At 47.1% G+C, this 144,179-nt stretch overlaps 1 protein-coding gene and 1 long non-coding RNA gene across 3 annotated transcripts; one reads left to right on the top strand and one right to left on the bottom strand.

The window, feature by feature from the left end:
- Positions 1-47,748: 47,748 nt before the first annotated feature.
- On the top strand, positions 47,749-68,141 carry LOC106739620 (uncharacterized). Of its 2 annotated transcripts, none has more exons than XR_009462020.1 (3): positions 47,749-48,209; positions 48,382-48,517; positions 65,925-68,141. It is a non-coding gene; the product is annotated as an uncharacterized LOC106739620 (long non-coding RNA). The 2 variants fall into 2 exon arrangements; XR_009462019.1 differs by having other exon boundaries at positions 48,379-48,517.
- Positions 68,142-70,672: 2,531 nt separating this feature from the next.
- Positions 70,673-111,492, bottom strand: NGFR (nerve growth factor receptor). Its single transcript, XM_014603623.3, has 6 exons — positions 111,374-111,492; positions 104,716-104,857; positions 91,206-91,565; positions 82,249-82,492; positions 79,797-79,957; positions 70,673-79,342 (listed from the first exon to the last, which is right to left on the bottom strand). The coding sequence occupies exons 1-6, from the start codon at positions 111,428-111,430 to the stop codon at positions 79,041-79,043; spliced, it is 1,266 nt and encodes a 421-aa protein (XP_014459109.1). The 5' UTR covers positions 111,431-111,492; the 3' UTR covers positions 70,673-79,040.
- Positions 111,493-144,179: the final 32,687 nt, after the last annotated feature.

The following is a 144,179-nucleotide window of genomic DNA, read 5'->3' as shown; positions in this document are numbered from 1 at the left end:
TTGTAGACAGGTCCAGAAGCACTGGGAAGAAAATAAAGTGTGTCAGAAACTCGCCCTTTAGCATTGGTTTTATGTTGCCCCCTTTAAGGTCTTGTTTCTCCCCAGGGGCTTTGCAAAGAAGTGGGTTAGGCTTTGGTGAGGCTTTCTGACAGGCCTGTGAGACAAGGCTCCGGTCAAGGAAGAAGAATATTTTGCGGGGTCAAGAAGTCATCATTCATATTTAGCTGCTCTCAAGGTTTTTGGCAGATAAGGTGGCCATGAAAGTGCTGCTTGTCTTGTCTATTCCCTAGTCTGTTTTTCTTTGCGTGAAAATGAATGTTAGGACTCATCGGCCCTGGGGCCATTTGGAACACCCAGTTTAAGGGGTCTGGGGATTAATTTTGCTGTGGGTTGGAAGCATCAAGTATCAATACCATCAGGAGCTTCAGTGATGTGGGTATCTTGGACCTCTCTAGATCTCTGTGTTTCTCAACCATTCCTCATTGCCTCCTCTTCTCCTTGTAAGAGAACCATGGATCTACAGGATGAAAGCTTCCAGGAAAATAGACATTTTATCTTGCTCTTCACACACTGGAGATGATATGAAGAAACTACATTGGCCTGGTTAGGCCCCAGATAACCGGGTTTACTAAACATATACAAATATGGTGGGCTTACCTAAAGGCCTGCCAGTCCTCAGACTAGTAACTGCTGGTTTCTAAAACCTGGGAATGTAACCAGCGTGCTTGCAATTGAAAGGGTACTATACTCCTTTTACCTTGTTTTGCCCTGTGAAGTCTATGCTTCCTTTGCATTTGGCACCAAGCTCTGAATCTTGAGTCAAGGATTATACTGCTGGAGCAGCCACTGTGCAGTCCTGTACAGCCTGGAATGCTAGGAGCTGTTAGGCTGGGAGCAGGGATATTATCCAGGGCACGTTCCTTTCTGCTCCCCTCCCTGCTGTTCCTTTGCAGGCAGGAAAACCATTCTCTTCTGAGGCTTTTATGTCCTAATAAATGCCCAGACTCAGAAGGGGCTCCATCCATTGACAGAGGCCAGAATGGGACTGGAGACCAGCTCTCCCTCTTTCTCTCTGTCTGCTTTATCTCAGGTGATGGGGTTGGGGATGAATAAAAGTGGGGTGGTTAATAGGTTTAATCGTCTGTGCATCTGTGTGACGGGGAGGGTTGGGGGGAAAAAGTTGAACGCTCTCGTAAATGTGTTGTGCTGGCAGGCATCTGCCGTGCTCATAAGCCTGGCTGTGGTGATCTGTGTCCCATTAACCTTTCAGACTGGAGGAGCTACTTGTCTTTGAATGAAGTCAGAGTGAAATTATTGGATGCTGCTGGCTTTGTGTGCTGGAGCTGCCGTCCACACGATATCATGCTCTTGTGATTTCGCAGGTTGTTAAAGGGCCACGAGTCTGGCACTTTCCAGCAGAAGCAGAACCAGAAATGACCATGTCTTGTAGCCTTCCAGATGCATTTGGAAATGTAACAAGAACTATGTGGGGTATAAGAATGAGCCTGTGTGTGTTTGCATTGCTGGTGCTAATGGCAACAAGATGCAGGGCTTTGGCCTGCAAAGGAGAGAGTGAGCCCCAATTGCTGGGAGATGTGCTGGACGGGTATGAATAACATTCTCTCCTCTCCAGCCCCTGATGAGCTTTTATGCAGGGGAGACTTGCTGGGTCTCTAAAGAATATAGGATGTAAGAGAGATTAACAGCAAGCCTCATTCCCCTTCTTCCCTTCCTATCTGCCACACTGGTGGTAGTGATGCTATTGCCTTCTCTGCCATATAAAATGTTTCTCCTCTTGCTCCATCCCACAGATTCTTCCTCTCATTTTTGTTTAAATCTCCTCTCAAAATGCATCTGTTATCCCTTGTCAAGCTGCTTAATTCCAACCTTCCTCCAGAGGGGAGGAGTCAGCTGGATGTTGGGGATAGGAAGAGGAGCTCTGTAATGCTGTTCTGACAGCAGTTTCCTTTTGGGCTGTTGGGCAGTTTTCCTGGGGCCTGTTTAAATGCCCACTAAAGTCAATGGAAGAGCTACCACTGTTTTCAGTGGCTTTTAGCACCTTCTTACCTTTGTTTCCCAGTCTGTTAAATGGTACAAATGATCCTTGTTTACCATCTTTGCTGCAGTGCGTGATGTTAAGCCCTGAGACCAGAGCAATAGACTCAAGGTGTTTGGGGCATAAATATGTATTGGCCCTCAGGAGGCAGTTTGGATTATCATTGAGAATTGAAAACCAAGAGTTAAAAGTTCTGCCTTCCTTTCCACATGCTTCAGCCAGCTCTCTTCATGGCCTTAGGTAGCTTTTTGTCTTGCCAAGCTGCCATTTCCTTACCTGCTCACCTGTACAGTGAGTGTTTGGGTGCTCATTGGTAGAAGTAGATATCCAGAACCTCTCACAGGAATTAAAACACCCAAACCAGTCCTTCTCTGCAGTGCCTGGGAGGTTCCTATCTACTCCTATGGTGATCTGTCTGTAACCTCATGTAGGTGATTTGAACAGCAACACTTTAGAATACAGGACTGCATAATAAATGAGTTGAGTGATGGAGCTTTCATCCTCTCTTCTTTTACTGCTGACTCTGCAGACTCCAACAGTCTTCACCATGTAGAAATTATTTTCTCCTATTCAGCCTCAGTTTCCCTCTGCTCAGTTTCTGTCTATGGGTTTCCATAAATTAATGATGTAGCATTTTTATTTAATGTAATAACAAATCTGGGGAGGGTAGGAGGTGGCAGAGGTGATTTTTGAGTTTCTCTTGGGCTCTTACCAAGAGCAAAAGAGAGAAAGGAAAGCTTCCTCATAAAAAGATCAGAGGAATGTTGGCTGTTGGGAGTGGCTCTCCCAGGGAGTGTGGCAAAGGGCCAGCAAATGCAGGCAGAAGGCAGGTAGCTCATGGGTTCATGGAAGAAACAGGTCCAGCCTGCTGCCGGCTAGCATGGTTTTTCCAGGAATAACACCCTATCAGCCTCTTGGGCCATCTCCAACACGGGGGTGGAAAAGCTCTGGCTAAACACGGGGCTTGCATCTCTGTGGACTTTGGAACAGAGCTGTTTTCCGTCCTGGAGATCAAGTTGCCCATAGAAAGGAGTTTTGGCTGGGGGTTTTGAGCTTGCACCTTTTGTAGGAGAGGGATGGATTTTACAGTTGGACAGACTGGCACGTGACCTAAGGGCTTTGTTGTTGTAGCCAGGAGGACGAGGCAGGTGCTCAGTACTTGAAGGGAGTTGGCCAAGTGCTCATTGAATGGAGACAGGGGTTTGGGTTGTTGAATGGAGACTCATTTTTCTGCACATCAGGTGACCACTCTGACCCATGCTGTCTTCCTTCTCCTGCTCTATTACATATGTTACAACAGCACCTATAAGAGGGTGCCCTGTGGTACTGAGCTCTATATGCCCTTACTGAGGGAGGTGAGACAGGAAGATGTGGGGTGTTGGGGGTGGGGGGGTGGGGAGGGGAGAGGTACACAGTAAGAGTAACTGATGGCATCACCTGGCAGGTCAGTAGCAGAGCTGGAAACAGACTCCAGGTATGCTCCAGTCTAGCATCCTGCCCTCTAGAATGAGGGTAACTTTTTTTTAAAAAGCACCTAAATGACTTAGGCTCCAAATCCCATTTGCTGAAGTAGCTAGGGATATACCTACACTGCCAAGGTGTGACTGCATCTGGCAAAGATGCACCTGAGCTGGCTCTCTAAAAGTTAGTTGGCATACTAGCAGTATAGCCAAGGCAGCATAGAGCTCAGGATGGGTTAATCACCCTAATATTTTCTAAGGGCCATAGGTGGGTATTGCAGCCCATCCTGAGTTCTACACTGTCTCAGCTGTTCTTCTGTCATTACCTGAGCTAGGCAGCTTGCAGTAGCTTAGCTGCTTCCAAGTGAGCTGCTGTCACAGGATGGGCAGAAGTATAGGCAGATTCCAAGTCATTTCTGCAAGTGGGACTTAGCTTATTCCAAGGCAACAGTTTTCAGAAAGCTTTAAATGACTTTAGTCACATCTGCACTGCTCCTGTGCCCTGTTCAGAAGGGATGCTGAGAAACACCCTGTGAACTCCTTGCTCCCACCTTGCATGTTTGACATCTTGGAGTAAAGCAATATAGCTGCCTTAAAGCAGCAGTGAGCATATGCCAATATTCGCAGCCAAAAGTGTGGAAGAGCAGTGCTGGGCAGATGCCCAGCTCCATTTTAATGAGGCCATGTTGCCTTGCTTTGGAGATCTGAGGCACTTGGAGTGCGTGTGAGGGGTCAGAGCATGGATCATGTTGGTCTTCCTGAACAAGACACGGCGAGAGGGCCAGCTCCCAAGGGCAAATCGATCTCAGTTCTTGCTCCATGGGAGAAGGAAGAGGGCTTTGTATCATCATTACGAGAAGGCAACCACCCATCAGAGTTTCATTGGTAGATTATCTGGCAAGAATAGTATTTTCCATATAAAGGAACCCCTGAGTCTCTGGGGTTCCTTTCCTAAATGAAAAGGAGGGAGTCACTTCACTTAGTGACAGGTGCAGAACATCTGAATCAAGAGCTCTCTATCTGAGACCTGGGCAACTGTACCCTCCTCTGGTCATATAAGCAAAACACAGCTAGACAAGTTTAGTTAGGTCTATGCGGATTCAACACAAGACACATGTGTGATGATGAAGCATGGACTAGGCATAGTTGAACTTCATTGCTTTGCATTCTAGGTAGCTCATGATAAAATGAAAATGCTACATTGTGGGGAATGGTGGCTTTTAAATGTACTAGCTGTATAAGTGCAGACCAAAAGCACTCTTGTTTGCTAATATTACACATAAATATGTCAAAGGGTACTTGTGTAGCAGAATAAATTGAGCTGTGTGACTGTGGCTAAAGAAAGCTGTATGTCAAGAATCTAGAGTTAGAGAGAGACAGACATATACAATTTACATGTGCACAGGGAAGCAATTGTGAAGAAACAGGTACAGACATTTGTACATCTATAATGCCTTCTGATCTGTGATCTGTAAATGTGCTTTATAAATACAAGTAAAGCCTCAGGTTATCACTAGTTCCCTACTTGACATACTTATGTGTATGCCCAATGAGATCCATGTGCACTCATGCGCTGATAGAAAGAGAAGCACATGCCTCTTTGTACACTGAAGCCTTGGTACTCTCACAGTGAGGATGCACAACAATGGTCGAGTGGTCGTGGAAGGTACTGGTGCCTGCCACCATGTGCTCAGGATGAATATTTGACAGTTATACATGGGAGAACTGCATGCCAGGAAAGCATGGAGGCCAGCACTTGAGTAAGATTTTTCCCCTCGGCGGCTTCAGAGCTCCCAATGGCTGTAAAGTCACACAATTCTGAGCCACTTCACTGGAGGAAACAGTCTTAATTTGATACAGTTCACGGGAAGGTTAGCTGGCCACATGTTACTCTGGCCAGTCACCAAGCAGTCCTCCCTCCCCCTTCCCTTCCCCAGCCTCCACTCACCACCCTGGGTGGGGGCTGGCATATCCCCTCCAAAGCATGGTAAATCTAGCCGTGTAAATCATTCCCCTGACACCTGCACTTCCACCATAATCCTTATTGCTTTGTTTTGCTTTTTCATTGAGAAGTCCATTTAGATATAGAAAACACAACAGCTGGGACAGCTCAGTTGACAGCACATTCCCTCCTTACCCCCTTCCCAGGACTGTGGCCTAGGGGTGGATGTGACTAAAGACAGATGTGATTGATGAGCGACTTCTCTCAGCTTCTGCCATCTGAGGGCGGATACCTCATAGCCTCCAGATCTCCTGTACTTCAGGACAGCTTGTGCAAGGGCTTCTGGGGAAATCCCTCAGTTGTTTTTTTTAGTTTTCCCTTTTTAGTGAAGTTGACTTTAAATTAAACCGTTTCTGCTGTGAACAAGAGACCCTATGTGGTCAGATGCTGGGAAATACGACTTGGCTTAATAAGCAAAGAAATTTAAAAATTATAAGTGGGTCACGTTTTAGCTGCAATTAGCTGCCTCTTTCCTGTAAGTCATCTAGGTTTTTATGTGGTGGTCTAAGGATGACGTTGCCTATTCTGCCCAGAAACAGGACAAGTGTAGTGTTACTAAACTTCGCTCTAGAAGCCTGGAGCTGGTAGCTGTCTCAGAGCGGGTGGGTGGGCATTTTTGGTTCTGTGCTGCATGAGTTTGTGTTGACAAAGCCTGACATGCTTACACAGCGGGGAATAATCCAGATGAGGCTTGCTCCTGGGAAAACCGTGCTTCAAAAAGCTAAAACGTGGGTTTGCAAATTAGCCGAGGGACCAGTGTCCTCAGCTGATGTAAATCAGCCTTGATCTGTTACAACCAGTGTGTCTGTGCCAACTGGCAACAGCTGAGGATCTGGCCCATTGATCTATCAGTGGAAGGTAAAAAAATAAAGGAGATGACTTGTTTAAGAGTACCCCAAGGAGTAAAAGTAGTAAAGAGATGAATCATACAACTTAGAAATGGAAAAAGGTTGTTAAAACATCTAGTCCATCTCCCTGTGAATGCAGGATTGCTTCCTTTGTAAGTGACTGAAATTAAAGGCAGGTATAAACTGGATATCAGGGACAACTTTCTGAGGCTGACATCTCAGGCTATGGAATAGTCTCGCAAAGAAAGAAACAGAAACTCTTCAGAGTTTCTTCAGAGAAATAGCTGAAGAATTTGCCATTGGGAGTGGGAGCAATTCTTTGCTGCCCTAGTAATGGAGAAGATGTTCAAACAGGCCTCTTCCACCTCTGATGTCTGTAATTCTGGGAGGTTTTCAGATTCTAACATCTCTAAAATGGTAGTTCCTTAGCTTAACAGGTGGGGATAGCGAGGAGACAAATGCACAAGTTGGCAAGTAGAAGGAAGGACAAAAGCTCACTTTGCTAACTTACCTACCAAATGTAAGCTACTGGGACCAGATCTATGAAAGGACACGGGTATCTCTAGGGGAACTTGAGCATAATGAGGTGCCCAAATCCAAGTATGCAATGCTCTATCTAAAGTCTGGAACGGCCTACATTTCTGTGAGTACGTTGCATACAGTTGTACTTCTGAGCATGACCAGAGCCGTAGCCTTCTTGACAGGGCTGCACAGCTCGGGCTATCTCATAGATTCATGGATGTTAGTGGCTGGAAGAAACCTCATGAGATCATCAGGTCGAGCACCCCTGCACTTGCGCAGGAAAGACTGCTGGGGTCAGATGACCCCAGCAAGATGCACATCAAGTCAGGTTTTTTTAAAGTTCTCCAGCAGTTTAAGCTTCATTGGGCAATGGCATAACAAGCTAAGTTGACACCTGGGACAAATAGGATGGTCATCACAGAGGACATTCCGGTGTTCTGCTACTCTGCCCTCTATTGATACAAAACCCGATGTTGGTTTCATATCAATAGAGGACAACTGGACTGTCCTCTATGATGGCCACCCTAGGGACAAGCCCTGTGGGAGAGCAGCAGGGGCGCCAGTTCTGAGAGCTGGGGTGCAGGGTCCACGGTCTGAAAGGGCAGGGTGGAGGGGGTATGTAGGTTGTAGTGGAGATGGAGACGCAGGTCCAGAAGCAGGGGGGAGGGAATGGGGGGCAGCAGCCTTACCCATGCTGGGAACTTCTAAACAGTCTTGGATTACTGCTGCTGTGCATGCTCTGCTTTGCCCCAGCTCTGTTGCTTTTAAAGCAGCAGCATCCAGGAACTATTTTGGAGTTCCTGGCATGGCAATGCTGCTGGAGTGTGGACTCCATGGGGGTGAGGAGCAACTCCAGCCCCCCTCCTAACTTCGTGCCTAGGGTGGGTGCCCCTGTCGTCCACCCCTAGTTACGCTACTCTCCTTGTGATCTTCAAACATGGCATTTCTCTGCCTGTAGTCCTCCCAGGGAGGCAAAATCCACTACACGTGCTCCGAGCACACCTAACACACACCTGTAGGAGTGATTCTCTCATGGCACATGGCAACCACAGCCACTTTAATTGAAAAACAGGGAAAATGGTGGTGCCACTGCCTCCTTTATACAAAGCCCAGGGGTTAGAGCACTTGATCAGAATATGGCAGACCTGGGTTGCAGAATATTCCTCAGCCTGAGGGAAGCAAAACCCACACCTCCCGCTCACCAGGCTAAAGGTTGTTCTGTGGGGCAGGGGATATTCTTCACCTGGCCTGTGGAAGCTGGGCCACTTTGCAAAGAAGTCACAATTCACTGGGCCAGACAGAGGGAGCAGGACTCCTTCATCCAGTGATGAGAACGCTCGTTGGGGAGAGGCCAGACAACTGGGGTCTGCTCCCTGTGCCAACAACTGCTTATGCATTTTATCCAATTACAGCTTAATGTAAAATGCATAAGCAGTTCTTGGAGCAGGGACTGGAAGCCTCAACTCCTTCTTCCAGGTGAATGTCTTAATCACTGGGCTGCAAAGATGTGCTCACTGTCTCTGGCTGCATGCATCTTGAATTCTTTTTTGTACAGCTTCGGCAAAGGCCCACGCTTCAGAAAAGGCCATGGCTTGGTGGGCAAGGCTTTCTCCTGGGAGGTGAGAAATGTGGCCTTGAATCTCCTCAGGCTGTGAAAGCCACTGAAACTGAGGAAGTCCAGCTTCAAGCCCCAGATTTCTTTTGTAGGTCTGGGCCTTAAGCCATGTCTACACAGTTAAGTTACCTTGCCACGCGCCTTCAGATATCCTGTGTTGCTCTGCATGGGCTGCCTACTGAACAAGAAGCAATGTTGCTGTGTCTGCATGGCCTGGGGTGGGGGTAAGCTAATTGGCACTGCCACTCATTAGCACTAATTACCCTCCCTGAAGCACTGTGTGGATGTTGCTACAGGGTTTCCATTTCAGGGCATGGCTGGTAAGGATCAGTACATGGTATATGGGGGGGACTACTACCAAATGCAGTAACTTCATTATGTGGATGTGGGCATGCCCTTGGTGCATCCATGCCTCAGCTATGCGTTGGTCAGATGGAATGATTAGCATGTTCCTGTTTCCCTGGGTGTTGTGAGGAAAGAATCCATTTAAGACTGCAGGGTGTTCAGGTCCTCTGGTAATTTAGACCCTGTAAGCAATGCTAAAAGGAATGATTCTGATGAAGGGTGCGTGGGCCTCGGGTCTCTACTTTGACATAAATTATAGGACTAGACTGTCAAAAAAGCATTGACTTGGTGGGAGAGGCATCCTAGTTTGTAAACAACAATGAGCATAGAACATCTCAGAAGGGACTTCATCATCTAAAGTTGTACGTAACTCAGGGCAGAGAATCTCACACACAAATTCCTGCATCAAGCCCATCACTTCTTTTGAGCCAGAGCAGATCACCAGCCTTGATGTAAGGACTTGGAGTGATGGGGAATCTGCCACATTCCTATCGGTGTGAATGGTCTCTGGTTACTAACTCTCACAATTTAAAGTGTGACCTTTCTTTCTAGCCAGAATTCCTCCCTTTAGCTTCCAGGGATCAGATCTCTGTTACACCTTTTGTTGGTGAGATTAAAGAATGACTGATGTCAGGAAATCGAGGAGCTGAAAAAAGTCCAACCCAAACCCTGGCACCCTCAAAATTACTGGTCACTTTACTAGTCACTCACAGGTAAGAAGGGTGTTTGTACCTGAAATCTTGCAAAGAACAATTTTTCCAATTATTTAGTAAGTCTAATAAAAGATATCACACTTACCCAAAGAACCTTGTCTGCCTAGTCACCTTTGGAAACAGGCCATGATTTATAAGGCAAATAGTCCTTTGTTGTTGCCTGGGCACCTTGGTGCTGGGTTCAGAGCTACTTCTAACCCTTATTGCCTTTGACCTGAGACAGGAAAGAAACAGTCTGTAGAACTGAACCGTGTTGTGGCTTTTGAAGTTTTAGAGAATTAAAACAACAAATGGTCCATTTAAGTGAAATGTACCCTATGCTGCAGCTCCCGGAGGAATTTCAGCTCCTCAGACAAAATCTGAGAGGGCAGTAGGAGAAAAATCCTTTTTTTTTTTTTTTAAACTTGATTCTATTCCCCCTGCCCGCCCCATTATGAATCCCTCTTTTTGGATCAGATTTTAAAATTCCCTTTTCTGTGTGGATACATCATTGTCTTATTTTTCTGTCCTCCATTAGAAGTGCCACCTGCCACTTCTAACTCTGAAGGGTGGTCTCAGTGTGGTATGCTGGGTCATGAGCAGCCAGGTCTGGGGGTCACCCAGGGAAGTGTGCAGAGTCTGCATGTAGGGGAGCCAGAAGCCAGGAGATCCATCTGGGGAAGCAAGTTAGAGATTCAGAGGGTAGGGCAGAGCTCAAGGCCAGGAGGCCAAATGGTTCAGGTATCTGGGAGATCAAACCAGAGTTGGGTCAGGCCAAACTCAGGGTCTTTGGGCAAGCAGGGCTGGGTAGCCAGAGAATGTCAGAGAGCCTGTAAAAGTACAAGCCAAGGGTGAGGCAGCCTGGGTACAAGGTTGAGCCTTGTTGCCCAGACAATTCTTTTCCTGGGTCAGGAGTCTTTATAGGAAGGGAGAAAGGGTCAGCTGACCCTGGCTGGGCACTCCGATGTAGGAAGTGGGTGGGTGGTTATGCCAGGTATCAGGTTATGGCCACCATATCTGCCCTAATGCCCACTGATGAGGTGGCAGAGCAGGATGAGTGGCTGCACCAGGCAGGCCAAGGACCCAGATTTAAGGCCACAGTCTGACACTGTTGGAAACCAGATTGTGCCTTGGTCATTTTAGCAGAAAAGCATGCTGTGAGATGCTTAACCAAAGATCTTTTCGCTATTGGCTAATGCTGCTTGAACCTAATTGGATTTGCTTTTCATATTTCTACAGCTTGTGTTTCTTATTTGTTATTTATAGGAAACATCTGTCCAAGTGGCAACCTGCCTCTGCTGAAAGTGGCCCCTGAGGAATTCTGCTCGTGGGCAATCAGGAGCTCAGAGCCGACATAGGTTTATCTTCCATTTGTTATGTTGTGGAGGTGAATGGATTCCATTGCGCACAGGATTAGAGAAAGCAAGTAAGGCAGTGTAACACCTGTGTGTGTGTGTAAGTGTTGGAGGGTGGGTTAGTGATTGTGTTGAATCAGCATATCTGCTGAATCAATGGTCATGGGAAGTACTTGGCCTGTGATGTAATCTGCACTCTACATTTCTTCTGGGAGGTAGCCGCATTGGATGACATCTTGGGCTCACTAGAAATCAATGGCAAAATTCCCACTGACTTCAGTGAGTCCAGGAATTCAACCTGCTGGGTCATAGGCAAGGAACTGAAGTCCTTGTTGTCAAGAATTAATTTGCAAAAGGTAGAGACAGAGGCAAGCCATCATCACCAAAAGGCTAAGAAAAGTAGGTGGGCATTATTTTTGTGCATTTGCTCCCAAGGAATGGGGCTGAAGTTCCCATTGCTTGAGTCACTTAAAAGATGGGAGACAGCACCAGAGAACACACCACAGAGAAAGAGAACAACCTCGCAGTAGAAAGTGGGGGGGGGGCACTAATACTAATACTTTTGGGGAATTTTTCTTTTATGGCTCATTAGCATATATAACTCATCTCAGTGACTTACTACTGTAGAAGTTATGGTTTTCAAAATCAGTCAGGCGTGTTAGACACACATTTTCCCTTGAAATGTTCAATCTCCTAGTTGGCTTTGAAAACTTCAACCTAGATCTCTCCATATTTTAGTTCTCAGCTCTTTGTTTGCAGCCATGATGGTGATGATTGTTTGACCCCAGCACTCTTTCCTGCCACGGCAGGGGGTCGGACTAGATGGTCTCCTCAGGTCCCTTCTGACCCTACCAACTATGAAACTATGATAAATGTAGACTCAGTGCCTCTTCAGTTTCCTCCATCTGAGGAGCTCTAAACCTTTTGCAAACAGTGAGTTAAACCTCTTGCACCACTGCAATGGATTGTCCTCATTTTTTGCAGTCTGCAAAAATTGAGCTGAGGAAGGTAAAATAACTTACCTTAAGGTCATACAGGGAGTCTGTGGTAGAGCTGGAACTTGAACTCCCAACTCCTACTCCTGTGCTTTAATCCCAAGACCAGTCTTCCTCACTCTTCTTGCAGCTTAAGGGTATCCTCTGGTGGTGCTTGGTGCTGTACAAATGTGTGACAACCTTTGCCCCAAAGACCTGACAGTCTAAGGTAATAATGAGGTATAACAAGTGGGTAAAACATACCGATGGGTTGGAATTAGGAGCCACATGCCTTCTATGTTGATGGTATTTGATCATAAAAATGCTAATGATACCAAGCAAGATTTTTTTTTTTTTTTTTTTTTTGGCCTCGGTGTTTGGGTGCTCAGTTCAAGATACCTTAAAAGGGACCAAATTTTCTGACCAGGGCCCTGAGTACATACTGTGAAAAATCAGACACATTTTAATGACCTGAGGAAGGTCATTTTCTGCTCAGTAAATTCTCTAACATCTCTCTCAACTATATAGTTGTTCCAGTAAACAAAACTACCAAAAAAGTCCTGCTTCTTGCAGGCTCTTTTTAAGGTTTTCCAGGTTGGGCACTGCAATTACCAGTGAAGTGTGAAAAATCTTGGCTTCAATGTTTAACTGGCCAGTCAGAACTGCCACACAAACTTGCCTAGGGGAACACAGTTTTGTAGAATGGAACTATGTGAATGCAAAGCATGTTTGCACTCTGAACTGTGAAACCAGCAGAGTAAACTGGTAGCTTATCAGGTCATCCCTTCCTTACCTTGTCACCACTGTCACCCATCACAATAAGTTTTGGAAGGTCCTGGAGACCAGTGTTGTCTTGTATTTCTATGTGGGAAGGGACCAACTACCTGTAAAGCTGCTGTGCTATAGTTGTGACATTACATGAACGTTTTAATTTTGTATCATGCGGCACTGCTGGTAAATGGATGAATCTGTTTGTGAAGAGAGGACTGACTACTGATAGTGAACTGATTTACTGTGATGCATATATATGCCAGCTCAGGAGTGCTTTAACATGATGGCTTAATGGTTATTAATTCTGCTGAAATTTACTATAATGCCATTAATTCTGACAGGCTCATTTGGGTATTTAATGCAAATATTTTAAGTGCTTCTAAAGGAATTTCTTCCAAAACTCAGTGTTTAACTGTAAGGTCCATGTGCAAGAGGCAGTTTCTGTTTAATGGGAGGATTCCATTGTGTCTTCTCCTGTGCATTTGGACAGTCTTTAGATCAGCTCCTGTGTGATGTCTCTTGAGAGAGAGAGTACGCAAGTCATTGGCCAGGAAAGAAGGCAGCTGGTCCAGAGATCAGGCTGCTGTAGGGGCCAAATGGCAAAGTTGTTCCCAGCCTCTCCCAGTCTTCAGTGCTGCTCATGATCTCTATAGCACTGAGCACTGTCACTCCTAGCACTGTACTTGCAAGGGGGGCATTGTAGAGCTATTTACGTCAGCCCTATACTACCCTGGTATAGTGAACTCCTCCTCAGATACATGAAGCTCTTTATGACTCCTATATTGCCAGATGGGGGTAGAGAGCCCAGAAGTGGGCTTACAGAATATCAGGGTGCAGGAAGTCTGGCAGCAGGGTCTGAATTTTGAACATCAGCCATTTCCCCCTAAATTAGCTCCAGGAGTCTTGAAACTTGCTGCACCTTCCACTTGGCCCCATTACCAGCAGTGTGTGTTTTACTAAGGTTTTTAATTTCCTCTCTTCTCTCCTTTTTAATGTTCAGAGCATCTTTATTTTTCTTTATGTGGGAGCCACTGAATTGCTTGTGTTCCAGGTTGGCTCCTGTGCTCTGGCCCTGTCTAATCTTTCCCTGATCCAGGCTTTTTCTTCATGCAGGTTAATTTCTCCCCCACGCTCCCTCTTTTCTGATTCCCTGCTTTTTAAGTTGCTCTCTGGCAAGCTGAAGCTCACCATGTGTTTCTATTTAGGGGAAGTTGGCCTGTCAGATCTATGCTTCCAGCCTCTTCCACGGTGAGAAACGCTGTGCTCCGAGACCCTAGAAACGTGTGAAGGTTGCAATCTGATTCCCATTGGCTTCTACTTTCCTGCAGAAGAAGAACGGTTGGTGCCAAAATTCAAACCTCCTTGGGAGGCTGGAAAAATTTAGGACTGCATCCAAAGAGCAATAAAATAAATAGCAGGCCAGGATTGTTACGTTTGCAGGTCCCTTCAAACAATAAATCCCCAAAGCCGTTTGTGGGGTGAATAATAAGCCATAAGAGTCGGAAGCAGAGAGGAGGGTGGGTCTATCATGTGGATGTTATGCTGGTCATTCTGGGTAGTCAGGCCAAGATCCCCTGGGGGATCAGATGTCTTCGTCATGGGAGCAACTGCAAACTTTTCAGCAGGTCCTGGCTAGAGAAAGTGAAGGCCCAGATATATAGTTAAAGCCAGGGAAGTATGCATACTCCACAAGTATTGAAGGGCAATGGTTATAGGCCCCATTTCCATTGAAAGGGAACAGGTAGATTAATCCCAGATGTGTGATGGCCATGGCTCCTCCACTTCCTAACCTGTAGTGACATTCCAGGGGAAGCAATTGTTCATATACTTGCACCTCTTGCTATCCCTCTCTATCGTTCCTTCAGACTCTGCAGCCTGGTATATCTCCAGCTGTTGGGAAGAAGAGGATAAAGCAGAGTAGAGCATAGGATCTAGACCCACTCTACTGCATTTCCAGAGACTCAGAGCAGCTGATTTGCAGAAGGCACCTGTCCATCTTCTGGATGCAGGGCACCTTCTTATAGCCTGGGTCACCACCATCCTATCTGGTACTTCTGGTGCTTGGGTTTCCCTGGAGAACCCTTCCAGGACTGGACACTTCCTTCCCCAGGTGTGCTTGTATTACTGAAGATGTCTACACTAGACAGGAAAGGGCAGCATGGATCTAGCACAATTCTACCCTCTCTTGTGCTTTGGGCAGGCAGGCTCTCCAGAATACTCACTCTAGAATGGGCATCTTAACTTGGGCTTATCTTCCATTTTCTCAGGAGAGGCAGTCAGGGAAGACACCTTCTTCTTGGCTCTTCTGGTTCACTCTAACTTTGTGGTTTAACTTAAATTCATTTCCACCCCAGTGTAGGCCCCTAACCCTGCCCAGGTATGTTAAGGTCACAGGGGATTCACTAGGGTTGTTAGCCTGGATGGACCCTGCTGTCTCTGGCATTCTGGCCTTGCCAAGGCCCCAGCTTATTCTTTCAGAGTCTGGTCTCCTAGACTAAATGCTCACTGTCCACTTACCCTCATTTCCAGGCCTATCACTTGGGGATTGATGGCTTTCACCAGCTTCAGGACTCCAAGTATCCTAATACCCCAGGATACAGGCTTGATATGGGACAACTGCTTTTGGGATTTAATGGATGAGACAGCAGCAAATGAAGAGATACTGCACACAGAGTGCCCTTTGAATCTGTGGTAGATTACAAATTGATGTCCACTTGTGGCTTTCTCCTTCACCTTTGGTGGATAGAGATGGGCAACCAAGTTATCTCTTTCCTTGAATTAGCAAATTAATTCTTTTCTTTGTACAATCTGGAGCTCCTTATCAAAAAGTGAATCCAGATGCCGGGAAATTTCATTCATTCATCCCTAAGGATCACAACTCTACTTCTGTGGCTAAAATTGACTGCTGTCCAACACTCCTCCTGGCTGCCCCTCCTCCTCCTCCCCCCCACACCCCCAGGCCACTGTCCATCATTCTGCCACATCTACTCTTTTCTGTCCACCACCCTCTGCTTACAGGTTTTTTTCCCACGTATCGGCACCAGCCTGTTTGTAGTCGTTGATTTGCATGTTTTGGACTCTTCTGTTACACTCGCCCCTAGCATGTGTGTGTGTCTCAGGCTGATCCCAGACCTCTTAATCTGTCTTGGCTGAAGGCAGACATATGGGTCACCTTTTGTAACCTCCTGTAAGAGCCAAAATATTGGGGTTTGGCTCCTGTTCTGGTTGTTCTAACATAATCACTTCCTTCCCATCCCAAAAAAGGCATACTGGGAATGAGGAAGAGAAGCAAGCTTTCTGCCCCCAGTTCCCAGAGTCTTTGAGGATGATGGGCCAGAATAGATCTGCAGATCCTAAACAGGATTTGCATAAATAGTCACCATTCCTTTCCCAGTGAGGAGATATGTACCTAGGGTGAAAATGACAGGAGTTGGTGGCAAAAGCCTTTCAGCACATGGTCCTGAGCTAAAGCCCTAGTAGCTTCATAGGGATTCTAGTCAGGGTGCAGAGTTCTAGAGCTGGCATCATTTAAATGCAAATCATGCCTGCACCAGTGTAATTAGGTTTTCTGAGTAGGTGAGGCCTGAGTGACATGGTGTCAGAGGAAATCAGGGCCTGCCCTGATAATGACCATCTGCAGAGCCCCAATGCAAATCTTATCACAGAAGCTAAAAATAATAGAAAGAAGTAAAAGGAAGGGGCAGGGTAAAGAAAACACAGAAGAAAGAGCTGCCTTGAGAAATGGCTAACTGCCTTCAAAACAATTCAACTGTTTGCTTACTTTTTGTGCATGTGATAGTCAACTCGTGTCTCTCCCTAGAAGTAGCTATATTTCATTGAAATCTGTCATGTGCTTCCAAAGTTTGCAGCCTTGTAAAAGCATTTGGGGGTCCAGGTGGATGGAAAGTGCTTTGTAAAATGCCAGATTGTTATCACCAATGCTGTGAAGTCTCCATGAAACATTTAGCATTGTTCAGCAACAGGGTAATGAAAGGGTGGCTTCCTCAATGTGGTTTTTAAAAGGCAGTACTTACTCCCATGGGCACAAGCTTTAGCTGGAGGCAGGATAGCACTTGCTGAGAAGGGCTTGGAGTTGGATTATGCCCAGGGAAATGGTGAATGGGAGCAATTTTATCCAATCTATTATTGTTGTTTATACTGCAGTTGCAATAATAGATTTCATTAATGAGAATCCAACTTCTTTCCAGTCCTACTCCCTGCTTGGTAGCAACCATGCTGGTTTCATGTCCAGTTTGGAGATGGAGGGAAGAAAATACAACTTAGGCACAGTGTCTATTTCCTTTGCTGCCACTTTAGCTGCCTCTGTACAGAGTTCAGCTGCCTTGGTTGGGTGCTGAGCTGCTCGGAGTGGGTGGTCTCTGAGCACAGAGGGCTCCACAGAAATGCAGTGTAGCAGGGTGGGATGGGTTTGGAGGAGAGGGAAAAGCTTTTGTGGAGGAGGAGAGAACAATAGAATTGGAGAGTGGAGAGGAAAGAGCATACAGCAATGGAATAAGGAGCAATAGACGTGCCTCTCACTGTATGTGTGGGAGAGAGAGAGAACCAGGGTCCCCCTCTGGCCCTCGCACCCCCCATCTCCAAGGGCACTCGAATGGTACATGCTGCTGATGTGCCTCATGTGCCAAGCAATCTGCAAGAGCTTTCTGACACTAGCCAGTGGGTCACTCTGCCAACATACCATTGACAGCAATTCTGCTGTGGGTCTTTGTAATTGTCTGGCTGCTGCTGCTATCCACCAGATGTTCTAATTCCAGGGCACTTAGTTCCCAGAGTCTGGTCCTGTATCATCAGCAAGGACTCTGAGACTTGCTCACTCTTGGCAGCAAATTCTAATTCAACATTCACTGATGGTGCCAAGAATAATACATGTCTGGGGTGAATGCTCAGGTCTCCTCTGAAGCCCCTGAAGTCTCTTGACAGATAAAGGGCTATGGGAGGATGGAGAGCTAGAAATATCATTAAAGCTCAGCTGGGAATATGAAAGAAGTAAGAAGCTGGAATGAACAGAGACCTGGGAAATTCAAAGAGAGAACAGAACCGTCACGTGGTGATGGAAAGAGCCAGAGGCAGGCAGTTTCCTGTCCTCATGTATCCAAGCCTTAGAATGAATGCAGCTTGACAATATCCCTGTGAGGTAGAGGGAAATCCTCTTCAGAGAGACCTAGGCAAATTGGAGGATTAGACCAAAAGAAATCTCATGAAGTTCAATAAGGACAGGTGTAAAATCCTGCACTTAGGACAGAAAAATCCCATGCACCACTACAGGCTGATGACTGATTTGGCTAAGCAGCAGTTCTGCAGACATGGACCTGGAGGTTACAGTGGACAATAAACTGAATAATAAGGCAGCAGTGTGCCCTTGTTGCAACGAAAGCTAACAGCATACTGGGCTGCATTAGGAGCATTGTCCGCAGATCAAGGGAAGTAATTTTCCCCTCTATTTGGACTATTGAGGCACATCTGGAGTACTGTGTCAAGTTTTGGGCCCCCCACTACAGAAAAGCTGTGGACAAATTGGAGAGAATCCAGCAGAGGGCAATGAAAATGGTGAGGGAGCTGAAGCACATGACTTACAAGGAGAAGCTAAGGGAACTGGTTTTATTTAGTCTGGAGAAGAGAAGACTGAGGGGGAGATTTAATTGAAGCGTTCAACTACTTGAAGGGTGGTTCGAAAGAGGATGGAGCTAGACTGTTCTCAGTGGTGGCAGATGACAGAACAAGGAACAATGGTCTCAAATTGCAGCAAAGGAAGTTTAGGTTAGATAGCAGGAACAACTTTCTCAGCAGGAGGGTAGTAAAGCATTGAAACAGGATACCCAGAGAGGTTGTGGAATCTCCTTCCTTTAGATGTTTTTAAGACCTGGGTGGATGGAGCCTTAGCTGAGATGATCTAGTTGGGCTGGTCCTGCTTGAATCAGGGGGTTGGACTAGATGACTTCCTGAGGTCCCTTCCAATCCTAATTTTCTATTGTTCCATGATTCTAGTAATTAGTATTCATACTAGATGCTTAGTGGGATAACAAAATATTCAGCTATGTAATATTCAGCTAATAAAAGGAGGATTGGAAGAGAAACCTCCAGATTCAAGATGTAATCCAGTCTCTAATTAGTAGGGGTTGAAATTATGCCTGTTTGGGACAGATTGGCCTAATGGAGGGTTTTACCCCTTTCTGTGATGCATCTTGCACTGACTGCTCTCAGAAACAGTGTACTGAGCTAGACAGACCATGAGTCTCATTCAACCTGGTGATCTCCGTTTGCACACTGAATTTAGTATTGGTCTCTGAAATTGGCTCAGTTTCCAGACTTCCCACTAGAGTGTCACAATCAGGGGCCTCTATGAAGGATTTAGACGCTAGCCCATTGTGGCCTTGGCAGTGGGATAACCTGAGGTAGGAGACTGGACTAGATGGATGCCAATGATAAGCCTAGAGATGAGGTATTGTTAGATAGACCTTTGGTACTGGGTGTTTGGTACAGGGTTAGTAGACTAGGTGGGAGTTTGGCCTGAGATGAGACAGCAGGTCCTGTATGTGAAGGCAAGTTTAAACTGACAGTAATTTGGAAATTCATTTAAGCTCAGCTTGCGGGTACATTTCAAAGGCAGAGATGACAGTTAGGTTCCCAATTTCCATTGAGTCTCAGCGGGTCTGTACCCGAGGTAGATGGTATATATGATATATTCTCCATAGCAGGGAGTAGTCTGCAGTACTGAGGTGAGGGGTAATGGGGGATTTACTTCCCATGGAAGCTAAGTTTCCATGTGAAATGTCTTGCTTTGAGGACAGACCTGCTGAAGAACCCTGCCTTTGAGCTTCCACATGCCCCTTTTCTTGTCTTTAATTAATGAGGTTATTTTCATGGCAACAACATCCCTGCAGCTCTTGGTTTTCATACTTATCCATTTTTTTGAAGTCATAATCCTTTCTCTCTGACATCATAGCCATTTTTCCCGCAGCTAATTGTGATGTCACACAGACAGGTGGGAGGGGATCAGCAGCAAGGGAGCTAATGAGCTCTGCCCACACACCAAAGGTCCAGCTGTCCCAAATAGAGGGTGGGAGGGAATAACAGAAAACATGGTATGGAAGTGGAACCAGTTCAGTTCAAAGTGGTCTCACTTCAATGTCATCGGCTTGCCAAGAATAGTTTCCTATCCTCTCCCACACTGGCCTTTCCCCTGTCCCTCCTTACCTTCTCTCTGTGCTCTTGCTGCTTTCTCCAAGGTTGTTCCATCCATTGTGCTGGAGCAGGTTCATGGGGGATCTGGAATTCTGGGTACTCCTTCTTGCTCCTCTGCTTGTTTTTTTCCTGTGGCTTTGGGAAAATTGTCTGCTCTCTCTATGCCCCATTTCACCTGGTTGGAATAAAACAAACTAGATATGCTCCATGTTTTCATCTAGATGAGGTTTGCCTACCAATATTGCATCTCCGCGAAGCTGAGATTGTCCTTCTAGGTGGGTTAGGAGCATTAAAACCATTGCAGTCCTTTGAAGACATTTCAGCCAGGACACATTATGAAAGACCCTACATCAGTATTAATAATATTGTCTTGTGGTGGGGTCCACTTCATTCTTTTCTTTCATTTTTAATAAACCACACAAATTTCAGATACCAACATATAGAACAAATCCAAAAATTGTGTGCGCCATTAACAACGAAAGACCTATATATTTTTACTTGCCACTAGGATTCCCACATATTAACCACAATATTTCCAGCATGTGAATTTTAATGGGATGTATCCAAGCAAACAGAAAGAAATCACAGACAGGAGGGAAAATGCAGAGTGGGTGGAGGAGGAGGCAAACTCAAGAAGACAGAGTGGGAGTTAGCATGTAGGCTTTGTTTCCTGCTTTTTATCCGTACCTCCTGGTTGGAGTTTCCAAGCCAATCAGGCCTATGACACCATTTCAGATGGCTTCATATTTTTGGGGGGTTTGTTGCCATTGCATGCAGTCTTTCCCTTTGCAGCCAGATCTACCCTTCCACTTCACCCATCTATGTGGGAGGGGATTTACTTCTCCAGTGTAGCAAAACTTGACATCTTGCCAACAGCAAATAGCAATACAGTTGCCCTCTGTCATGGCAACAGCCTTCAGTTGCGGGTTAGATGACCCAGTGTGCATGTATTGGCTTTCCAGTCAGGTGAAGGCTATAAGATGACGGTAATTTTGCTTTTAGGACCATCCTAAGCAGTAGGGTACAAATAATACATGTGTTAGTGCGGCTCCTTTGCCCTCACACCTCCAATACCTCCAAACGTTGTAGGTAAGCTTTAATTTTATAACGATTTTGGGGTGACCAGTGCACCCTGGAGGGTTTTTGTTGATGTAATCAGGGACCTAAGGTCACTTCCTTAATCTCTTGTATTGCTCTCTTCCCCCATGGGGAAAAGAGAGATTTATTGCCAGCTCTTTGTTCCATTTTCACTTCATAACATCTGTACTAACTCTTTGGTCAGTCATTAGGAACGCATTTAGTGGAGCTGCCGGTCTGGGGAAATAGTATAACTCTCTCCAAATTTGATTTGTAGTACTTCAGGCAACGTGAGGGCTTCTGGGCCAAAGTCTGAGGTTGAGTAGGTGACGAATTTGAATATTTTGCCATATTGCGGTACTTTGTAGGTTGTGCTGGAGCTGGAGAGAAGTAGCCAGTGTGATCTGCTTCTCTGATATGAAATTGAAAATATATGGTTTATACTGCATTCCATCCAGGCTTTTTCCACATCACCATTTCCCATAATCCACACAATTTTTAGGTGCGGATCCCCTGTTGGAGTCGGGGCTCTGCGTGAGATGAAGAGTGAAGTTTACATTAACAGGCTAAATCCATCTCTTGGGTCAGATGGATGACAAGAATTAAATCCTTTTTATTATCTGCAGTATACAGAGCCCAATGTAACTGTGGGTAGCAAAAGGTGGGACATATTTGCCCATATAGGCAATTTATGTGTGGCAACAGGCTGGTTCTGGAATATAAAACTCCTTTCAGGCCAGATCCTGGTGGTGATAGCAAGGTGAGCTGTGGACAGCAGGCTCCCACCCCTATTTGTCCCACTCCCAAGTTCCCTGCTCCTCTACCAGCCCATGGCCACATGACCCAGCTTCATGGGTTGGATCTGACCCATGAGCTGTAAACTTGACCCCCTGCGCTATGTATTGTGTGAGATTTTGGAATCTGAATTCCACACAGTGCAACTGGTAGCTGAAATCTTAAGGGGCAATGCATGGACAGTTCCATGCTTCCCATAGGCAAATATATGCATTTAAGGATATTATTAACTTTTCTGAAAATCAGTATTTTGTGATGTTTAGAATAGGAGTCTCTTGAGCCACACACATTATTCAGGGTTGTATATTTAACCTATTTTCTTTCACAGTGGCTGAGGAACAGCTTTCCGTTTACCCAGGTTATTAGTAATTTGTGAGATAATGGGTTCTAACTTGATTTGGTCAATTTGATGTAGATCTCTGGTTATTAGACTCCCTAGAGATCTGAGTGCCATTGGCTGACACTGGAAATACCACTGCTTCAGCAAAGGCTGGTGTGTGGTTTATTCTGTATCCTTCTCTCTTGTTCCAGTTAATCCCTAGATCTGGACACACACTGAACTCTTTGGCTGAGTTCTGACCATTTGGGTGTTGACCTGTGAGGCTTAGAGAGCAAAAGCATCACATCAGCCCTATGCGATATAATTTCTGCTGTTCTGTCTGAAAAATTGTGATATTTTACGTTATTCATGCAGCTCCAGACCAGGTCTGCCAGCAGTTCCAATGCAATGTCAAAGAGAAGAATAGGCAGCTAGCTCTGCCTTGTCCCATTCTCTGTAAGGAGAGAGCTTCCAGAATCTGTTTACTGGTCAGGGGATCACTTGGGGGTGGCGACTGTGCACCAGTTAAACCCAACTGATAAAGTGGCCATTACATCCTATTCTCTTAAGGCCCATAAAAGCAGAGAGAGCCAGGCAACCCTAGTGAGGGTGGGGGTTTTTTCCAACTGCTCCCCGTCCCCAGCATCTAGCAATGCCACTGCTGAAGATTTCTTGGTGCACTGTGACATTGCAATTGTATCGATGAATGGCCCGAGGCTGTCTGAACCAGGTCTAGATTTAATAAATCGAACCCGATTTATGTGAGTAATTAGAGTAATAACTTTCTCCAACCTACAGGCAAGGGCTTTGGCTAGAACCTTCGTGTCACAATTTATCAGGGAAATAGGCTGGTGTCTCATGCAAGGAGCAGGATATTTCCCGGGGTTGGGTGTAACGGACATAATTGACTCCTGCATTGAGGGAGGCAGGGAGACATTCTCTGTTGGCCCAACTGAAGGTAGCTAGGAGCCTGAGGGGATATTTTAGTCCCAAATTTTCTTTGATGAAACTTGATTGGAAATTCATCGTGCCCAGGGCTTTACCATGTTTCATTTCTTTCACAGCGCGGTCTGTTTCCTCAAGGCTGAGAGGAGCTTCCTAAATCTTCTCTGAGGCTTTTGAGTCATCTGGCAATTGCGTCCATTAAGGAATTCATTTAGGGCTGCCATGGGGGATGTTTGAGGGAGGGGAAGAGAGCTTTGTATAATCCTGAACACAAGAGTCAAAGTTATTTGCTAATGCCTTTGTACCGCATATATATATTTTTTTTTCTTTCAGCATCACCTCTTAAAACTGGTTTTATCTCTGGATTTGGTTTCTAACTTGCATAGTAGGAGTTTGCTCACTTTCTGCTAACAATCTTTAAAGTGAAGTATAGTGAATTCTGCTTTTTGCATAGAGAGTCCTTTTTAACTCGTATCTTGTCTGTACTGGGATTCTTACTTTATTAGGGGTAGACAGTAGGGCAGTAGCCATGGTATAGGTTTCTAAGCTTTTCAGTGAGAGTGTCCATAAAAAAAGTCTCTCTTTGCTGAGGAGTATACAATAATTCTGCCCTTGATAGAAGCTTCTTGTTTCCCATAGTCAGTGCTGTTCTTTGGCTCAAACAATTAGCTTGGATTTGGGGCTGGGCAGGGCTGTTTCTTTTGGGATGAGAAACAGATGATGCAAGTCCAGCATATTTTTGGTATAATCTTGTTTGTTTATAAAAAGGACATACAATCCCGTTTCCCCAAACATGCCTAGAAAGAAAACAGCAGGCAGTTTCCTCACCCAGAAGTCCCCAAGTGCTGTTCCTGTGAACTCTGCTTTTTCTTCTTCCTCTTGGGGTCACATGTACAACTCCTTCTGGCTTTCTGCTTTGACACACACAGTTTGCAACCTATATCCCAGCCCTTGCCATTGCAAGCAGGTTAACCCTCTTTAATCTACCTGGCTTAGCCCTGTCCTGTCCTTTGGCATGGCACCTCAAGCTGTTGCTGCCATGTCTGCCATCATTTTTATTGTATAAAGGGGCTTAAATTGTTCTTTTTCTTCAGTCTTCAAAGGAAGGCTTGATACTCTCAGGGGCATTAATGAGCCCCCTGACTATCTTTTGGATCCATCATGCATTCTGTAGCAGCCATTAGTGCCTTTCAACATAATGGTTTCCCCTCCTTTCCAGTACTCCAACACTGTAGCCCCAACCCTACAATCCCTCCCTACCTAAAACAACACATACAACCAGTTTCCCCCTGAGATTCCCATTCTTGGGCTGTTTTTTATTCTACTTCTTACTGATGGGCCTCAGAGAGCAGGGGACAGGAAAAGTGATGGTGAACAGTCAAGGTTTTCCTTCAAAAGTCCTGACTGGAGACAACTTAAAGGACAGATGCTCAGTGCCTTCAAAAATCAGGCCCCATTATGAGGGCTTCAAGCATCACCCCAAATCACCAATAATACTTGAAAATATTGGTGATGAGTTATAAGTCCCTGTCACATACAGGGTACAGTGCGGCACAAAATTGCAATGAAAGCGGTAACTGCTCTTCCCATGCCCCCAGCCTGGATACAGTCACCCGTTGCCTTGCATTTATAGGAGGAAACTGGTGAGACCCCAAAGTTGTGCTTAAATTCCCTTCCTGCTTATGAAGCAGCATGATTGCAAGGACTTTGGGCAGGGGTGGATCCAGAGGGGATGCAGCAGTATGGTCCCCCCTCTCCCCTGGCACCATGCCTTTGGCTGTGTCACAAATGAGCTGTCAATGTGAGGTCTGCCTGGAGCCCATGCTTTCACGTGACTCTAGAACCCAGGGGATGAGCACCCTACCTATCCCCTTATTTCCCTTGCTGCTGAATTCAGTGGGGAGAGGGAGGGAGGGAGGGGAAAGGTGGACAGCAGCAGTGTTCACGCCCCCCACTCCCTGGGTTCTGGAGCCAGGGGAAAGCCAGGGGTTCTGGCCAGACCCTGTCCCAATTGAATGATGAGTTCAGATCACACTGCTCACCTCTCACAGGAGCCTGTGTTGACCTGGCTGTGAGCTGAGAGCTCACTGTGCATGTGCAGCACAGCCAAAGTGTGTGTTGGGGGCACACCTCTATTGCCCTCTTCCTGGATCTCCTACTGACACTGGGCCTCAGCTGTGGATGGCTGTCTTGGAAGACTGCAAAACAGTGCCTCCAGCTTTGAGATCCTCTTTAAAGCTTCAGCAGCCCAATGCTTTCCATCAAGAGTGTAGCCTCTTGTGTGTGGGGTGTGGAGGAGCTTGCAGTGCAACTTTGTTATGGTCTCAGGGCTGCCATTTAATCCAAGACAGTTTGCTGAAAAGTATGACACTTGGTGGCAGGTCTGTCAAAAATCAGATGCTCTCGGAGGACTTGTCACTAGCTATCAAATAGGGTCTGCTTGCCTGGCCATCTTGTTGGAGCTCCCAACATGCTTCCTAGAAACCGCAGTCCTGAATCCATTAAAAGTCCCTTGAAGGGGACAGAATTGAGGGGTGCATGTATGAGTTGGTTATGGGATTCATGTGACAACTTGCCAGTTAAGCAGCCCGGGAAACTGAAGCCATTTCAACAGCAAATGGGAAGTGGGGTTTGGCTCTAGAAAGAAAACACAAAACCACTTCTTTAGATAACACAGGGCAGTCAATCCAGGATGTGTATGACAACACATGCATGTGCGTGCATCTACACACATGTTGGAGAAGGCAACAGGGTCTAGGGGCAAGGTCCTGCACTAGTTCAATGGTCATATTTACAGAAGATCTCAGTTCTGTTGCTAGCTCTGCTGCCAGCCTGCCATGTGGCCTTGGTCAGGTCACTCACTTTCCCCCCCTCTTTGTTATTGTTTCCCTGCTTAACTTTTGTCCTGACTCCTGATGGAAGCCTTTTAGGGCAGAGGTTGATCCTGCTGTGTCTTTCAGCCATGCCTAGGGAGCCTTGATATGTGTTGAGGTTGCTAGGTAGTACTGAAATCACAAATCCCTCTCACACAGCTGCTTCTCTTCAGTTCTGCTTGGTCACTTTCTATCTGCTACTCTATCTATAGCTTCTCCTTTGTGTGCATGGTTCAAGCACCAAACTGGAACCTAGGAGAGCAGGGATCCAATCCTGGCTCTGCCACAGACTTTTCTTGTGATCCTGGGCAAATCACTTAATCTCTCTGAGCATCTGTTCTCCATCTGTTAAACTGAGAAAAAGCTTCTTTTACCCATTTAGACTGTAGGTTGTTGGAGGGGCTGGGTCAGTCTTATACGGGGTTGGTAAAGCCCCTATCACAACAGGGCCCTGATGTTCCAGTTCTAAGTGGTACTAAAATAGAAGTAATAATGGTTATAGCAGTTTGTATGCAGAGGAAAAATAGCCCTATGCACCCACCGCCAATGCATCGCAGCCCACAAAGCCATCTTCCCTCTTTAGCAGCTTAGCTTAGCTTGGGCAGTATTTCCATCCCATGCTATGCCTACATATCACAGCAATTTCACTCAGATTTACTCCAAGTCCCTCCCCACCGACTTGTTAAGACTCTTGGATAGAGATTTATAGGTTCTCATATACTTCTCTCTCCTTTTATGTGCCTTCCCAGTCTATTTCATAACGATGTCTTGTTTTGATGTTCTCGCTGGCTCAGTTTACTGTGTTTACTAAATGTATTTTAATGTATTCACCTTTCACCCCCTGACTAGACATGTATTGATCCAATATAGATCCCAGTGAAAGGCTGTTATGAAAACAATCATTCCAGTATCCCTTTGGCATGGTCAACACTACCCCCTTCAAAGAAAGGGGTCTGGGAATGGACACTGTTTAGACGGCAGCTATCAGCAGAGGATGTTCTTTACAGCTCAGTACAAGAGTCACTAAATACGGCTGGAGACAAGGAATGGGAATGTCTTCCCATCACTAACTCAGTCACCATGGGAGAGTTGCCCCCAATGCTGGCAATGCAAAGAATAGCAGCATGCCCTGGTAGCTACACGAGGCATGCTCACATGAATAAGATTCCTAGTGACGGACAAGGAACAGTCTTGTGGCTAGAGCCTGAGACTCAGCAGATCTGGTCTTGGTTCCCAGCTCTGTCATAGACTCTTCATGCCATCCTGGGGCAATTTGTGTAGTCCCTCCACACCAAAGTTTCCCAGCCATCTTTTAATTTAAGGGGTGATACAATGCCAAGGGTCAGGTCTGTCATTTCAGTGAAGGACTCAGAAATTGCAGTGATAAGGAGACAGTAGTAACACTGAAAGAGGAAAGGAACGGGCTGGAGAAGAACCCTGTGGAAAGTAGCAGCAGAGCACAAGAAAAACCTTCAAATGTCTTTACAGAAGCCACTGGGGCTGTTAGAAAGGAAGGGCTGCTAGTGCCTGACATGCGATATGTTACTTGTACCCATCAGTATGTAGGTCCTGATGCTGGAGAGAGATTTTAGGGCTATAAAACGGTCTGCTTTCTGACAGCTATTTCCTGCTGGAGTTGCAGTGGGCAAGGGTAAGCGGATCAGCTTTCATTTGGAAGGACCTTACAGATTTGTTGACTGGCAAGCTTCGCTGTCCCAATGGAAGGCACTTCCTGGGAACACAGAGGGGGTCAAGGGCACAGCTGTGTTACTGGACAAAAGGGCTGGGTTCGTGCTGCTGCTGTCACTTGCCACATGGAGGACATGTCAGTGCTTCTGGTTGGACATACATAGCAGTGGTGGCTTGTGATTCTTATGGCCTTGGTAAGACCCAATAGTGCCAGACTTCCACGCATAAAAAAGTTCCTTAGCTTACCCAAGATTCCTATTGCATCAGTTGGTCACTGTTGTACAGACCAAAGCAATCTGAAGACCCTTATGAAAAGCCAAGGCAATCTAAGATCTCATATAACCAAACATACTGCTAAGCCATCCTGCAGGGTCTTCTGGAATTACTGATTCTTTGTCCTTAATTATCCTTTTGAAGACACAGGTTCTGACTTTCTGGAGTGCGCTGGTTTGTAGATGGGTATGTCTGGGGGCACATTCAGGAGCTGGTGTGCACAAGATGGCTGGCTTGCTGATAGGGATCTGGCATTGGTATGTGAAAGGCAATGGCTTGCCTAAACAAAAGTGTGAGCCTTATAACATCACTTTGGTGTTGATAATTATCTCTGGCTCAGCTTGCACAACAGTAGGTGCGTTTACATGTTCAATTAATGAGCTTTAGGTAATGTGCATTAAATCTAGTACCTCCATTGTGAGGTACTAGAAAAATATGCATTAACCTATTTTAATGTGCATGTGTTAAAGAGCACAGTTCCTTGTGATGCTTTAATACACATTAAAATAGGCTAATGCACATTAAAGCACACGTGTAGACATGCCCAGTGGCTTCTAGAGAGAGCTCCGTGCCTGTCTTACATATGTGTGTGGATAATGTAAGCTTTTCTGTTTTAATAGGGCAGAATCTGTAGATCAAGCGCTACATAAATGTCAGCCACTCTGACAGTCACTTTTTATTTAAGGTCTCCAACCCTGTCTTGGCCCTTTTGAAGTCTGGCTGTCCCAGAGGGAAGCTGTAGTGGGAGCCAGGAGAGTCTCCAGGAAGATATTGCACTGCTTCAAAACACAAACACGTGTAATCATAAAATGCAGCCCTGGGAAATAGAATGTGATCGTCTCAGACTTAACATTGCGGACAATGGGAGGTGAGAGGTGGCAGAGATACAAGCCAAAATGACCCACCTGACTCTCCTCAGGTACCCTCCTCATGGTAAGGGGAAAGCACACTCTTTTGGGGTGCTAGATATTACCTTGTGTCTGGGTACCTTGCTGCCTATAGGGAAAGTAGGCAGAGAGGAGGCAATTTTTCCCATAGGTTCTTGTATCCTTAAGTCATTCCAGCTTCCTCCCCCCACCCTTCCAAGACCTCACATCCTCAAACAACCAGCTGGGCTACAGCCCTTGCTGATCTGAGCACATAAATACCCTTTCCAGAACGAATCTGAGGGGATAAAATCTCTTGGCTCCTTCTCTAAGCTGCATCAGACACTTGAAACATTTAAACTTTGTGACCCTCAGCCCTCCGCTCTATAAAAGTACCAAATGGTAAGAAGAAAGAGAAAAGATAGAGGGTGGAGGAATGTTCTGTCAGGCCAAATAGGACCTGCAGGTTCTCCGGTGCTCAGTGGAATGAGGTTTGGACACCACCAGAAAGGATGGGACAGTTTGAGGCACATGTGTATGCTTAAGTTATCTCAGGAACCCTCTCCCTTGGCTGATGGTGTGAGCAACTTGTTGGATGAGCCCAGCTGCAGAAGAGCTTGCGGTGGGTCACTGTGGTTCTGCCCTGCTCCAGCAGGCGCCATCAGAGTGATTAGGCACCTCTAGAGAGAGCAGTTCACAGGGGAACGTTAACCTTCTGTGAAAAGCATCAGCCCATGTGAAAAAAATATTCAAGGCTGCTAAGCTGCAAAGCGAGACTAATGGGTCCCTGGAGGTTGGTGTGAACTGAACCCTGGAAGGGCAGCTGCTTAGGGGTTTACCCCTGCAGCTACTATTTTTCTCTTTTCTTGAAATCAATCATTTTCTTTCTTCTTTTCTTGGGGGGCGGGGGTGGAAATCCTTTCTGGGTGAATTTTAATGCCGAGGAACATGAGAGGCTGGGAGCAGGAATGGTGCCAGGCTTGGCATGAGGCTATGTCTTAGGCTGCAGTTCCATCTCCTACCACGCTGCTGTGACAAGAGGTCTGACAGCTGCTCTGGCTGGCAGCGGTCTGCACTGCTTTCTGATTCCTGTGCCCTCAGATTCATAGATGCTAGGGTTGGAAGGGACCTCAACAGATCATTGAGTCCGACCCCCTACCTAGGTAGGAAAGAGTGCTGGAGGGCAGGAAGGAGTGCTGGGGAAAACCCACCGAGACTTGAACTTGGATTCCTGGATTCAGAGCCCAGTGTGCTAGCTTTTACACAGATAATAGGGTCAAAATGCAGGCAAAATGCGTCCCGCAGGCCAGATGCGGCCTGCCAGGCTATTCTATCTGGCCTGTGGGGCCCCTAAAAAATTTAGAAAATTAATATTTATCTGCCCTTGGCTGCCTGTCATGCGGCCCTCAATGGCTTGCCAAACCTCAGAAAGTGGCCCTCCGCCTGAAATAATTGCCCGCCCCTGGTCTAATGGGCTTCAGTCCTGGCCTGTAGCATCCCTGTCCTGTCCCAGGGATGGATGAAAGAGGCAATAGGGGAAAACAGATAAAGAAAGTGAGATCCACGTCATTTCTGTGTGGGTAAGAGGTGGAGAAGGAGAAGCAACAGAGGAGAGATTTGCAGTGATCCAGCCACAAGGTCTGTGTGCTCCAACCCTTAGGGATGGGGATATAACAGTATCACTCGACTTTACAGGGGTTGGCTAAGACTAAATACATTAAGGGATACTAGGAGCACAAGTATTATTAGTGGTAGCAGTCAGATGGGATCAAAAGAGGGGGCAACAGCATCCAGGATTAAAAGGGACCTTTTGGTTTTTTTGTTCTACGATATAACAGTCCATACCTGGGGCTCTCATGTGCTACTGCCCTAAAAATACTACTGACTGGACTGGGGATGCTGCGTCTGCATTTCCACCCTGCTCTTACATCACCTGCATCTGCTCTGGGGTGCTGAGAGATCCACAATCCTCTGAGACTGGTTCCTGCTCTCCCTTTCCAGCATTGGCTGGTTGGAGAAAACCAGGTGTAGCTCTAGCTTTAATTTGTTTTAAATTAATTTGCAGAGAGGGAGCCTGTTTGAGGGTGAAAGGGAGTTTTTTCTGGAACTTTGCCAGCTGAGAAATACCCTTCTCAATTTCTTTGTGAAAGCTCTTGTGGCTTGCAAGGGGTGGGGGTGGAAGACCCCTGTGTTCTATTCAATTAGGGGTAATACAACCATGTTTTCCTGTCTGCTGATTCCTAGCAAAGTGGGGAATTTACATGGGTAATCGGGTTAACCCGCTACTTGATCAGTTAAGCCTTCTCCCCACTCCACCACCAGCCCCTTTGATGCCAGGTTTTACTTTTCTAGGCCAGGACACACAGAAGCAGAGGATTTAGAATGAAAGGCAAGTCCCTGCATTTCACCTCGGCTGTAGCTGTAAATTACACAGGTGAGGCTTTACACTGAAGTTGTCATATCTGGGAAGAAAATTGGAACCCCCTCACGACTCAGCCAAGCAGCTTGGATGGGATTGTGGGTGATCCAGTTATATCACTGATCATAAATCTGGACCCTCCTTCCAGTGGGAACCCTTGGCAAAATAAGGTCCAGCACAGGCTCAGGGCATCAGCTTACTCTAGCCTCTGTGCCTGAGCACAGGTTAACAGCAAAGAGTCCTTGGATTCTGATTTTTACCCTTTTTCCAGAGTCTTGTTACGTCCCTGTGCCTCAATTTCTCCCATTTGGAAAATGACCAGGGCGATGCGAAACAGAGAACCCGTTTCATTTTGACTTCCATTTCGAAGGGACAGTGTTTTGTTTCACTGTTTCGAAGCACTGTTCCGTTTGATTTTGTCAAAACTGTTTTGCTGTTTTGATGTTTCGCCCATAGGCTATAATGGGGAATCATGAAAATTGCAGGGATGGTAGCACCTTCTATGGGCATGAAGCCTGCCATGTTTTAAGGAGATAGGTATAGAGGTTTCTGGGAAACTGCACCTCAAACTCTTCAAAGCAAAATTTGTATCGCTTGCCATCAGTGGCAGCCTGCTGTCATCCCTCATGCAGATCCAGTGGCCCATGCCCCCTGGGAGGGGGCTGTGCCAAACTTCTCCCAATGCGGGGGGGCTGGATCTGCGCACGGGATGACAGCAGGCTGCTGCCGCCGGCTGGGACTGGTGCTCGACACAGCCTGCACCAAGCACAAGGAAGACTGGTGCTGCCACTGGCCCGCACCCCCTGGGAGGATCCGGGGGCCCGCACCCCCTGGGAGGAGTCTGGCACAGCTGCACAGCCCTACTGGGGGGCGCAGGCCCCCGGATCTGCATGTAGGACGACAGCAGGCTGCTCCTGCCTGGTGCAGCCTGTACCAAGCACTGGGCAGACTTGGGTGCTGGCGCTGACCCCAGCCGACAGTGGCAGCCTGCTGTCACCCAGTACACAGATCTGGGGGCCCACGCCCACTGGAAGGAGTCTGACACAGCCCTGCAGCCTTCCTGGGAGGCGCGGGCCCCTGGATATGTGAGTGGGGTTTCAGCAGGCTGCTGTTGCCAGCTGCAGAAATAGCCCAGAGCCGCCACCATTAGCAGCTGGGAGTGGCAGTCTGCTGTCATCCTGCATCATCTGGCGGCCCGCGCCCCCCCAGGAAGAGCTGGGGGGAGCAAACGGGGATCTGGGGAATCCAACCAGGACCTGAGGGAATGTTCAGGGACCTGTTCAATTCCCCCAGCTCTCTGATCATTTCCTCAGCAATTCCCCAGGGGCACAGGACCTGGGATCTGTGCGCCAGTTTTCAGCAGGCTGCCGCTGCAGGTTGGGGGCAGTGGCAGCACCGCAGTCTTCCTGGTGCTTGGTGTGGGGTGCGCCAAGCGGCTATCGCTGGCCCCAGGCTGCAGCAGCAGCCTGCTGAAACCCCGCGCACAGGTCGGGGGCCTGCACCCTCTGGGAAGAGCTGGGGAAATGATCAGAGAGCTGGGAGAAACGACCAGAGCTGGGGAATCAAACCTGGAGCTGGCTGTCAATATCAGAGCAGTCCCTCCCTCTTCCTCTCCTTAGTTTCCGTTTAGCTGCAAGCAAGCCTGGCTTCAGAACTCAAAACGTTTTGAGTGCCCTCATTTCATTTCAAAGCTGTTTCAAAGCCTTTTGTTTCATTTTGATTTAGCTGTTTCAAGCTCGAAACGCGTCGAAACAGCTTCAAAATGAAACATCTGTCGAAATATTGCACGGGACTAATAACCATTATCTTACTTTCTTCCCTAGTCTGTTAGCTAGTTTGCACATCACCTAGAAAGCATCTTGTAAATGCTGAGGGTTATTCCATCACAAATCTATGGTTACCTCAGAGTTTGTAGTTATCAGTATCCTGCATGGGTAGAACCTGCATCCTCCTGCTCTAAGAAGCACAAGCTTCCTTTCCCACTTGTCCTTAAAGATAAATCTTTCCTAGCTGAGAGCAATAGAGGGTCTGTGATACAGTGGAGCAGTCGTGATCCTGTTCAGTAGAGGACAGCAGTGACACATGACGCCTATAGCCAAATAATTTGAATTATTGCAATTGCAAAACTCATGTTTAATTTCCCCACAAGCTTTGGCAATGCCTCGCTCACCAGCTGCGGGAGCTTGCCATACCCCCCCTCCCCTCCCCTCCTCCCGCCTCTGGGAGCACGTTGTGTTCATGCCCACAAGCATGGGACATGGGACAGATTGGGAAGACTAACCAGGCTATGGTGCATGAACAATGCCAGGCTTTGCTTGTGTGCAGGCCCTAGAGAGTCTTCTGGTTGTGTGACACAAGTCATTGCACTAGCAAAACATGGCTGTAGATAAGGGCAAAGCAGTGGTGAGTCACACTGCAGTGTGTTGACTGACTTTTTTTTGCATTTACTTTGATCTGAGCATTTCAGAGGTGAGCACACAAAGGGTTTTGGAAAGGACTCTCAGGCACCTAGTTCCTTGGAGCACTGGTGTCTTATTAGGATAAGATCATCCTGTGGTTCAAAGGTATATCCAGGAAAGTGTATTCCTCCAAGTGCATTCAAAATGGACTGTAAGTGCTGAGATTTTTCTGCCCTCATACACGAATCAAATGCTGCTTTGCTTAAAAGCAAAAAAAATAAGGAAGTGGAAGACATGGAAACTTTGAGGGTGATGGGTAGGAGTAAGATTTTTTTTTTTTTTGCACTTTGGAGAAGTAAGAATTAGAAGGGAAGCAGTTTTTCTCATCTGCAAGGGCCTCCCTGAGGAAAAAATCATTTGGGATGATCTGTTGTTTGACAAGCACGGGAAGCTTGTCAGAAAGTACGAAAGGGGTGTTGTGCGATGGATGCTGAGAGGCCCATCTGCCAGGGCCAACAGCTTGACTGGCGAAGCGTTGAGGCAGTTGGGAGACCTAGGCTCACTTCCTGGCTGCTTTTGTCTCATGGGTAATAAATAAAGAAGTCTCTGTAGGCTCAGATCACAGCTGCTTGATCCCTGGACAGTCACCTCAGGGCTTGGGTTCAGCAACTCCAGTCTGCTTTATCTCAGGGACAGTAGAAACAGAAGGAAGCAGGGGGCAGGGTCAGTTTCCAGGTTCAACCAAGCCCTGAGGCAGAAAACGAAGGCCCCCCGATTCAGCCATGCAAAGCTCCCCTAGCCCCTCACAATTTGTACTGGGGGGTCAGTTCCCTCCTATTTGTCACTGCCATTAGGTTTCATAGACGTCTTGCTGCTGTTATCAGTCAATAGCCTAGAGATTGCCATCTGCTCCATCTCAGCCTTTTGTCTATTCTCAGCCCATGCCTCCATCATGACAGACTTTGCTTTCTCACCTCCCCACCTCTGTCATTGTTTTGCTAGAGTTTATCCCTCTCCAGTCTCTCCATCCTCCTATTATGGTTAATTAAAACAAGACATTTCCAGGCTTCCTCAAAACTTTCTCTGCTACTACCATCCTGAGTCTACCTTTATCTATAGTGGAGATTAGGCCTGTGCGAATAGGCAGCTATTTGATTTGGTTTCAGATCCAGCGGCTTTGGATGCCAGCGATCTGATCCGGAGCTCCAGACTGGGTTCCTGCTTCGATTCAGCCACCGCTTCAGTGATCCAGCTATAGGCATAATGGGGAATCAATGAAATATCTATAACTTTGTTGTTTTTTATCTGATTTGGATGAAACTTGCAGGGGTAGTAGCCTCTGCTGAGAGCATAAAGATTGCCACATTTCAAAAAGATAGGTGCAGGGGTTTTGGGGGAACTGCACCCCAAATTCTTGAAAGCAAAACTCATGTCACGTGTATGTGTTACACCATGGGGGGGGGGGGGGGGGGTGAAAACCACACGAAGCCTGCCAAGTTTCAAGGAGATAAGTACAGGGGTTTGTGGGGAATTGCACCTCAAGCTGCTGACAGGCAAAACTCGTGACATAGATGATCCTGTGTGTGTTAAGGCACAGCGGGCTGGAAACTGCAGGGGTGGTGGTCTCTGCTGCAGGGTGTGTAACACATACACGTGACATGAGTTTTGCTTTCAAGAATTTGGGGTGCAGTTCCCCCCAAACCCCTGCACCTATCTTTTTGAAATGTGGCAGGCTTCATGCTCTCAGCAGAGGCTACTACCCCTGTATGTTTCATCCAAATAAGACAAAGAACAACAAAGTTATAGATATGTCATTGATTCCCCATTATACCCTATGGTTGGATCTCTGAAGTGACTCCAAAGCTTTTCCAAAGCGGTTTGGAAGCTCCAAACCTCTTCAAAAAGCCTAAAGAAGCCAGTGCTTCAATCTGGACATGCTGCTTCGGTGTCCGAAGCATTCGAATCTTCTCCAGATCCGAAGTGCGGTCCAAAGTCTCTCACAGCCTTGGTGGAGACCATTAATGTAGCAGGTTGTCAATTTGCATATCACTGTTTTTATTTTCCATGGGTGAATAGGGACACAATATAAACCACAAATCGTCAAATACCAAGTACAAAATAATAAAGAGTTAACTAAATCCTGTGGTATTCTCTCAGGATCTGGGAATACCCTGGCTCAATGCTGCTACCTCTAGGTCCACAACTTTCTCTCTCTCCCCTAGCTCCCTTCCCTAGGAACTTTTAACTTCCTCTGGGCTAGCTAATGATCTTCAGCAACTGACCCAGTCCTCCTAGATAGATATGAAATCTCTTTCTTACCCACCTATACCTGGGCTGTGCTCCTGAGACGTATACACCCTGTTACAGTTTCATGCAGGTGCAGTCTAGAGCATGCATTGCAACAGTGCATCTGTGTCTGTCCTAGCAAGCACCAGGTATTTTAATTAAACCATGTACAACATAATTAGATAATCCATTCTAGCTCCTGAATTGAACTGATAGTGCAACGGGTCATAATTTAAGTGGTTGTTAATGTGTTTTAATGACTATTCTCACTGTTGCCCTGCGTGGCAGTCACTCCCATCAGTGCCAACTGATGCAAAGCACTGTCACTTCAGTTTTTTGCACTTCTGCAAATGACAGGGGGTTTGACTTATAGTTTCATAGTTTGTAGGGTTGGAAGGGACCTTGACATATCATCAAGTCTGACCCCCTGCCATGACAGGAAAGAGCACTGGGGTCAAACAACCCCAGCAAGGTGTTCATCCAGCCTCCTCTTAAAGACCCCCAGGGTAGGAGCCAGCACCACTTCTCTTGGAAGTTGGTTCCAGATCCTAGCCGCCCTGACTGTGAAGTAGCACCTCCTGTTGTCTAGCCTGAATCTACCCTCTGCCAGCTGGTGACCATTATTTCTAGTCACTCCTGGTAGTGCTCAGGGGAACAGGGACCCCCCCAATACCTGCTGGTCCCCTCTGACTAGTTTGTAACAGGCCATTAGATCCCCCCTCAGCCTTCTCTTGTGGAGGCTGAACAGGTTCAGGTCCCTTAACCTTTCCTCGTAGGGCCTGCCCTGCTGACTCCTGATCATTCTGGTGGCCCTCCTCTGGACCCTCTCAATGCTGTCCACATCCCTCCTGAAGTGCAGCGCCCAGAACTGGACTCAGTACTCCAACTGTGGCCTGACCAGTGCTGCATAGAGGGGGAGGATCACCTCCTTGGACCTGCTCAAGATCTGTGGATGCATGACAAGGTGCGGTTGGCCTTCCTGACCGCGTCCCCACACTGTCGGCCCATGTTCATTTTGGCATCAGTAATGACTCCAAGATCCTTTTCTGCCTCTGCGCTGACAAGAAGGGAGTTTCCCAGCCTGTAGGTATGCTGCTGGTTCTTCCTCCCCAGGTGCAGCACCTTGCACTTGTCAGTGTTGAAACCCATCCTGTTCTCATCTGCCCACCCCTTGGTCAGGGGTTTTCAACCTTTTTTAAGGAGTGGACCTCTTCTGGTGTTGGCGGCCAGACACGGGAGGGGGTGTGTGGCAGTGTCCGGACACAGAGTAGGGGTGGCTTTTGCACATGGCAGTGCAGGGCAGTGGGTGGCGGCAGCAGTCACATGTTGAACAGCTGATCGTACGTGCGGCTCTGTGGGCTGATGATGAGCCTTGTGCCCGGCCAATCGTGCACCGCCCATCAGCAGCCTGCGGAGCTGTATGTGCAACCGGCTGTGGCAAAGTGGCGTGCAGTGACATCCAGGTGGCATCTGTGCGGCCTGAAGAGGGGAGCTGCTGTCCTTGGCCCTGCTCCTGGGAGGCGGCAGCGTGGGGTGGTGGGTGGCAGTGCTCTGTTCTTGCCTGCCTGCACGTACCTCCTAGCACCTTTTCAAGCACCCCCAGGGACACACATACCCCCAGTTGACACCCCCTGGACTAGGTGACCTCCGGAGGCTCCTTCCAGCCCTACTCCTCTATGATTCTATGACAGTACAAGGTGCAGAGTAAGGGAGAATTGAACCTTGTATGTCTACTGTTCTCATTGTCAACAATTTGCCTATTGCTTTCACCAGCACCCCTGCTTTGTGAGTTTTTTGCTGTTCCTATCTTCTACAATGCATAGGACTGCTGCTGCCCAGTGGTTAATGAGTCCACGGGTCCAACTTATACTCTGCTATTCAGCACACCATCTCCCGTCTCTTTTAAAGAGAGTCACACTTCCCAGGGAGGTCAGTGCTGAATAATTATGGAGGTTTCAGAAGAGGCTGTCAATTAGAAACAACTAGGATCCATTATTATTTCTAGTGATTATAATAAACTCAAGATGGGCCCTTCTCTTGTCCCTTGAGCAGCCTTTCTGTGAAAGGCAGAGTGAGAAAATGGAAGAGTGAGATGAAGTGAGGGTGTCCCTGGGGGACCCAGACTGCAACACTTCTTTCTGGAGCTGATCTTTAATAATTGGGTTTCTAGATGTACCACTCAGTGCACTTCCTCCTCCAGCCTCCCTGTGCCTAATTTCATGATGTGGCAGCTGATGGTGGGAGCAGAGGACAGAATAATATCATTCCAAGTAACTGAATCCCTTCCCATTTGATCAGCAAGAGAGGCGTATAATAGTCAGCATTAGGAAGGCAGAGATAAAGTTACTCCCACTTGATCTGCAGCTCTGGATGGGAAAATTTTACCTCTTAAAGCAGGAGATTTCATATGCTAATATATAAAAACTAAATTTGGCCTTTAAATATTCTCTGGCCCTTAACTGGTTCATGGACAGAAGGGATCAGGTAGAGTGAGTGAAAGGGCTTCCTCTCCATTCAGAAGAATTTGGATGCCATTTTTAAATCCCACATTTAATTTCTGTGTCTGGGTGTGTGGCTGCGTAAACCATTTGCTGAGAAACTCAAAACCATGTGAAACTTGCCTAGGTTTGGAGCTTATTATACATGCTAAACTCAGACCAGATTCATACAGAGATTCAGCAAAGTTCATGAGTCTGTTTGAGCAAACCTTGGTCCAAAACTGGACCAGATTTCACAGATTTAGATGCTAGTCCACTCTGCTTTGTGTAGTTCACTTGGCAGCTAGTCAATTAACAAACCTGATTTGGGAAAACTCCCCTCTATAAGAATGGATTTCTGCTTTGATTTGTAGGGATTGTGTTGCCACTTGGCTTTCATGAAAATATTTGCTAATAGCGAATGCTATGCAGATGTTTATTCATTAGAGAATTCTTGCCAGAGATTGATTGTTTCTCCTTTCCTTGTTTTAAAATAATGCTAAGTAGTTAATGGTTTGTATATTGTATAGTTTTATTCTGTTGTCCAGTTGTATAGTTTTATTATGTTGTTCAGTTGAAGAGAGCCAGTTATCACCACAGGTTTATAATAACACTGGACTGTACTCAATGATTTAGGAGACCCCTTCTAGTACCATGTTCCTGCAAAGTTCAAAAGGAAGTGGGACCTTCCTGTATGATTACTGTTTTAACGTGTCAAGTCATGGCATAATCTGACTGATATGAAATATCCAAGTATGCACTACTGCTACTACATGAAACAACGAACAGGTTGTAAAAGTTATAGATCACAATTTTTATGAAAGCAGATTTGAACTTTTTTCTTAAATGAATCTTTCAAGATGAATTCCCCCCCCCCCCTTTAGTTTCCATTTTCAAAGAAAACTCTGTAAAAATATTGGTTTGGACCATAACCAAATTATTAGGTGGTCCAGATTTCACACCAAATTTAAATTCTTAAGTTTTGATCTGATCTGCTCTCAGGTAGCAAAGCTCAGCTTGTCTCCCCATCCTTGTTAAGGTGGTGCAACAGGGTGAAGGTTGAGATGTTTATCAGCATTTCTTTGTCTAAGGGGGTATATCTACACTGCAGCACTGAGTACAAATAAGGACTGCAGCTGTTGTGACTGCATTGTGGTCTAGACCCACCTGTGCTAGCTTTAGGTGTTCCAAAGGGGGTAGCTGTAGGATAATAGAGCTCAGCATATGCTAACCACCTGACCATTTACTCTCCTGTTCAGATGGGTTTTGTAGCCTGCGCTGGGCTCCATGCATCCAAGAGCTATGCTGCTCGCAGTATGCAAAATAGCTAATTTCTGCTAGCTTGCCTGTCTACACATGCTGCGGTCTACAGCAACTGGTAGTGCTGATGCCATAATGTTTATTGAACACAGCAACCTAGAGCACAAGATGGGCACCAAAAGATGCTTTAAAAATGGAAGAAATAGGTAAGTCAGTCTTGGGATTGCAGCCATCAAATGCACACCACAGCTATCAGGTAGTCAAATGAAAAAATTATTGTCAGCCCTCTGGTCAGAAAGTAATACTTGTGAGGATCCACAGAAATGAGCATAGTCAGAGAAAATCTGGAGCCTTGTACATCTGGGAAATACTTTTCTCCCCATTTTACATATAAAGAAACTGGAGGAGAGACAGATTCCAGGGCTGAGTGAGCTGGCATTTCTTATAGAGTTTCAGTGGGAGTTGGGCACTTGATTCCTTTGAATGACTCAAACTAAGGGTCTTTCAGCCTGATGCCATGCTGTGTGCAAAGAGATCTTAGTTAGCTCTGAGCCAGCAGGGGCACTGGAAACAGCATAGCAGTGTTAGTACAATGCCATGGCCAGGCTTATTTACACTGGCTTTTCAGTGGGGCTAATTAGCCCAGATGGAGCACCAGTCTAAAGCAGCTATACTGCTTCGAATAACTAAGCTAGCCTGAACAAGTTAGCTCTGGTATCTCTCCACAACACTGTGATGTACCATGTATATGCACCTTGTGTGACATGCTCAAGGCCACACAGGAGGTTAGTAGCAGAGCACTTGAACTTAGCTCTCCTGAAGGTGCAGACAGTAGTGACAGTTTTTGCCTGATCTTGCCCCTGAAAGTGCTGTACAGCTGTGACCAAACAGAAGTGCATGGCTGCAGAGCACTTTAAAAGACCCTGATTCTGTGAAAATCTGAACCTTGATTATATGAGTGTTCAGATGAAGATGCTCCAAAGCGGAGCGCCTTCATTAACTTCTGTCTGTGCTTGCCAGGAGCAGGGCTTGGCTGATACAACCCAGCAATGCTTCCAGTGCTGTGTTCAGAATGGGAGTGGGGGAAGGGAGCTCATCCTGGGTGTTGTCTGAGGGTGGGGCAGGTGGATTGGAGTCCCTCCCTGAGGTGGAGGGCTCCAATCCACCCCCTCCTCATTCTATCTTCCACCCTCCTGACCCAACACCTAACATCTGTTGGGTTGGGAGGATCACTTTAACTCATGGTGCTTTCTATGAAGTGCCATGAGTTAGACCAGGGAGCTGCACTTCTGTCTGCGCCTTGAGTCTCAACCCAGTGTCCTAAGTACAAGACTGCTCTGCGAATGGTTTGCCAACCAAAAATGGGATTGGAAGCCAGTTGAAGGCCCCACCATTCCAACAGGTCAGATTACATCTGAAATTCTTTGTAATGAATAGTTTCTATGCTGAAAATCTGAGCATTTGTCTGAGCTTTCCAATCAGCAGTTTTGAGAAGGATTACCTCGTGGTTATCTCCCTAATCAAGGATGTGGGAGATCTGAGCATAGTTTTGTGCCACAGACTTCTTATGTGACCTTGGGATGTCACTTGACCTCTCTTGTTTCTCATTTCATTGTCTGGGCAATTGAGGTTAATCACCCCTCCCTGCCCCACAGAAGCTTGCAGATAGGAGTGTATTACAGATCCTGAGGTGCTGAGAGAGGACTGTGATGGAGACCAGAAAAGTGCCGTAGAGGGAATTTGTTTGATTTATCAATCCAACTCTGAAACGAGTTGTTGGGGGGAGGCAGTTCCACCTTAATGAAAGCTGGAAATAAATAAGTAAATTAAGTCCTCTTCACATGCCAAGTTTGATCAGCTCTCTGTGTTCCAAGGAAGTTTTAAAATCTCCCTTGTCTCTCTTTCTCTTAATCTCTCTATTTTAAATCCTCACAGCCAGAGCCAAGCCAGGAGGCAGGGACCAGCTGCATTTTCCCCCTCCCTCCCACCTTTTGGATTTTGATTTGTTTCTTATGGCTTCTGGTCCCAATAAGAGGGGAAAACAAAGCTATTTTGGGGAATGCCATGAATGAAAAGCCAGAGGCGAGTGGAACGTTCAGTCAGTGGGTGAGGCAGCTGCATGGCACGGCCAAACTAAATAGTTCCCCTGCCCACGTGCATTACATGGACTCTGCTAACCACTTGCACTTCCTCCCCAGTTGCTGTTCAGTGCAGTTGAGGATCCAGTTGCTCTTTCCAGAAGGCCCTCCTTATTTGCGGGGATTTATAGGAATTCCTGAGGAGAGGAAGTGTTTGCTCTGGGATCAGTCTGTCATTAAGTCTATTCTGAGAGTCACCTTCCAACAAGACCAAGAATTGAGGGTCACAGGTGCCTTTTTCTATTGTCTTCTACCGACCGTAGATATTACATTTTCTTGACTCTTAAGAAGAAGTAATATGGCCTAGTGAGTAGGGTGCTGGGTTTGTAGTTCAGGATACCTGAACTACAATTCTAATTCTGTCTTTGCCACTGATCTGCTCAGTGACTTTGAATAAGTCACTTCCCTTCTCCATATCTGCTTTGTCTATTTAGGCTGCAAAGTATTTGGGACAGGGACTATATTTGATTTTATGCAACACCTAGTATAGTTTGGCCCTGATCTCAGCTGCAGCCTCCAAGAACTACAGTAATGTTAAAAAAAAAAAAAAAAAAAAAAAAAAAAAAAAGATTTCCCCACCCCTAACTGTCTGCTCTACAGGCCCTGGCTTCAGGACATAAAGCTTGGGTTCTTTTGCAGGTGTCAACTAAGATGCCTGCAGGGGTTTAGTTCAGATGCCAGTTAGGAAGTACTCTGGCATGTGCCTCAAGGTAAAGGTTCTGCAGATGGCCCTTGGTTCGCTGTGATGCTGGAGCTCCATCAGTCAGTGAGGAGATGAACCACACTTTGCTGCATCTGGGACAAAAAGCTGTATAACCTTCCATTTCATCCCTGAAGTCAGTAGATGATTTTCTGAATTTGTAGAAGGAAGAGACCTGTTGAGTTGGAAGGAACCATGGTTGCACAGTCATTTTTTTTTCTGGCCTTAAACTGTACTGTAGCCCTATTATTATTGATGTTGTTGTTTTTGTTCTTCAAGAACACTTGGGAACCCTAGTCATGGCTGGGCTAGGACCTCACAGTGCTAGGTGCTGGACAGAGAAGGTCAAGAATTTTTTGCTATTTTTTAATACCGAAGTCAGTTGACTTTTCTTTTCTTTGCAGATCTATCAGCCATTGTCACCATAGTCGTCGTCATCATTATGAAAAAAGTCCCAGTTGCACCCAAGACTCTGTTGCTAGCACTGGGTGCATACACATGTACTAACCTGACAGTTAAGTCGGTTTAACTTTTTTAAGTTAACTTAGCTGTCAGAGCATACACACACATGTGGAGCAGAGTCAACTTAAATGCAACAAGAGATAAAACACCTCTAAGATGTATTATATTGAGTCACATTAGTTAAGTCAACTTAACTCACAAGATGCCTGTCACCATGTCAAGGAGCTGTGCATATGTATGCTCTAATGTGGCTTAACATAAGTTGACTTAGTTAAGTTGCCTTCTTTTAAGTCGACTTAGTACATGTGTACACACCCATTGTTTCTAGAGTACATGGGAAGAGACCACCCTTGCCTCAAAGAGCTTGTAATCTAATTAGAAAGGATGGAGGAGGGGAAGTGCTGCTATTCCCTATTTGCAGGTTGAGAACTGGGTCCCAAAGAGATGAAGTGACTTGCCAAAGGCCATACACAAAGAGTCTGTGGCAGAGCCTGGAATTCAGTCAGGATCCCCTAGTACCTGCCCAGTGCCTGAGAACTGGGGCTTAGAGGAACTGTGAGAGAATTACTGGTTTCCTATTTTCCTTGCCTCAGATATACTGCTTCTCTCTCTGCATGAGAAATCTCGTGTTCCCAAGCAAGTCTGGCAGGCACTTGGTATGTAATAATAATCATTAGTAATGCTTAGATGGAAGATGAATCAATGCCTTTTCCCATCTCCTGCTTTGAGCTTAAGTTCATGGTATTGCAGCTGAGAAATAATCACAGAAGAAGCAGCTCAGTGTTCTTCCTACTAGATATTTTTCAAACTGTTAGAGCAAACCAAGTGGTTCTGCTTCACAGAGCATGGTGAAAAAATAAGCAGTGGAGGGATTCATGCAAGCAACTGTTTATCCTGCATGTGTCATCTTCTATACATTGCAGCATAATGACCTAAGCTATCTATATAACCTAAGCATTCCCAAAGTTTGAGGGGTTAAACATGTTCTTCCCAGACTGTTAAGCATTGAACATTATCCCATGAATCACTCAAGTTCGTTTTCTTTAGGTCAGTAGTAAAGCTTGGATTTGAACCATAGGAACTTGCTCACCCTTGCCATCAATTATTTTTTTGGAAGGGATAATTTTAGAACATTCTATTCTGTGGGTTGAAGAGGACAAAGAGGCCAAAGCTAAGAGAGACTGAGAGGAACTGTTTAGAGTGCAAAATGGGATTAGTGAGTTCCTTCTCAGCACTTGATGAACTAAGCTGCTGCTTATGAGAGGTTATGCATCTCTGAATGAGTTAGTCTATAAAGTGCAAATCTTCCCTGCCTCCTGCTGACTAATATGGCTAACTACCTCTCTCTGTTTATAACACAGTCATTTGCATCATAGATCCAGCTGAAATCATAGCTCCATTGTGCTATGTATTGTCCATGTGATATAAGGGCCTGGGTATTTGGCACATATGCACATTGGATCCAGGATGGACAGACAGTGAGCTTATCTGGGGTAGTTCTGATCCATCCTACAGACCAGCCCCATACCTCTCATCCAGCCCACAGGGTCAGACAAGTTCAACACCCCTGACCTAGATATTAAGTTTATCAGGGCAGGGACTCTCCCACTATATTCCTGTGCTGTGCCTGGCACAACTGGGGATCATATCTATTGAAACCAGTAGGCGCTACTTTAGTAAAAATAATTACATTGCAGAAATTACACCAGCTGAGTGGGGGCCACTCATTTTCAAGGGATTCCCCTAATCCGTCAGAGGATAGTCTCAAATCTACCAGGTGACCAGGCTGATCACTATAAGTTGGGCTGTGCATTGTCACAGGCCAAGTAACAAGGTGGGCGGGGAAAAGGTGAAAAGCGAAAGGATGTCCTGATGTATCTTCTCTGCCCAAGGGAGAAAGGATACCCTGATGTGTCTTCCTTGGATTGAGTGGGAATGCAGGGCCCCTGCCACAGGCAACTGGGCCTCCTTCTGCAGCACTAGACCAGTGTTCTTTACTTTTTTTTAATGCAAAAAAGAGCTCTCTTGATGATGTAACAATTGCAAACTGCACATCAAGGGTGATTGGAGGTACTTCAGCGTGGGAACAGGCTGAGCTCTGAGGGTCTGTGGGTAACCACGTGTTATTGGATCAGAGATGAGTTGTTCTTCTTCCCCACAAAAACATCTGGCTGATTGCTGGCAACCCTACTAGACCAAAACAGGTTGGGTGGAAGATATGAAGCACTGATGATGCTTTCTAATGACTGGGTCTACTAAGACCTGCTACTGCTCCCAGCTAAGGGAGGTCCCCACTAGCTTGAGAGGTAGGAACATCCAGGATATCTCTCAGGATGATCTTTTCTGCCCCTGCAGCGCGAACCCAGGTCTTTCCTCTCCTGGGTTCTTGATCTTCCTCTCAACCAAAGCAGTCTAGTTCCATGGTGTTCCCCTGCCCCACCTCTCCAATGGATGGTGCCTACTCAGTTTTTAAACAAGCTTGGTGGGTTTTACTTCCTGCTGTCAGCCAGCTCTGAGAGTGACATTGCCTTCCTGCTGTGCCTTCTGCTGCTGGACATCACTGCCTTCTGCCCATCCCGCCCCAGCAGACACAAAGCCTCTTTTGATCCTAAAGGAATGGGGGTCAGAAAAGGGTGTAGACCCCTCCTGGCCCTTTCTGGCAATGGGATCCAAGTTCCCTAGGAATTTGCTTTGAAACTGGCTGCTAGAATTCGGTGTGTTTTATCCAATGACTATGTACCCAGTGCCCTGTCTTGGAGATGAAGTACTAGATTGTTAGCCCCAGCCTTAGGCATTTTATTTAGTAATGGTAGCTGCTGCCTACGGCACATACATGCAGTATGTAGTCTGGACCCTGAGCCACTCTGAGCTCCATTTCCCTGTGTAATTGGATGTGTAAATACTGGAGCTACCCCCGGGCAGAAGGTGGAGCTGTGCTCCCTGGGAGGCAACTGACTGCTTGTGCAGGAGAGGTAGGTCCCAAGAGCCCTTCTGGCTTCAGGTGTCTGGTCCAGCTTGAATCAAGCTGGTTAATAGAAGAGCTGGGCCCCATCTACCTGCTCCCCCTGATCTTATCTCACTGACGCAGTCTGTCCTGGGACAGGAATATCTCCCTGATTGGCAGCCGCAATCTCTCCCCAGCTTCACATGGAAGAGATCAAAGAGCAGCCCATGTTGACATATCATCATTATGGAGAACCTGAGCCTCTTGCAGTGAGCTGGGCTTATTGTCCAAGGAGTAACCTTAGCCAGTGGAGGAGACAGCTGGAGAGAAAAGGGACCCAGGAAGGAGTTGGCAAGATGGGTTTAATTGTGTAACCCAAGCTCTTTCCCTTTCTCTCCAGACAAAGCTGGAGAGAGCTTCAGTGATTACTGCCGCTTCATTGTCAAGGTGCGGAAAGGCATCTTATGCCTATGACCTGTTTCCATCCCCCACCCTAGCCAAATGGATACATTGTAACAATGTAATTTCCTCCATCCTGCTTGGGTCTGAAATACCTTTGCTGTCACTCATTTGGGCTGTGAGAGAGCAAGATCTATAGCTCCAGCTGTCACATCAGTAATGCAGCCCAGAGTAAATGGACAGTGAAACAGGGCCCTGAGCCACCCACTTTCCAGGTCTTTCTGGACTGCCTCTTCCATTAGGATGATCTCTCCTCCCCATGCAAAGTGAACCTGTTTCTTTCTCTCTTGGGTTCTTGATTTTCCTCTTAAACAAAAGCAGCCCCAGTCCAGGGGATTCCCCTACCCCATCTCTAGGATGGATGGTGCCTACCCAGTTTTGAAGCAGATGCTTGTTGGGTTTTACTCACTCCTGTTAGCTGGTTCTGAGAGGCCTATTGCCTTGTCACTGTCCCCCTTTTCTGTCAGACATCAGTGCCCTCTTCTGCCTATCACACTCAGAAGATGCAAAACCTCCTTAGATCCTAGAGGGATAAGGACCAGAAAAGTACTCAAACCCACCTGGGCCCTTCATGGCAATGAGGTCCCAGATCTCTAAGAATTTCCCCTGGAGTCAGCTATGGCCGACCCTTCTCTGGATTCTGTCTTATCCATTGATTGCATGCCCCAGTGCCCTATCTTTTTCTACTACCCTAGTCTTGTGCCTTGCATTTCCTCCTGCAAGTACCTTAGTACATTGGTGATTTCTCTTTCAGAAAAGATGAACACTCAAAAGACCAAGCCCTTGTTTTCCACCAAGACTCTGGGCAGAGAAAGGGAAGTGGGGAATTGGGAGTTTGTGGGAAATGGTGCTGGGTGGGAGATCTTGGCAAATATCCACCTCCGTTTGTCAGTAGGGTTCCTGGAAACGAACCCATTCTGAACCACTAATGTACTGCAGCCAGGCTCTGCCATGTGACTTAATTTCTTATACTCCAGATCAGGGCAGAATCAGTAGAAAACCAGAACTTCACTGTGCATGTGTTTGGGTGGGAGAATATTCATTATCTCAGGGGTGGTGTATGTGTGGGGGAATATATCACTCAGCAGAAAAAGCACATGATGAGTTGCAAGCATCTGGATGAGGTCACAGATGTGATTCTTCCTCACACTTTTCATCCATGGCATGTGTCCCACTGCTTCTCTACAAGCAGTAGAGAAGAACTGGCACTAGCTCTATCCAGGACAGTTTGCAAACAGCCTGACCTGCATCTTCTTTCCTTGACAGAAGGGAGCTTTGCTGGTTCAGCCAAACCTGAATTGATAGAGCAATTGGAAAGTGCCGGTGTCTGCAGGAGGCACTCTGTGTCGGAGACAGAACCCAGCTGGCCCAGCTACCTATGCAGCTCAGGGCAAAAAGAGGGGGTTGGGGAGGAGTTGTTCATGGGAAGTGAAGGGAAGTGGAAAATGATGGGGGGGTGGAGGGAGGGGAGGGAGCTCTCTGCATGATATGTTTGGGGAGTATTTGCTGGTGGGGATTAAAGGATCAAGCTTGAGCCGGGGGAAGGAAATTAGAATCAAATCGGCTTCTAGTGTCTGCGGGAAATCAATGGGAGGATTTATGGCCGGTGAGGACAGCTGGGATAGAAATGCAGTGCAGTTTGTGGGAGGCAGAGAGCCCTCGTTGGGCCCTGCCTCACACACTTAGCACTCTGCCGAGCAGATCTTCTCTAGTGGAGACGGGTCCCATGACACCCTGCCTTCCTTCTACTGCTGACCCCATCCTTGGCTTTCTCTTACTCCCTAGGGATGAGAGAGTCCAGTTCCTCCAGAACATGCTCATGGGTGGCAAGGCAGCTCCATCTGTTTGTTGTTTCAAGAAGATAGATGATTATGCTGGAGATACTTTTCCGTAAACCTACCCCACTGCCACAGAGAGCATCAGGCAGCCAAGTGGAAGCATGTGGGCTGGAGATAAACACCCTCCAGTCAACTGGAGTCCCACAGGTAGAGGCAGGCAGAGCCAGGCTCCCTCATTCTCTGTTTGTCTGCAGCTAAGGGGGCAGAATGTGAGTGGGAAGACTAAAGTGATGGGCTACTTTTTCTGCTCACTTGCCTGGGCAGAAGAAGGTGAAGGAACCTGCTTTAATAACATTACTGTAACAACTTCTTCCAGCAGTAGACAAGCAGCAGCAGATTTGAGGCCTTCCAAGTCAGATTCCCAGTGGAGAAGAGATCTGGTTCATTCTACATGCTTTTTGTTCACACACCTCTGCACCAGTCCTGGCACACGCATGGTCAAAACAGCATGCAAGGTAAATCTCTCCCTTCAGGAATTTTAGTCTTACCCACTTCCAGAGAGTAGTTCTGCCTTCAAGAATTGATTCTGACCAGAGCCCAAACCAAAGTGCAGATTCTTATGCTGATTACCCAGTTTCCCTCTCCATGGATTGTCCTGTAACTTAAAAAAGACATAATCTCATTAAGACTCAAAAGTTGTTCTGACACAAAGAAAAAGAATGTGGAAGTCTACAAGTGCCTCATGGTGAAGCCTGCCATCATAGTGCCTTACCTTTTCAGAGCAACTTTTGTTCAGGGCTTGCAAAATACTTCTCAAACACTGGGGGCTTGTCACTCAGTGTAGCTCCTTCAACTTAAGGGAATCTGTCCCAATTTACAGCAGGCCCTTGGTCACTGCACAATGTCAGTGCAAACTCTGTGGGCATTATTTATTCCAAGAGTGACCAACCTGTGGCACAAGTAGCTTCTGTGTGTGACATGCATCAGATCAGGGAGGGGAAACAGCACAGTGACAAATGGGGCAGGAAGCAGAAAACATAGCAACGGATCAGGTAGGGAATCCAGGAAATGACATAAAAAACAGATGAGCAGATTGGGCATGGAGTACAAGGCAGGAAGAAGAAAGCAGAGCAGCAGATCAGGCAGAGGAAAGGGATCAGAATGTTACTTGGGGAGAGTGCAGAGCTAATTTGTGGCACATCTGCCAAAAACTTTGGCCCCCGCTAATTTGTCCCACTTAGAGCTAAGAAGCAGAGCAGTAAAGCAACTCCCCAAGTTTATGCAGTGACTCAGTGGCAGAGCCAAAAATGGAACCCTGGAGTCCTGCTTTGCATCAGCTTTTAAGTGTCATGTGGGCTGTTTTGTGCAACTCAAAAGGCCTTTCGAACCATCAACATTACCAAGATGCCCTAAATGTACCCTGGCACGAACCCCTAGAATGTAAAAGGGCTGATTCTTTACTTCACTCTTCCCTATTGAGTGTCTGAAACCATAAATAACTCACAAAGGAAGAGTTTTCCCATGTGTTGGGCAGCCATAGATGGCTGGTTACATCCCCCTGCTCTGCATAGAAGATGTAACAGGGGTTGGGTCCACAGCACATCTTGTTCCAGACATTTTGGCTCATGTTATAGCACTTAGGTGGCTGTTCTGGTTTAGCAAAGCCCGTTTGGTTGCTCCGGCTGTGATGGGAGACACTAGGTACCTGCAGCAAACCAGAAGGACAGCGATAGACCTTCCCCATGGCACCACTTCTTGAAGGCAGAGCATAGCCCCTACCCCCATGGTTTTGCACCCATGTGGGCTGGGAATAGGGAACTCATGGATAGTTGGAGTACTTTAATGTGGACTTGGTAGGTCTGAGAGGGACTGAAGAGACTGGGATTGGTTTAGTCAAGGGGCTAAGGGGAAATGAATGACAGCCTGGAGATTCTTCTGAGGCTGCCTAGAATTCAGTGACGGTGCTGGGGTAGGAAGGAGGGTGAGGAGACAGCGAGGAGTGGTGTTGCCAGCTTGCATAGAGCTATGCCAACAGCTTCAAGAGCAGCTGACCTTCCCCAGATGCTGTTCCTCTATAACCCACCATGTTCTGTGTTTCCCCACAAGCCACAGCATGAGCAAGAAGTGGGGTCCCTTGGGTGACTGCACTCTGCTGAGAAGGGAAATGGCTCCTATGATTAGAGTCCTCAGAAGCCTTGGGGCTGTGGTTTCACAGTCACAGGGAGTGTTGGGTTGGGAGGGGGGGCATTCAGCCACTAATGAAACCCAGAGCCAAGTCTCTGGGGGACTCTCTGAAGGGGAGGCAGCAAGTCAAGACTAAATGACGGCAATTAAATAAAAGCAAACCACCTGTAAATCCCCCGCCCTTTATTTGCATCTCTCCTCCATTGCATCTCTTCTGCATTTCTCCTTGCCCGCCGCCTCTCTCTTCCCTCTCTCTCCCTGGCTACTTTTCTGTGATATGTGTTCTCTTTCTCCGCATTTTTCAGCCTCTTTTAAAAGGCTTAATCTTTTTAAAGGCCCATTAACTTAATTTGGAAGTGGCAGCGGGGTCCAGTGAACAGTACTGGACAGGGACTCTGGAGACCTGGGTTCTTTTCCTCCCAGCAGGATTTGTTCCGAAGTAAGCTTTCTGGGCACTACTGCAAGACAAAAATGGGATGTTTGGCTTGCCTTTTCTTTTTGCTTTGCTTTTTCCCTACCAGCTCTCTTTTTGTTTTCGTGCTCTCGGACTCCCCTGTCACTGGTTCTTTTCTTGATTTTTATTTTCCTCTTCATGTTCCTTTCTGCCTTCACTCTTCCCCTTCCTTCATCTGCTGTAGTATTCGCTTTCTCCCATGCCCTCCAGTACTGTAACATGGTCACCCAAGCAGTTTGAACCCATGCACCAGCACCTTGCTAGTGGACAAAGATGAATCATATGGGACCTCCAGGATTATCTAGATAGAGCCTGCGGGATGGATCTGGTTCACAGAACCCTATGATCTGGTCCCTGCTGCTGCCCCTGGGTCCAGAGCTGACTCAGCACATAGGTCACACACTGGAAACAGCATCATGAACAGGGCCCAGGATGCATGCCACACATGGTGCCTGCTCCAGCCAACCCAGGACCCACACTGCATGCAGTGCCGTGTCCCGCCCCCGCCCCCCCCCCCCCAGTCCTGTGCACTGGATTGGGCATGGGGGTCAGGGGGTAGGTTCGTGAGCCCAGTTTGGCCCATGGGGCTGGCCAGACACTATTCATCCACCCCTGATCTAGTCCAACCCCCAAGGTGCCTTGAAAAAGAGGCACCTTCTGTCTGGCAGGAGCATCACTGTCAGATCCCACCTCCTCTGGGGCTTCTTTCAAGATAGGCTCACTCCAGGCTGTTAACCTTCCAGCTACCTGCTGCCCCAGGGCAGCTTATGCCTCAGAGCCTCCTGCACCGCTCCGCTTCTTTCAATCTACAGTGGGGGGCTGGTGGAGAAATAGCAGGAACTGCCTGTAAAATGGAGAAAGTTAATCATGAAGATAATTGAAACCAGAATCCTCTAGCCATTCACAGACAGCGAGCGGCTTTTTCTGAACCAATTAGAGGGAGGGGAATATTTTTTTTAAAGCTGTGAAGCGGATCCATATGGGGGGAAAAGCATTTCCCAGGAACTTTAGCCTTGGCTCAATCATAAATGTCTCAACCTTTTCACTTCAAGTGTAAAGCAAGGGGGTTGGAAGGGGAAGCATTTGTTTGGCCTTTCCAAAGAGCATGCTTCCCTTTTGTCCAAGAGATGCCCACTGCTGATGGGCATGGCATGGTGATCTTCCTTTCCTGACCAGTGCCTGTGTAGTGGGTAGAGTATGTGCCATTGGTAACTGTCTGAATGAGGAGGTCACAGGCTTTTGGCGTTGGGGCAGGACTTCTGGAGATCAGGGTTCACTTTCTGGCTCTGCTGTAGGTGTTCTTTGTCACCTTGGGCAAGTCACTTTGTTTCTTCTGTCTGGAAAGGCAGGACTGTCTTTGATACTCCTCCACCCCGCTTTGCCCTAGTACCAGGACACCTCTCTATCTCACTTAGCTGAGGCAAGGCAGTGCCATCACCCTCACTGTACAAACAAAGACCTATAGCACAGGCCTTGTAGCAAAGCAAGGACTTCAACCCACTTCTACGTTCCAGACAGGCCACAGCCCCATGTTGATGCTGCCAGGATACACAGAAAAAGAGCTGAGAGTTGCTCAGAGCCTTCAGCAGCATGCTGGGTGCCTAGACAGACAGGTGTTTGAGTTCAGGCCAGGCTCCTGCTCCAAGATGTGGTTGCTAAGATGAATGTTCCTAATGGCTTTGTGGAGCTAACACATGATGCTGGGCGCCGTCCCTCTTGGTTTCTTGCTTGCTCTCTGCCCCATGGAGGCCAGGTGCTTGGCTGATCAAAGGGAGCAAAGACTTTGTTCTGCAGAGTGAGTTCCTGCATTTTGATTATGCTGGCAAGGGTCCATCGCTTTCTGTAAGCCAGCTGGGGGAGGGGCGCCTTCCCAGATGCACAGGAGGGAGAGTGAGTTCTCAGCATGCTTCTTCTTGCATGTGCTGGGGTCCCTTCATGGAACAATACCTCATGTGGGCAATTAAGTGCCCATTTCAATTGCTGGGAAAGGGAAAGCTCTCTGCTGAACCAGGAACTGGCCATGAATGCAAACTTGCCTATAGCAGATGAGTAGGCAAAAGGGAGAATGTGTGCCCTTGTGTAGGTGTGCGCTCTGTGCTCCATACCATGGAGCACAAGTTTAATAGATTTCATAGATGTTTAGGGTCAGAAGGGACCTTAGTAGATCATTGAGCCCGACGCCCTGCCCTGGTCAGGAAAGCCAGGTGCTTGTCCAGTCTCCTCTTAAAGACCTCCAAAGTAGGGGAGAGTACCTTGGAAGCCCATTCCAGATTCCATAAAGAAATTCTTTCTGATGTCTAACCTAAATCTGCTTTCTGTCAGTTTGTGGCCATTGTTTCTAATAACTCCGAGGGGTGCCCTGGTAAACAGTGTATCTCCTATTCCTTGCTGTTCCCCCCTGACAAATTTGTAGACTGCCACAAGATCACCTCTCGGCCTTCTCTTGCGGAGGCTGAAGAGACCCATGCCCCTCAGTCTCTCCTCGTAGGACCTTGCCTCCAGGCCCCTAACCATCTGAGTTGTCCTTCTCTGGGCCCTCTTAAAGTTTTCCACATCCCTCTTGAAGTACAGTGCGCAAAACTGAACACGGTACTCCAGCTGCAGCCTTACCAATGCCGCATAGAGGGGAAGTATCACCTCCCTAGACCTGTTTGTGATGTACCTGCTATTGCATGATAGAGTACGGTTAGCTTTACTGATCACTTCATCACATTGACTCATGCTCATCGTGGAGTCAACTATGACTCCGAGATTCCTTTCTGCTGCTGTGCTGCTGAGGAAGTCATCTCCCAGTCTGTATGTGTGTTGGTGATTCTTTCTCCCTAGGTGCAGTACTTTGCACTTATCTTTGTTAAACTGCATCCTATTCTGTTCTGCCAACTTTTCCAACCTGTCAAAATCCACCTGGATCCATTCCCTACCCAGTAGTGCGTTTACTTTACCCCAAAATTTGGTGGTGTTCGTGAATTTGGACAGAGTGCTCTCCACACCCTCATCCAGGTCACTGATGAAGATATTGAACAGCACTGGCTCTTTCTCTCCATGGCAGTCTATCAGTAGTAATGCCACATACTCAGCACCCTGTCCCAGCATGGGGGAGACGGTGAGATTTCTCATTTCATGGAAATCTGGAGTGCAGAGAGGGGAGAAGTTTGGCTCTCCAGGGTAGGGATTGTTTTGTTTGCCCCTAGCACCAGTGTACCTTGGTCTTTGGTTGAGGTATATCATCGTAGGAGAAGCAGAGTGATTTGAGAACTCACTGGGTTCACCAGGTCCAAGGATGAATTTCATCCATAAGGTTTCCTCGCAGCACTGCTACACGCCCATCTCCTTTCCATGCTCTATTCAGGAGATCAGCCCCACTCCATTGCATCCACCAAATGCACTTTGACTGTAATTTCTCTTTTAACAGCAGCTGTGATCTTGGAAACACCTCAAGCATGTAGCCTGCAGGGGTGGCCAATAAAAGTAAGTCAACATCTGGAGGGGCTCACTAGCTAATTTTGTTACAGTGTATTCAAGGATTTGATGGAAAGGAGATGTAAAGTGATGCATCCTCAGAGTTCAGTCCTTTCCTCATCATAGAGACAAAGGAATTGGACTCAAGTACACCCTACATATACATGGTCACCCCAAATGTACACGGACCGACCTCTAATAGAAATGGGTTTGTACCTGGCAGTGAAATCACTGCTGATGCTTTCAATGGGGTAATGTGACATGGTTAGAGTAGACTGTCTCGTGCAATGCTTGTGCACTTGTCTGGCACTTAGGTCCTGACTTGACTCCTGTATCTACCGTTGTCCTGTTCTGTAAGCCATTAATAGCCATGCACTTCGACTTCTTGCTGTGTGCTGTAGTAGCCAGTTTGAAGCTGCTTGGATTTCTGAAGTGATCTTTCCCATGTTCTAACCTAATTGATCTTGTTTGTCCTATTTATTCCTTTTTGTGCAGTTTTGCTACAATGCAAGAGCCTTCTCTGAGGCTGCTGTCATCTTCTGGAATGGCTTTTCGGTGACCTGCCATTTATTCCCCAACACACCTCTGATACCTCTCTTGCCTCCCTCTTGCCCATACTTTCCCATTTACTGCTTCCTCTGCTTTTGTTTATTCAGCATGTCTAGAACTTCTGATTATATTAACCATGACTTACTCCATTCGGCTTGATGGTGGCTGCCACCTGTGGGGAAATATAATGTTGTAAGCTCCCTGGGGCAAATAACTGAGGACTGGAAGGCACAGAGTCCAGGCCCTTGCTATCACAGGCAACAATGTCAGGTTATCCATTATCTTTGCACTATATGTATACAACACTGGGGACCATGTTGTCCTGATCTGATTGATGGCTGGGCTGCCACTTCAGAACCAATAGTAACAGTTAGTTTGGAAGATGGTCTCTGTCCAGATGGTAGTGGGCTGTTGAGGAATGAGCCCAGCCTGGAGAGGCAAAGGCTCCTGCATTCAGCTCCTGGCTCTGCTGTTGGCTCCTTGTGTGACCTTGGCCAAGTCAGTTTCTCCAGCTATAAAGTGGAGATAGTAACACGTACCCCTGGAGAGTTAACAGAGAATAATAAGCTGGTGTGTATCCAGTGTTTTGCACATGCAAAGTCTACAGAGGTAGTTAGGGAAACTGTACACCGCTTTTGGGACCTTTACTGTAAGACCCTAGAGTGTCCTTTTGCTCACTCATTAAAGGTCTTGGATATATTTTATAGGGTGTTAAACATTTAATAGGTGTTTTACTAATTAGCTAATCCAGTGTTACAGAATCCAAGGAGTTGATAGATTGTTTATAGCCACCTATAACACTTTCTCCTGATGTGTTTCTAACCACCTATTTGTGCCTTCTTCGGATGTCCCCATGTGCATACCCCTTGTCTGTATAGCAGATTCATAATGTCTGTCTGTCTGTCTGTCTGTCTGTCTTTTATTAACCCTTTATAAACCATTTGAAAATGCGCCATGTGTATGAAACCTTCTGTCTTTTTCACTGAGGACTGATTTATGAGGTGCCCAACTTCTCCTGCAGACACCTGTCCAGTCTTGTACGTTTCTTGCCTGGCATGCATCACTCAAGCCTCAGGCAGAGTGGCATCAGACAGGCCCCAAATGGTTTTTCTGCTCCTTTCAAGTCTTTCCCAACTTCCTCCTCTGATAGCAATTAACAAGCATGATTAAAACAGGGAGTCAAGTGCGAGAGGTGTTTCCCATTCACATCAGAAGCATGTCAGTACAGGGCTGGTCAGGACATGCTAGAGTTGAGAAGTGTCAAACTACCAGTTGGGGCAAGTGTGTCTGTACAGGAGTCTGGGGAACAAGTTTCACCAGCAAAGCTCGAGCTGGCACCATGAGAATGACTCCTCACTTACAGCTAAGAATCTGGAGCAGCCACTAATTTAATGAGCGTCTTTCTGTCCCTCTCCCTCTCCTGCTCCCTCTCTCATTTCTCTTCTCTGAAGCTTTCCCACAAACCCTCCCTCCCCCCACACTGGCTGAGAGAGAGCGTGCACGCATGCACGTGTGCGCACGCAACACACACACACACACACACACACACACACACGACTGATGCTGTTCCCATTTGGCCAATGGTAACTCACTCGGATGAAAAAAAAAAAAAGGCAGCTTGTTAAGAGAGTTCAGTTGATGTATTATTCAGGTCCTGATTGTTCCCTGCACATTTGGGAAGTAACCCCAAACTCCACACTTGCACATTGGTGACTGTAAACACCTTTAGGTAAATGTAGACTGGATACCTGGACAGGCATTGGGTTGCCAAAGTGTGAGTCCAGGTCTCGGCTATAGACACAGTGTGTTATCTTGAGCAAATCTCTTCCTCTTTCTGTGCCTTGCTTCCTCATCCATCAAGTTAGGTTAATGTTTTTCTGTCTTGTAAGGGTGTTGAGATTGCTGTCTGGGTTATACCAGGGGTGATATGCAATGGCCAGATGATTTGTCCTTCCTAGTTTTAACATCTTTAAGAATCAAGCTTTGAAAGATGCAGTCGTATAGAATTATAGAAAGATAGGGCTAGAAGGGCTCTCAGGGGACCATCCATTCCAATCCCCTGCTCAGGACAGGATCATCCCTAACTAAACCATCCAAATCAAGTGTCTGTCCAACTTGCACATAAGTGCCCAAGCGTTGAGATTCCACAACCTCTTCCTATGCTGAATTACACTCATAGTGAAAAAATTCTTCATAATATCCAAGGCAGTGTTGATAGACAATCTAGGCTTAAGCTATACTTTATTCCTTGGTTTATCCCCCTCTTCTGTGCCCTCAACCTTTTATTGAAGACTCTTAGTATAGGTGCAATTATATCAGAAAATTATTCCTTTTCCACATATGGCTTAATCCAGTGGTGCTTAATCTTTAGCCTGCGGGCCATATCTGGCCTGTGACGCCGTGCCATCCAGCCTGTGGGTATCCCCATGAGTCCAAAACTGTGGTGGTAGGGGAGTAGTGAATTGCTGCTCCTCTTCTGCCAAATTGTCTGGACCCATGGGGGATCTCATGAGCCAGATGACACAGCTCTGTGTGCTAGATCATGCTGACGTGTAGGGTCACTCCAGCTAGAAATGGTGCACAAGATTGCATCAGGTGTGGTGTTGGGCCTGATGCATCTGGCTTGATCTGGTGCATGATGCCAGAACAGCATGTCAGATTGCACCCATGGACCAAGTCCACATACAGGATCCAGCCCACGGACTTCCCCTGCGCTAGTCATCTGGACCACAGGGCCAAAAGGTTGAGCACCTCTGGCTTAATCCATTCAAGTCCTTTCAAGCCAAGCTGAACAGTTTGGTTGGTATAAGATGAATTCCCCACCAGAAAGGTTTGCAGTTACAGTTCTCCCTTTTAAACGTACACTTTTGTTTGCACATGTTGAGGATTTATATGTGTGCATTGGGATTTGCAGAAGAATGATGGACAACTAATTCCCTCAGGCCTCTTTGCAAATCCCAACCTGGGTATGTGTGTTTGGTCAGCTTGTGTATGCATGTTTGTGTGTTTATCTGCGTGCGAGTCTGCAGCTGTTTTAAACTCTGGTTTTTGACCTTGCATTTTTGCTTTGGGTATTTTCCAGTACTGCACTGAAGAGTCTTTCTGGAGCCTGCTGACTATTTCATACTGAAAGGCAGGTTTAAAGCAATTAAAGATGGAACAAAGACCTTCTAGCTAAAAAGCTGTGCAAAAAAAACAAAGCAGGCAAGAAAACACAGTGTGGGAAGCGTGCTCATATTTCCATGAACTTAACAATGGCCTGTACCTATTGGGAAAGAGCCTTTGTTTTCCTACCAAGGAGCATGGGTTGGATTTTAGCTACATACTTCACTTCTCAGTCGTTTCTTTTTTAGACTAAGGGTAAGCTGAAAACAGATGGAGAAAATCTTGCCTTTAGATGCAACTAATGTTAGTGACATATCCCATCTATGGCAGAACTGTACATACATGAAGACACACACACACACACACATATGTATACATACATACATATATATATATATATATATATATATATATGGAGAGAGAAGTTTTGTGAATGGTATTTATGTCAATTCAGATTACCTTTATGAGTGTGTTTAGGTTAGAAGTATGATGTCGCATGATACATGGCTATAGGATCTATGTAGGTATGGGTTAAGTATCTATTCTGTGCATGGGAGGCAGATTTTCAAGGGCTGAATGCTAAGATACAGGGTCAGATTTTCAGCAGAACTCAGCTCCTACTTGGCATTGAAATAAAGTCCAAGGTTACAAAGTGCTCAGCACCTATCAGTGCCCATGGTGTGACCCTTATTACTCATTTCTTACAAGAGCTTGTCACCTAACATGCCCCCAGTGCACTGAGCTCAGACTAAAAATCCAACCCTAGCATGTGTTTGTATAGCATATCTGGCTGTGCAGAGCCACGTGGGTTCAGCTGTTGCATAAGGCAAGCTTTGAGGAATGTTTTGAAAGCTGTTTTTTCTTTGGGTATAAAATTTAAGTTCTGCACAGCTCCAGTGAACCAGGTGACATTTCTTCTCCGAAGCGCACTACCAAAAGACACAGAGACACATGTAATCCTGTCAGTTCCAAATGGACAAATACACCATTGCCTGCTGACTCTCTGCTGTTAATCTGACCTTATCTCTTTGGCTTTAGACGTGGGAGGAGAAATAAGTTTTGAAAGAAATACTTTTACTTACTGATGCCTTAAATTGTACCATTTTTGCAAGAAAAATTCCTGTTGGCAGTTACTGAGATTTGCCCAAGTGAAGGCTAGAACTGTGCAAATAACTGTTTTTTGATTCACTGGCAGTTTCAAACAATCCAAAAAAAATCATTTTGGGTTGGAAAACATTTCCATTTGGAGCTTTGTTGAACTTTTCTAAATCTACTACATGGTGTGGGATTTCTAAAGCAAAAGCCAATTCAACTAGGGAAATGGGAAAACTTGTTTTAAAAAATGTCAAAATAAAATTATGTAGAAATTGTATTTGCTCTTTTTATTTTACAAGACAAATAATTTGGCAAATTTACAAAATGTTTCAGAATCACTAAATCTGTGTTTTATTTAATTTTATTGGTTTGGAAAATTAAAAAAAAAAGTATCAGCTGAGAGATTTCTCCCAGCTCATGTAGAGACTGCAGCAACTGGCTCAAATAATTTGTTTGCTGAAGGTGTTGTTTACTGCAATACAAGGGCTCCTGTATGAAACTCTGGTTTTGGCTTTCTCCCTGATAGTCCCACTGCCCAAGTGCTTTTGCTGTTCAGCTGTCCTTTTGATATTAAATATCTTAGTAATTGCATATTTTCCCCTCAGAATTTTTAAGAACATTATAAGCCATGCCTACATCAGACCAATATAGTGGTGAGTAGAGGATACGTGAGGATATGAAAACATTATGCTACCATTCATTGTTTGAGTCTGTACTCTGAAGACACACACAAGTTAAACCTCAAAAAGCCCATAGGAAGAACAGGGTTTATGTCAGTGCTATTTTAGATGAGGAAGCTGAATCACAGCAATGGACAGCAGGGGCAGATCTGGGGAGGGATGGGGACATGCAGTTGCACCCCTCTTTGATTGCTGCTCCACCCAAAGTTTAAGATCAACTGCCTGGCAGTTGAAACAGCATTTCTGTTCAGGAAGCAATGAAAGAGTCAACTGATATCATGGCTCATTACAACCTACCTGAATCCCTGCTAATCTCTCTTTGCTCCACAGGTATTAATGACTCTCTCTCCTTTTTAATAGTTTTGATGTTCCACTAATCAAGCTATCTTTTCTTCTGCAATTCTGCTGTCTGTTAGTGGCTCCTGGTAATGTAGCTCCTATTTCATAGCCCCACCAACTATTTTTAATTCTAACTAAAAACATTAAGTCAGGTATTGAAAACTTTCAGTGAAACACTGGATGCACTGTCAAGTTGCTCAAGAAAGCTAGATTTTGTTTTATGAATCTGAAAAAGAGATGTACAATAGATTCTGTTAACTACAGGACTAATGATAAAGCACCTTTTGATTATTTTTGCCTAGTTTTTGTGCTTTTATATATAATCTATGATATAGCAAATGCATGCACATTATAGTTAAGGTATATTTGTTTTTACTTCCATCATAAACTAAATAATATAGACTTAGGCCCCTAGCATATTAGTGAAACTTCTAGTTTCTTTTTAACTGGAGAACAATACATGTTGTGTTATATGTGATGATACACTATACCATCTGCATGCCCTTTTCAGAATCTTAGATTTGTCCATGATGGATAGTGATCTACTGAGGTAGACTTAGCTCTGTACTCTCTTGGTGAAGTTTTGAAAAGTACCTGAGGGTATTAATAGTTTGACGTCCACCAACTTCCAGTGCAAATAGAGGTCCCCTTAAAACATTTTGCTCTCAGGAACTGCACTTCTTGTTTGCACCTAGTTTGCACCAGGGGCAGCCAGTCCCTGACAGCCTCAGTTTTCAGTGCCCAGCCACCTACAATCTAGGCAGTATTTTCCAAAGACCACAGTCTTCCATTGAGGTGCCTAAAAAAAAAAAAAAAGCCAGGGTTGTTGAGGTGGACAATACTTGGGGGCTATGGCTGTGATGCAGAAATCCAACTTTTCAACAAGGCTTAGGTACTGAGCTCTATGGAAGATACAACCACTTTTTTTTTTTTTTTTTTTTTTGGTGCCAAAAGGGAATCTGAGCCCTTTTTTTTTTTTTTTTTTTTTGAAAACCTGGCACCAATTTCAAGTGCTAGTCTCTTTCAAGGTGGCTGATGGGGACCTATAAATATTTCTTTACAAAGGAGCAATATCCTGACTGAGCAGAGGCTTGTGGTGGCAGCCAAAGACTGGTTGCCTTTTTTTCAATTTCAAAAAAATTCTTTAATTTTACTGGGAATAAAACTCCCCAATCTGTGCCCACCTCGCTTTGAAGAGAGAGAAATAAATTCCTCCTTCAGTTTTTTGTCATTCACTGACTGTCAGTGAGTCTATCCTTAGCCCTGCTTGGAAAGAAACCAACTCGGCCACTTTCTCCTGGACACCATAAATAATCTCTGCTTTTTCCCAAACCCAAATAAAGGACATAATTAAAGTCCTGGAAGGAGAGCTGCTGCCAAACCTCCAGCAATATTGCTCCACAAAAAGGTATTTCTCAGGACTTTAGAGGGCTCCAGTAACCTGTAATGGATGTAGGCCAGACTTATGTAGAGCTGACATAATTCCCAGTCTTTCAGGAAGATTTGTGACAAGGCCTGTTCCACCTCCTGCCCCTTCAGTGAAGCCTCACACTCTGAGATGACAATTTTCCCTGTTATCCTACAGAGTGTTACCCTTGATTAAAGTGCTACTGAAAGGCTTGAGGACTCCATGGAGGTGACTTAATTTCACTTTCAAAGGCAGCCACTGTGTGTTAATTAGATGCTAAACTCTTGCTGGTGTCAGTACAGTTGAAAGTCTGTAGCAGATTCTGGTAGTTCAGGGCTATTTGCTTGTCCTCAAATACTCCAGGGTAGGAACTGTGGGTTTTCCCCCTGGGGGGCACCCTGATTTGGGGCTGTAGCAGCAGATGGGTGAGGGGCTACACCTCAAGTTTGGGGTTGGATTTTTGGTTTGCCACCCATTATCTGCACCTAGAATGAATCCTTGTGCCTTTTCCGTGCCTCAGTTTTTCCTGCCCCATTCTGCTTGCAGTGTTTATAGACAAGACAAGCAGGGACTGGAAGAGAGACCAAGGCAGGAAGAGACTGGAAGCTGGTGCTGATGTTCCCTGAGGCTTAATTAGTGTCTACTGATAAAGCATTTTTTGAGATCCTCAGACAGAAAGGCAAAGTGGTAGCACAGGGGGTTACAGCACCACAGAGGAGCCCATTTATCTGACGTCCAGAAATACCACTTGCGTGGTGTGCGTGTGTGGGGTTTTTTTTAAAACCTTTCTCATCAGCACAGGGAAGGAGGTATAAAGCTGATGCCAGGAAACTGCTCAGCCACCCCTTCGATCTTGCTCTCTCTCACTGCTACTGACTTAATTTCTGCATTTTATCTAACCCTCCGGGCACTTGGCATGAGAATCCACAAGGAGTTGCTAGGCACTGGCATTTACAGGTCTGCCAGGCAGCCTTCTGCTCAGGCGAAAGGCTGAGAGCAGCTCTCAGGAACTTGCAGGCCCAGAGGCAGGGGAGGTAGAGGGAAAGAAAGGTTGCTCTGCTCCTTTTAACTGACTCTCCAGGAGTTAATTTCATTCTGCCGCGGGTTGGATTTCAGGATGGAGCACCAGGGGAAGGTGGGTGGGAGACGTTCCAAGGGCAGTCCCAGTGGAGCACAGGGCAATAAGGGAGGTAATGAGAATTCATGGGACTCAGGAAGGCAGAGGAGGTGACATGCAATAGTTATGAATGCAGCCAGCTTGTGGCTCAGCAAGGGCAACAGGGGAGGTGACAATAATCTTCCCTTGATCTAGTCAAATGGGAGCAGCCTGAGCAGCTTACAGCCATAATGGACAGTCACGCTGGTGGCTAAGGTAGAAGCAGTGAGAGGTTACCATTCCCAGATGTTAGGGATAGGAGAAGAACATCAGGGGAGAGGATGTGATACCTGATATGGAACATTCTGGCTTTCAGCCAGCGGAGCACACTCCAAGCACAGAGGGGAAGCAATGCGTAGCCATGGAATTAGGGCTGCTCAGCTAGGACCAGCCCATTGTGCTTGTAGCACTTGGAAGCAGCAGTGGAGGAGACTGTGTATGTGTTTTCCTAAATAGACTTAGGCCCATATCTTCTAATGTTTAGAGTCAGGAAATAGGAAGGAAGAATCTGATAATGAGGAAGAGCACAGATACGTCAGTCTCAAATGGTACTGGTTGCTCGAGCAGGGTGAAAGCAGTGCCGATAGCAGAGCCCTGAAAGTGACAGAGATCCAGAACCACACACTTGACTAGACAGGGGCCTAAATGCTTGGAGGGATCCTCCTATCACACCTTGGCCTTTTAAAACTCTGAGCACTTTAGAATGGAGACTGAAGGTTTCTGGTAGTCCCATTTTGTAGCAGGGGACATTGAGACATGAACAAAGTGATTTGCCCAGCATTTCTCTGAGTCAGGGACAGGGTCTGGCTGGGCTAGCTGTTAGTCCACGTCTCTATTTGCCAGCCATTGTTAGCCCTAGATATTTCAGGTGAGAGCCAGACCCCGTGGAAATCAATGGTAAGACTTCCATTAACATCAGCAAAGCCAAGATTTCACTCTTGGTTTCTCTCCTGGGCAGTACTCATGTCTGGTCCCCATATATCCCAGCATTCCTTGCCATTGTTGCACGTAGCCTCCAGAAAGCTGACTGTAATGCAGAGATAATTTTGTTATTAATGCTTGTAGAATAGGTAGCAAGAGCATTAGGCTGCTTCACAAAATTAATCAAAAGGCAAGGTCCCTGCCACAAAGAGCTCCCAAGCCTAACACTCAAAGTGATGCAGCGTGACACAAACTCACAACAGAAGAGCGGCATGACTAGCTGTTGTGTCCTTGCTTTTTACTTCTTTGTATGACAGTGCCTGAAACTCCTGTCAGGGAAAATAGGCTTTGCCAAGGTCAGCACAGCTACCCATACAGCAAACTCTGCCCCAAAGAGTTCAGTCTAGATGAGTGGTTCTCAGCCTTTTAGGACTTGAGGTCCCTCTCCATAACTTCTGTGAATTGAGTGGCACCCAATTTCAAAAACTACTTTATATATTACATTGCTTACCTCCTTACACAGGACTAGGCAGTCAGGGTTGGGGATGATCCAGGCAGGAACAAGTCTAAGCCCTGCTTATCTGCTCAGCTTATATTCTTATCTCCTCACACCTCAGTTATCTCCTCATACCTGACGGGACCCTTCAAAGGATCTGGTGGCACTTTAGGGTACCCCATTTCCCTGGTTGAGAACCACTAATCTACATTTTGAAGGCAATATTTCCTAGTGGGTATGTTACAAGCCTGCAACTTAGAAGCACTGGGTCCTACACCAGCTCTGCCCTAGACTTCCTGTGTGACCTTGAGCAAATCACTTCTTGCCTCTGCTTCTCTTCTGCAGACCCCACAAGATCATTGTAAGTGGTCCATTAGTCACACTGGGTTTCCCCCCTTCACAAGTTTGATGGTAGGGCCACATGTCTGCAAGAAATATTGGGAGCTGACTGTTGATCCAAAAAGACTTTGGGTTCAGTGGCGCAGAGACGTTCTCCAGGTACACGTATTAGGAGAGCACGGGAGGTGACAGGGTTCTTCTCTTGATCTAATCAGATTAGAGCAGGCAGGGGTAGAGATGCTTTTTCTAATGGATATAGCCATACTGGTGGCTGACATTTAGGGCCAACTAGAGGTCATCCTCTACCAGCCCAAGCCATGTAAGCCATACTCTCTCTGCCCATATCTTATTTTGCCTGCAGCAATGCCATCCACATTGTGCCTCCAGTTTTTCAAGCAGAGCTCTTCTAGGACTTGGTTTGCCCAGTACTTAGCTCTCCTTCTGCGCTTGGCTCTCATACAGGCGGTGGAGACAGGAATCAGGGTGCAGAAAGGATTGGAGGATTGCTGCTGAAGAATGTCTTGCTTCAGTAAGTTGTGAACATACTGCAGGAAGGAGCAGGTGAAGAGTTAGCTTAACCTCAGGCCCTGATGCCCAGCAGAGCTCCTGAGCTTGGGCTTGCTCGGGGATTGAGCTCAGGAGTTTTCAAGGTAGATAATCTTTGAGTTTGGGTCTGAAGGCAGCTGTAAGGTTGATCCTACCAGGCAGTGTAGACAGTAGACTCTCATTTTGCATTTATATTGCATTTAACACAGGGGAGGTCCAAGTTCCAGCTGAAACTTCTGCGAAATCCAAAATACCAATTTAATTTTTTACATGCTCATACTTGGTGCTTCTGTTTTGTTTTTCTCTTCCTTTATTCCTGATCATCAGCTCAATAGTGACAGTGGGGCCCAGTGAAGTCTTGCCACTATTTTTATGTTATTTCAGTTCCACAGCATTGTTTAGCTTTAATAAGCCTTTTTTGTTCTGTATCAGCCTTGACTATGTCTACACAATATTCTCTCTCTTCCTCTGTTTCTCATTCTCTGCATTCTGGTATGTATTACCGCATGTGGTATCCTCTCCAGGTACCTTGATGTGTATCCAAACTAGTGTAGCCATGGATCTTGTATAATAGTGTTATATCTTCCCCTTGGCATTTTCTTATCTCTTGCTGGGGAGGGATTGTTGTTATTAGTAGTATTATTTTCTGTAACCTAAAGACTGAGTGGGCATGTCTACATGTTCAGGTACACCTTAATTACTGTGCATTTAGTTTAGTACTTGCTTAATGAAATACTAGCTAAATGTGCAGTAACTCTAGTTAGCACTGGCACATGGTTTTTTGTGATGCTTACTGTGCATTAATCTAATAACACTGTGCAGTAGGCTATTAGCACAGTTTTTAACCACCATGCTGCTGCACAGTGTTATCGGGCTAATGCGCAGTGAGAGTCTCATGTAGATGCCCCCAGTGCTCTCTAGCCAGTGTATTTCTGCAGTCGGTATCTTCTATTTGCTGACTTTTCTCATTGTGCCAATCCATACAATAAGATCAACAGAGCAATTGTCTTGTAAACTACACTCTGATATTTGTTTTGAGCTATATTTAGCCTGCCAGATCTTACTGACTGTTTCTATTTGTGTCCACGCATGTGTGCATGTGTGGGCATACAATATATACAAAAATTTTATTGGCAATTGTTATGGGAGTTTAACCCTTTTCTGCCTGCTTCATTGAACCTGGTCCTGCAGATGAGAATGAGTGGGCCTGTGAGAATGAAATCAAGGACAGATTTAACAACTCATAGGAAGAGTTAAAGGTAGGTAAAAAGATCCCCTTACCTCTCCTTATGGCTTTTATTTCACCACATCTATTCTGCCGTCCTCAGGACGGTCCCTGCATTTATAAGACACCAAGGCAGCCTTTTGGGATGGAGCGAAACTCTAATCTGGCATGTTGCCAACATGCTGCCACTGCTGGTTTTGTGAGGAACCTGCTTTGCATTATTTGGGAATGTGTGTTCTCCTCCACATATGGCAGACAGATTGTGCCTGGGGGTAGGATGGAGGAGCAGTCTGTGCTACTCCAGCGTCTGACCCATGTTGCCCCATTTTCCTCTGGTGTAAACAGGTAATCGCATCAGGGTGGTTGTGGGTAGGGGGAGGGAATAACAGAGCCATAGCTGAGGCCCTTCTTCCTTTGATCCCAGATCACTTCCTGGGGGTCCTTAACCTGGGTGCTAGGACATAAGACATCCTAATGGGTTCCTAAAAAAAAAAAAAAAGGGAGGGGGGTACATTTTAGCTGGTACCATTGCTCCCAGAGGTGTCCCACAGATGCTTGATGTGGCTGGATTGGTACATTTGTCAGTGCTGCAGTACTGGAAGGGACCGACATGGACACTGCAGTGAGATCTGTGAGCTGGGGGACATGACAGCAAGGAAGGAAAAAGTGGGCAAGTTTTTTTGTTTTTGCAAACCCCCTCCTATAAGGGGCGCTACCAACTGTCACAGTTTTATTGCAACTCTTCTGGGATATAGGTTTCTTCTTAAAGTCCCAGCACCTGGAGTCCTCTTAGTTTGAAAACATCTCCACTTTTATTTATAGCATAAGGAAGTTTTTCTCCACAAATAGGGGATAGAAGTTTGTGAACACATTCCACGTGCCCTTGAAAGGTGCAAAAACCAGAAGGCAGATAAAAAGACCTGTTAATGCATTCTTTTCTTAATGTGTTCCCCGTCCCCCTGATTGACTCCTGGGTTTTGAATGCACAGAGGTATCATAAAGCCCAGACAAGGGGGACTGTTTACTCAATATCCCACCTCATTCACTGTGCTCCATCCCCCCCTCCCAAATTTCTAGGTATGTACTTAGATGGCCCTCATCTGTGTACTACACAGTTATTTAATGTGTGGTATCTCCCCATGCAGTAGACAAGTGTTACCTCCATTTTTACAGAAGGGCACTGAGTTCCATGGTGGATGAGGTGACTTGTCTAATGTTATATAATCTACAGCTGAGTCAGGACCTTGAGTCATATTTTACTGATCCCTGTACTATCCTCTATCCTGGGGCACATCCAGCTGTTGGCAGCTCCAGGCCCCTGCAGCTGCAGATGTGCCTTGTGAAGCCATGCTAGGGAGGGCTGCAGCGAGTCCTCTCAGGAAAGGGAGATTGAATAAGGCTGCTTTTTCAGGTGCTGAAAGGGAGGACCTGCCCACCGCCACTGTCCCTGGCTGAGCCTGGCATCCCGTACACCTGCTTGCAGCAGCTGCCAGTAGGAGTGGCTCTAGGGCTTCCCCAACCCTTGGTCAGCTGAGGACAACTGCAGCAGCAGGTAGATTCTCCCCTTTCTACACCTAGAAGCAAACCAAGCTGGGAGGGGAAGGGAAGGAGTGCCCAGAGCTGGGTGCGGAGTTGAAGCTGGGGAGAGAGAGTCCTGCCAGAAGCTGCTGTGGCACGATCTGCCCATGGGAATCAGTAGCTATAGCCACCCATGCACCTCACCTGCCTCCCCTCCTTTTTGAAATCCAAGATCTGCCTATGCCTCTATCCTCTGAGACGAGCAGCTGGGTTTCTGGTTTGGGCTCATCTCTGTCACCAACACCACAAGCCTGAGCTAGCTGGGGTTCAGGATGAATGGTGTTCTGGGCAAGGGTGCTGGGAGACTAGAGTAGGGGCAGGTACATATTAGGTGGTAACAGGAGTTCAGGCATGGCAGTCTAAAGGGAACAGTGCAGGGAGCAGTATTGAGGGCTGTGGCGAAATCCTGACCTGACTGATGTTAGCGGGAGTTTTGACATTAATTTGAATTGGGCTAAAGTTTCATCTGTGGTGTTTGTCCACTGGGGGAAAAGAAGTGGGTAGTGAACAGAAGCAGGGCTCAGGGAAACTAGAGACAGCCTCTGGGCTGGTAAAGAAGGGAGCACATGAATGAGACACATTTAGAGGTCCACAAAACAACATGAAAAGGCTAGGGCATAGGGGTGGGGCTGGGTAATGGGGTTGGGCTCACAAAGGCTGTGATTTAAAGCTGTGGCCAAGAATGGAGCAAAATTGGGGAATCGCAGAGGGAAGTGGGATGTTGGTTGGTGCCTGCGCGCCTGTGGTGGAAGCAGAGTGTGCTCTCACAGGGAGGATGGGACACAGATGGGGGCTTGATTTGAGGCCCAATGCTAGGGGCTGCAATCTGTTTAGTAGTTGACATGGTGCCGTAAGCAAGTGGGACATGAATGGAGCTTCAGAGACATGGTTTCATGGTTGGGGGGCACTTTTTGATCCATCGTTGGTGAATTTTCTTTGCTCCCCTCTCCTCAAGCGTGAACAAACAGTCAGTTGCCTGATGGGAGACCCCACTGGAGCTCATTACAGCAGATGAGAGATTAAGCGAGGGGCCAATTCCTCATTCCTTGGGGAACTATAAACAGCAGAAGGGAAGTTTCCAAGCCCTTTTTCTCGCAGCCCGTCTCAGCACAGCAATGTTAATGTCAGGTTTTTTTCCAGACCGTATTGTTAATATTGTTTGCCTCCAGCAATAACCATAAATCGGTTTTGCTTCCCTTGGGAGCACATTAGAGAGCTAATCCCACACATGAAGATGACCTTGCAAGGTCTCTTATTACCCCACGGCCCCTCCCAATAAGGCATCAGCTCTGAACTGGGGCAAGGGCAGTGGGGCAAGTGGACACTTGGCCAGTTCTTGGAAACTTGCTGCCTTTAAAGCCTCTTCAGCATGAAGCTAGGGGCAGAGGCAGTCCAGATCACAGCTCAACCTTACCTTCTCATATGGCCTCCCTCTCAAAGGCTCCCAGCCCCCTTCCTGTGGGAGGCTGGGGATTAAGGGGAAGCAGGTCAACCTAATGAATTTAATGCAGTTATTTAGTGATGTTTGTTATTTGCAGTGCAAGAAGGAAGGTAGGGACTCAGAGGTGGGATGAAGCCATACATAGGTCTTTCTTGGTCTTTGTTAGAGCTCCCACTCAGGAGAGAGAACCAGGGCAGTCAGTGATCAAATCAGCTACATTCAAGAGTCCTGTTACATCCTTTTATGCAAGAGGATGTAAAGGAAAACCACCCTAATTTTTAGGAGGTGTTATCCAGTGCTGATCCCGGGGCTGGCATTAAATTTGGGCATGGCCAGAGACCTTGGCTTCTATTCAGACATGGATGTTCACTGGAGTTCCCTGAGCATTAAAAATCTGATCTGTCTTTAGATGCTTGCATGGGCACTGACCATCACTCAAATCTGGCCTCAACTGTGGGTTCTCTAAACCCTTTTGAAAATCTGGCCATGAAATTTTTAGGAAATCTAGCCTTCAAACGAGTATGTCGTAAGGCCTAAAAATAAGTAATAAATAATAATCTTTATAGAGCTTACTCCTTTGCTCATTGAAATTGGTGACAAACAGCCATTTGATGTCAGTGGTAAAGAATGAGCTACATTAAAGTAAATGCATCAAAATAAGTAATTGGGTTTGTAACCTATGTTTTTTGCTGATAGATAAATATAACTTGAAAGCAGATGGGGGTGGAAGGGGAAGTAGTTTGGTTTTGCTTTAAAAAAAATTAGAAAGTGAGGTTTTTGACTACCCGGGAAGATTCTATGGTAACTGGAAAAATAATGAAATTGTTCTATCCCAAAAGCTGAAAGCTGCGACACCACTGTGGGGGAAGCAGTCTTTGGTGAAATTGTTTATGTCTCTGCTTCTGTTATTGCTTCTTTAAATCAGAGTCCAATGGACACTACAGAGACAGGAAGTCTCTGTTAAAATACTTGAACCCTGCTCTTTTCATTGAGATTGAATCTTCACCATCCACATCTGAGACTTCTGATAAATCCTCTCTAAAACCAATTAAGACCAGTCTCCTCACTCCTGTTATTTCTAAGATAAAAAGAAGCAAGGCAAAAAAACCCTAAAACCCCTTTTCAGGCTTCATTTCTATTATAAAGAAACAAATTAAAAGCTAATTTAAAGCTGTTAAACTATTTTAAAGCTAGTTTTCAAGCTGTATTTAACTAGTTAATCTCATCATCCTCACTAGGGAAGCTGAGGTATGGATGGGTAAAATGATAGAGCAAGCTAACCGGAAGCTCTGTGACTTAGAATTCACAAGACCAAAACACCTCTTGGTATAAACATATAATCCAAGCAATGCAAACACAGCCCAGCAAGCACATAGACACAAACATCAATGAAACACGCTACTCTGTACAAAGCACCAATATATTCCCATGTGCATGCAAATCATCACAAGGACAAAATCACATTTCAATGACAGCAAAAGCAATTGCAGACAAAATATATATAAGATGCACTAATGCTGGATGCTGTTTATTCATGACTGAACAATACACAGGGCTAATTACCCACACAGCTGTCGCAAGCTCATTCACAGACCTACAACATAAACCTCTTACATTAACCCTTGTCAGCTGTCCATGCAAACACCACCACCCACCACTGACAGCAATCACAGCAAAAGCCATGGACGAATCAAATGTTTCTATTACATGAATATTTATTTGGTGTAAGAACTTCTAATAAATTGGCATTTGTATTACAGAGGTACTCCGGGGACAGTACAACAATAGGTATTAACAAGAGAAACACACTTTCTTTGTACAATAAAAACATTATAAAAAAGGACACAAAAAAAATCTCAAAGAGCACTAACTTTGGCTTATTTTTCCCTTGGGTTTTTTTGTCTCTAGGCAGGAATTTGGTTATGGGATTTTATACCTATGGCAGTGGGAACCTGAGTCCATGACAGTGTTGTTCTGGAGATCAGGGAAAAGATTTTGCTCTCAGTTCTAGCTGTGTAAAGTCTACACAGAGTTGAATGTGACTTTCAACTTGATCTGAAGTGAGCAAAACCCACTTTGTTCATTGTTAATTCTATTAAAATTCAATTTATGCTGGTTTTATTTTGCCAAGGCAAACCAAACCACAGCCAGCCAGTCTGATGCTAATTTAATAACATCCACAGAGGCTTTTTGCCTTTTAAGATGATTTTGAATTAAGCCCAGGAAACATGTGCGTGTAGAACAGGTCTGAACCTGGAGTCATCTCAGTGAAAGCCAAGTTGCAAATTTAGAATAGCTCCATTAGGCCTAACTGGGATTGTTTTGGATTTATGCAAGGCAACTGAGATCAGAATTTAGGTCAAATTCTCCAGCTGGGGGTGGTGTGGGAGAGAGGAGGTGTGTGTGTGTGTGTGGTCTCAGAAATGGTTTGCACTTGAGATGCTTCTTTTCCCATTGTCTTGAAAGACAAAATGAGATTTGCACGAACACTGGATTTTTGGTTCCTAAGAATCTGCAACTGAGGCTCTGTCCCCTCCTTCTCCTGAAACCTCCATTGTATGCTTTTGGACACAGTCCCTTCCCTAGCATCCACCTGGGATATGGCAAGCACTGAATTACAGGTTGCTTTGGAAGAGGCCTCTCCTGTTCAGACTAGTAGTTCTTGCTGCTCACCCCTGCCAAGACTCCCGCCTTGCCACACCCATCAAAGCTATCATTTGATACCAAACCAGTGCTTTCCCTTTCACACAGAAGCCATCTTCTCCCCTCCCTTCCATGTCTCCTTGGAGAAGAGGCTTTCTGAAACCTAGTTTCCAGTGAGGCAACCTTTTCACCTATAAATCTCCAATTCCTCTCCCAAGTTTTTCTGCATTTAGACTCGCCATGCTCACCTTCCCTTGCTTCCTGACAGGCTGCTTAGCTGCCCCTTCCTGTCCTGCTCTCATTGCAGCTCATAAGCAGGGATCCTGGTTTTCTCCAATTAAAAAAAATCCCCAACTTTTGGTTAAAAAAAGGTAACCCTAAATCCACATTTTTCCATGATTTAAATGAAACACCACTAATATATAGATATGCACATTGTGGTGTTTCATTTGAATCATGGAAAAATGTGGATTTTGAGCGACTTTTTTCTAACCAAAATTGGTTGGCTTTTTTAAAAACATCAGAGTAAAAACAGTATCTCTGCTCATAAGAGACTGCAAAGAACCCTTCAACTGAGGCGTAAAATGCTCCTCATATGTGGCTCTGAAGAATTTAAAGGGTTAATCATTTTAGGATCTGCATTTAATTAGAAATGGTTTGTTCTGTTTTCTGCTTTTAGGAATCCTGGTTCAAATATGCAAATACTGCTTTGTGGTGCAGATTGAAGGCAGAATATATACATAATGCTTCAGAGAGAACAAGGGAGAGTTTGAGGGATGTGACTGGGAGCAAGAGTAGAGGAAAGATTCAGTAGTTAACAGGTCTAACTGGAACCGGGAAGATCTGAATTCAATGAGTCTCCTCTTTCAGAAACTGCCTGTCTAACCTGGGACAACTCATCTAGGCTCAGATCTTCAAAGTTAATGCCAGAAATGCATCTGAATGACTCTGATATTCTATGTCTCATCCTTAACCTGAAGAAAATAGCATATTCCTGTCTTAGAGATGCTGTAGGCCAGATGCATTGAAGAACCAGGAGCTGGTCAAATATTGCAGCAATGGAGACAGACTTTCAGCATGTACTTTGAAAAGCCCAGCCAAAAATACTAATTCCTGTTTTCATGCAAATTTCCTTGGTGATTAAATATAAAAGATGGAGACAGCACATTGCTATCTAGAGCCGGTTGAAAACCTGTGAATCAAGTTTTGTTCAAAGATTTGGATCCCCCTGGAAATGTCAAACAAAGCAATAAAGCAAATGTATATTTCTCTCCAATTTTAATTTAAATGTCTGTTTCTGAGTTAGGTTTGATTTCCAAAAAACAAAGCAAAATGAAAACAACTTAACACGGCATTCCACAGTGAAACCAATGGACAATTTTGTTCTGAAATTTTCCATTTTAAAAATAGACAAACCCCCAAAATGATATTTCCTTGTGAAAAATTTAATGTGTGATTGAAAAAACCCTATTTCCCAGTGGGGAAAAAAACTGGGGAACACAAAATTTTGATCAGCATTCCAAAACAGAGTTGCGTCTAAATTTTTTTTTTAAGAGTTTTCTGTAGGCATCTTGTCTATATTAAAATATACGTAAGTTGAAACTATGACAACCAGTCTCCAATATAAGGCAACTCGGAAGGAAAGCTGTTAACTTTGTGATGGGACGGTATTGCAGAGTTCAGAGAAGAATACAACCTCCCAGAATCTGCTGCTCTACAAACATGAGTAATATTGTCAACATTAAAATTAGGAAAAAAAAATTCTTTGCTTGCCTTACAAACAACATTAGAGACTATTAAAGTAAATACTTTCTGTTTCAAATATTTTTGGATTCATTGTTTCTGGTGTCTGATTTTTTTAATTTAATTTTTATTTATTTATTTATTTTTTGCACTGTCTGTAGTTTGAACCTAGACTGGTAAATTTCAATTTTGGAATCTTACGTCTTGGGTGCAGTACTGTTGTCCAGAATATCTTCCTATTATGGTTTAGGATTTAGGGAGGAGGAAGGAAGCATATTACAGGGGCCAGATTTTCAGAAATGCTGCATTACCACCTCTGGAAATCAGGCACTTTAGGGTGCAGACAGAAGTGTAGCTCCCCACTGTAACTGAGAACACTTTGCAGGAAGCATTCTGAGCTACAATGATCCCCCCCGACCAGACACAAGTTCCCTGTTGGTCCCAGGGGGGCGGAGAATCTAGCTGCTAGCTGGGAGCCTGCAGTGGGTTTCCCTTAGCAATAGCCCCTCCTGTCTCCCAGCCTGTTTCAGAATGGGAGGAGGGGAAAGGGAGCTCATTCTAGGGGTTCCCCATCCAGTGCTGGAGGGTGGGGTGGGTGTATTGGAGCCCTCCCCGCACCTCAGGGGGCCTCCAATATGCCTGCCCCACCCTCTAGCAGGGGCTGAACAAACCTCAGACTGAATTCCCTCCACTCCCTTTCCCCCTTCCCATTCTGAAAACAGCTCAAGGCTGGGAGGCAGCACAGACAGAAGTTACAGAAGGCACTATGTTTTGAAACGTTTTCATCTGACCCCTCATGCAATGAGGGTTCAGATTTTCACTTGATCAGCCATTTTTAAGCTATCTGCAGCCGTGCACTTGTGTTTGGTCGTGGTTAAAGGCTGCCAGATCAAGTGAAAATTGTCACTTCTGTCTGTACCCTAAAGATAGTGCCCAAACCAGTAATCAGCTCAGAAAACCTTGGATATTGTCTTTACATTTCCAGCACTGATGGGAGAATGTTTTAGTCCAATTTTTTCCTGCTTCCACTGTATGTTTCTTTCTTTTTCTTGGCAGGGCAGGGTTGGGATGTTAAGTCAGTGAGGACATTTCTACTACATTAATACATTTTCTGAAATTTATGACACAACTGAACAAGCAAAAGTTTTAAAAAATGGAGACCTCAAAGTTTGGTTCCAAAACCAATATTTAAGCACCTGGGTAAATCACCTGATTCTCTGAGGGGCTGAGGGAAAAGCATTATCAGGCTATTTCACTGTTTGCTTAAATATGGTTTTGGGAGTAGGACTTCTTGAAAGCACTGAAATGACTTGGAATTATAATCTCTACAGCAAACTGATGGGATTGAATAGTGATGTCCAGGGAAGCTGTGGAATCTGGAGGTTTTCAGGAAAAGGCTGGATGGGCAGTTATCTGGGAAGGCATTCTGTAATACTGCAGGGAATAGACTAGATAATCATTGAGGTCCCTTTCAACCCCATGATTGTTCCACAGCTTATGCTCCTTACATAGGCCCAGATCCACACATGGAATTTAGGGCCAAATTCCCATTAAAAGCCAAATAGGCTTTAGCTATTTAAATATCTTTGGGGATCTGGGTGTTCGCCCTGGTTCAAAGTCCCACACTGGAAGCCCAGCTTTCAGCTGGCATTATTTTTTAAACTGCCATGGGTGAAATTTTCAAAAGTTCTTAGGGGAGTTAGGCACTCAACTTCCACCATCTTTTTTAATAAGATCTGGGCTTTTAACATCCTTGGGAACCTTTGCTGATTCCAACTACTCCCTTGTAAAGGCCTGATGATCTCATCAGGGTCATATGGACTTTCAGCACTGCTGGGGTTTGTTTTTTTTTTGTTTTTTGGGTTTTTTTACAAAAAGTGTACATATATCAGATTTCCCTTTATTGTCTCTTTCATCCATAACAGCCAGAAACAAAGATGTAACAAACAGACACTCCATAAAATAAAATTCAACCTGCAAGGCAGAGATGTGAACAAACCAAACTTTGACATAACAGTATCTGTCAGAGAGACACCAAGAGGCCCTTCAGTTCATGGGGACCAACTGGTGCCACTTATATTACTATAGAATCCTTGTGGAAGAACGGGTAACAGATAGACCACATGCTAAGGCTGTGTTATGAGCAGAAGCCCTGATAGCAATCCCAAGGCCATCTGCTCTTTAGCACTATAATTCATTTCACACGTAGAAACATTTAGCAGTTAGTAAATTGACACAGTATTATTTACAATTCTTCGTTGTTTCATGTGGGTGGGGAGCATCTTCTTCCTCATTTAATGAGAGGGTTTCTGGCTGAGATGGGAAGCAAATAGTAGGTCTGTAGTTGCAGGATCATTCAACAGCCTGTCATTCTTCATTTACCATCACTTATGTAGCTCAAATTACACACCTCACAGGTTCTCAGACTTTCCTCTGGAAATTTCTATCGTTTGTAATCTATGGAGGTCACAGGAATTGGCATAGGGGTAGATTTAATCCACAGAGTTCAAGTCCTCTGTGGAATCATGGACTTCACCATGGACCCTACCACTGCAAGACCTGAATTGGCAGTCCTCTGACAGCATTCCCATCCCCTTCAAGATCGACACCATCTGAGGATTCCAAAAATCAGGCCCCTTTATGTGCTAGCAACTCTACAGATGTTGAGCATGGACTTGTTGGCTTGAAGCCTGAAGGAAGATGCCAGATTGGAGAAGAATAAGTTCTTCACTAGCACCAGAAATAGATGTTTGGATCTACGGTGATAGGGGTGTTCCAGATTACTCCAATAAATTACATCTGGAGAACAAGGGACACTCAGGGCCAGATTCTTATTTACACTGTATTGCACCTTGTTCACTCAGTCTTTGGTGGGGTTCCTTGAAAGTTACCACTCAGTGTGGATAAGAGGTGCAGGGAGGGGAATCCAAACACTGCCTTCAGTGAAGACCACACTGCTATGAAGTCATCTTGCAGGTCACCAAACCTTTTTGCCAGCTAGTCCTGGTTACTCAAAAGGACCAGACCAACAACGAATGAACACCCAGCCAAGTTTCAGGCTTCTAACCCTTTCAGGATTGATTTTAAGTTTATGCATTTGGTTAAACACCAGAATGGCTGTAGAATCTTGATCAAGCTTTTAGGTGCAGGTTAGACAAACACTTGTCTGGAACGAGTTGGGTAGGAATGATCCTGCCTTGAGCAGCAGTTGGGCTAAATGACCTTCAAGGTCCGTTCCAGCCCCATTTTCCTATGATTCCAATTTCCACCCCCTCGATTGGTGAAAGAGCCATGTTTCACAGCCGTGTTCACATTCTGTGTCCTTCTCTCTCCAGTCAGTTGGTGACTTATGAATTCTTCCTCATCACTTCTTGAGTCATTGTCAGTGGTATTTCCTGAAACTCTTAAGGATGGTCATGATGATGTACCCTGCAAATGTCTGGAGCGCTGCAGTTCAAAAACCAGCACATGCAGATCCCAAGATACGTAGAGTGAGGTATGTTCAGTACCATCCTGTATTTATCAGGACAGTTCACTTGAAGTCACTTCCCCCCCTCCTATCTGCCAAGCTAGCAACTCAATGAAGGCAGGAGGTAGATCATCTGCTGAAACAGTATGAATACCATTTGATGCCACCTGCCCTGGGCTGCATATCAATTTGTCTCTTAGGAGTGCATTTCAAGAGCCAGAAACTGGTAGCTTCCTTCAACAGGTGGGAAATAACAGCTGATTCCTGGATTATTTTGTAGTTTGTAATTTCTTCTTCAAGAAAGGAATTTCTAACTGAGAGTCTGGCCTAATGGGCTTGGAAAAGTAAGAAAGGCTCCCTCTCAACCCTACCACCAGCTTTTACTCAAGCCTATTTCAAAGTCTGGAAAAAGCTCTATCAATTTTTTTCCCTTCTCCCTTCCATTAAAAATGTTGCTGCATCTGCTGCTTCCTGAGGTTGCCCTGGAAGTCCCAAAATAAACAAAGGAATCTGTTCTTGGGATATTTCCAATACCAAGAGCATCAGGTAATTCAGAAAAAGACACCTGAGCATCTGAAAGCTTTTCTGAACCAGGTCTACTACTCATTCTCACCAGCTCCGGTACTGGTGATGGGTGTGGTCTAAGGACCTGCATAGAACCAAACAGAAACCATCACTAACACTGTCATTAAGGAGACTAGGAAGAAACCCTGAGTCCAGTAGCACAGGCTGTTATAGACTTGGGCAACACCAAGCTGGCTAGTTCACCTGAACCCCCAAGGGTTAATCTGAGTTGCTGGTGATTCCCAGTGAGTTACCCAATGCATTTGTAGCCTGGTTCATCTAGTCAATAAGGCCACCTGGAGGACCTTCTCCCCTCCTCAGGTCTCCATTTAATGGAGCAAATGTGATTATTTTGTAGCCCACAGTGGCTGGTTCACTAGTATCAGGAAGGACACAGTGCAAGGTGTAACAGCTCTGGGATGGCTTCTGGGTCAGTGGCCATGCAACTGCCCTCTTTCTTGGCAGCACAGTGATTACAGGTACACATGCTGAGTGAAGAATGGTGACCATTCTCTGCCCTCTGGTTTGCAATCTCCCCAGTGCAAACAATTTCCCAACTATTTCATATGTGGAGCATTACCCCTCCAACATAAGTACTGTCTGGCCATGGGGGATCACCATCTAAACTAATTGGCTGGCTTTTGAAAACTGGGAACCTGAGCAGGAAACCATGACATTATTCTGTATGGAATGGGATTATTTCCAAATGTGTCAGGCAGCCTGACTGCCAACACCCAAGGCAAACTCTTTTCAACTTAAGAAATACATGTTTCATGTATGCCCTTGTAGTACTGCTCTCCACAAAACAGCCTCCTGCTTCCCCACTGCCCTCTAGACATGCCACAAGGTTCATGATTCACAGTGTAGCTCTGGACTGCTAGAAAAAAAAAAAAAAGGCCTACTCTTCCATGCCCCTAACTGGCCCCAGGGGAACAGATGTCTGGTTTTAGAAGTGGATCATTTGCTCCCCATGTCCTTCCTTGGGTAGCTCCTTCTAAGTTGCATCCTTTTGCTCCCCCACTCCTCATCTCACTTCCCATGAACAACCTCTTCAACCAGGTGTTAGCTGTAACACCCACCCAGTCCTCTTGGCCTTCAGCCAGGTCCATCTTCCTTAACTTGAGAGGTGCAATTCTGGGGAAAACAGAAGTGGGGACAGAAGATGATGGGAAATGAGGAGAAGAGATGCAGAGTCAGTGGGAGAAGGTTGGGATGCAAAAATGAAGGCAAGGGAAAAAGGGCAAGATGACAGGAACAGAAAGCGAGGAAAGATCTGGGAGATAGCAAACAAGAACAGTTGTGGCCACTCGGTATGTTGTTGGGACACGCAAGAGGGTGCTGTACATGTACAGAACTTTCTGAATCCACTGTCCCCCTGGGGCCAACACAACTGAAACAGGTATCCGTTCCCATTTCCCCTCAGCTGCTTCCCTCCCGCGGACTGTATGAGGCTGATGGGGGAGGGGAAGTAAGAAAAAAGGGGAGATCAATACTGAAAATAATAGGTCAGTGCATACAGGATTGTTTGTAAATAGCAGGGTCCCAAAGGAGCCCTGTTTCCTTCACATCTTCTTTCCTGGTGATATCTCTGTAGGGGTCACAGAGGAGCCGATTGGGAGCGCCTCTCCCTCCCTGCCCCGGCTTTCACACCGGTGATGTGGCAGTTGACTCACTGTACAAGCTTTCCACAATGTCCCCCCTCTGGATTTTGCGCAGGGCAGAATAAAGGGCATCCACAGTGGCACTGTCCTTGCTGGCCCAGTCGGCAAGCAGGGCACGGACAGGGCACTCCTCTTGAGTGAAGGAGTCTATGTGATCCTCCTTGTAGCCCAGCTCCCCAGCCAAGTGACGCCAGGTATCCTCTGTGGAGCTGTTCAGGAGCTTCTCCACCTCCTCTTGCTTGTTAGGTGGCAGGCTAGTGTACAGGTTCCCATCTCCCTTCACAGCTGTACATGGAAGGGGAGGAACACAGCCAGGTTATTAGGGGCCTGTGAGTAAAATGTAGTAAGAGGGACCAGAGATCTGGGCCACAGTACAGTTTGGGCCAGGTCATTCACATCTGCATCTGAATGGGGAGATCTCCTAGTGGTGGATGGTCATGGCCTACACCATCCTGTATATCGACTCCCCAGCCTTCACTCTGCAGTCCCAGCCCTGGGTTCCCCACATACACAGCTCTAGCAATGCCTCTGTCTTGACCACAGCTCCCCAGACCACCTTCCATCCCATTTTAGACCCTTTCTTCACTGCCAATGCTTCTGAGGACCCTTTGTTAGCCCACTTCTGTGCTGTCTCATAGTCCCACTGATGCCTCTCTATTCTGTCCTGCAAATGAAGCTGCTGAAGACTACTTCTCCCCATTCCCACCTCCCAAACCATGGTATGGTGGATACACCTCACCCTGCCCCTGTGTAGTCTGGGTCTGTGGCTGCTGGTCATGAAGGCTTTGACTATCCACAGAGATCCCACTGTCACTGTGAAGCTTCTCTCCTTCTGGAGAAGGTGTCTGATTCACTGGCCGGTTATTGGCAGCCTGTTTGTTCTGTTTGCAGCTGTTCCACCTGGAGAAGAAAGCGGCAAAGAGGAATAAAATAGTGGGTCTAGCCACATGTCCTGAATCTTCCTAGTCTTCTCATCTGACTGCATATAAACCCAAGTCACGGAGCCTGGTTCTCCTTGCCTTGTCCCTGTTGTGATCCAGTAGCATTTTACACCAATTTACTGCTGGCATGAGTGATGACACTAGCAGCAAAGCAGCAGAGTTGGACCCATCATTATTAGCGATCCACATTGATTTGTCTTCTTACTGTCAGATGCATTGCTGTGCTCCATGTTGGATAGTGCCAGGTGCTATGCAGACACACCACAAAGGGGTACTCCCTGCAGCCAGGAGGGTTGCTTACACTGCATCAGCACTGGGTCTTGAGAAGATGGGACTGAGCATACACTGCACTCCAGAGCTGGAAGTTCATCTCTGAGGCTGTTCCAGATTTGTCTTCAGCTCCCTCTCTCAGATCTGTAGAAAAAGGAGGGCCTCCAAGTAGATGGTGGGGGTTTAGAGCAGCTTCATGCGAGTGAACTTCCAGCTCTGGAGCACATCAGCACACTTAGGTGGGTGAGGCATGGACAGGGCATATTCAGACTCACCCTCCTGAAGCTCCACACTTAGCACAGTACAGACAAGTCCTAAGTCTTGGTGAAATAGAAATAATAAGTAACATTTCCATCGAGACCAACAGCATTGTAAGGTGTGCGGGACTACAGAGTCAGGCAGCACAAATCCATTGTGGCCAGGACAGAGGCAGTGTCCTTTATTCAAAGACCTGACACTACAGGGAAATTCTAAAAAAGACTTGCCCCAAATTAATTTTGAAAGAGAAAAAAAAAATCACTATAGCTTTCCAATGGTGTGCAATGCTACAGTTCTTTGGACATCAACACCAACATATACCAGCAAAGAACTGAGGCCCAGATCCTCAGTGGCACCTATGTGCCTAATATCCCTCAATTTCAATGGGAATTGGTGCCTAAATGCCTTTTTTGGATCTAGGCCCAAGTTCTTTTCCTTTAAACATGGAAGTATTCCAGAAAAAGGAGTTGGAATACAGCTCCTATATGCCTGCAAATATTTATCCCCATGAGTGTGTGCACACAGGATTGTGTATGTATTGATTTGTACTCATAAATGCACACGATACCATGTGCACACATGGATCATTACACATACACACTGCACACAGTGTACAGCTTTGGTGTATGTTGTCGTTGAAAGGGTGTGGCTACGCCCATATGAATCAATGCACAGATGTAGTCATGCATGTACATAAGTGCACATTTGGTCTGCAGGTGTCCCTCTATTGAGAGCATATCTATAGGACAATACAGGGCCCAAACCTTTGCTGGGGAGTCCCTGGAGTCACACCAGCAGAGAATTTGGCTTTTTCCCTGGAGTTGCAGTGCTTATTCAGGATTATTTCCAGCATGTAGATACCTGGGGAAACCACAACCCTCTGCACAAACACTGAACCAGCCACAACCTGCATGTGAGCCAGGTGCAAATCCTAGTTTAAAGGGGGTGAGCTTGTGCAAGATACTGAAAGTGACAGCATTTCATAATGTGTCACAACTAAAAGCACCTGTGGGGAAAGGAGAATGAGCTGGAGAGAAAGCCAGAAAGGGGCAATATTGCCCTGCATCACACTCCACTGTCACTGATTTTCATTGAAGATCCAGCTCCCACTCCTGCCTTTGCGAGCCTCCTCTAAGGTGCTGTCATTTCTACCAGAGCAAACTGAGTGTAAAAGCTACTCTCTTGATTTTGCTCATCCTTTGCTCTGCTGTAAATGATTTACCAGGGTCCTGCATTCCAGGCACTCAGACTCTCAGAGTAGTGTTCCCCAACCCATGACTCCTAGGCATCATGTTGCCTGCAAGACCTTCCAATACTGCTCTTGGCTACAGCAAATTTTGCTTTCCAAAGATCCACCTTTCTTCAGGTTGGCAGGGAGAGCACATAATGACACTGCTGACAGAATGCCGCTTGCTCATTAGTTCTCCACATGGGCCAGATCCAGTCACTAACCATTGGCCTAAGGGAATATGTGCTTTCCTGGCTTTTTTGACAACCTCACGCTCCCACCTGCCAGTTTCCCCTTTTGACTTCTCCCATCCCTCTTCATGAACTCTACATCTAATCTATCATCAAATGTTTCAAAGACATCAGGTGCTGGCTGAAAAAGCTTTAAAATGTGGCTATAATTGCTCTGGGTCCTAGCATAAGGATGACAACCTTCCCCAGTCCAGGGTATAATTGTCTAGCCCTTGCAGCCTCAAGGCATTGGTTCATACCTACCTTTTGAAAGCAATGTAGGCTACCAGACCCACCACCACAGCCGCCAGGATGGAGCAGTAGACAGGGATGAGGTTATCAGCAGTGCCACGGCTCACAACTGGCTGGGAGCTGCCCATGATGGTGGTGACGGTACCTGCTAGTGTGCTGACGATGCCTTCTGTATCATATGGGTCCTTGGTGAAAGACATAGGGCTCTCAGACCCCATCAGGGTAGGGGTCCGAGGTGACCAACGTGGATGAAGATCTGCCAAGGGAGTAAAAAATAAATAAATAACAGGAGTCATCAATTTACCCCTCCTTTTCTCCTCTAGGACTCAGCAATAGCTGATATTGGAGCAGATAGGTACAGGGAAGAAGGGCATCTTCCAAGTGGTAATGTCCATGCAGGGAAATATGCCTCCAGAAGTGCTGGGCAGTTTGACTTGCTGAGCTCTAGGAAGGGCATTTAAGCTCTGCTCGTACATAAGAAGGAAAAGCCAAACTATAGATGCATCCTTCCAGGATTAATAGCTGTGATAGCCAACACCCCCCCACCCCGTTGTGCTGTGATGTTGGATGTAGTACAGAAAAAGATGAACCACACAACCCCTTCTTTTGATTATCCCTGATGGAGATCAGGCTAGGAGAACCCTTTTGCTCCAAGGTGCAACTCAAACTGCCAAAAGACTGAAGTGGTATCACTGGCAGAAGTAATTTCAAATACAAATCCCATGTTTTAAAATGCCCTACATTTTGGAGATCTAAATGCCTGTTTGCATTTTTAGTTACTGGTGGCCAACTGGAAACATGTTTTACATATCAGAACCACAAGGCACTGCTGAAACCATCTCCCACTACATGTTATGTAACTAACAGCTATGCAAATCTACCAAGCCTCCTGTTCCTCTCTCTCATTAGCTATGCTCCAAACCCTCCTAGTTTTAGCGGGTTCAAGTTGAATATCCCTTCTGCAGGTAGCAGCCTTTGTACATAAACATGAAATACTGTTCCAGAACAATACAAATCTTTCCCAAATCTATTCTCCACCCTGGAAGTGCAGAGGCTGCCCAGAGTGAGAAGGTGGCTGCACTTTTGAGACCCCTGATTTGAAGTTATTTTTTCCCCCCTCAGTGTCTGTTTGTTTGAGTCTTAAAATAAGGACTATGGGGGCTGGAGTGTTGTTCTCTCAAGGGCACGAAATCTGGATTGGAAGACAGGTCAACCAAATCCAAAAGGGCAAAAGTTTCTGCAATGTAGGAGCTACTGCCAAATACCAAGTCTGGGGTGGAAACAGGGAGTGACCAATGTCTGGAGACCAATCTGGAGTAATAGAGAAGGGTTTCTGGTTGGGAGCATCAAGGAACAACACATCTGTTGTACTGTTATAGTCCATAAATGTTCCAGACCTCACAGCCAAATGCTGACATGGCCTGGCCTTGCTTTGCTCATGGAATTGGACTAGATCCAAACCTGTTCCCCCTTCCTCCCACTCCTGCATCACGGGGGATATTTGGACATCAGCTCTACCCACTCAAAAGGAAGACCAGGGTTGTTGTGGTGTTGCACTGCACCTAAAGAGCATTTCTTCCTGGAGAGGAAGGATAGTAGCAGGAAACGTGGGCTCAACTCTTACCCATTCCTCAGCGTCTCCTATGTGAATGCCTGGGCAAGTCTTCTCGTGCCACCATTCTCCATCTATGCAGCAGGGATCACCATGCTGCTTCTCCCTGCCATCCATTTGCCTTGTCTATTTAGAGTGCAAGCTTACTACAGGTTTGTGCAACACCAAGCACGAAGGGAACCCCAACATCAGTTAGGGCTCACCATACCACTAGGAATGTGCACATTACCCAACTGATGGATACCTGTGTCTGCTGCTCTAGGTTATTATAAAACTCCCAGTCACCAGCCTGTGGTATCTAACACCAACATGCAAGTATCACATCTTCTGACACGCACACACCTGTCTCTCATCAACCACACATCTGCAATGAGATCTATATAAAGAAATACCATCTGTCTCCATCACTTGCATGGAATCAGGACTGGTGCTAGGTCTATCAGTTGCCAATATTTAGTTGCTTGCAAGAGCCTGGATTCACCACCTTCAGGCCAAAAGCAATGGTCATTCAACCAATAACCTATACACTCAGTAAGAGTCTGGTCTCTTGCACTCCCTACAGCCTGCCTGCTCCACCCTGCAGTCCCCTCTTGCCCTGCCAGCTTTTTGGGGCATGCTCTGCCAATTCAGCTCAGAAAAATGTTTGTCTTCCATTCAATCATCTGTTCCCCAGTGTTCAGCCAGGAGCTGCACCTAGACATGCCCTGTGAAGGAAATGTACCTCATCTTGCATCTGTGAAGTGCTGGAGGGGGGGGCTTAACCCTTGGCTTCCAGGACGAAGGAAGAAAGCAGTGTCCTTGGGGGTAAGGAAAGAGAAGGCAAGGCCTGTGCTTTTATAGCACCTGGCTCGAAACAATCCCTGCCGTTAACAGCTTTCCATCTCAAAAGAGGGCAAGCCCAGACACTTGCATTGATGTATTAACTTTCCCTGGTGCCAATTTCCCCACAGCCAGATGACCCGAGGCTTTTCATGCTGCCCTTACCATTTGCTACGAAAGTGTGAAGCACTCCACCTTTCAGCCTTAGCACCCATATTTGGAAGTGTCCCATCACACTGACATGGGTATGAGGAATGCTTCACACTACAGCCTGTGGCTCTAGCCCCAACAGCTGCAATGTTCCAAGCTGGGCTCCTGGGCTCTTGCACCAGTATGTAGCACATCAGACTGATGTATCAGATATACACTGTAGACAGACCCTTGCCTGCTCATATCCTGCTCATATGCCTGCTCAGTGCCTGCATTCATATCCTAGAATAAAGCTGGCAAGCACACCTCCTCTAGTTCATCAGGTGCACAGCTACCAATATGAATGAAGCCTGTTGAGGCTGTGACCATCACTGATTTGGAGCACTACAGAGTCCCAGTGCCTGGTTCCAGAGTAACAGAGAAAACCTAGCCCCAGTGGTGGTTTCTCAGGGGGCAGTTTTGTGGTGGTGGCTGCTCACACTGCAAAAAGAAAACTGCCCCTGAGAAGCTAACAGCTCTCCCTGCCATGTTGACATGCTTGGGCCAGACTCAAACAGTTTCTCTGTCAAGTTCCACACTGCCTTTTCAGAGCAAAGCTCTGCAAGCCCTTCGTGGCTATTTCCTGCCAAGCTGCAATCCCACCCCTCATGCCCCAGAGCATAAAATCCTGCTAACAAAGCCTGTCCTGTGTGCCTCGACCTATGGCTCCATTTATTCAACCCTTTAAAGGGATCAGCCAGAAAGGGCTGTCCGCTGCTCCCCCGCCCTGCAGCACTGAATCACAGATGCCCATGGCACAATGGCCTCTACTCAAGAGCTGTGCTCAGGGCAAGGATTGTAACTGGGTCTGAGCAAGTGAAGAAACTTTTATGTCCTTGCTCCCCCTCCCCAAACTCCTGCCACCAGTGGATTGTGCTGCACATCTGAAATAAAAGACTACCCCTCTTGGGAAATCCCATGGAGTTTGGGCCTCTGGGTGCAGTGTCATCAGACAGGCTGGGAATAGGACACTGATAGCCTGGACAGCCAGGGTGAGGGGGGTCAGCCCTGTAGAACAGAGCTGCTCATACAGTTCTCTACAGATGCAATGGCCGAATTTGATCCCCTAACAAAGGAAGCCTGGTTTCATACATTGTGCTTCGTTCAATCTAGTACATCTGCCCCACAGGCCACCCCAAGTGCCATCACACAGACCTCCTGGAACACTAGAGGAAATAGGGATCTGGAAAGGAGGCCTCTAGATGTTTGTCACATGCAGTGAACTTGTACAATACAACACCAAGGTCAGGGCTTGTGGTCACATAGAAAAGACAGTCTGCTCTCAAACACTGCTGGGTGGTGAGGTCATGTTAGGATTTGCCATACCTTCATCATGACAGATACTAACAGCACAGCAACGTACAACAGCTCTGAAGGAGAGCCTCACCATGCTGTCAGTGTTTGCACGATGCTGCAGGAGCTTGATGTTATGACGTTGAATCTCTAGCAGATTGCACTGTGCCTAATAATACCTTCAGGTCCTGCTTGTGCCTTACAAATTAGGCATCCCCTAGTGGAGTGATCCCAGAGAAGCCAGCATAGGGGATGGCCCTACCACCCAAAGCAGTAGTTCCTCATCTTGTCCATACCACAACCCAGGTAAGCCAAGGGGTCTCTGATCCACAAAGAAAGGGAAACATGAGGATGATTTCCTTGAATCTATTTGCAACCTGCAGATTGGGATTAGGGGACTCCCAAGGGCACAAAACAAATCCTGGATAAGAAGTACATCAGGCAGTGGCACATTTCGAGCCCAAAGCACCCTAAAGAGGAACCCTCATCCTGTTCTACTGTTACCAGACACCCCTTCTTCACAAAGCAATTGAATTTTGGTCAGCCATTTCTTTATGGATGTTCATGGGGATGTCTCCAGCAGGACTGTAAGCACTTTGGAGCAGGGCCACTCTTTTTGTTCTTTTGTCTGTATAGCTCCTAGCTCCATGGGAGCCCTGGTGCATGACTGAGACTTTGTTATCAGTACCTATTTGTATGCATAGGAGTAGTGCTTCAATCCACTACCAGAACAGAAACACAGTTAAAATTGGATGTGTTCACTTTGTGAAAGAGCTGCCCTGCCCATCTTTTTATCCACCTGAGTGGCAAATGCACAGGGCAGTCAGGAAAGCATTGCTGTTGGTTTCACCAAGATCTTTATTGTCTCAAACCTTGTGAGGCAGCTGCACAGTGTAAAAGATGCTGTATACATGCTGCTGCTAATCATTAGTAGGCCTCATTGCATAGAAAGGGTCGTGTGGCATTGCCAGCTGAGAGCTTTGCATTGGCCAGAGCTGCAATAGGCAAGAGGCAAACAGACTGCATGTTGGTTGAGGAATTCAAAGGTTTCCTTGTGCACTCTTTGAAGGCTGGGGACATGTGGAATACACAGCAGATCCCCTCCCCCCCCCCAAACCCAGGCATGCTCTTGACTAGCAATCTTGCAAGAGGCCTGTACTCAGGGAGGTCTACTCTGGGAGGAAAGAGTGTCTTTTTGTGCCAGAGTAACAGAAGTGTGGCAGGGAGCCCCTCCCCTAATTCATAGGGCTCACTCCTACCCAAGTTAAAAGGCCCAGTGGGCACTAATCTGCAATCCACTGCACCTCCCTGAAACACTGAGTACAGAGCACTCAGAGAAAGAAAAGCAAGGTTCCCCCATCACTGGCAGCCCAGGGAGCACAAAGACCTGGCAGGCTCTTCTCTGGCCTCTCCTGGAGGAGGAAAAATAACCCTGCTGCTATACAGAAGAGAAAGCAAGAGGCCTGTCTGACTGTGGGTGGCCCTGGGAAAAAGGTTTATTGGGGTGGAGCTCTCCTGCCAGTCTAGGACAAATCCCAGCTAGCCTGCAGGTAAATGGTGGGGATGCAAAGAGTGGCCAAGGGGTGGAGCAGATACAGAAGACATGCTGGAATGAGGACACAGAAGGGGTGAAAGGACCTTAGCTATGGCACGGGCATGGGGAAGAAAGCCTCAGTCAAGTCTCCCCCTGCATCCCACTCCCCATCCTACCCAGCTGCCATATTGCACCCAGCTCCATTAGATGTTAGCTACTTAATGAGTTAATCTGCATAGCATTTGGGTGGGCTGGCATGCTGGGGACTGGCCTGCCAGAACTAAAAAGCACAAGCTGTTGTAGCTTTCTTTGTCAGAGACTCATATCCTTTGTGCCTCAGATTCCTGGAACATGCACACATGCCAGTCAGTTGCATACTCCTCAGTGCCAGGCCTACCCCATCCCTAACCAGCAGACCTAGACATAAAGGCACAGACTGCCTCCCTCATGCACTCCAGCCAAACCCTGAGCAGCCTTGAGCCCTCATTCCCAACTCCTAAATGATGGATCACAATGACAGCAGCTGGGCATAAACAGGGGCAGTGGAGGAAGCCATTAAGAAGCTATTTGGATGAGCTGCAGGGCCCGAGGCCAGTTGGCCAGAGCTGAGTATTTCCTATGGGGTTGGAAGGGGGAACTTGTTTGGTCTTTCAGACCAAACTGGACCATTTCCAGTCCAGGAGGTTATTTTATGGCTGTGGTTTTGGCCCTACCTCATTCCACAACATCCCAGGGGATAGCCAGGCAGCTGCCCAGCCCTCCTCCCACTCTCCTGAGTTCCCTCATAAATGAATGTAGTTACTCAAGGAAATGAACCCCAGCTCAGCATTGGGACATCCTGCAGGGAGGCAGAGCAGAACGTCTGGGAGCAAGAGACCCCTCGTGAAGCAGGTTTATTGGTTCCACATGTCCCAGCTCATGAGGGGCTGAGTGCTTGTGACCCTGCTTGGAGTCCACAGGCTGCCAGAGGCATACCATGGCAGATTCATCTGTCAACAGGAGGAGATGCTGAGTTTTTAGGGAGAGGCTGTGCCTGGGCCTTGGGCAGCACAGGGCAGGTGACAGGATACAGAAGTCTCCCCCTCTTCTCTCATGCAGTTCCAGGACCTGCATGTGGAAAACCCCTGTGAGCGAAATTTTCCTTCATGCATGAGGCTGTGGTCCAGCTATGAGGCTTAGGTACTGAGCCAGATCTTTGTACAGGCAGGAGTTCCAACTTCTGGGCAGTTCTTCACTCCCAAAACAAGCAGGGCTACAGGTTATGTGACCCCACCCTATCCAGCTCAGACAGCATCAGTGTCCCCCACTTCCCACCAGCAAGGGACAAGGATTCTCCATGGGGCAGCATAGCCACACCCTGCCCCACCCCTGCATAGCAGTGATTAAGCACTACAGCTTAGCCTTTACTGTCTTTTCAGGCAGCAGCAATTAATTCCCATTAGAGACACCGGCTGCCAAATTCCATTTTGCAAAAGGCAAGGACTGCTGGGCTCCAGCCCCAGGAAACAAAGCATCTCAAACTACCGAATGCCTTGCATTTGCTCGGTGTTCCTGTAACAAGGAAACTACCAGGCAGATTATCTTTAAATGCTTCAGCAGTGGCCTCCACGGACAGCCTCTGATGAACAATGCTTTACCATGGAGTTGAGAGGCGACTTTTGCTGGGAAGTCACAGACCATCACCAGCCCCCTTGGAAATACACCAAACTAGCCAACAGTGCAGGCAGACCAGTGGGAACAGTCTCTGCAAGTGGCAGTGGGGCTGGAGACAAGTCAAAGCCCTGAAATTCCCAAGGTTGCATCCTCATGCAATGACCCCTCTCTTTCCCTGAGGCCACTGTTGTGTTCTCTATTGTCCTGCTCTACATGGAGTCATTACCCAGAACCAGGACTGCAGATCTGACTCCTTATAGCCACAGCCTAGAGTCAGCACTGCTTTTCCAGCTGTGTTCAGAAGGTTTAACCATCAATTTTAGCACTGAATTCAGTTGGCACAATGATCAGTTCCTGTGGCATAGGAAGTGCTATTCACTTATGGATGCTATGAAGCATCCCAAAGCACTTTCATGGGAGGTGGGAGGGTCCAGTTTAATGCAAGAGGATAATCAAGGTATGGATAAATGGAAGGAGCTGCCTAACTTACACAGTAAGCCAGGAAGGGTATGCCTACACTGCATCCCTGCCACAGCCTAGGGCAACGGGGGCCAACCCACATCCTCCACAAGTACCACTCTGATCCCTGTCTGATGTGCTGCTGTTTTCTGCTCCCAGCCTGATCCATTGCTCTGCTGCTTCCTGTGCTCCTTTCCCAATCTGCTGCTGTCCTCCCTGCTCTGCCACAATCTGCCATGTGCCACATACAGAGGACTTCCCATGCCACTTTTGGTACCGGTGCTGCAGGTTGGAAACCCCTGGCCCAGGGCATCCCCTCTTGAGCACGCTGTCTGCCTACACATGCTACCAGTGCAGCCCCTCCATGGGGTCACCCCCATGGCCAGAGACAAGAGGTTTCAAGAGCAGTCATGAGGGATTCCCCCAAAACAGCTACACCTAGAGTCCGGATTCCCACTTTCCTGATCTGACAGACCAACTCTGGTGCCTCACACGTATAAACACATACAAATAATTTCCAAGTGAAAAATCCTTTGTGAAGCCAGTGTTCTCCCAGACCCCCACAGAGATCTGCTCAGCCTTGGAGCATTGGTGGGGGAGAGCTCTCCCTCTCCCCGACTTGGAGGGATAACTACAGGGGCCATCCCACGCTGCCTGGAGCCAGAAAACGATTTTGCCCATTTGCTTTTCTCATCTGGGAGCTATTTCTACACTCTCACAGTAACATTTGGGGGGGGGCAGGGGGACAGGATGAGAAGGCATGTTTTGAGTTAGGGGTGGAGCCAGAGGGAACAGTCAGGCCCTGCATGTTCTCCTTTACAACAACATCCCTGAAAGGTAGGGAGGAGAGAGGGGAAGAGAGCAAGAGTTTCTTCTAGTGTTCTCAGAGTTCTGGCAAGCCACACTTCCTGGGGGTGGGGTAGGAGACTGGGAGCCAGGACATGTGGGTTCTTCTCCAAGACCTAGGAGCCCATGTGATGTAACGATCAAAGCAGGGGACAAGGAACCAGGATCCTTGGATTCTTTTCCAAACCCTGGGAGTTTGTATGGTGTAGTAGACAAAGCAGGGGACTGGGACCCAGGACACCTGGCTTCTCTTCTTAATTCTGACACTGGCTTGCAGTTTGGTCCTAACAAGACAGCATCATGCTCCCAGCACTTCAGTTTCTTCTGCTGTGAGCCAAGGATAGTGATGCTGCCTTACCCTTAGTAAAGCACCAGGAGATGTTGGAATGGGTCACTGCTATAATGATGTCACTTAAGGACCAAATCCTGTTCCTTTGAAGTTAAGAGCCAAACCCCGATTGCCTCTAATGGAGGCCTGGATGCGACTCTCAATGCAATGTACTCATGTTATTCTGAACGAGCATGGCCCATGCTCCTCAGCACAGGGACATGGGGATGCCTCACCTCTGCATTCAGCGTCAGACACTGGCGTACACTCCTTGACCAGGACCTCATTCTCCTCGCAGATGGTGCAGGGTAGGCAGGGGTCCACGTGATTGGCTTCATCCGAAAATGTCCCCTCAGGGCACTCCTCACAGATGGTGTCCTGCATGTCCCCACAGGGGAACATCAGGCCAAAACCCACCTCACAGATCTTGCACTCCTTGCACTTGCCACTCTCCTCATCCTGGTAGTAGCCATAAGCACAGCGGCACACGGCATCATCTGACTCCACACAAGGGGCCGACATGCTCTGGAGGCCCACACACTGTGTGCATGGCTTACAGGCTTCTGTGGCACTGACGACATCCGAATAGGTCACACCTAGAAGGTAATGGGGAGAGAGCAGTGAGAACCCATCACGGATCCTCCCTTTTCATCCCAGCTGGGGGCCATCAACTCAGCTCCCATTTGCTGGCTCTGGAGATCACTAGCATGTTGGTGGTCATTGCATGTGCACTCCCCAACAGGAGGCTCTGTTGCTGAATAGCTATACAGTCTCCCCACACCGTCCCCCAAGTCCAGGGCACCAGTGCAAGCAGCTGACAGCTGCCCTGCAAACTGGCCAAAGGTCGGAGCTGGACAGCACTCTGTCGTGTCCCAATTCATTACTTTAAATGGCTGTTACCCAACTAGAGCAAAGGGTGATCCTGCAGCTGCAGCACAAGCTTATAAAAGCCCAGGAAATTAAGGGCTTTATTATTATGGAGTGTGCTTAGTGCTGGTGAAAGGTGCCAGACTGACAACACCACAGAACTATTCCCCTTTCCCCAGAGCGTGGCCCCTTCTGCCCCTCGCGGGGAGCTCAGTCCCCATGCTTCCTCCTCCCCCAGGCCTCATTCTGCCAGCAGTAAGGCTGGGAGTAAGCAGCGAGCAGTCACATAGGTACTCACTTTGGGCAGCAAGACCACAGCTTCTTTCCAGTCAATCCCTGCTGGCTGGACTTGAATCTGATCTAGAGGGGGAAGTCTCTGAACCCATTTACCACCCACTCAGATTCTCTCCTTTCCAAGAAAGAGAGCAGGAGAGAAGGAAGTGCTTAAACTGCAGTAGACTTGACCCTCCATGCATTTCCTTCTTTCTAGCAACATGGGAGCAAAAGTCGCCCTTCACCCTCTAATTAGAGTGCAGCAATTCGCCACGCAAACCCAGGGCAGGGCTCAGGCCATGGCCTACTAATTGAGGCTCTCTGATCTCCTGCTGCTGTCACAGCCTTGCCATTGACAAGCCAGTCTCAGACGTAACTGTGGCGGACCCTCCGGGCCGTGTAATCAGCCTGCTTCTGAGGCGGAGGTGGTTGCCCTACACAGTCACAACGCGGCACTGTCGGGATGGGCCTGAGGGAATGAAGAGATAGTAGTGCTAGGGTGGGAGGAAAGTCAGAGACATTCTTTCCCAAGAGCTAGATTATCCCACATTTCTGCATGGGAAGGTTCGTGACCCTTCCTCTGTAGCATCTGGCACTAGCTCCTGTCAGAGACATGGGACGGGATGCACCCAGGGCCTCATCCCATCTTTCCACTTTGAGCCCTACTCCCTCCCTAGCTGCCAAGTCTTCCCCAGTGGCCCACCCTTCCCTGCTAAGGCCTCACACAAGTAACTTTCTCCTCTCCCAATGCTGGCATCTCCATGCATCACCCAAAATGGCCCCTAGCCTCCACCTGCCTTCTGTTCATGGTGCTCCTAAGCACCTTGTCCTGTATCCACCATGCACTCTCATTGTCAGGCCAGGATTACCAGAGCCTGCCTGTGGGCTTGTGCCCTGCCAAAGTCAAGTATGAAGGACAGTGCCTCATGAACAGCAGGGACTCTGCATGGTTGGCATCAGTGTATTAGTACAGGAGATAACTGCTCTGGCATTGCACTGAGAGCTGAATACTATCTCCTTGTTAAGCCTTGTGTTAAATTCTCTCCTTCTCTCGACCCAGCCTAGCAAAGGAAGCCCAAAGGATGAAAAAAAGTGCAACACATTCTTCTTATTCCCATTACAGCAGTGCCTAAAAGTCCTCATCTGCGTTCAAGGACCTATTCTGCTGGGTGCTGTAAAACCCACAGAGAGAGACAATGTTTGTCGTGAAAAATTTACACACTAATTAGACTAGATAGCATCATCATCTTCATTATAGAGAGGTAGCAAACTAAGGTAGAGAGACAGAGACCCAGATCCTCAAATTGGTGGTAGTTAGGCCCTCGAATACCAGTCCAAGTGACTACTAAAAAGTTAGGAGGGAGTTCGTACCTAGCAGAGCCCCAATAATGACTGTGCCTGCTCTTTTATGCACTGCTGTAGCAATGAGGAAGCCCCATCTTGGATCACATCCCTAGCTGTGCTGGGTGCTGTACCAACACAGGAGAAAAGAGGGAAACTCTTTGGGAACAGGGTCCAATCTAACAATACCTACAGCAGTAATCTCAGTAAAATATGCTAGGTCCTGTGCCTTCATCATGCAGCCCTCCACCCTCTCCTATGATTTTCTACCTAGGCTGCTCTTTAGGGGCATTAGCTCCCTTTGTCGCACCACAGGAGGGGCCATTCCCTCCAAGCAAGGCCATATGCCCCATTTTGTTTGTCCACATCTGTTTTCTATCAATACCTGATGGGGAACGGGAAAGCAGCAAGATTCAGGAATCCAATATAAACACAAGGTTAGGATGCTAATTGCTGACTCTACCCTGACCCTGGGTTTCTTGTTCTCTGGTTTCAGTGGCACCCTGCAGGATTGATTCCTCTATGTAAATCAATCTCCCACCCAACGCCTATCAAACTGTCTCTCCCCTCCCCAGCATTGTCTCAAAGGCATTTGAAGTTATTTTTAGCCTAGAAAGAAGGAGTTCAGTTCAAGTCCTGTAGGGTACAATCACTGTCTTTTTAAAAATCGGACTCTTCTGAATTCATTTCCTCTCATCCAGACTGCCAGGGTCCCCACCTTGCACCTTCAAGATGCTTAAAGTCTTCGCCATGGCCAAAGAGGCTCGGAAGTTTCCTCCTGCTTAAGCAGGGAAGGTGTTGGGGAGATTAAGCTTAATCCTTCTCTGATCCTCCTCCTTGTTTTTAAAGTGATCCATCTCTGTATTAATCTTTAATTATCTGCACAATCTCCCGAGGACATTCATGGGAGACAGCAATTATCTGCTGAATGACAGGACGCAAAGGGCTTCGCTAGGATTGAATGCTGCCATCAGAACAACCCTGGCTCCTGCTGCTCCCACAGCCTTGCTTAAGCCTGCCCTTTGCCATCCAGCAGTCTGTCTAGGGGACTTTCCTGGTCCCTATTACCATGGTTAGCTGAGCATTTTTAACATAGCATCTTCAGTGATAGGGCTGGCCCAAGCTCTCTTACATTACAGGTGGAGAACTGAGGCACAGAGAGACAAGAGTCCAAATCCACAGGGGGGTATGAGGGTACTAGCTCCTACTGATGTTGAGGTCACATGACTATTTGGGGGTACAACCCAGATTTCCTATACTAGAGCCCTAACCACTAAGCCATCCTTCCTCTCTAGAAATAAGCAGCACATCAGCTCATACTGCTCGCACCCTTGAGTCCTTTAAGAATACACTAACTAATTAAGAAGACCTGTATGTTCCCCCAGAGCAAGTGAAATATCCTAGCAACAATATGAACCCAAACTTGGCCCCTCCTAGACACATTCCTAAAGGATTCCTTGTCACTCTTAGCAGCCCTATCCAACACCCATCTCCTTGCCAGCCAGGAAAAGAGATGGGCTTAAAGACTGACAAACCCAGATTGCTGTAGACCTAGAAGGAAGTAAGTTCCCATAGTCCAGAGCCCCAGTGTAGAATGTCTTGCCACCTACGACCTGCCACTTAAACTACTGAGCTGCAAACACATCACCACTTCCCATCACAGCTGCATCACACACAGCTGACAAATCTAACAAGATCAGCACTTTCTCCATCACCATGAGATCATCCACCACAGCTGTGCCATGCCCAAGTGGGTAACAAGATTGAGAAGGGACAAGATCTGTGGCCACTAGATAAAAAGCATTGTCTTACTATGACCCTTTTTAAAGGCTATAGAAGACTGGATATAGGACAGCAATCGTCAATACTGCCAACATGAAGCAGTGATCCTTTGATGGTTATGGAGCTCCATGGTGAGGATACATGTCCATGAAGACAAGGAGAGATCAAGGTCCAGGTGGCACAAGGCCTTTGTTCCAAAAAAAATAAAGAACGATGATAGCTACTTCTTCCATGGCACAATGTATGCTACATGGAGGGGGAAGAAGATGGCAACCAGGAGTGCCAACTTGTCTTAGGTATGTGCATAACCCTCAGGTGTTACGTCTTAATCTTGCTGCTGGACAGAATTTAAACAGCCTGTCTGGGCCCTATGTTCAGGGTCTTGTCTGTCAGCACAATAGCCAACAGCTGCATTCAAAAGCTGTTACATACCACAGTGCAAACTCGGCCTGGGCGTTTAGTATTGAGCTCCGAGAAGTCTAAACCATCTGCCCACAGCCCCAGAATGGACAGGCAGGACCCAGATGCTCTATCTCCCTGCAGCTGGAGACCTTTCCTTTCAGTGGGAAAGCCAGTGGCTTTGGATGTGTAGAAAGTGCACTGTTTTAGCACACATCATAAACAGTTCAGCAGAACAAGGTCTTTGGTGTTGAGGGATCACAGAGAGGGCGTTAATAATGATGAAAGGCAGAAGGTCCCCTGTATCTGTATGCGGTAAGAAGCAGCTCTTCTGAGATGAACTAGCATCAGGCAAAGTAGGTTGCTCTTACCTTCAACTTCAACCTCCCCTTCTGCTGTGCTGGGGAAATTGGGCAAGATCAGAGCACCCAGAAGGGTGGAGGGTACCCTCTCATGGCAATGGGGAGATGCTATTCTCCCTACGTCGTATAATACTATAACAGAGACCATCTGCTGGTGGCACTAGGGGGGTGCTTCCTATCTATCATCCTGTGCCTCCTCTGTTCTTCAGGTAAGCCCCTTACATGGAGGACATCACAAAATCAGTCACCTTCTACACTCCTGCACTGACAGAACCTCTTGCTGTTGGTACCAGTTCACTTCAATCCCAGCCTAGCATTTGCATTCAGGAGACTTTCAACCCCTCAAGGTGTGAGCATAAGCTGAGTGTGTGTATGTGCCTTCTTCCTCCCTTCCTACATGGATCTGAGCTTTCATGCCACAGCCCAGCTGAGATAGCCTGGATAATAAGGGCATTTCAATCCTAGTAACAGCTTTCTCTTCTCTCAATGTGCATGCATTTCTCCTCCCCCTCCCCAGTACCTTTTCTTTCTCCTTCTGGTGACACTGATTTCACGCTTGTAACTGAACATGGAGAGAAGATCAGACCTCCCAAATCCATTTGATTCCAACCCTTACTCCTGTGACACATCCCCCACCCCATCCCCCTCACTTTCTCAACCAAAGCTCTGCACTGTTGGTTAACCTACCCCACCATGTCTTTCTGAACAAGTGGAGGCATCGCAGCGCCGGGTTGGACTCCAGCGTGCACATCTCCCATTAACCTGGGTTAATTCCTTACATTATTCTGAATTATTGATGGATGCCATTAGAACAGGGCGGTGGACAGGAAAAGCATATGGCTGAGTGGGCACATTTTCAGTGGCAGCACGGTATCTGAGCTGAGTAATTACAGCCGAGAATCAAACGGGCCCCCCTGTAATGATGGAGACTGAGGAGTTGGATAAATAAATCATGAGCCAGCAATCAGGAGAGGTTGTTCAGGGGAGGGGTCTGGGGAAGGATGCAGCTATTTGGATTAACACAGGAATGACAGGTTGAACTTCAAGATGAAAATAGTCCGGGTCCCACCACTGCCACCTCCATCCCCAACCCCACCACCTCGTTGGTGTCACCATGTGGTTTGAGATATGACAAGGCTGGTTTACTGTGTCATGCCATTACCAAATTAACTGCCATTAAATTAGGCTGCTCAAGATGACACAACATGGATGATGGCAGGACAAATCTTTCAGTTGGAGGATTTCATTTGAAAAAGACAGCCCTCTTGTTTAGTGACCTGAAGCAACTGCTCGAGTGTTACAAGGGCTGTGATACAAGGTGACCAGAGACCTTTATCCGTGCAGTGCCTGGCAGGTGGTCCCAGCCCATGCCTAGGGTTTCTAGGCACTGTGGTGATACAAATAAGAGGGATGGAAGATGTTTTCCCACAGAATCCTAGGTATGTCTCACCTGTCCCCAGGCCTTGTAGCATTTTAATTACTGGCTGAGCTGCAATCATCCAGCTCTCTCAATCCTCCCCCCTCTAAACTGCTAAGGGAGTAGCCACTGCCATGGGCAGAATAGTGAATTTGACAGGCCAAGGGTCCAACCCCATGTGAGAAGAGATAGGGAGTCAGTGTCAGGGGACAGTGCTACGATCCACTACAGCAAATCCTATGGATCTGATGCTGCACCCTGGAACTCCCAGTAAAGTCAAGAGGAGTTTCACAGGCAGAACCAGAAGGGACCTCTCATGTCTTTAAGTCTAGTTTTCTGCTGTCATTGGCGACCACATCCTGTAAAACTCTTGTATAAAGAAACAAAGCTCCATCCTAAAACTAGTGAGGTGTTTTGCCTCCATCATGACGATCAGAAGCTGTTCCAGAACCTCAGTGCTCTCGTGGTTAGAAACTTTCCCCTGATTTCCAGCCTAAATGTACCTCTTCTTGGACCAGTAGTATTATCCAGCTTGAATAACTTCTCTCCCTGGTGTTTATACCCTGCTGTATTTATACGGAGCAATCAGATGCACTCAGCCTGCCTTCTGCCAGGCAGAACAAGCCAAGCTCTTGTAGTCTCCTCTTGTATGATGAATTCTCTGTTCTCCTGATCACCCTACTAGCCTGTCTATATTTGTTCCAACTGCAGTTCATCTTTCTTGAATGTGGACAACCACACTTGCACAGTGTTCCAGATAAGGCCTCACTAGTGCATTACATGACACTAATGCTTCCCTACCTATATGGGAAATACCATAACTCATGCAATTCTAGGACTGCATTTGTTTCACACTGGTTACTACAAGTCATCCTTGATTCTGTAATTACATAGCATACCCAAGCTCTTCTCCATCTTGAAGTTTCCAACCACAGCATTCCCAGCTTACAGAAGTTTTCATTAGTCCCCAAATGCATGATCTTGCACTTTGCACTACTGAGTTTCATCCCATTGCTAATGCTCCCTTATTTCAGAATAACAGAACCAGACTGCATATTTCCAAGCCTCAACACTGCTGATATTTCCTAAGGAAGAGGGGGGCAGAGCAGAAGAGGGGTGGGTGGCTGGGAAGAAACAAAAAGGTAGAATGCAGAAAAAAGCATCCTCCTTGAAGCTTCAACCCAGGCCTGGCAGAGCTGAGGGGACCTGAGCCTGCAGAGGGAACCTTCCACCAGGTTTGCACTGCGCACATTTTCCTTAGAGCAGCATCAAGCATGAAAGCTACTTACAAGCAGAGATGAGAAAGGGCAATTAGTGGCAGCGCAGCCAATCTGTCGCTCAGGGTTAACAATACAGGCTTGTCTCGTTCTTTGGCTGTTTTCAAGCATTTTCTTCAGTCTAGCTGTAAAATGTCCTGAGGCAGTTATCCCATGGCTTGGCAGAGCTCATCATTGGGTGGCTTTTCCCCAGTCACTTTCTTTCACTCTTAGCCCTAGCCAGGAAGGAGAAATCCTTCCTTCCCTCCTTGCGATTCTATTCACCTGTTGCCTTCTTTTACTTCTCACCCTCCCCAGTTGTTGCTTAGTCAAGCTCTCCCTTCCCTTCTCATTTTTAAAGTATTATTTCCATTATGGTAGCCCTTCCAGGCCTCATATGTGCACATAGTAAGAGATGATCCCTACACTAAGGGCTTCACATCCTAAATAGACAAGACAAACAACAGGGAGAAAGGGAAACTGAGGCACAGAAAGGGAAAAACAAGTTGCTCCAGACAACACAGCAGTCAGTGCCAGAGACAGAACCCAGTGACTGCTGCAATGGGATCTCTCTGCCTCTCAGTCAGCTCAGTATTCTGCACCACGCAGGCTAAAGGAAAGAGGGCATCCCTAGATCTGTCAATGACTGTGTTCTTTCCCTTCATCTTGCCTTCCCTGATGTGGCAAAGCATAGGCCAAACCCAAACTTTAATCTGGAATCCCAGCTGCACTGAAATACAGAACACAGCCTGAGGCTAAAGACACAGAAAGATGTGTTGAGGGCAGCGGTACATGCAGGGATATCAAACAGAAACACATGTATTTGTATATACACAGCCACCCACATGTAAATTAACAGATGGATGCTGCCACACCACAGTCTCACCAGTGCCTCACCCACATAGCAATCCAACCCTCTTAATAATCTCTCATCTGCCCCAGGTCTCCACTGGGATTCACACATTGGGAACTAAAATGGTTCCATCCTGCAAGTCCCTGGAGTTCAGGGGAAGAGATCTGGGGAGTATGTGCCCTGACAGAAGGTTGCAGAAAATAGTCTGCACTGAGCAGCTCTGGGACTGAGGGAATAGAACTGACTTGAAGCTGAGTGGGACCCGGGTGAAGGAGCATGCGTCTTTGATGATTATAAGTGACGTGTGAAAGAATCCATGACCTTGGTATGCAGTGTACCACATGCACATAGCTACTGCTGCACACAAAAGTCAGCAGGATGCATGACATCAATATAGCTATGGTATATGAGGGCAGCATACAAATTTTGCACACATTTATTCCTCAGGACTTATAGCACCACAGCCCTGACTTCTGCTGGTGGTGGTATAGAGCAACTCCCTCAGGTTACAACTACTGTTGGGTCCTATCTGGACCATTTGGTACAGGGAGGCCCAATACAGAAGCGTGTGTGCCTGCATATGCACAGCTGTGATACAAGACTTGTGCATTCACTGCCCTGTCTGCAACCCCTTGCCCCCACTCCCCACCTGCCAACAGCTCCTATATTCACATAACCCTCTTATTCCTGGGATAGAAATGATTTGCTCTTTCTCCAAATTCTAGGTCTGCATCTGAAAATGAAGGCCTTATGTGCATCTCTGGGACCAGACTGACCTGTATTTGCCCTGTGACAACCTAAGCATACAGACTCATCAAAACAGAGTCCCTATTACTAATAACAACAAGTGAGAGTTCTTCAAGTCCATCCATTGGGGATGGCAGGGAACCTTCTTGAGAAACTGCAGCCAGTCTCAGAGTCCTTAAAATAAAGTCTCCATTTTCAAGGAGATCAGATATGGATCCAGTTAACACTCTCTTGACCCAAAGGAACCAGACAGCTTCTACTGAAGAAAGGGGTGGCCAAGCTGACAGAACCCATTTAATATGGGTCCACACACATCCCAGTCACCAGGGAGAGATCCCCAGGAGCAGTCCAATACCAACAAACCACTTGCACTTCCAGTATCATGACACCCAGGAAAAACAACCAGTTTGACCCATCCTCCTTCAATACCATTATTTACTTTTGTTATTTCCAAGAAGGGTTTGCCATGGCTTTCCAAGTGTTGATTCTTCCAGCACTGGTGTATTTACCTAATCTCATTGATCCTCTCTGCCTGGGTTGGGCTTATTGCCCATATCTCAGAACTGTTGTGGACTTCGGTGCTGTCACATGGTCTTAGCTCCTTTTTTGCAAGATCTTCTAGAGCTCTGCAAGGTGAGCTGCCCAGCCCCTCCATCATTAATAGCCCAGAGTTCCTAGATCAGTTGGAAAAGCAGGGGTACTGGCCAGTAAGGAATCTCTCTGGAAGGTGAACACCATCTCTAGTTCTGGCTGGGCTCTCATAACTGTACTATAAATCATTGCCACTAAAGGAAGCCCTTGATACTGGCACAAGACTAGAAGAACCTAGTGTATCAGGTCTGAGACAGCCATATCATGCTCCCACTTGGGGGTGGCATATTAGCAAATGCAAATCCAGTGGTGTAATCAAGGCAAGGTAACAGAGGCAGCCACCCCAGGCATTGACTTGTGGGGGAGGGGGTGCAGGGGAGGAACCAGCTGTCACCACAGCTGTACAATTGCACCAACAATGTGGTGGCAGCCCCAAGTGTCCACTGTTCCAGGGCCGCATCCAGGATTTCCTGAAGGAGGGTGTGGGAACAGCAACTCACACTGCAGGGGTGGCTGCACCCTCCTACTTCCACCCCGCAACCCACCCACACTTTCTGGCAGGAACACCTCCAGGAACTTCTTTAAGTCCCCAAATCCGGTGAAAACCCCTCTTTCCTTCTTCATGCTCAAAGGCACATACCCTCCCCCACCTGCTGCTGCTTTCTCCACTGTCCTGGGGAAAATGGGGAGCTCCAGAACCACTTCTGCCCACCCCAGCCAGGCTGCAGGGGAGGTAGGGGGAGATGTACTCAGCTGAGGACAGAACTGAACAGCAGCAGCAGGAATGGGCAGGGGGAAGCCCCATCCCCATGCCTGCTCCCAGAGGACCAGGCAGGAAAGGGAAAAACTGCCCTTTCACCATATATTGCCATTGCCGCCCCCCTTCCCCCACCCTTCAGCCTGGCTGGGGCAGGCAGAAACATCTCTGGAGCTTCCCCAACCCCCTGGGACAACAGGGAAAGTAGGAGTGGCAGGGGTGGGGTGGGGAGGGGGGGAGGCTTTCATCTGCTTTGGGGACTTGAAGCTTCCAGGGACTTTTGTAGTGAACTCCAATCCAAAGCATGGGGCACAGCTGCACCTCCTCTGGATCCACCTCTCCCTTGCATTGCACCCATGTGTGGCAGCTGCCCTGGGCACCCAACCACATCATTATACCTCTGTGCAAACCCCAGCTACAGCACTCAGGATGTTATATTATCTCCCTGCTCTTTGGATTTGAGTGGCACACTTCATGCATTCAGGTAGTCCTTAGAGATGATGGTGAGTTACATAGCCCTTCAGCCAGTCCTTATGAGCCTCAGCATCCAATGACATAAATCCCAAAGACCCTGCCTGCACCCCATCGGTATATGCCCTCAGCTCCCAGCAGAATGAAGTAGATGCCACTTCACTAGGAAGAGGGCCCTGGGGACTCATGAGTGGTCTGTGCAGACCCAGGAAATTACATGCAGCGGGTTGTGTGCATCTAGTCAGCATGAGTTTGAGACCCTGTGAGCCAGGGGAGAATGCCTCAGATCATTCTGTATCAGGGGTGCTTGACCTCCAGTCCACAGGCCAAACGTGGCTCACAGTACCATGGCATCTGGCCTGTGGGGTTCCAAGGGTCAGGAAGTTTGGTGGTAGGGGAGCAGTGACATTTAATATTGCCACCATCCCCCACTGTGAATTTCCCAAGCCTCAAGCAGCATCTTAGAGCTGGGAATCTAGCCCCAATCTAGATGTGTTGGGGGGGGGGGGGGAACAGCTTAGAGCTGTTCCCCCCAACACATATCTAGATTGGGGCCAGGATACACACCCTCCCCCACGCAAGGGGCAGGCCAAACTGAACCATACCCCCTTCCCCCCACACTGGGCCAGGTTGGAGCCAGGCCAAGTTCTCTTCCCCTTGAGTGGCTGGATTTGAACTGGGCTCCCGCATGGCCATTGTGCCCAATCTGGGTGTTAGATTGGGGCCACCAGCCAGACATAGCCTGCAGATGGACCAGGCACTGCCCATCTGGCTTACCAGGCAAACAGGTTCTACATGGCTTTGAAGTGGCAATTTTGGAGCATATGGTTGCCTGCAACTGGACCTGATGATTTAGGAGGCTCCATCCAGTCATATGTTTTGTACCCTCAGGATAGGGCCTTGCTGGCTTTGCTGACTTGTAGTGGCTACTCTGTACAGGGCTAGCACACATCTCCAAGGTCAGACAGTCGGCCTGGTATTCAATATCCAGAGTCCTTGCTGCCATTCACTCAGAGGTTAAGTAGCATTCATTGATTTTGCAAGAAGGTGGATATTTATAGCCAATGCTGTGTAGCGCTACACTGGCATGGAGTTCTTCCCTCTGACAAGACAAGTCATCTGCTGCACCTTCTCCTTTGCCAATACTCCCTCTTTCAAACAGGGTGTTAAACAAAAAAACAAAACAAAAGACAACCTTACTTCTCGTTGCACCCTCTTTTCTCCCTCAGGAAGTCTCCTTCCTACTACCTATGGGCTCTCTTCTCCCCACTGCATTTTCTATTGCACTCAGGGCCCAAAACCAAAACGAGTACAACAAATCCTCATATAAAGTACAACTGCCTTCCACCACAGGTTTGCTGTGTGCAAAGTTTACTGTGAGCAGTTGGAAACAGCAGCTCTTTGGCACCTTTAAATGGTCTGCTCTAACAAATATTTGGACAGCAAACTCCCCAGAACCAGCCACAGAACGATACTCTAACCCACTTATTACTAAATTTTTTTATCAGGGTCACTAGTGTGTATATTCTCTGGGTGTTTTTGAAGCATCCAATAGAAAAAACCATGCCTTAGATCATCCGTCATAAAACAATATATGTTCCCTTGGTCTTGTTGAAGCTGCATTATCCCAATCCCCATATTAAACTTTTGGTCTTACTCCATTTGAACAGATCAGAGTCCAACCCATACAGCTACACAGAAGAGGGATCATTTCCCAAAGTTCTGAGACAAATATTTGGCAATTGCCATTAAGCTCATAGGGGAAAGTTTAGAGTGTTTGCAGGGAGGATTGTGGGCCTTGAGAAAGTGAGATGTGAAAAGCACAGCCAGGAAAAAACTCAAAGGATCAGAATTTCAAATGGGTGGGGGGAGGGGAGGGGCATCCAAATAGAAACACTGCATTTGGATGCATAAATTAGTTGCATGTGCAGTTAGTTGCACATGCTGGAAGACCAGCACCCTTGGCCTGCACAAGCAGCAGTAAGGTATCTTTAGCCACTGTGCATCTACAAGCTTTGTGAAGTGTCCAATGTGCGTTTGTTCCTCTCTGGTTTGGGAAGAGGGGATTTTAGTGGAGTTTAAATGATATACAAGTCACAGCAGATAGCAATGGTCTGTATCAGAAGCAAGAGTGTAAGCCAGTGCCGGATTATGACGTGTTGAGGCCCTAAACTATGTCCATCTTAAAAGGCCCCATATGAAAAAAGTAATCCACAAAATCCACAAAAATGGATTTTCATGAAATTTTAAGATAAATTATTGTTACTTCTACAGAAGTTTATGAACTTAATATGAATAATAACCATGGAGCCATATATATGTATATTCTTGTCATATTAGAATAAAAACGTCCAGGTTTTTTTTCTTATTTAGAGGCGCCTCATATTGTGAGGCCCTTAACTGCAGCTTAAGTCTAAATCCAACACTGGTGTAAACAACTCAGAACTTGGACCATTCATAATAAATCCCAGGTTTGGACAGTGCAGAAGGGACCCTCATGTTTTTTCTTCTGGATGCTTCTATTGGTTCAAAGAGCTGTTATATCTCAATACTTTAATCCCCCTCCTTATCTTGAAAGAGCAGCAGTGGATTTCCTCCCAGCCCCAGAGCTCTCAGTCCCAAGTACTTACTGTCCAGGCACGGCTCGCAGACAGTCTGATTCGCTCCACAGGGCTGCACGACCCCTTCTCCCAGGTTGCAGGCCTTGCAGCACTCCCCACTGAGGGTGTACAACTCAGTGGAACATTTTTCCTTTGCACCCCATGCTGGACCCTGCCATGCAAGAGGAAACAAAATGAGAAGACCAGTCCCTTCACTAGACTCTGACTTCAATCCTCCTCCTGCCTCTCTGTGGGGCAATAAATAAATAAATCCAGCCCCAACGGCAGGTGAGGTGCCCAGTGTGATCAAGCACCCCAGCCTAATGCACACTATTGGAAACACCTGGGCTTATGATGAGCTCTCCTACCAAATATTACTAACATCAAAGCCTTTGGAGAAAAATGGAACTGCAGGGAGTCTCCCCTTGCCCCCCAACCTCCAACCCCATTCCCCATTAAAGTCCCTCCCCCTCCAAAGAATCAGTGGTAGAAAGAGGTCCCCTAATATAGACAGCAGGGGCCTGGATCCAAGCTTCAGCCAGCTCAGCATGCCGGGGGGGGGGGGGGGGGGGGGGGGGGGGGGGGGGAGTGCTGCTAAGTGATTGCAGCACTACTTATACTGCAATAGAGCCTTTCATCAAAGGATCTCAAAGCACATTGCAATCATCCTAAATCTTCTAGCAGCCCAGTGAAGTCTGATGGTTATTGCCTTTTCCCAATAAATGAAGGCTGGAAGACTTGCCAAAGGTCAGGCAGTGAGAGCTGGAAACCCAGGAGTCTTGAATCCCAGGCTCCTGCTTTAAACACTGATCTCCAGAATATATTGCATAGTGGTTTATTATGCTCCAGGACCTTAACTCAGAGAATCAATGGTAGAAGTGCTGCATTGAAGCTCTTGGTAATTAGGTCACTAAAAGAATCAAATGTATCCTTGCCTAATGGAACCAACTATATTTGCTTATAAATAAATCCCATCATTTCATATGGAAGCAATAACCCGCCGCTATTCTTGTGGTTAGAACAGAGCTGCACAGGCATCATGTGAGTTTGTGTAAACCCTGCAGAAGCGTGAGGCCAACCGTCCTAAAAACAAGGAGAAAATGGGGTGCTTTAACTTAATTGGCATTTCATAAATCCCTTCTTGGCAAAAAAGCACCCTGTCCTGTTCTATAACAATACTGCTAGGAGAGACAGCTGGAGGCAGACTCTGGAAGGGTGAAGGCAGAGACTGAGTTTTACAAAAACTATTATTTTCCTCCCAGCTATGCTCACAGGCAGGAAGATACAATAGGTTACAGCAGTAACACTGGGAAACCCCAGGAAAAGAGGGAAATGGATGCCTCAGAGCATAAGATTCAGCCCTTTTTACTCTCTTCTCCCTGTATAAGTGACAGGACACACAAATTGCTAACAGAACACCAAGCAGGCATTGTGTAGTAAGAAATGAGCATGGTCCCCTCACTCCTTTTAAAGGAGTTCACATCAAAAAGTAACCACTGCTGGGACTAACTGACACCAGTTAGCTAATTAGTACTTCATGCACAGGATCAAAGAGGCAGAGGATTAAATGGGACCCATGAACTGTCTATGCCGTTATCCTGGGTAGAGCAGCTGTAGGACTGGATAAAGTGAGAAAGGCTTGAGAAGTCCAGTCGGTTAGTGCTGAGAGTAGTATTTCCGGGGCAGTATAAGTCTTCCATTTCTACCCACTTCAAAATGTTGTTGCTTTCAATAATATAGTTCCCAGGTCTCAGAGTTTTGGCGAAGCCTCCCAAAGACCCCCCCGCACGATCTTCCTGAGCTAGCCAACTTATAGCTTCAGAGACAACACTGGTCTGTCTCAGAGCTGCTTTTCAGAACTCTGAATGACAAGAATTGAGCTGATTTCATCCTACTGTTCTGGGGAATCTGCTCTGGGCAGCATTACAGGAAGGTTTTGTAGTTCTTCACGGAGCTCAGAGAGCCCGAGTAGCAGGTGCCCCACCAGTCCAGCAACAGCAGGTATGCAGGGGAGGAATAGAAGAGGACAGGGTGAAGGAAGAGTAATAAAAGTTCTCTCCCTTCTCGGAATCCTAGGGTGTTCACATCTAGCAGTCAACCATATCCAGAAGCGCACAGAGACAACATTCCTGGAAGGAAAACCAAAATCATCCCCCTTCCCAAGAACAAAGAGAGGGGAGGCTGGTCTCCTATCCCCTTTAGACTTTCACAGGCAGCCCCCGGCACCTTCTGTATCAGCATCTGATTAGGAAGTTCAGGGTTGTGCTGTACATTTGTAGATGTGTCCAAGATAACTGCAATCTGCCTTGACGACCAACAGCAGTGAATACACAGTGATACTTACTTCAGGGCAAGCTGCCCAAGCTTGCCTAGGACCTTAAATGCATGTTCAGGAAGGTAGATTCACCAAAGTCTATGCCGCCATTACTTTACTGCAATTGTGCTAGCTAGTAAGAGGTGGCTAGTTGTGTTAGTCTGGGATCAAGCAGAAGGCACCTTAGAGAGATGAACTGGTTCAGAGGCGTGTGTTCTCACAGGTAACAGCCTACTTCACCAGATGCTAGCTAGATGAGAGCTACCTCCAATACAACCACACAATTGCATTCATGCCCTGGACTGCAGTGTATGCACTTAACCTTCTGGCTACTAGGTGTCCAGTACAATTTTCCTGCTATGAGGTAGTACCTCTGTCCTGCATCTTTCATGAATAACATTCATGCCAGAAATGCAAAGAGAACATTTAACAGACCCTCAGATTAAAAACAAAACAAACAAACAAACAAACGAGAGAGAAAGGTTTTCCTGATATTTTTTCTTTGCCCCAGTACACCTACTCACTTCAGGGAGATAAGTCCAGTAATCAGCCCCATGGTTTGCAAGTATATCAGCTCCCTGCGCAGCTGGAAACTTCATCAGCCAATTAGCTGCCTCCTTTCACAATGTCTGCTTTATCCACTCTATTCTCTGTATATTATACATACTGGCATTAGACAATGAAGCGCCAATTACAGGCATTTGAATGACAAAGTGCTCCAATTACTCTGTGCTTGAAAGCATGTGCTCTCATCACTGGTGCTGAATTGCAACCGTAGCATCCTGCCGGATTCAGTGCTTCAGCTGCACAATAACTAGTGGGTCCCTCTGGAAACTACGCATCACACTGGTGAGCATAAAAAGCAGTTTCATACTCCAACATGCTAAAATGGGTCTCTGGTTCTTCAAGCAGAAGTTGTAAACTCCTAATGGCTCCTGTTTTAAGGTGATGGGGCATCCCCTGCTCCCAAAGGATGGGCCTGGAGTAGCTGGGAGCTCTGCCAAGCTGGTCCTCCCATATCACTCCTTATAGTGCCTTCTGCTGGAACAAAGCATTGGTTCTCAACCTCCTTAGACTAAAGGCAGCCCTCAGAAAATGCCAGCTCTTAGCTTTTGCTTCTTTTTCAACTTCCTGCCCAAGTGCAGATGGGCTGGACTTGATCTTATAAAGTCCCTTCCAGCCCCTAACATCTATGAATCTATGAATAGAGAAATTATTCTGATGCAAAGAACTTGGAAAGCCCACAGTAAAGCAGAAGGGTTTGACGCTATGGGTTCCTATTTGAAATCTCTGGGTTTATCTTGTGAATTGTATAAGTGTTGGCACATCTAATAGTGCTAATATTGCATGGCACCGCATACCATCCTTACAAGGATCTTGCAGAACCCTGGTTGAGAAGCACTGATCTAGAGCAACTCCTGTTGCTAGAGGCTGGGAACACAGTAGCTGCCAGCTGCCTGTGGCCAGCATGATACATTTCTTACTATTAACAATTCTGGGGAAAAAGAGGACCCAAGCAGCTGTGTTCTCTCTCTCTCAGCCAGCTCTCCCACACTATCCTTGCAGAAGCTTCTTCTCAGGGAGGCTGGGACTGAAGGACCTGTGAGCTACTCACAAGCAATATGCCTCAGAGAGCCTGGGATGGAAGAGAGCAAGTTACCAAGATCCAGCACTCTTCCTACATCCTATTCTGCTGTTCCTAGCACCAGAGCATGGAATTGGAATCGCTATGAGCTGTGGACAACCAGGGCTCCCTACAGTGCCCCCTGTTGGGAGAGGAGCAGTGGTGAGAAACAACCAGTCTTAATTAAGGTAGCTACAATTCCTACCAAGAACTCTTTTAGCTCTGAGTTCCTGTACAGCCAGCAGTAGTCCCCTTCCCCTGTTGTAATTCTTGCTCAGAAAGGTAAGGAGAAGTGATCGGAGGCCTCTGACCCCTGACAATCCCTCCCCTCCATGCTACTAAATGGTGTGGAAAATGTAACTTCCATTCCCAGGTGCTAGAACCACCCTCCCTTTCTGCCTGCTTTTCCCTACCCATGCTGGGGTCTTGAGCTGAAACGCCCATAAAGATTAACACACTTATAAGCGGGCACATGGTCTGCATTAGTCCAGTAAAATGTGCATGTTATTAACACAACTCCTGTTGACAAAGCCACAGGTATTAACCTCATAAAGCATTTTGACAGCTGGAACAAAGAGGGAAGAGAGACACCATTGCAAGCTTTTAATTGCTTTTTACATTGCAGTGGTAGATTCTATTTTATTTCATTTTTTTTTGGCGGATGAAGATTTAGAATGCGGGGTCAAAGCTCCACGCTTTGGGGAGAGATTTATACATGAAACCTGGCAGCAAGTCTCTTTAAGTCTCCAGCATGAAAAATATTTCATCCTGTTGGATGTAGAGTTATAGCTGGAGATGGGCCCATCTTAAAGTTCACTGCCCCCAAGCCTGATAAACTGGATCTGGCTGTCTTGGCTGTCTGTGATGGGAAGAACCAAAATGCTGGCTCAGAACAACCCCCAGACTTTGGGAAGCTTGAAACTAATGTGTGAAGAATTCTGCAGCCTAGGGGGAATCACAAGTCAAAGCAGCAAAAAGGAAGTCATTCTAGCTCTTCTGGGGTCTGTCTACACTGTGATCAAAGGTGTGACTGTAGCAGAGGAAGAAATCCACGTCTGCTCCACTCCGGCTAGCACTGGTAACAATAGCAGTGAAAGAATGTGGTAGCACAAACCTAAGCATGGGCTAGCAACCTGGGTCCCCAGGGAAGCTTGTATGCCTGGGCTAAACTCTGCTGGTTACATCTTCCCTGCTACTGATTAAAGCTGGAGTGGTTACACCTACCTTAGGTTCAATCCCACCCCAGTTGTAGTGCAAGACAAGTATTCATGTGATCCTGTCAGTGGGATACTCACCTGGACAAGCCAAAGAGCAAAGGAACTCTGCACTACTTGGGTATTTGTCAGTTATGGAGTTGGTGGTAATAAGACACTGAGCCTCTCAGGGCACAGACGCAGCTTGATTATCACCATATGCTTAGTGGTCTTTGTGAATGGAGTTAGAAGGGCCCAGTCCACCTTCCAGGTGAGACAGGTGTCCTAACACCATGATACCTTTGCCATTTCCTATATGGCTGGCTCCGCCAGAAGATACAAAGGAACTCTCCTCTGAACCCCAGAGGTGGTGCCTCTGAATTGGGGTTCAGCAGAGAAGGGATATTGGGGCTGCATCTGATCTGTGGATCAGGCCATGGGAGTGGCTGGATTTTTGCCAGGGCTGCATTGCTTTAAATAAATGATATGGCAAGAGATAGGGCACTCAGGTTTCTGCCCCTTGCCCTAAAGTGGGGCTAGCGCTTGCTTTGTCAGAAAGCAAATGCTGGACTGTATGGCACATAGGGACAGAGAGCCTGGATCAGACCCATGGTCCAGCTAGTTGGGTATCCCATCGCTGACAGTGGCTGGCACCAAATACTTCAGAGAGAAATGTGGGAGATGCAGAGTAGTAGGCAGGGGAGGACATGCCCCTCACATCCATCTTGTCCTGGTGCCTAATAGAGCTTGCCCTCGGCCCCGAAGCACTATGGTTAATCTTGCTTCCACCCCTCCTTGTCCCTCGTTCTGAGAGCTCAGGATATTCCCTATTGCCTACGTGAGCCTGACAATCTCTGGCAAGTCCTGCAGCCCCGTGTCCACACAACACACCGCTGTCCTGCAGCCTTTCCCTCCACTCTTGCCGCACTCCCCAGCTCTTTAATATTTCATTGGCCTCTGTACAGTGCCCGATGCGCGGACTTTCGTTTGTCCCTGGGCTTTAACTGCCTGTGCCCCGAGAACCGCCAGGAGCAGAGGGAGGTGCTTTAGTACCCAAGGGCTATTTCTCTGAGCTACTAGATGTCCCGACCCACACAGCACAGTCCCTGGGAACGGGGTGGGGCGGAGACTGAGGGGGAGCGCATGTGGGAACGGTGGCATGCTGGGGTCCCCGAGAAAGGGCGAGGCAGCTCCCCTCAGCCGGGTGGCTGGCCCATGCTCAGCCCCTGCTCCCCGAGGCGGCGGGAGCCCAGCTCCTGTGGGTGAAAGTCACCGGGGGCTGGGCTCTGCCCGCGGCTCAAGGGTGTGGGGTAGCTGTACCCAGCAGTCTTCAGAGAGGGGCCTTCAGGCTGCCACTCTCCCGGGATGGGGTGGCCTCTCCTGAGAGGGGCCACTACAGGCTGCAGCCTCACACCCGCGGAGTCCCTGGGAATGGAGGTGGGGGGAGCTGCCCTCTGTGCCCAGCCCCGTCCTGCCCCCGGCTCCCCCTGCCCAGCAGTCGCCCCCCAGGCATGGGCTCCCGGGGGCTGGGAGCTGCCCCGAGCCGGGGCCACTCACCCCTGCCCCCAGCAGCAGCAGCAGCAGCAGCAGCGCTGGCGGCGGCGCCTTGTCCATGGTGCGGGCGGCAGCGCGGACTCCTCCTGCCCCGACGGCGGCTACGACAGAGCAGCACCTGCGCGCCGGCTCGGCCCGTCTTATGGCAGCGCTGCCTCGTCCCCCCGCCCCGCCCCGCCCCGCCCCGCCCCGCCCGCGCCGCCTCCCGCCTCCCTCCGGCCCGCACCCCGCGCTGCCTGCCCCGCGCGCCCTCCTGGCCCGGCCTGGGTGCCCCACACACCCGCTCTGTCCTCATCCAGCCCGTCTCTCTGCCTGTCCCTCAACCTACAGCCGTGCACCCCTGCCTAGCCTCGTACACCCCTTCTGTTTATCGACCCCCACACCCCCTCTCCACTCTCATACATCCCTTCTATCTGTCCATCTGTCTGTTGCCATACACCCCTTCTATCCTCTTTCTTTCTTTCTTTCTTTCTTTCTTTCTTTCTTTCTTTCTTTCTTTCTTTCTTTCTTTCTTTCTTTCACCATAACCCTCACTCTATCCTCATCCACCCCTTCTACCACCTTACACCTCCACCCCTTCTATCTGTCTGTGTGCCTATCACCATAACCCCCTCTCTATCCTCATACACCCCCTCTATCTACCACCATAGACCCCTCTCTCTATCACCATACATCCCTTCTATCTACCCCATACACCCTCTCTTTTTATGCTCATTTACCCCCATACACCCCCTCTCTGTATCCTCATACAGCCCTTCTGTCTCTCTTTGTCTGTCTCCTACCATACACACACCTCTCTCTAGCCTCATACACCCCTTTCATCTATTGCCATCTTTCTGTCTGCCTGGTCTTTTATTGATTTTTTTACTTGCAGTACAGAACCACCAAGAAGCCTCCCTCAAGTGGAGAAACTTGCATGTGGTTGTGCAACTGAGCTCAAGACTGGGTAACAGATGCAGAGGAAATTCCCCTTCCAGCTCCCCCTCCCCAGCTGGGATCTTTTCCAAAGCAGGGTTTGCTGCTGAGATGTCCAGATGGCAATGAGCATTGCAGACTGCCCTTGTACGAGAAGTGCTACAGCATGCTGCACTAATGACCTCCTAACACTCCAGAGTCTCTTTGTTAAAAGATCCCATGGTATCCTACAAGAATGGCCTCAAATATGCTAGAGGATCTATCCCCCAGCTGCAGATGAGAAATGCACAACACAGTCAGGAGTGAGGAGGTGTCTTTTGCATACACCACATCTTTAGTCCAGGATGCTGTGTGTGGGTCTGGTTTCCCAGAACATCTTGAAGACTATGGATGGTCCCAAGCCAGTGATGGTAAGAGCATAAGGATGCCTCTGTCACACTCCCTTTCCCTCAAGCCATACCCCTTGTATTAGCAGCCAAAAGGGGGTTCGGGGAGGGCTGTTGCCCAGGTTCTCTGGCCCTGGAGGATCCAACAAGGCTGAGAAAAGCCTGGCATTGACAGGAATGCTGGCACTGAGGTACCTACACCATCAGCTTTGGGGAAAGTGACTGCACTGAGGAGGCAATCAATGCAGTCCCTTGTCTCACCTTAGCAATACTCTGGAGGGATTACCGTGGTTAATACTGTACTAATTAAACAGTCACCCTGGTGTTTGGGGTCGCTGTCAGAGAATGGTGGTGCCATCAGTAGGGGATAGAACATAAGGCTGGAAGGGAACCCTGAGTCCTCTGTGTATAAGCTATCCCTGGGTCATTGCAGCCAGCTAGCTCCCCCTTGTTCTTCAGTCCAAGTTAGGAAGGACCATATCAGGGCTACAACACTGCCTGGCCCTCAGGAGACCAGGGTTCTTTTTCTGGCTCAGTTGCAAAAGCTGGATTGTACTCTCTACCAGGGGTCAGCAAAGTTTTTGTGCAGGGTGCCAAAATCACCCATGACCTCAACTTGTAAAATGTTGGTATGCCAGGGGTGGATGGCAGGGGAGCTGCAAAGGGCTTGATCCTAGTTGTGGCAGTGCAGCCTTGGCCCCATCCTCACCGTCCACCCCAAGGCATGTGTGCCAAGCAAAATGCCTTCACATGTCACATTCTGGCACCCATGCCAGGGGTTATCTACCCCTGCCAATTGTGTGCTAGCACAGGCTCCCTTCAATGATTCTTTGGTCCATGCATCCACGGTGGCTTCATCCTCTGGTGTGGTCAAGCAGGAGCAGAGTCTGAAAAGAGAGCCACCTCCTATTTCATAAAATTAATGCTGTGGGTATTTCCAAAGAGCAACAAGGCAGGGGACCCGCAGAGAATAGCTTGGCAGACAATACATCCTTAAATCTCTTCTTGCCTTTTAGGCAAGTAAGACCCTCTCAATCAACCTGATTTCCCCCATCTACACAGGAATAACAGTCCCTTTGTGTATTTCAGTGATTCTCAGCTAGGGCACCAGGGCACACAAGGGTGCTGCAAGATCCTTTGAAGGGTACCTTGAGATGTGAGGAGATAAGCAGATAAGTGCAGACTCAGGCTCAGTCACCGCCTAGCTGTTACCCACACCCACTGCCTGATCCCTCTGCACTGTAATTAATAAGTTAATTTTTGAAATGGGGTGCTGCTCAATTCACAAAAATTATGGAGGGGGGCTGTGACAGTCCTGTGCCCCCACTCCCACCTGGCTTACCTCCATGCTGCAGCCCAGGTGGCTGGGCCACAATCAAAACGGCCTGCACGACGTGGCCAGAGCTGAAACTGCTGGTTGGCCCAGAACCTGATGGCTGCAGGCTCAAAATGGGCCCAGTAGTCAGAGAGCCAGGGGTGACACATCCAGGCACCAGGAAGGGAGCCGGATGCTTGCCTTGCTGCCAGAAGAGACAGCAAGGCACACCTTCACTTCTCCTGTTAGCCGTGCACCAAGGAGAGCACTGCAGTTGCACACTGCAGAGCAAGTGACTGGGAAGGACTCTGGTGTATCCCCGACGGCCAGCTGGAAGCTGGCTGTGCTCCCTGAGTCTAAAAGGCCAAGGTGAACAGCAGAACGCTCCCTCACCCCCAGAGTCTGGGGAACCAAAAGAGATGCCAGCCTGCCCGACTCCACCAATGATGGGCTGAGCACATCTGGCCCAGTCGCCTGTCCCAGGTGAAAGATGGGAAGCAGAGTTCTCAGTACAGTATCTGTTTGCCAGACTGGGTCCTTGGAACATGGGATCAGTGCCCATTCAAAGAATAGACTGCCAAAGCTGGCAGTACAGGCAATAAACAGAGCTTATCTTGTGATAATGCAGAGGAGATTGAAATGAAAGGATCTGCCTGGAGACATGTTGCAAAGTTGACTCTAACAGGGAGGTCAGGAAGAGAGTGAATTGGCTAAATGATGGGTGGCAGGTCCGTTTACTACCATCACCAGAGAACTGCCTGGGAACACACAGGTCAGGTGGGGGTGGGAGAGGGCAGCCCACTGGGCTCTGCAGGCACTGGACTAGGGTGGACCCCAACAGGGAGTCTGAGATCCACACACCCCACTGGAGCAACAGCACACTCAAAGTGTGCCAACTGGTGACTGGTGGGACACCAGATCCCATATGATAGCCACATGGGATGCCACGGGACAGTGGCAATATCTGGCCTGGTTGCCAAATGGGGAAGAACCCCAGTAGAAAGCCAGCTTGCTGGGAAGGCTATTCTGTCCCAAGGGGGGAGTGCAGTGAGCACCTACCCCATCGCACTCAGGAGTGACCTGCTCAGCATGGGGGCAATGTTGCCCTGCCCACCACCCAAGCAGGGCTCTTTTTGGTTAAGTTTCTGCTTTTGTGTTGTTATTTTCACAAGTCAAATGACTAGCAGCGAGTACCCTGTGGCATCTTTTTCAATGGTTGAAGAAGGAAATAGTGGTTGTGCCAGGGCACTGCCAGAAACCACTGGAACACCCGAGTGGAAAGGGGTGGGGTGTAGGGGAGGAGAAGCCCCTGGACATCAAAGGAAGCACTGAGCCCCACCTCCAAAGTTACTTTAGGAACAAGAAGTCATGGCAGGTGGTTAGATCCAGGTGTGAGGCCAGGTGGCAGGGCATGCCCCTGTTCAGTGGGCATGGGCCTGTCACAGGGGCCTTGAGTCTAATGAGGGGTGCCTTGAGTCTAAAAATGTTGAGAACCATCAATCTATTCTGACTGTAAACTCTCTGGAATAAAGACTGTCTGTTCCTACAGGGTTATATATAACACCTTGAACAAAGGGGCACTGAACTAAAGTGGGACCATTGCACATAAACAGGAAATAAACTATATTTGCTAGCTTCATTTGGTAGCCAGCTCCCATTTTTTTCCCCAGACCTGGGCTCTGATATCCCTTACTGAGTGGACACTGTTCCCTTCAGCCTTAGTGGGCTCATTGACTCAAAAGAAAATTCTGTCTTGCCTCCTTCCCTGTCCTTGACCCTGAGACCTCTGATGAGCTAAATTGTGCACTTGTGAGAGGAAAGAGTTGAAAATGTCACTCCTTTTTTTTCATCCCAGCAACACTCTTTGGCCCCTGAGTGGGGGTAGGGAGGGGACATGGGTCTAGAGCTACTCATTGGAGCATGACATGATCTGAATGCTCTCTGTGGTGCTCATCAAACAATTAATGGGCTTTATTCTGGCTTTAATAATGGATGGCAGCTTAAAAATTACCCAGCAAACAGTATGTGTTCCTGTCCTCTCCTGAAATGGTCTCTAACCCCAAGGGGGAAAGGGAAAGAAGGAGCTCTCTAAGTGAGTTGACTGCAGAACGGAGGGGCAGGCAAAGTATGCAGGGAAGGGGGAGTGCTCCCTGATGCTCAGGAAGGCATCAGAATAAAAACAGTCTTTGCAATTCCAAGCTAAAGTGAAACTGAAAGGGGAGAGAGAAGGAAGAGGGTCCTGTATCTTCACTCCTTCACCCTCCAATCCTGGAAAGTACTGAGAGACAGTAAGTTTTGGGTCTGAGACAGCTGAGTTGAAGATCTGGCCCTGTCTAGGAGTTCATTGTAAATGTTTGAATAAGAAAAAGGAACCTTAAGGAAGAGAGTGACCCTTATTAAAATATTGCCTTGACTTCTGGTAGCGATGCACGACCTTGGATATATCCACATGGGTCAAATCTACCTGCCTATACCAGAATCCATGGGCTTTTGCCTAACTAAAGGCAGGACAGAGCCCGTAGGGATTAGAAAAGGCAGAGACCTGCTGGCTTAGCAAAGTCCATCCCACATACCAGAGGAATTTTCCCTCTGCTCTCCAGTGCATGGCCTGGTATAGTATTAAATGACTCCAGGGTGAGGCTTCTTACAACACCTTTGGGAGGCTGTTTCACTGCCCCCTGGAATGCGTATTAGGCAAAGGCTTTTCCTAAATGATATCCATCCCTCCTAGCTATTTTCCTTCACTGATTTTTCTGTCAGTTGCCTTGGATTTTCCTTTTTTTGGTTGCATCCTATTGCTCCCACTTATACCCTCCCTACACAGTTCCTCACCCTTCCAATATGTGCAGATGGGTGTCAGGTTGCTTCTGTAGCAGCTGCTCAGCCAAGATACTGAGTTCTTTTCATCTTTCCTTGCAAATCAATCCTTCCATCTCCATGATTGTTTTTGATGCTCTTCTCTGAACTGCCTCCATCTTCCTAGTAATGAGGTGCCCAGAACTGATCACAGTAGTGTGACTGCTGGTGTATTTTTCACATGATGACTGTAAAATGCCGTACCATTGTTTTATGGCCCTCATTACCACACTTTGCCTCACTGCAAAGTGCAGCGTTACTGGCTACATCCTGATAAGAGTTGGGGAGTAGAGACTGGGCATTCACCCACATGTTAAATGCCTCTCCTTAACTGGTGTGTAATGAAGAGGTGGGTTGTCCCCATAGACAGCTCTGGGCTGCCTTCCTGCTGTGTCTAGGCTTCACGCTGCTGCTGGAATAAAGACTTTGTCATATTGATTGGTTCAGGCTGGATTTCCTCTCAGAAACACGAGCTATCGACCTGCCAAGGCTGACAGGGTCAACAGCATGATTGGGGCAGCTGTCATCTTCTGAGCAACCCAGTTTTCTCTGATGAACAGCTACAAAGGACTTGGACAAGAGACCCTCTTTCAGAGCCTTTCACTCAAATGCAATAAAATTAAACCAACGACGTTGTTTGTTCTTCCCCACCCAGAGTTAGCAAAACATGTGCATCCCACATGGGCAGAATCTGAATGCTGGCTTGCTGGCTAGAATCAGTCATCTGTCCCAGGTGAAAGATGGGAAGCAGAGTTCTCAGTAGAGTATCTGTCTGCCAGACTGGGTCCTTGGAACATGGGATCAGTGCCCATTCAAAGAATAGATTGCCAGAGCTGGCAGTACAGGCAATAAACAGAGCTTATCTTGTGATAATGCAGAGGAGATTGAAATGAAAGGATCTGCCTGGAGACATGTTGCAAAGTTGGCTCTAACAGGGAGGTCAGGAAGACAGTGAATTGGCTAAATATGTGCTTCCTGCCATACATATTTCCATGCTTCCTCTAGTAAATGTGTAATCCCCTTGCTGATCCCTGCAAATGCCTTCCACACACCAGGAAATATAGGGATAAAACCCCAGTGTCTTGGATCCTGAAATGAACCCCCAGCTTTGGAAGTTCTAGCTCGGGAGTGATATTTTAGGCAAGTACAAAGGGGGCCTAAAATGATGCATCTTACATACTCAGGGCCTGGGAATGAGCAGCCAAGCAGGAAAAGCAACTCACAGAAAGGGGTTAGTGAGGTCAGTTTTTCTCCTTCCCACCTGTAAGTTAGTGACTTACTCTGCCATGAGTAACATGCACATCCCTGCACAGTCTGACCTTCAAACCCAAACCTTTACCTGAGGGAGGGAGCCCAACCTTGTTACTATAGAAGGCACTAATCCAGGGCATCTGGAAATGAACCTCATTGCCATGGAGATAATAAATTAAACCCTCTGTTTCAGAGATTCTCAGATCAAACAGCTTGGGTATGATTCTGCTCTTTTTGGCATCTCTGTAAATCACCAGCTGGAAGAGCTACCTGGATATAAGCAAGCCAAGAGTGGAGCCCCTTTCCTTGATTCCCCATTGGTAACCATTCCCCATAGCTCTGAGGAAGCAGGATTGATCCTTAGGGTATGACAGAATGTAAGAGTCCCTTTCACTTAGACTGACACCTCTCACTAGCAATACTTAGGCCATGGTCTCGAAGTGACAAGGCTCTCCTCAGAGACCCATGCACAGCTCTTACCTGTTTTGAGCAAAGGCACTGTGTTATGACCTGCCATGGATGTGGCTGTTGCTCCAGGAAGAAAAGAATCATGGCAATGTAAAACAGAGACAGCAGAGACACCCAGTCAGATGGGTTGCATCTGCAATTGGGCTGGTAGCCAGATAAGGTAAATGAAAACTTCTGCTCCCATTGTAACCCTATTCAGCTCTTTTCATGAATGTACTATCCATTGCTGTTGAATACGCCCCCTACACTCTTTTTTATCTCAGCGAGGTTGCAGCCTTTCCTCGCTCTGTGCAATGACACAGGTGCTCTTGCAGTCCCAGTGTCACTGCTCTGAAGTCAAACTGATCCCCAAGTGACTCCAAGGTTTTGCTCTTGAAGAGACTGATTTACAAGGGGCTAACACCCAGATGTTCCCTGACTCCTGGCTTCTTTGAGGGAGCCATGAGGGAATTCAGGCAAGGGGAAGGTTTATGGACCAGCATATCTGGTTTCCAAGGAGGTCAGTGCAGGGTTTCTAACCTCTCAGGAAGACAGAGGGTTTCAGTTGTTTTGCCAGGAATGAGTCCTGACCTAACACACCTCCCTGCCATCAAAATTCCCCTTATCCACTGAACTGCACCTGCTCTCTGACCCAGTCTTCAAGTCTATTCCTGACCCTTTCTCAGGCTGGGGCAGTCAAGAAGAGGGCAAGGAAGAGCCAGTGTGGGGACCACAGCATCGAGAGTGAGAGCGCAGGCCTGGGTAGCTGAGGAGTGGAGTATCCTTGGAAGAGGAGAGGGGATGTAACAGGGCGGTGAGGCATTACAGAGGGGTCTCTTTCTCCACAGGGGAGGCAACAGAAAATGAAAAGTGAGGGAGAAAGGGAGGGAGAGAACTTGTTGAGGGGAGAGGAAGTGGGGAAATGCTCTGAGGGAAATGGTCTTGGGGATGCGCGCTCAGACCCCTATCCCTGGGGCATGTATTTGTGGGAGACTGGGACTCCTTCCTCAATGCTAAGGTGCATTGTCAGAGGCCATCACTGAAATGCTCCAGATACTGGTTCTCCTCAAATCCTCTCTCTGCCTGTGTGTCACAAACCCATCCATAGGGTACCCCCGGAGCCCCAAGTTTCTCCCCACTGTTTCTCTGCCTGTCCCAAGGAACAGACTAAGGTTTGCCCTGGGACAACTCCTTATCCCCACAAGCCTCAGCTCCACTGTCCCTATACATGGCTGGAGCAGAGGACTCTCTATGTGGCCTCCCCTTTGGATTGTGGATTAAATTTTAGGCCCCTCGTTCTGTAGAGTGGGTAATCCTGGAATATCACTCGCCCAGAGATCGCTCTCTGCCATAGGCAATCAGGAGAGAAAAAAACAACAAAATGATTTATTATATAGGAGGAAAGAATTATACAAGCAAAACTGACCATAGGTTTGGAGATGCAAATAAAAAGTCAATAACATTTTCTTACCTTCTCATCTGGCTGCATCCTGGCACTCCTGAGACACCTGCCAGTATTTCCAGAGTTCAGCCTCCCTACTGATTCTGTCAGCCCTGACTCTTGGGGACCTTGAACCTCCAAAGCTTGAGATCCAAAGACCAAGTCTATCACACAGATAACCTCCTAAATAACTCCAAGTCTGCCCCCTGCATCAATATTTTCACGATTCTCATGAATCACAGGATCCTCCAGAAATGTCTCTCCTGGGGACACCTGGCATTCCTCTGACTGGTGGACCATTTCTCCCAGCTGCCTCTTAGCTCCCAGATCACTCCACCCTCTCATCTAAAGATGATGTGGTCAGTGGAAACCTTCCAGCTGGCTGCTCATTATTAAAGAGAAGGGGCTATTGAGGAAGGAACCTGGGAGTCGAAAGCAGCTGCATGTGATGCCAGTCATATCATTCCCTTCTGCGCTACTGAAACTGATGTGCCTTGACCACACTCGCCCAGTGGGCCACCTATGCTTGAGTGAACTCTTGCCTGTTTAAGGGAAGGTGGAGGGGCATATTCTTAAGTGGAATTGGGGTAAAAGGGTCTTGTGTGTTGTTTTGATTTCTTGATTGGCTAAGTTAATTTGCTGCTGAAGATCATAGAGAATCGTACAATAGGGATGGCAGGGACCTCAAGGAATGCAGGAATGTGTGGTTCCCAAACCATTGTTGTCCAATGTGTATCCAGGCTCTGATTATTTTCATACTGCAGGGTGGTCTGCAGCTCTAATTCACGTGGAGCCCCTCAGAACTAGTCACATGGGCATTTCCACCTAATTCTTTGTCTTGAGGTTATGGCAGGATTACATTCTAGATAAGGGGTCCCTGAGTCCTCACTCACTTTGGCATGGGATGTTGTTGTTGCTCACATGTAAAATGTACAGGGCACCAAGATGCAAAATTCAGACTCTGATTTAATGTGACCCTGTTCACAGTGGGAATGGCACATTCCTGTACTGCATAGAAATACGATACTTCCCAGTGACAGATGCCGGTGATCTTAGCAGCTCAGCTATATGGCTAGCTGTATGTCCGTGAATGCTGCTCTAATAGGAGTGGAAGCTTTTCCTTCATTGGGAATGAACTCTGTGTCATTTGTGCCCAGTTGTCCTGTGGGAAAAACATGCAGAGTCTTTTCTCTGCTTCAGAAAGGAACATCAGGCTCTGAGCTACACTAAGCAGGGGCAGTTCAGTTGCAGGGCATCAAAGTGCAACAGCAGAGACTGGTGTATGGGCTTATGACATTCTGTGATCGTCAGCTACTGAGTCAGCACTTGCCCATCAGGGGGGTTGGGGGAGGGAAAGAGAGGACAAGGTTCAGAGATAGAGATGATGAAATAGGAACAAGAGGGAGGAGAAAGGAGACATTCAGAGAGAATAGTGGATGATTAGAGAGACATATCAGGAAATCATGCCTCACTCGATGCATGTAAAAAAGCCAGATGCTGGCAGTTCTGGTGTAAATTTGGAATGAGCCCATTGATATCAGTGGGATTACAGCCATTTACTTCAGAGCAGAATTTGGCCTAACAGCAGCATCTCAGTATCATTGTACAGAGTCCTGGGGGAAGAAATGAAAGGGCAAAATCCAAAGCCTGAGCTTGTTAAAGATGGCTATGCCTGTGAGGCTATGGAATTACAAACTGGTTGGCAGCACCATTGACTGTGATTTTCACAAGCAAATATGGAGTAGAGGAGTGTGTGTGTGTCTTTAGTCTTTCATCCCAGGGGTAAAATCTGACATACACACCCTACAGACCCCTGGGCTTGGACCTCACAGGTCATTTTCTGGAGGAACTGTTTAAGTGGATTTCTACAAAGGAACAAAGGAAGCTTCACAAAGAGGTGTTCACCCCTGAGCTACTTCCTACCATAGGCAACTGGTAGGGGTTGGGCAGGGGTACACGGCCAACACTGATGCAGTCGGTAGGGCTGCTGCCCCCCCTGACAGGGCCGCTGGCAGCGGCAACTTCTGTAGGTGCCCCCCCGCGCAGATTCAGGAGGTACCAGTCATTCATGCTTCCCACTTTTCTGCATGAGGGGAGATATCACCTAACATTGCATTTGTGCCACCATAAAAATGTTTATGGTAGCACAACTGACAAGAGCATGGTCCAATAGCACTGTAGCTCTCTGGAGGAAGAGGTAGAAAGTTGGAACATGTGCAAGCTCCAGTTCTGATCCCGCTCATCTGCTCATCTCTGTGTCTATACAATGGAGTTAGCAATACTCTTAGACCCTCCCTTTTCACAGAGTCTGGGACAGTTTGATCTACTCAGTCCTCTTGAAGATTTTGACCACACTCAGCATCAGTACTCTATTGAACAACTCTTAGGAAATGAGCAGGATGGGCTAGCACAACTCTCCATAGGAGCAGTGTGTGTCTGAATTTATTTTTATGACCCATCCAACTTTTTCCCTTGACATGAGCAAAAAGCAGAGGCTTCACATCCATCCCTGGCAGGTTTTCATCCCTGCACACATGAGTGTCATGTGAAGCTCATAAGTGGCCCCCAGAAATAGACTGGGTTAAACACTGCATGCTAGTTCCTGCCTTCAAACTTTTTATTGATTTTACTAAAAAGCAATAGGTAATTACATTCCTGACAAGGGCGGTAACATATTAATGGGAGTTATAAATAACAATGAATAAATAATATATACACAAGAAAAAAATAACACTGCTACCCAGAGCAGGCACATAAATAGAGAATCCAAAGCAAAAAAACTCTGACATAGAAAGTAAACACCTTGTGATGTTATGAAATGGGGCAGCACAGCATCTGACTCCACTCTCATTTCCATTGAGACTGTCTGAAGAGTGGAGTGGAGCTATTTACTGGGCATATTGTTGGGCCTGATACTCACATGTATTCAGTTTCCATTTGGAGTCACTGGGAGGGATATTTAAAAGCATCTATGAGGATGTCTTCCTGGCGAGTGCACTGCCTTGTAGAGAAATGAACGGTAGATCTGGGACCAGCACAGTGTTGTGCTGATGTGGCATTATAGCCACATCAGCACAACACTCTGCCCAGGTGAATTCTAATGAGGCTATACTTGTTCTGAGACCTGAGCTAGTACCTCTGCATGGCAGTGCACTGTGTTATGTATAGACTTAGGATGAAGTTAACCCATCCAGGGTTAACCCTTGCCTGAAGTGGCATAACTTTGAGATGCTCAAAGGGCACTTTGTACAAGTTAATGAGCTTGTATGTATGGATGCTTCTGTTTTAAGTTCCCTGAGGATGGTCTAAGTCTAACATGTAACTTTACCCTTAACAGCTGTCAGGGCTAGCATGGGTATCCCTATGCAGCAATCCACTGTACTCAGGGATGTCCAACCTAACCGGCCCCCTTGGCTAAATGCAGACCACAGGGTTCCTCACGGCTGGATCTGGACCTGGTGATGGCAATGGGGTGAGTGGCAGCAGCAAAATAAGAGGTGGCATGGGGGTTAATGCAAAGGGCCTCTGCCCCTGAATTCCTACTCCCTCTGAGAGCACCATCAGTTGGGTGAGATGGATCCATGGGAAGTATCTTTAACTCTCTTAAGGAACAGAGTCAAGGGATTTATGACCCAAAATTATTTAATTGCTTTGGAGAATCCCACCACAAATGAGGCCAAATTTTCAAAATTGCTCAGTATGGTGGATGCAAATTAGGAGGGCTGTGTGAAATAGCACTGTTTCGTTTGACTTCCATTTCGCTGTTTTGATGGGACAGTGTTTTGTTTTGAATTTCATTTTGTTTTGAAGCACTGTTCCGTTTCATTTAATCAAAACTGTTTCGCTGTTTTGACACTGTTTCAACATTTCGCCCATATATGGCAAACTATTTCGCTATAATGGGGAAGCATAAAACTGCCTAGAACTTTGTCATTTTGGGGCAGATTTGGATGAAAATAGCAGGAATGGTAGCCCCTTCTGAGGGCATGAAGCTTGCCAAGATTCAAGACCCCTGCTTGAGGTGCAGGGGTTTCTGAGAAACTGCACCTCAAGCTGCTGACAAGCAAAACTCATGTCACGTACATGTGTTAAGGCACAGCAGGGTGAAAACTGCAGGCATGGTAGCCCCTGCTGAGACCATGAAGCCTGCCAGGTTTCAAGGAGATAAATGCAGGGGTTTCTGGGAAACTGCACCTCAAGCTGCTGACAAACAAAACTCATGTCATGTGACTTTGTGTGTGTTAAGGTGCACCTTCAAAAGCGCTGGGGCCTCTACACAACACAGTAGTGTGGCCCAATGAGGTCTCCTCCTCCCCCACAGCCTCAGCTTGGTCCACCACTTTAAATAACAACAGGTAAAATAATAACTTAGTGAGCAGCAGCACAGTAGCACCAGCAGCATCTCAGGTAGCCAAACTGTCACAGATCCTTTCTTTCCTGTCCCGCAGGAGCTTCTTCTCCAGCAGCTGCCAGAGAACTCTCAATGCCAGCCCCAGCCCTGGGGCTTAGATGTGCCCATTGCCCAGGGCCCTGCGTCCTTCCAATCAGGTGCTAGGGGTGTTGGTCTAAGGACATGACACAGGCAGACAAGGTCCTTTGGGTCAAACTAATCTGGTATCTTTTAGCAGACCAACTCAATAGTTATAGAAATATATTTTAGCAAGGTTTCGGGTTGAAAAACCCTTCGTCAGACTGAGGAAGCACCTGCAGTTTGTGTGTGTGTGCACTGTTCCTGGATGGAAGGAATAGTAAAGAAGCCAGAGGCTGGCATGCAATGCAGGCAAGAAAGCCAATCAGTGAAAGTGGAAATGGAGGTATCAGGGGGTGAGTGACAGGCTGGGGTTGGGGGAAGGGGGATGTAGCAGTGCAGGTAAAAGTGGAGAGGTAACTGGGGAGTCAGATGTCCGGCAGGTTGTAGTGTGTCAGAATTCCAATGTCCATATTGAGTCCATGAGTTTCTGTACCTAGGAGGTTGATGAACTGCAGTTCATAGGCTCGTTTGTGAAAAGTGGTTTGTAAATTCAAACAAGCACTGACTCTCACTAACCTCATCACCAGAAGCCAACTTTCTACAGCCCAAAACACACTGAATGAACACCAAGTGCCCTGATGGAAAATATGTGGAAACACCAAGCAACAACTGCGCACCAGAATGAGCACACACCGAAAATCTATCAAAGACAAGAACAGAACACCACCTGTGTCCAATCTCTCAGGCCTGATCCTCAAAGGGAATTTACAAAACACTTTTGGACAAGCCTATGAACTGCAGTTCATCAACCTCCTAGGTACAGAAACTCATGGACTCAATATAGACATTGGAATTCAGACACACTACAACCTGCCGGACATCTGAATCCCCAGGTCCCTCTCCACTTTTACCTGTGCTGCTACATCCCCACCCCCTCAGGCTGTCCCTCACCCCTTAACACCTCTGTTTCCATTTTCACTGACTGGCTTTCTTGCCTGCATTGCATGCCAGCCTCTGACTTCTTTACTATTCCTTCCATCCAGGAACAGCATACACACACACCAACTGCAAGTGCTTACCCAGCCTGACTAAGGGTTTTTCAACTCAAAAGCTGGCATCCCAGGCAGCTAAGTTGAGCTCACCTGGAGCCTCACAACTCCACTGCAACCAGCAAGCCTCAGGCCTGTCAAAGACCTGACGGGTTTGGGCTTTCCCCATCCAGGACTCTATGTGTGCATGTGGACGCTGGAGGTTATGGCACCTCCTACCTGCCTTTCACCAGAGGGCTCCTCGGTCCTGTCATTTCCTGGGGCTGCTGCGCAGCCAGCAGTCCCACCAGGCCTCCTGACCCTGCCAGAGTGCAGTTTTAGTGGTCATGCCCAGGACCTGGGGCTCCTCCTTCTCCATAGACCCAGCCCATACCTCCAAGTTTGTCCTGGCACGAGAACTCAGCAGGGACATGTTCTTCCCCTGCTGGCTCGTGGTGCAGTGAGTGCCGCCTCCAGCTCAGAGAGCAGGGCAATAACTGGTTTTAAAAAAATGAAACAGAAATAGGTGCGGCAGACTGAGTGAGGAGGGTGGCACTCACTCCACCTGCACCTGGAGCTTGGGGAACCCCAGCAGCAGGAGATTCACTTTGAGGAACACCAGCTGTTCCACCAAACCAGGATCCAAGCAGGTGCAGTGGGTTGTCACTGCATCCCCAGCAATGCTGAACACCCTCTCGCTCAGAATACTGGTCAGTGGACAGGACACATGTTCCCAGGCAACCGTGGCCAGATCCAGCCAGATCTGGCTGCGGCTTGCCCAGTAGGCCAACGGGCTGCACAGCAACCATGTCCTTGGCAAGATAGGCAACCACCAAGGCCTGAGCACTGCCTGCCTGATGGTGGGCTCTGCTGCCTCTGGACCCCACCATGGAAACCATGCCCATGGTCCACATTGGCAATAGGCCTGTGCAAAGCAGCTAGTATTTGCTTCAGGGGACAGTGATTTGGCAGTTCAAATCACTGTCCTGATTCGATTCAGCTGAATCTGATTTGGAGATTCGGCAGCAGCCGAATCTCTGCATCAGCCAGGCCAAGCCCATCCCCTGCCCCTCTCCCAGCCTAGCAATGGCCGTCCTGCCCACCCCAGCTCCCTGCACTTGGGGAAAAAAAAGCCCCGGGTCAGCAGGTGCTGCCAGGTGGGGGGAAATCCCCGCTGCCCCACACTGCATGGGGGGCTCTGCAGGAGCCCCTGAAGCCCTGAGGCTGCACCAGGAGCAGTGAGTCCCAGGGTTTTTCTCTGCTTTTTTATTCTTAAAGGGCCAGAGCTCCGGGAGGCGGGACAGCTGTGAGGGGCCTGGGGGAGCGGAGTGGGGTGTCAAGGGGGCTGTGCAGAGCCCCCCATGCAGTGTGGGCCAGTGGGGGGCAGTGGGGATTGTCCCCCACCTGGCAGGACCTGGTAAGCACCAGGGCTTTTTTTTAAAGCACCTGGAGTTGGGGCAGGCAGGGCAGCCATGGGGGAGCTGGGGGAGTGGGGGGGTTTGGGGGGGGCTGGCAGGGGTCCCCCCATGGTCCCCTCCCACCTCCCCCATCCCCTGCCCCTAGTACTTCCCAGCTCCGAGTGGCTGCAGCTCCCTGCTGCAGGCACCAGGGACTGCCCGAATCATCAAAGCTCTCTGAATCCTTGCCAAAGATTCGGAGAGCTTTGAATTGATTCAGACCTTTAAATTGGTCCCCTGATTCGATTCGGAGATTCAGCCACCGAATTGGGCCGAATTTCCTCTGAATCAAATCACCACCTGAAGCTTCACACAGCCCTAATTGGCAATGCCTGTGATGGAGGAGGAGACTGGCTTGTGGATAGAGTGCTAGCATGGGACAGTGGATCCCCCCTCTTCCACATCCCTCTGCCTCCGCCATTCTGCCTCCTTGACTCTCTTCACCAGCACCTCTGTCCATTTATTCAGGCCTTAGCTGCTGCATATGCTGCCCTTCATCCTTGGGTCACACATGACAGCCAGCATGTGGACCATACTGCATTGCAAGGGATCAAGCCGTTTCCTGATGCCCTCCTTCAGCCATCTCACCAGTGCCTGCCTGCTGGTGACAGCAGCTTGCTCCACCCAGTAACATTGATCCCCTGGAAGCTCTACCTTTGGCTCTGAAGTTCCCTCACTACAGGGATCACCTGGCTAAGGAGGGCCTTTCCAGCGCTGAGGGTCTTGGTGGCCTCGAAGAAGGATTTGAGGACCCCCCAAGATCTGGGAGATGGTATCCCACTCAGCTCTGTTAAGGGGGCTGCTGATCCCAATCTCCCTGAACAAGGCCATCTCATGGATGGCCTTCTGTTGTTCCACCAGCCTCTTGAGCATCAGGTACATGGTGTTCCACTGAGTCTCTGCAACCTGCATGATTTTGTGCTACGGGATGTTCAGCTCTGCTTGTTTGTCCCACAGCATCTTGCCCCCTTGATGTTCCGGTGGAAGTAGCCTGCCACCTTCCTGCATTTTGAAATGAGCTTGCTGGTGGTGCTAGTGCCATCACTGGCAGCTCTGTACCCCTCCAAGGTGTCCCTGACTACAAGGTGGAACTTGTGTGCAGCGGCGACACATAGGGGGTGCACGGGGGTGCACGTGCACCCCATGAGAGCTCCAGTGCACCCCCTGACTGGCCGCACTCACCGCTTAGGTGATGGGCAGGGGGGGCAGGTGGGAGTGCCAGTACCGTTCCCAGAAGTGGCCACAGCCAGTCCCAGAAGCAGTTGCAATGATCAGTCACAGCAATCAGCCACCGTGGGATTGGCCATGGGAGTCCCTCTGGTCCATGGGATCGGTTGCGGGGGAATCCCCCCCACCTAGTTAGCAGAACTGGTCTCAGGGGGGGCATGTGTGGCACCAGTCACCCAGGTTTGTGTGCCACGCAGTGGATGCCAACTAAGTTGTTATCATGGACTGCCTTGACCATATTGGCTCCATTGTCAGTGACCAGGAACCCATGGGTGAGCTCACCCTGCCCAATGAGCCACCCCTGCAGTAAGCGGTTCATGGCCCCCATGATCTCTATTACCGTGTGGAACTCATCCATCACCTCGGCTTGAAGGAGAGCCCACTGATGGCCTGAATTGTCACATCAGTGCCCTGTGAGGGAGAAGTAGGCGTGATCTCCACCCCAGCTGCTCCAGATATCCAAGGTGAAGTGTAAGGTCACCTGCAGACCTGCCTTGAGCAGCTCCTCCCTCAAGTACTCCCTGCATGCCTCATACAGGGAGGGTGCCACTGTCCTGCTGAAGGTGGTGCATACAGGCACTTGGTAGGATGGGGCCACGAGTACCATGAGCCACGTGAACCCTGACCACTCAACTAAGGAGAAGGGCTCGTTATCCACAGCAAGCATCTCCCCAATGCTCTGGGTGATCTTGCTCGCCCTTGCAACACCCCCCACCCTTTCTGTCCACCTTTCCCCTGCTGTTCCAGGGTGGCCTGCCTCTGCTTTGTGGGGATGGGGGCTTTGGAGCAAGAGGGAGACTTCTCTTTGGGCACACTCCCGCTGGTGCCAGGTTGAGGAGGAGCAAGGGCAAGGAAGTGGTGCCTGTCGAGATGCATCAGCATCCCCATGGTGCTCATGTGTTTTGTTCCCTTGCCCTGGCTGGTTTTGGCTTGGCAGTGCAGGCAGATAGTGTACGTGGGATCATCTGCCAGCTCAAAATGATCCCAGACCACACTACCCACTCACTTCTGGGGTGCAGATGCTTGTGTGGATGCTGCAATTACTCCCTCCTCAGCAGGCAGAGGCACAGAAACAGAAGGAGCAGACTCAGCTGAGCTGCTTGCCTCTGCAACCTCTACCTCAGCCTCCTCTGAAGTGCCTTCTGGGGCAGGAAATCTGGCTCTATGGGAAACTTGAGGGGTGTGGGGCACAAACTTAGATGATTCCCCCTCCTTCCCCAGAATTTCCCTTGCTAGGACACTCAGATCCAGCTCCAGCTCTTCTTCTGGCACTGGAAGGCTCATCATGGGAAGTGAAATGGGAGTGGAAGAGACTATCAAGCTGGTGCTGCTGCTTGTTGTCGTGGTGGTGGGGGTTATGGCTGGTGCTCTTGTGGAGGATGCAGACTCAGGCACAGGCAATGGCAGTGGCACTGTTCTCCTCTCCTTGCTGCCTGTACTAGTGGAAGCCTCATGCCTGCTTGTTGTAGCAAAAAGGCTGTGTCTCAGTTTCGGGGGTGGGGAACTTACACCTCTCTCTCTACCCACTCTTCCGTCCCTCCCTGAAAGCTTGCCAGCTGCCTTTCCAGCATGCTTCATGGTGTGTTTCATAGTGTCTTGCCTTTATAAAAATATATAAATGTATACATGCCTTCCTATATAAATTTTATAGTATAATATGCAAGTTATAAATGTATAAAAATAAAAATATATAAATGTATATGTGCCTTCCTATATAAATTCTATAGTATAAAATGCAATATAATTATTAAATTGAAAAGAATAAATCAGTGAATATAAAAATAAAAGGGTTTAGAAACAAAGCAAAAGGTATTGTGGAATCCCACTTGCTTGGCTAGCAAGTAAGAAATCAAATCAATGGTAGTAGTAGCCTTTGTTGTCGAATGCTCCTGAGCTTCTGGAAGATAGCTCAATAACTGATAGCTCAGTAACTGACCCCAAGGCAGAAAGCAGGTAAGTTCAGACAATGCTGCCTTTTATGCTGTTTTTCCATTCCTCCCCTAGAGCACGGATTGGAAGGGACCTCAGGGAAGGATCACAGTCACTGGCTAGCTACACAGTCAGTGTCAGAGCAATCCTTCCCCCTTCTTCCCCCTCCCTCTCCTTACTTTCTGTTTCCCTGCAGGCAAGCCCAGCTTCATTTTTGAAACTCGAAACTTTTCGAAACTTTCAAAACATGTCGACTGCCCTCATTTCGTTTTGAGGCTGTTTTGAAGCCCTTCATTTTATTTCGATTTCACTGTTTCAAGCTCGAAATGAGTTGAAACAGCATCAAAACAAAACAGCCAGCAAAATTTTGCACAGGCCTACAAATTAGGTGCTTGGAAATCTGCTGTGAGCTCACTTAAAAATGTAGCATTTAATTAACTCATCTATAATTATCAGAAATACTGCCTATGGGGCCCTGTGGTGCCAGGCATTGTAGAAACACATACAACTACTCCTTGCTTAACGTTGTTGTTATGTTCTTGAAAAATGCGACTTTAAGTGGAACAATATTAAGCAAATCCAATTACTCCACAGTAGTTACCTACTAGCAGGCGGCGGCCAAACAATGTTATAACCAAACATTGCATGACTTTAAACAAGTATGTTCTCTAATAGGTCAGTGACATAATAACGAAACAACGTTAACCGGGACAATGTTACGTGAGGAGTACCTATATTCAGAAAACAGTCGCAAGGAGTTATTTTGAACATTGGTGGGAAAGGTGGTGGGAAGTCATCAACAGGAGCCATTTCTGTGAAAAGGTTGTTCTTTTATGAATAAAATCTTTCATGTGAAAAATTCCCACCAGCCCTATTAAGAAACTTGCAGCTTAAAACAATTTGCAAGAGCAGAGGTCACCTGAAAGGAAAGTGTAACAGCTGAAAGCAAAGGCCTATGGCCCAAATCCTCCAAGGTATTTAAGTGTCTAACTCCTCTTTCACATCAAAGAGTTCAATTCAAGCCCATACAAGCTCCTGTGAACCATGGTTGCCTCCCACACTTGTTTACTCATGTATTCCATCCAACCTTGCTGCCAGTTCCACTTTTCAAAAAACACCCATTTATTTGTAGTAAATGGTCTGACAAAGCTGAATAGAGAGAACAGCCCTATCCTGAAACAAAATTTTGATTAATTTTTAACATCATTTCCATCCAAATTGTAGCAAACAGAAGGAAGCTGGCTCTAGGTTCATGAATTTATAGTAATGTGTTACAGTTTAGGGACATATTCTACTACCTCATTGTAAGAGGAGAATAGTCATAATATACACATATCTACGTCACAAAGATGATGGGAGGACTAATTAGTTCAGGGCTGTCCAACTTTTATGCAGCTGGGGGCCACATCATGTGGGCCACACCAACACAGGCCATGTGCCCCCTGGCCAGTACACCACTCAAGTTTACCCTCCAACTGTGCTGTAGGTCCCTTGGACCATGAATGCAAGTTCATTCCTCTTCTGTCCCCCTTGCTGTGTTTGTCTGTAACATGCTCCTTCTCCCCCTTCCCCTCTGCTATGCTCCACCATGCTGAATGTATGGACACATCCTTTCCCTCCGTGATATGCTGCAATGCTTCAAGCCACTTGTAGGCACCCCACCCTTGCATAGCTCCATGTGTATATCCCCAGCTCCCTCCCCAAATTTCTGAGCTGTAGGCTGCCCAGGGAACAAGAGAGGATACAAAAACTAGAGAAGGGAAGAGAAGCCTGGAGCCCTGGCTGCTGCTGCAGCCAGAGTGATGGTGAGAGTCATGGTGAGGTGGGAGCCTGGGTCCCACAAATTGACCTCTTATGGGCCACCCATAGGATCCCCCTGAATTACTTAATGTCTGTATAGTACTTTTAATATATAAGGCATTTTATAAATATTAAGTCTACTATAGCAGTCAGGCCCAAGCTGTCTCAAGCCAGATACTCAGTAAGTGAGGGTCCTTCAGACTCACCAATACCTGTTGACTCGTTCCTTCGTTGACTTGTTCTATAGTTTAAAAGCCCTGTGTTCAAATAGTGCCATGGGGTCATTACCATAACAGGAGAAATCAAGAAATAATAGTAAGACAGTAAAAGCATATTCTTTTAGTTTGTGGTAGGCAGAATGTCAACCTAGATGAATATACAGCTCCTCAGGGACTTCACAATCTCTGAATCTGTGAAATTATGCTCTCAGATGCAGTAGGATGATGTAAATCAAAGATAAATCCATTACAGGTTTTCAATTTTAAATACTGTTATAAAATAGTATTCACCATTGCTTTTTTCAACTAAATTTGCTATCTGGGAAAATGTGCATTAAGAAACTGTTCTCATTTTTTTATATTTGATAGAAAGCCAGTTTTTATTATGATTTATATTATTAAAAAGGCACATTTAATCGCTGATGCTGATGAGCTCTCATGCGTTTTCAGTAACTCATACTGAATTATGATGGGCTGCTCCTTCATTGTGGTGCCTGTCTAGAGCACATTCATTTGGCTAACTATTAATGGTAGGTAAGAAAAAAAATCTGGAGCAGGATTAAAAACTAAAATTTTTCTAAGGACATTTTCTATGAAGAAATTTGGTTCAAAATTTGATTTCCCCACTGGAAGATTCAAACTGCTACAAATTTTGTCACCTCAAACTGACACTTCAGTTTAAAACATGATTTCATTTTGACCTATTCAAACAGGAAAAATGACATTATAGGAATATAGGACCCTGGACTAGACTGTCTCTACTGAATCCAATCTCCAGATTTTGCAGGCAACTATAAACACTTCAAACTTTGTCTTACCATTAGCTAAATTGTTGTCCCCACTACTCCTACTGGAAGGCCATTTCAGAATATCAGTCTTCTGTTTGTTAGGAACCTCCTTCTCAGTTAATTTTGACATGATCAGATGGGAAGATTTTCTGTTTTAAAATTTTGCATGGGAAATTGACATTCTGTTACTGGAATGTGCATCTCCCCTTCCCTGAAACCTCCCCCACCATGAAAATGCCTTCAGCTTTGGCAAGCCCATATCTTTCAACATGAAAACTTTATACATAAAAGTTCAGCAGGGGTGTCAAACATATGGCCTATGGGCTGGATCTGGTCCTCAGGGCCGGATCATACAGTCAGCAGACTTTAGCTTTGACTCTGGCTGGGATGGGGAAACCTTCCTCCAGCTCCAGCCGAAAGCCAGGGCAAGGACAGAGCTGCAGTCCTGGAGCTCCAGCTGCACCATGTGAAAAAGCCCAGCATTGTGGCTTGTTCCCATAACAACAACCAACATCCATGGTACCAGTCTTCTTCCCATGGTGCTGTTGGGACACCAGCGCTGGTGCTCTTATTGGCTTGGCTGTCAAGCACCCAGGCAAGAGCAGTGGGTTGGAGGCCCTGGAGCACTGCAGGAAGAAGCCCAGCACCATGGCTTGTTCATGCAGCAGCAAAGCACTCAGGATGCTGAATCTCTTCCAGCCGGGTCCCAGACTGGCCAGAGCAGGCATTAAATGCACTGGATCTGGCATAAGGAAGGTCTGTGGGCCTGACCCAGCCTGCAGGACTGGCCCTGTGCCATTTACCCAGCCTGTGGACCAGTCCTACAGCACTCATCTGGCCCACTGGACCAGACAAGTTTGACACCCCTGAACTAGGTGATATAGGGGAAAACATCTGAGGTTTTAGAAATAGTGATAGCAAAAAATGAGGCAATAGCATTAGAGCCATTCATGAAAATGTGTTTTATTGTCTAACTTGTAGGAAAAGTCAATAATCTCTTTTCACAGAGAAAAATTAAATCTGCTTATTATTTCTTTTGTTAGAAACCAAACACTAAAATTGTTAGCATTCTAGTTTATGCACCAAAAGTCATTATATTCTGCAGTAAAGGAGTTTCTCCTGTCTCATGCTCTGCATGGATTTATATTGTTCATATGTACATGGATGTTAAACACCCTGGCCGCATCGAGACAAGCGCAGTAGTGTGGTATGTGGTACTGCAGACATGTCTGCGGTGCCACATACTGCATGTTCAGCTGTTCTCCATGCTGCAAGGGAGCAGCACAGGGTTGTTGGGTTTTTTTGACCCCTGGATATCCAGGGGTCAAAAAAAAAACCCACACACAAAAAGCAAAGCGATGCATGTGGGGGCAGCATGCGCTGCTCAAAGCTGGAGCCTGGCCAGCTGGAGCCATGCTCTGGCTGCCAGCTATGCTCTAAGCAGCAGGATTGCTACTGCTGTAGCCCTGGGTGGCACCCAGGACCCCAGGTAAGGCTGCTGGGGCCATCCCAGTGCTGGCCCAGTCTCCCCTACCCCACCTGGGGCAACCTGCTGTGCACCAGAGGTCACGTGACACAGGTGTTCCCCTGGGGACAACTAGCAGTGGCACAAGGTATGCCACTACTCGTTGTCTCTGGGGCACCAAGCATCCACACTCGTGTGGACATAGCCTCTGAGTTGATAGTGCAAGCACCCATAGACAGTAAGGCAGGCTGAATTGCCAGCAGACTTTGTAATGACGTACAGGAGGTAACAAATTAAGTAACTGGCTCAGAGTTTTGCTGAATTGAGTCCTCCAGTTGTGAAGTCACCTCTGACAGATAGTGGTTGGAGGTCATTCTGTTCTGAGGCCTGTTGCTGGCTTGTGTGAAATGACCATGTTGGATCTCAGGACCTGGAAGCAGGCAGAGTGCAGAGAAACCAAGGAGTAAATGGACCACAGAAACAGAGACCTCAGTTCTGAGCTGTCCTTTGTGACCCCCAGTTCTGGCTTAGCTGGGGACTCTGACTAATGGTGTAAAGAACTGGTCTAACTTGCACTGCCTCCAATGTTTCCCAGTGGAGCTGTCCAGCAGCATATTATTTCCAGTGTGTGTAGTCTGGGTGCACCCTTTTACAGCTCCTACACACCTCCTCCCACCATGGCCCGGTCTTTTTCATATCCTTATGCCACTGTTGAAGAGGGCAGTGCGCGGACATTATGTAATGTCAGTGCTACCAGGAGAACACCTGGATACTGGCCTGTTCATGCTGAATAAACAAGCTACTATACAGCTCGCAGACCGGCTTCCTCATAGAGGTGGCTGAACTGATCCGGGTTGCGACATGGTGGTGGGAGCATTGTGGGGTCTTGGTGGCTTGGCAGCCTGCTCTGTTAATAAATGTAGGTCAGCAGTCTCTAGGGGTCTCAGTCTGGTACTTATCAAGAGATGAATATAAAAGCAAGATCAATTCACATCCCACACCCATCACTTTGAGGTAAATGGGGTATAACATTCCCCCAAGTAACAAAAGCCTGATTTCCATTAATATCAAAGTGTCCAGCTCTGGTTCTCATTATACTTCCTGATTTTCAACCCTATAATTTCTACTAATGCCTCCCTCTAATCTCCCACCCTTTTTCACTTTTCAATCCCTTTGCTTTAGGGCTTTTCATCTTCCCTTCACTTTTTATAAACTGCCCCTTTACTAAGAGCCATCATGCTAAAGCACATGCAGGGGAAAGGCATCGGAGGGCATGGAATGAATCTTTGATTCTTTATAAGGAGCAAGCTAATGGAAGCTCTTGGGACTTCAGACCCACTGTCCATGAAACCTGATCCTTTAAAGGAATAGAACGATGGCAAAATAGAGAGACATAAAAATAGAACAGGATATTTTTTTTCCCTGAGAAACTGGAGTTTAAAAAATTAAAAATAGCATGCTACATTTAGGGAAGGGGAGGGGGGCATTCTTCATGCCATGTATATTAAGGGATATAAATATGTCTGCAGCAGCAGTTTGTGGACTGCATTATCAATATTTTTCTGCTTAAGGTATTGATTGATTCCACATGCCAGAGGCATGGCAAGCTTTCTTCACACTGATCTAGCTTTTTGGGAACTGATTGATTCAGTTATTGTGTTGATAGATGAGGAATTTTGCTGTTTGAAGGAAATGAACATCAAATCCATTGTTGGCTCAATAAGGAGGAAACAGGCAGGCTGTACAGGGAAAGGAGAAGGAGCCAGGACTCCTGGGTTCTCTTTCAGGTCCTGTCACTGACTTTGAATAAGTGACAGCTATGTTTTCAAAAGCGGCCTTTGATTTTGGCTGCCTAATGAGTGGTGTCTCAACGTCTGATTTGCAGATGTGCTAAGCGCTGTTGTTTTAACAGAGCCAGCAGTACCCTGGAAAAACACATAGAGCAAACCTGGCACCTCCCATCAGTGGCCACTTTTGAAGATCTGACTGCTAATTCCTCTTCAGTTCAGTTTGCCAGTCTGTGGGCATGTCTGCATGTGCATTAATGCACTGTGGTTACTGCATATTGTTTAGTATCTGTAATAACAGGTGCTAACTAAATGCACAGTAACTGGCACTACTGCACAGTAGTGCTGGTGCATGCCTTTTATGTGATGCTAATATGCAGTAGACTAATTTTACTGCACATCAGTGCAATAGCATGGCTTTGTGCATTAGAATTAGTCTACTGTGCTTTTTGTGCCTCGTGTAGATGCGCCCTGTAAAATGGGGGACATACTATCAACTTACCTTACAAGTATTTTTAGGAGGCTTAACTGATGTTTGCAAAGTTCTTAGAGAACCTGGGGCAAAGCATTATTAAGGCCCATGCAATTACTTTGCTGTACAGCATGAATGTCAGGCCTCCAATCAGTCATGACAATGTTGCTTGCTCTCCTATTTACAGTGTTGTTTTCTTTTATCTTCTCTGTGGTATCTGCAGGCAGGAAGGGGAAGAAATGTCTTCTCAGCACAAAGACTTGCCCTGGTCCCTTCATGGGGAATGTTAGGGCTTTGTCTTAGCAGGGAATATCAATACAAATACAGAGCAATATGGAGACCTTCTGGTATAAAATGCAGTTTGCCCCACTGTGATTCACCCCAGTTTCAAACCACATTAGCTTTAAACTGCCATTACCCAGGTTAGTGGTTGTAGGCCCCAGGAGGGTAAATGGTTTGCTCCAGGCCATCTTCAAGACCCTGGTTGCTTTGCACCCAAGATGGTGAAGTGTTCAGGACATGGCTAAACCATGCTGGACAGGACAGTGGTAAGAAGCACCCCCACGAAAACACTCCTGTCTGTTGAGAAAAATGTCCTGTAGCCACTTTGCTTTGGCACACGTGGAACGGATGGGAGTGTGGGGAAGCATGTTTTCATAGAGGCATGTCCTACCACAGATGTGATGTAGACATGATATCAGAGCCCTCTTGGCATCTGGTGTTTAGCTCTAACCACTAGACACATACTTCACTGATAGTTTGCTCCAGGCAGACAGAAAATGTGTATGACTGTCTTTTCGGCATCTCATTTCTATGCTGGATTCTATATTTGGACTCACTTTCACAGAAAAGTTAACCAGAGTTGTGACTCCAGGGTTACTCGTCACTTGGGTCCTGTCAACACACAAAGCCTCTTGTCTTGACTTCACAGAATCATAGAAGTAGGGTTGGAAGGGACCTTGTAGATCTTCAAGTCTGACCCCCTACCTGGGCAGGAGGAAAACTGGGCTCAAATGACCCCAGCCAGGTAAACAGCCTATCTGAGCAAGCACTTATCTGAGACTTATCTGAGCAAGCACAAGTTGTCAACTTTTAATACATAGGTCAGCTGGCCTTAGGGGCCACTTGTCCTCGAATGCCTTTTCACAGTTCTTCCCACATGCCCAGAAAAAACAGACAAGTTCTCTCACAACTCACTAGGAAAGAAATCATAGACAGGTCTTGCTCCCTGCAGTGAAAGGGACTATGGGATATGTCTACAGGAGTCCTAGCATCATGTGTGCGTGCAGCACCTGTGTGGACACAGCAACTCAAGCACAATCTTTCAGGATGGCTCTGCTCACTCAAGCTGGGCTAACTTGAGAGCTATAACTTGGGTGCAGGTAACTTGAGTTTATTCTGCAGTGATAACAAGCCCTTCTATCTACCTGCCCTCTTCCTCTTTAAACTGCATCCCACATGCGTGCTCTGAGTGTACTCTGGGCATATTCTCTTGTGGGTCCCCTGCACCAGTCCTCATGGACCCGCTGCACTTAGCACTTCTCAAGAGACCTTTCCTTCCTCTTTTTGCATCTGATGCAGCAGCTTTTCAGTCAAGCCCAAATTTAGCTTGGCCTGGGTCAAATCCTGACAGATGCTGAGTCCCGTCTGCCCTCTCTCATTCTCTGCAGCAGCTCTCGGCAAACAAGCTGCTTTTAATACTCTCCTGGGCCTCACCTTCGAGTTCCTGTTATGGAATTTGCACTCTTTTATCAGCCAGATTGTTTTTTTGCTGTAAACATCCCACGTAGATCCTACAGACTCCCTGCATTGACTACTTTCCTCATTGCAAAGACCAGATTGCAAGCGGCACCTGAGGAAATCTCTTTATATGGGATCCTTGAGCTTTGTTATATCTTAACAGCCCTTTGGTACAGAGTAGGGGGTCCAGGTCTTCTTCTTGGTCTTTCCCCTGAAGCTGGTTTCACTTGAGGGTCATTTCCTTGAAGACAATTCCTTCTAGCACCCTCCCACATCTTTACCTCCCTCTAGACTGACGTTTCACTGGGCTTGGGACTGATTTGCCATCTGCTATCAAGAGAGATGGAGGGAAAATAGTTAGTAGCAGTCAATCTCTGCTCTTGCACTTTCCTTCTCAGTGGTTGTCAGGAAATGGCTTAGATTCCAGTTTGGAATGAGATTCCCACTCTTCCTCCCTGAAACCTTTACTATGAAAAGCATTAAAACTGGCCACCATTCTATGCTGGACAGCTAGCTGCATATTCATGGCACTTGTCTCCTGCTGCTCAGACATATGCAGAAGTGTTGCATCCCATCAACCTTCTGACAGCAAGATTCATGAATATGACTGACTCCCCACACATTAGTCATTATTCCTGCTGGGTCACTGGCCTCACAGACTCTGTGTCTTTAAATCAGGTTTATTTCCCTCTCCAGTTGTCTTCATTGCTTCATCAAAGCATTTCCGACACAGACACCGTGACATTCAAGGCAACCAAGGAGGGAGTGTGCTTCAGAGAAGGAACCAGATCAGGGCACCACATGTGTGAGAGGGAGGAAGGGGGTATGGGATGGACACGAGTCCTAAGCCACATCCCAAGCTTTGGGGATTTTCATTTGGTCCAGCTTATAGAATAGCTGCTTCCCCCTGTGCAGCCTCGTGCTTTTAACCTGCCAGTGTTTTGCAGAAGAGACAAAAAACTACACCCTCCTCTGTTTTCCTTTCTCTCTGGTGTCCCCTGGATTTTGCTTGCACTGAAGACAGCTGCCAACTCTCTGCTGGCAGAAATCCTAGCATCACATATACTCTAAGTCAGGGCCCACATGGTGAAACACCCTGTTACAGGCTCCGTGGGGGGGGAAATTTCTTTCTTCTTTTGGGGTGGAGTTCTCACAAATCAGTTAGGTCTGCTTCCACTGAAATCCTGGTGTTGACGGGTACAGAATTAAACCAGGGCTGACTATTCCTTTCACTAACCATAATCTCTTTGCAGCAGGCACTATCTTTGTGCTCTGTGTTTGTACAGCACCAAGAACAAAGGGCTCCTTCTCCATGACTGGGGTCTGTAGGGGCAACCACATTACAAATAATAAATCATTTTGGAAATCCTTTCCTTAAGGTTCTTCTCTTTTTTTTTTTTTTTTTGCAACCATGGCAAACATGTGATGTGTATTACATCCATATTAGTATTCAGGTTATTGTGCTAACTTGGGTTCCAGTGCTGGCTCTGACTGGTCGTACGACATTGGGTGTCTTCCCATTTCCGTTTCTCTTTGGACTACAAGCAACTTGGGGCAGGGCCATTTCTCTTTGTGTGTATACTGTGCCTGGCTCAATGAGGCAATCATCCCTTTTGGTGTTTCTAGGTACCACTGTAATACAACCACAGCAGCAAGGTCTTGAAGAATCAGGCCTTTAGACTGCAAATTTCACTGAAACCAAATCTCAGAGAATTTGGATCTGGAATTTTGGCTTTGTCCATTATTTGAAAGAATGGGATCTGGATTGCAATCTTTTAGCCATGGCCCATGGGGTTGGGATTTTGGCTGAGGGGCTCTTTTAGATGCAACTTTTATACTTCAAACATGCCCGATGATCACAAGCATCTGGATCCAGGATTTTAGCTTGGGCTCAACTATAAACATCAACACAGATTTTCTAATGAGATGTTAAAATGACATCCTGGACATTAAAGAGATCTTTGGCTGGCTCACACCTTATCTTATCTACACCTCCCCCCCTCCCATCTCCTCTGGCCATGGGTCAGGAAGTTAGAAAAGTATCCTGTGCTATAGTATATATAGCACTGTGATCTTTCTCCAAGCAATTGTGTTTTGTAATAAACTTTATCATATTACCTCCTTATAATAAGTTTATAATATTTCTGAGGACAGAACACAGTCAAAGCTGAGGGATTTAATATTCCATCTCACGGCTGAGTGCTTTTCAGCAGAAGGCAGTCATTTTCATATTAGCTCATACTCTAAGTATTTAATTATCTCACTAAGTTTGAATTAAAAAAATGGTGCCTTGGAATTTTAGGACTGAATTTCTACCCCCCAGGAGACAACTGTCTCTCATCAATCAGAGAAGAGATGGTCATTTAGAAATGCACTTGTGTGTTCAGCAGGCGAACTCTTTCTCTTGCTGCATCATTGGACTTGTCTGGTTGCTCTGCAGTCTTTGGGAGGTCATATGGTTAGTGCAGATGACCCCAAAATGGAAGAAACACTCACAGAGACTCCCCTGGAAACTGGAAATAGCTGAGGAAGGTCCTTTCTTTGTAGTCAATTCTGCTATAGTATTACAGGCAACAAGAGACTTCCTACAGAGGTTTGAAACTGTCATGGAGAAAGGCAGGTAATTCTCAGCCTTTCCCATTCCATGCTGCCCCCCACCAGCCATGTTACTACCAAAAAAGGTTTTCCTTCCTATTCAGCTACAAAGAATTTGGGGGTTCATGAACCCCACATTAAGAATTCTTGGATTATGAGGATCCCAAGGCCAAGCCAACTCCTGGGTAAGGGAAGTCCCAAGGAGCATAAAGCTCCATATACATGTCCATGTATATGAACTGCTCCATACATCCCAGTGAAAAGGAGGTGGTTCCAGGTGGGTTTTACATGTCAGGTTCTCCCCTCTATAATGATCATTGGGTTCAATGAAGACAGCCATGAATTAAAAGAACTAAACAACAAGATTTTTTGTGGAGCAGTAGGCAAGCTTCTGCAGCTCTTTTAGTCTCTCTAGATAAGTAACTTGATTCCCAACTACCTCAACCTCCTGAGTTAAGAAGTATTTCAAATAATAACTTCCAGCATTACTCCCTTTAATGCAGGGGTCAGCAACCTAAGGCTCATGGGCCAGATCCAACCAGCAGAGCCATTGGATCTGGCCTGCAGATGTGAGGTTTTGGTGGCATTCAGCAAAGGGAGGCTTTGACTGTGGGCCTTCTCCCAATGCTGCTGTGGGGACAAATGCTGGCTGTGGGCACTCTACCTATGCCACTGCAGAGACAAGTGGCAGCAGTGGTGGCCAGGTCCTAGCATACATCTATCTCTGATTTGGGGTGGATCTTTCTGGCCCCCAGCCAGAAAAGGTTGCCTACCCCTGCTCTAATACACAGCCCAGTCACCCATTATTGGCAAATGGGTCACAGAGACAGGAGTAAGGGTGGGAAAATGGACCTTTCTTTATCCCAGTGGACAGAACGGAGAATAACTCTGTAGAAGAAGGTTATCTCTGTGCTGCCTTCTGCCTGTTTTCCTTCTCACTCCCTCCCATTCCCCAGTGCCCTGTAAAAAAGCAACCAATCAAACATATTAAAAAGAATGGCTGAGATGCCATCCCTAGGTGCTCCTGGCCCTAATCATTGTGAGCTTTATAATCCAAATTGCAGTTATTAATAAGGTTTCATGCCCACTCAAGCCTTGTGATTAGGGGTAGACACAGGCTGTGGAAAGGATAGATGACTCTAATGCCTGATAGACACAAAGGTTTTCCAACGTCTTATCTATGCTGCTTATGGGCATGGTGTCATACTAATATAGGCACACCAGTACAACCCTTAGCACAGGTGCAGTTATAACAGAATAAAGGTGCCTTATACCAGTCCAACCTATTATTCCTCCTATACAGAAATAATCTATGCCCATATGAGAGTTTTTGCTAGTGATATAAACAGATCCAGCTTACTGGATCACTGGTTGTATCATAGAGTTGTATCACTGATACAGTACATTAATGAACAGACAAGTCTTAAATATAATCATATGTTCTTCCTTTACACAGAAAAATTCTGTGGGGGAAGGAGGGTGAGTAGCAAGTTGTGAAGGGGTCTTGTAATCTTAACATCACATTGAGCTTTCTATCTCCTGTGGTTTTGATTAAAAAACAAAACATTTTGGAGCAGTTAAAAATACTTGTAGTCTTTTTTTTTTTTGTGAAAAATTGGCTCATTTATGATGTCAGCAAAGCAGGGGAGCATTTCATGTGACCCTTGACAGCTCTGTTTCTCAGATCGTCATGTGGTTTCTTCAGGCCTGTCCTCTCCTGATGGATGATCCTTTCCTGCTGCCTTGGGCAAGGGCTAAAGGTGTTGCCTGCACCTCATCAGCCTGCTCCACCCATGTGCAGGCTGTAGGAAGCATGTCCCCCAGGACTCTGGCTGCCCCTGGCTCTGATAAGCCACTATTATTGCTCTTAATATAGTAGTGTAGCAATACAGTAACATGTGGAGACCACCATGGAGTCTGGAGCCTCATTGTTTCAGGAGCTATACAGATGCAGAGTGAGAAACAGTCGCTGCCCCAAAGAGTTTGCAGTCTGAATAGACCAGAAAGACACAGGCAAACAGAAGAGAATTGCAGTTATGCACATTTAAGGCACAAAGAGGAGCTGGTCCAAAACTGAGTGAAATCAATGCTAGTTCAATCTCTGTATGAGATTGATCTGTAATCAATATGCTCTGTGAACTCCTATTATCTATCTCAGAGATTGAACTATAGGGAGAGGATTGGCTAATTTGTCCATGCATATGTGTTTGGGATTGTGTGCACTGTAGAAGACTGAGGGCATGCTTGTGCTCTTATCCACATGCCTCTGTGTACAGGCACATTTGTGACTGTATAGATGCACACTCATTCCTGGGTTTGTATTGATCTGTTCTCACTCAGGCCCAGGCACTATGTCTTTGTGTGATATACATGTGACTATTGTAACAAGTGGGCATCCCAGGGACAGTCTAGTTGTTGGCCTGCCCACCATCTACCTTACCTGCTATGCCTTTGCTGAAGCAATTAGAACTTGTTAACTAAGCGGGAGGTTGCCCATTTAATTGCCCTGATGCCGAGGGCATGTACATGGCTCCGAACCTTCCCTTATACCATGTCCCATGCTTTGCAGCTAGCATCCATAACTTTACTCCAGTGCTCCCACACTGGGACCCACACTCCCATTCCCTCACACTGGGACCCTCACTACAGTGCCTCACGTTGAGACTCTCACTCCCATGCCCTCACACTGGGGCTTGCAATCCCTGTGCCCTCATGTGGGGACAGGGGCGACTGGTGCCACCTTAGTCGGGGGTGACTTGTTGCTGGGGCACGTGCCCCCCCCCCAGCAACAAATCAGCAATGGGGGGGTTCCCCCATAGCCAATCTCACCGATGGGGGGAGCAGGGGGGTCCCACTGCAGCCAATTGCAAAGCGGTCCCGGTGCTCCAGTGGCTTTCCCACTTCCCGGCTGGTGCTCGTAAGTGGGGCACCGGCGCTCCCACCTGCCCCTCCTGCCTGTTGCCTGAGTGGCAAGTGTGGCCGGTCAGGGGGTGCACTGATGCTCTCAGGGTGTGCACATGCACCCCCATGCACCCCCTACGCGTCGCCACTGTGTCGGGACTCTCAATCCCACTCTCAGGCTCGTTCCCACACACTGGGGCTCTCTATCCCATGTGCCCCAACACTGGGGCTTCTCAATCCCAAACAATCAGCCCACCCCACTTTTGAGCTTCAGGCCTCACTGTGGACCTGGACCCTGTCCCAGGCCCCCTTCTCCCACC

This window comes from Alligator mississippiensis, chromosome 4 (genome assembly GCF_030867095.1).
Source record: "Alligator mississippiensis isolate rAllMis1 chromosome 4, rAllMis1, whole genome shotgun sequence".
Taxonomy (NCBI): Eukaryota; Metazoa; Chordata; order Crocodylia; family Alligatoridae; genus Alligator; species Alligator mississippiensis.
Note: the sequence above shows the minus strand (reverse complement) of the source record. Positions and strands in the feature narration are given on the sequence as shown.

What these genes read in the sequence shown, in the direction of transcription:
- NGFR (XM_014603623.3), bottom strand. Translation starts at nt 111,430, where the DNA reads ATGGACAAGGCGCCGCCGCCAGCGCTGCTGCTGCTGCTGCTGCTGCTG. An exon ending in CTGCGAGCCGTGCCTGGACA is followed by an intron (nt 91,566 to 104,715) that starts GTAAGTACTTGG and finishes ATTACCTTCTAG; the next exon opens with GTGTGACCTATTCGGATGTC. An exon ending in CCAGACTACACAGGGGCAGG is followed by an intron (nt 79,343 to 79,796) that starts GTGAGGTGTATC and finishes TTCCATGTACAG; the next exon opens with CTGTGAAGGGAGATGGGAAC.